The following is a 144,179-nucleotide window of genomic DNA, read 5'->3' as shown; positions in this document are numbered from 1 at the left end:
CCTTCCTATAATTTCCGCCTCACAGCAGTAACTTTCCACTAACTAGCCATTGGTCAACAACTTTGCCCGGCAACAGCAAACACCCAGCCACTTCCATGCATTAATGGCTGGAGAACTAGCCACCCCAGACAAGAAGGTGTCACCTGAATCACCCTTCTTTGTTCCCTCTCAAGGCTTTAAATTCCTGATGGTCTCATCCTTAAGAGTCCTATGTTATCACCAACCATGGGGCTTGTCGACCCCCATGGCCACACTCCCACATCTCCTTCTTCTTTATTAACATAAGAAAGCGCGATTAACACAAATTAAGAAGGCAGGATCAACACAAACTAAAACACAGAGAAAAACTGCCAGGCATACTAAGTCTATCTTTAACAACCTTTGTAAAACCATCCCTGGGAGAGGCAGGCACTGAGTGCTGCCCAGCCGGGGGGCTCTGGCTGCCCCTCCAACTCCTGGAGTCCTTGTTTGTGGGTCCTGCCTATGCCAGTGGGACCCTCCCATATGCTTTTTTTTGTTTCTCCCTGCTCTGTTAGCCTGTCCCTGTTCCTGTTCTTCATGTCCCTGGTTAAGGTGTCTCCTGAATCACCCTTCTTTGTTCCCTCTCAACTCTTTACTTTCCTGATGGACTCATCTTTAAGAGTCCAATGTTATCACCAACCATGGGACTTGTCGACCCCCATGGCCAGGCTCCCACATCTCCCCCTTCTTTATTAACATAAAAGAGCTCGATTAACACAAATTAAGAAAGCAGGATCAACACAAATTAAGAAGGCGCGATTAACAGAAATTAAGAAAGCAAGAGTAACACAAATTAAGAAAGCACTATTAACACAAACTAAAATACAGAGAAAAACTGCCAGGCATACTAATTCCATCTTTAACAAACTTTGTAACCCCATCCCTGGGAGAGGCAGGCACTGAGTGCTGCCCAGCTGGGGGGCTCTGGCTGCCCCTCCAACTCCTGGAGTCCTTGTTTGTGGGTCCTGCCTATGCCAGCGAGACCCTCCCATACGCTGCTTTTTGTTTGTCGCTGTTCTGATAGCCTGTCCCTATTCATTCCTTTTTTGTTTTTGTCCCTGTTCTGTTAGACTATCCCTGTTCCTGTTCTTCATGTCCCTGGTTAAGGTGTCTCCTGAATCACCCTTCTTTGTTCCCTCTCAAGGCTTTCCTTTCCTGATGGTCTCATCCTTAAGAGTCGGATGTTATCACCAGCCTTGGGGCTTGTCGACCCCCATGGCCACACTCCCACATCTTCCCCTTCATTATTAACATAAGAAAGCACAATTAACACAAATTAAGAAGGCAGGATCAACACAAACTAAAACACAGAGAAAAACTGCCAGGCATACTAAGTCTATCTTTAACAACCTTTGCAACCCCATCCCTGGGAGAGGCAGGCACTGAGTGCTGCCCAGCCGGGGGGCTCTGGCTGCCCCTCCGACTACTGGAGTCCTTGTTTGTGGGTCCTGCCTATGCCAGTGGGACCCTCCCATATGCTCTTTTTTGTTTCTCCCTGCTCTGTTAGCCTGTCCCTGTTCCTGTTCTTCATGTCCCTGGTTAAGGTGTCTCCTGAATCACCCTTCTTTGTTCCCTCTCAACTCTTTACTTTCCTGATGGCCTCATCTTTAAGAGTCGGATGTTATCACCAACCATGGGACTTGTCGACCCCCATGGCCATGCTCCCACAACTCCCCCTTCTTTATTAACATAAAAGAGCTCGATTAACACAAATTAAGAAAGCAGGTTTAACACAAATTATGAAGGCGTGATTAACAGAAATTTAGAAAGCAAGAGTAACACAAATTAAGAAAGCACTATTAACACAAACTAAAATACAGAGAAAAACTGCCAGGCATACTAATTCCATCTTTAACAAACTTTGTAACCCCATCCCTGGGAGAGGCAGGCACTGAGTGCTGCCCAGCCGGGGGGCTCTAGCTGCCTCTCCAACTCCTGGAGTCCTTGTTTGTGGGTCCTGCCTATGCCAGCGAGACCCTCCCATATGCTGTTTTTTTTTTGTCCCTGTTCTGATAGCCTGTACCTATTCATTCCTTTTTTGTATTTGTCCCTGTTCTGTTAGACTATCCCTGTTCCTGTTCTTCATGTCCCTGTTTAAGGTGTCTCCGGAATCACCCTTCTTTGTTCCCTCTCAACTCTTTACTTTCCTCATGGTCTCATCTTTAAGAGTCGGATGTGATCACCAACCATGGGGCTTGTCGACCCCCATGGCCACACTCCCACATCTCCTCCTTCTTTATTAACATAAGAAAGCGCAATTAACACAAATTAAGAAGGCAGGATCAACACAAACTAAAACACAGAGAAAAACTGCCAGGCATACTAAGACTATCTTTAACAAACTTTGCAACCCCATCCCTGGGAGTGGCAGGCACTGAGTGCTGCCCAGCCGGGGGGCTCTAGCTGCCTCTCCAACTCCTGGAGTCCTTGTTTGTGGGTCCTGCCTATGCCAGCGAGACCCTCCCATATGCTGTTTTTTTTTTGTCCCTGTTCTGATAGCCTGTACCTATTCATTCCTTTTTTGTATTTGTCCCTGTTCTGTTAGACTATCCCTGTTCCTGTTCTTCATGTCCCTGTTTAAGGTGTCTCCTGAATGACCCTTCTTTGTTCCCTCTCAAGGCTTTACTTTCCTCATGGCCTCATCTTTAAGAGTCGGATGTGATCACCAACCATGGGGCTTGTCGATCCCCATGGCCACACTCCCACATCTCCTCCTTCTTTATTAACATAAGAAAGCGCAATTAACACAAATTAAGAAGGCAGGATCAACACAAACTAAAACACAGAGAAAAACTGCCAGGCATACTAAGACTATCTTTAACAAACTTTGCAACCCCATCCCTGGGAGAGGCAGGCACTGAGTGCTGCCCAGCCGGGGGGCTCTGGCTGCCCCTACAACTCCTGGAGTCCTTGTTTTTGGGTCCTGCGTAAGCCAGCGTGACCCTCCCATAAGCTCTTTTTGTTCGTCCCTGTTCTGTTAGCCTGTACCTATTCATTCCTTTTTTGTTTTTGTCCCTGTTCTGTTAGCCTGTCCCTGTTCCTGTTCTTCATGTCCCTGTTTGTTTTATTCTGGTCCCTGTTAGTTTTCATGTCCCTGTTGGGGGGCGATTTGTGGCGTAAAGACCGCACGGACAATGGGGTTCTTTCAGGATCTGTAACTGCTACCTCTTTATTGATGACATAACTTGAACTCTCTCTTACTGAGGGCATAACTTCATCTCTCAGAGTGAGGGCACAACTTCATTCTATCCCTTATTCAGGAAAGGCTCCCTTCCTATAACTTCCGCCTCAGAGCAGTACCTTTCCACTAACTAGTCATTGGTCAACAACTTTGCCCGGCAACAGCAAACACCCAGCCACTTCCATGCATTAATGGCTGGAGAACTAGCCACCCCAGACAAGAAGGTGTCACCTGAATCACCCTTCTTTGTTCCCTCTCAACTCTTTAAATTCCTGATGGTCTCATCCTTAAGAGTCGGATGTTATCACCAACCATGGGGCTTGTGGACCCCCATTGCCACACTCCCACATCTTCCCCTTCTTTATCAACATAAGAAAGCGCGATTAACACAAATTCAGAAGGCAGGATCAACACAAACTAAAACACAGAGAAAAACTGCCAGGCATACTAAGTCTGTCTTTAACAATCTTTGTAAAACCATCCCTGGGAGAGGCAGGCACTGAGTGCTGCCCAGCCGGGGGGCTCTGGCTGCCCCTCCAACTCCTGGAGTCCTTGTTTGTGGGTCCAGCATATGCCAGTGGGACCCTCCCATATGCTTTTTTTTGTTTCTCCCTGCTCTGTTAGCCTGTCCCTGTTCCTGTTCTTCATGTCCCTGTTTAAGGTGTCTCCTGAATCACCCTTCTTTGTTCCCTCTCAACTCTTTACTTTCCTGATGGACTCATCTTTAAGAGTCAGATGTTATCACCAACCATGGGACTTGTCGACCCCCATGGCCAGGCTCCCACATCTCCCCCTTCTTTATTAACATAAAAGAGCTCGATTAACACAAATTAAGAAAGCAGGTTTAACACAAATTAAGAAGGCGCGATTAACAGAAATTAAGATAGCAAGAGTAACACAAATTAAGAAAGCACTATTAACACAAACTAAAATACAGAGAAAAACTGCCAGGCATACTAATTCCATCTTTAACAAACTTTGTAACCCCATCCCTGGGAGAGGCAGGCACTGAGTGCTTCCCAGCTGGGGGGCTCTGGCTGCCCCTCCAACTCCTGGAGTCCTTGTTTGTGGGTCCTGCCTATGCCAGCGAGACCCTCCCGTACGCTGTTTTTTGTTTGTCCCTGTTCTGATAGCCTGTCCCTATTCATTACTTTTTTGTTTTTGTCCCTGTTCTGTTAGACTATCCCTGTTCCTGTTCTTCATGTCCCTGTTTAAGGTGTCTCCTGAATCACCCTTCTTTGTTCCCTCTCAACTCTTTACTTTCCTCATGGTCTCATCTTTAAGAGTCGGATGTGATCACCAACCATGGGGCTTGTCGACCCCCATGGCCACACTCCCACATCTCCTCCTTCTTTATTAACATAAGAAAGCGCAATTAACACAAATTCAGAAGGCAGGATCAACACAAACTAAAACACAGAGAAAAACTGCCAGGCATACTAATTCCATCTTTAACAAACTTTGTAAAACCATCCCTGGGAGAGGCAGGCACTGAGTGCTGCCCAGCCGGGGGGCTCTGGCTGCCCCTCCAACTCCTGGAGTCCTTGTTTGTGGGTCCAGCATATGCCAGTGGGACCCTCCCATATGCTGTTTTTTGTTTCTCCCTGCTCCGTTAGCCTGTCCCTGTTCCTGTTCTTCATGTCCCTGTTTAAGGTGTCTCCTGAATCACCCTTCTTTGTTCCCTCTCAAGGCTTTCCTTTCCTGATGGTCTCATCTTTAAGAGTCGGATGTGATCACCAACCATGGGGCTTGTCGACCCCCATGGCCACACTCCCACATCTCCTCCTTCTTTATTAACATAAGAAAGCGCAATTAACACAAATTAAGAAAGCAGGATCAACACAAACTAAAACACAGAGAAAAACTGCCAGGCATACTAAGACTATCTTTAACAAACTTTGCAACCCCATCCCTGGGAGAGGCAGGCACTGAGTGCTGCCCAGCCGGGGGGATCTGGCTGCCCCTCCAACTCCTGGAGTCCTTGTTTGTGGGTCCTGCGTAAGCCAGCGTGACCCTCCCATAAGCTCTTTTTGTTCGTCCCTGTTCTGTTAGCCTGTACCTATTCATTCCTTTTTTTTTTTTTTCCCTGTTCCCTTTGCCTGTCCCTATTCATTCCTTTTTTGTTTTTGTCCCTGTTCTGTTATCCTGTCCCTGTTCCTGTTCTTCATGTCCCTGTTTGTTTTCTTCTCGTCCCTGTTCGTTTTCATGTCCCTGTTGGGGGGCGATTTGTGGCGTAAAGACCGCACGGACAACGGGGTTCTTTCAGGATCTGTAACTGCTACCTCTTTATTGATGACATATCTTGAACTCTCTCTTACTGAGGGCATAACTTCATCTCTCAGAGTGAGGGCACAACTTCATTCTATCCCTTATTCAGGAAAGGCTCCCTTCCTATAACTTCCGCCTCACAGCAGTACCTTTCCACTAACTAGTCATTGGTCAACAACTTTGCCCGGCAACAGCAAACACCCAGCCACTTCCATGCATTAATGGCTGGAGAACTAGCCACCCCAGACAAGAAGGTGTCACCTGAATCACCCTTCTTTGTTCCCTCTCAACTCTTTAAATTCCTGATGGCCTCATCCTTAAGAGTCCTATGTTATCACCAACCATGGGGCTTGTCGACCCCCATGGCCACACTCCCACATCTTCCCCTTCTTTATTAACATAAGAAAGCGCGATTAACACAAATTAAGAAGGCAGGATCAACACAAACTAAAACACAGAGAAAAACTGCCAGGCATACTAAGTCTATCTTTAACAACCTTTGTAAAACCATCCCTGGGAGAGGCAGGCACTGAGTGCTGCCCAGCCGGGGGGCTCTGGCTGCCCCTCCAACTCCTGGAGTCCTTGTTTGTGGGTCCAGCATATGCCAGTGGGACCCTCCCATATGCTGTTTTTTGTTTCTCCCTGCTCTGTTAGCCTGTCCCTGTTCCTGTTCTTCATGTCCCTGGTTAAGGTGTCTCCTGAATCACCCTTCTTTGTTCCCTCTCAACTCTTTCCTTTCCTGATGGCCTCATCTTTAAGAGTCGGATGTTATCACCAACCATGGGACTTGTCGACCCCCATGGCCAGGCTCCCACATCTCCCCCTTCTTTATTAACATAAAAGAGCTCGATTAACACAAATTAAGAAAGCAGGTTTAACACAAATTAAGAAAGCAGGTTTAACACAAATTATGAAGGCGTGATTAACACAAATTAAGAAAGCACTATTAACACAAACTAAAATACAGAGAAAAACTGCCAGGCATACTAATTCCATCTTTAACAAACTTTGTAACCCCATCCCTGGGAGAGGCAGGCACTGAGTGCTGCCCAGCTGGGGGGCTCTTGCTGCCCCTCCAACTCCTGGAGTCCTTGTTTGTGGGTCCTGCCTATGCCAGCGAGACCCTCCCATACGCTGTTTTTTGTTTGTCCCTGTTCTGATAGCATGTCCCTATTCATTACTTTTTTGTTTTTGTCCCTGTTCTGTTAGCCTGTCCCTGTTCCTGTTCTTCATGTCCCTGTTTAAGGTGTCTCCTGAATCACCCTTCTTTGTTCCCTCTCAAGGCTTTACTTTCCTGATGGTCTCATCTTTAAGAGTAGGTTGTTATCACCAACCATGGGGCTTGTCGACCCCCATGGCCACACTCCCACATCTCCTCCTTCTTTATTAACATAAGAAAGCACAATTAACACAAATTAAGAAGGCAGGATCAACACAAACTAAAACACAGAGAAAAACTGCCAGGCATACAAAGACTATCTTTAACAAACTTTGCATCCCCATCCCTGGGAGTGGCAGGCACTGAGTGCTGCCCAGCCGGGGGGCTCTAGCTGCCTCTCCAACTCCTGGAGTCCGTGTTTGTGGGTCCTGCCTATGCCAGCGAGACCCTCCCATATGCTGTTTTTTGTTTGTCCCTGTTCTGATAGCCTGTCCCTATTCATTCCTTTTTTGGTTTTGTCCCTGTTCTGTTAGCCTGTCCCTGTTCCTGTTCTTCATGTCCCTGCTTAAGGTGTCTCCTGAATCACCCTTCTTTGTTCCCTCTCAAGGCTTTACTTTCCTGATGGTCTCTACTTTAAGAGTCCGATGTTATCACCAAACATGGGGCTTGTCGACCCCCATGGCCACACTCCCTCATCTTCCCCTTCTTTATTAACATAAGAAAGCGCAATTAACACAAATTAAGAAGGCAGGATCAACACAAACTAAAACACAGAGAAAAGCTGCCAGGCATACTAAGACTATCTTTAACAAACTTTGCAACCCCATCCCTGGGAGTGGCAGGCACTGAGTGCTGCCCAGCCGGGGGGCTCTGGCTGCCCCTCCAACTCCTGGAGTCCTTGTTTGTGGGTCCTGCGTAAGCCAGCGTGACCCTCCCATAAGCTCTTTTTGTTCGTCCCTGTTCTGTTAGCCTGTACCGATTCATTCCTTTTCTGTTTTTGTCCCTGTTCCCTTTGCCTGTCCCTATTCATTCCTTTTTTGTTTTTGTCCCTGTGCTGTTAGCCTGTCCCTGTTCCTGTTCTTCATGTCCCTGTTTGTTTTCTTCTCGTCCCTGTTCGTTTTCATGTCCCTGTTGGGGGGCGATTTGTGGCGTAAAGACCGCACGGACAACGGGGTTCTTTCAGGATCTGTAACTGCTACCTATTTATTGACGACATAACTTGAACTCTCTCTTACTGAAGGCATAACTTCATCTCTAATAGTGAGGGCACAACTTCATTCTATCCCTTATTCTGGAAAGGCTCCCTTCCTATAATTTCCGCCTCACAGCAGTACCTTTCCACTAACTAGTCATTGGTCAACAATTTGCCCGGCAACAGCAAACACCCAGCAACTTCCATGCTTTAATGGCTGGAGAACTGGCCACCCAAGACAAGAAGGTGTCACCTGAATCACCCTTCTTTGTTCCCTCTCAACTCTTTAAATTCCTGATGGTCTCATCCTTAAGAGTCGAATGTTATTACCAACCATGGGGCTTGTCGACCCCCATGGCCACATTCCCACATCTCCTCCTTCTTTATTAACATAAGAAAGCGCGATTATCACAAATTAAGAAGGCAGGATCAACACAAACTAAAACACAGAGAAAAACTGCCAGGCATACTAAGACTATCTTTAACAACCTTTGTAAAACCATCCCTGGGAGAGGCAGGCACTGAGTGCTGCCCAGCCGGGGGGCTCTGGCTGCCCCTCCAACTCCTGGAGTCCTTGTTTGTGGGTCCTGCCTATGCCAGCGAGACCCTACCATACGCTGTTTTTTGTTTGTCCCTGTTCTGATAGCCTGTCCCTATTCATTCCTTTTTTGTTTTTGTCCCTGTTCTGTTAGACTATCCCTGTTCCTGTTCTTCATGTCCCTGTTTAAGGTGTCTCCTGAATCACCCTTCTTTGTTCCCTTTCAACTCTTTACTTTCCTGATGGTCTCTACTTTAATAGTCGGATGTTATCACCAACCATGGGACTTGTCCACCCCCATGGTCATGCTCCCACATCTCCCCCTTCTTTATTAACATAAAAGAGCTTGATTAACACAAATTAAGAAAGCAGGTTTAACACAAATTAAGAAGGCGCGATTAACAGAAATTAAGAAAGGAAGAGTAACACAAATTAAGAAAGAACTATTAACACAAACTAAAATACAGAGAAAAAACTCCAGGCATACTAATTCCATCTTTAACAAACGTTGTAACCCCATCCCTGGGAGAGGCAGGCACTGAGTGCTGCCCAGCCGGGGGGCTCTGGCTGCCCCTCCAACTCCTGGAGTCCTTGTTTTTGGGTCCAGCATATGCCAGTGGGACCCTCCCATATGCTGTTTTGTGTTTCTCCCTGCTCTGTTAGCCTGTCCCTGTTCCTGTTCTTCATGTCCCTGTTTAAGGTGTCTCCTGAATCACCCTTCTTTGTTCCCTCTCAACTCTTTAGTTTCCTGATGGCCTCATCTTTAAGAGTTGGATGTTATCACCAACCATGGGACTTGTCGACCCCCATGGCCATGCTCCCACATCTCCCCCTTCTTTATTAACATAAAAGAGCTCGATTAACACAAATTAAGAAAGCAGGTTTAACACAAATTAAGAAGGCGCGATTAACAGAAATTAAGAAAGCAAGAGTAACACAAATTAAGAAAGCACTATTAACACAAACTAAAACACAGAGAAAAACTGCCAGGCATACTAATTCCATCTTTTACAAACTTTGTAACCCCATCCCTTGGAGAGACAGGCACTGAGTGCTGCCCAGCTGGGGGGCTCTGGCTGCCCCTCCAACTCCTGGAGTCCTTGTTTGTGGGTCCTGCCTATGCCAGCGAGACCCTCCCATACGCTGTTTTTTGTTTGTCCCTGTTCTGAAAGCCTGTCCCTATTCATTCCTTTTTTGTTTTCGTCCCTGTTCTGTTAGACTATCCCTGTTCCTGTTCTTCATGTCCCTGTTTAAGGTGTCTCCTGAATGACCCTTCTTTGTTCCCTCTCAACTCTTTACTTTCCTGATGGCCTCATCTTTAAGAGTTGGATGTTATCACCAACCATGGGACTTGTCTACCCCCATGGCCATGCTCCCACATCTCCCCCTTCTTTATTAACATAAAAGAGCTCGATTAACACAAATTAAGAAGGCAGGATCAACACAAACTAAAACACAGAGAAAAGCTGCCAGGCATACTAAGACTATCTTTAACAAACTTTGCAACCCCATCCCTGGGAGTGGCAGGCACTGAGTGCTGCCCAGCCGGGGGGCTCTGGCTGCCCCTCCAACTCCTGGAGTCCTTGTTTGTGGGTCCTGCGTAAGCCAGCGTGACCCTCCCATAAGCTCTTTTTGTTCGTCCCTGTTCTGTTAGCCTGTCCCTATTCATTCCTTTTTTGTTTTTGTCCCTGTTCTGTTAGCCTGTCCCTGTTCCTGTTCTTCATGTCCCTGTTTGTTTTCTTCTCGTCCCTGTTCGTTTCATGTCCCTTTTGGGGGGCGATTTGTGGCGTAAAGACCGCACGGACAACGGGGTTCTTTCAGGATCTGTAACTGCTACCTCTTTATTGATGACAGAACTTTAACTCTCTCTTACTGAGGGCATAAGTTCATCTCTCAGAGTGAGGGCACAACTTCATTCTATCCCTTATTCAGGAAAGGCTCCCTTCCTATAATTTCCGCCTCACAGCAGTACCTTTCCACTAACTAGTCATTGGTCAACAACTTTGCCCGGCAACACCAAACACCCAGCCACTTCCATGCATTAATGGCTGGAGAACTAGCCACCCCAGACAACAAGGTGTCACCTGAATCACCCTTCTTTGTTCCCTCTCAACTCTTTAAATTCCTGATGGTCTCAACCTTAAGAGTCCTATGTTATCACCAACCATGGGGCCTGTCGACCCCCATGGCCACACTCCCACATCTTCCCCTTCTTTATTAACATAAGAAAGCGCGATTAACACAAATTAAGAAGGCAGGATCAACACAAACTAAAACACAGAGAAAAACTGCCAGGCATACTAATTCCATCTTTAACAAACTTTGTAACCCCATCCCTGGGAGAGGCAGGCACTGAGTGCTTCCCAGCTGGGGGGCTCTGGCTGCCCCTCCAACTCCTGGAGTCCTTGTTTGTGGGTCCTGCCTATGCCAACGAGACCCTCCAATAGGCTATTTTTTGTTTGTCCCTGTTCTGATAGCCTGTCCCTATTCATTCCTTTTTTGTTTTTGTCCCTGTTCTGTTAGACTATCCCTGTTCCTGTTCTTCATGTCCCTGTTTAAGGTGTCTCCTGAATCACCCTTCTTTGTTCCCTCTCAAGGCTTTACTTTCCTGATGGTCTCATCATTAAGAGTCTGATGTTATCACCAACCATGGGGCTTGTCGACCCCCATGGCCACACTCCTACATCTCCCCCTTCTTTATTAACTTAAGAAAGCGCGATTAACACATATTAAGAAGGCAGGATCAACACAAACTAAAACACAGAGAAAAACTGCCAGGCATACTAAGTCTATCTTTAACAACCTTTGTAAAACCATCCCTGGGAGAGGCAGGCACTGAGTGCTGCCCAGCCGGGGGGCTCTGGCTGCCCCTCCAACTCCTGGAGTCCTTGTTTGTGGGTCCTGCCTATGCCAGCGAGACCCTCCCATACGCTGTTTTTTGTTTGTCCCTGTTCTGATAGCATGTCCCTATTCATTCCTTTTTTGTTTTGTCCCTGTTCTGTTAGCCTGTCCCGGTTCCTGTTCTTCATGTCCCTGTTTAAGGTGTCTCCTGAATCACCCTTCTTTGTTCCCTCTCAACTCTTTACTTTCCTGATGGCCTCATCTTTAAGAGTTGGATGTTATCACCAACCATGGGACTTGTGGACCCCCCTGGCCATGCTCCCACATCTCCCCCTGCTTTATTAACATAAAAGAGCTCGATTAACACAAATTAAGAAAGCAGGTTTAACACAAATTAAGAAGGCGCCATTAACAGAAATTAAGAAAGCAAGAGTAACACAAATTAAGAAAGCACTATTAACACAAACTAAAACACAGAGAAAAACTGCCAGGCATACTAATTCCATCTTTTAAATATTTTGTAACCCCATCCCTGGGAGAGGCAGGCACTGAGTGCTGCCCAGCTGGGGGGCTCTGGCTGCCCCTCCAACTCCTGGAGTCCTTGTTTGTGGGTCCTGCCTATGCCAGCGAGACCCTCCCATACGCTGTTTTTTGTTTGTCCCTGTTCTGATAGCCTGTCCCTATTCATTCCTTTTTTTTTTTCCTCCCTGTTCTGTTAGACTATCCCTGTTCCTGTTCTTCATGTCCCTGTTTAAGGTGTCTCCTGAATCACCCTTCTTTGTTCCCTCTCAACTCTTTAATTTCCTGATGGCCTCATCTTTAAGAGTTGGATGTTATCACCAACCATGGGACTTGTCCACCCCCATGGCCACGCTCCCACATCTCCCCCTTCTTTATTAACATAAAAGAGCTTGATTAACACAAATTAAGAAAGCAGGTTTAAAACAAATTAAGAAGGCGTGATTAACAGAAATTAAGAAAGGAAGAGTAACACAAATTAAGAAAGAACTATTAACACAAACTAAAATACAGAGAAAAACTGCCAGGCATACTAATTCCATCTTTAACAAACTTTGTAACCCCATCCCTGGGAGAGGCAGGCACTGAGTGCTGCCCAGCCGGGGGGCTCTGGCTGCCCCTCCAACTCCTGGAGTCCTTGTTTTTGGGTCCAGCATATGCCAGTGGGACCCTCCCATATGCTGTTTTGTGTTTCTCCCTGCTCTGTTAGCCTGTCCCTGTTCCTGTTCTTCATGTCCCTTTTTAAGGTGTCTCCTGAATCACCCTTCTTTGTTCTCTCTCAACTCTTTACTTTCCTGATGGTCTCATCATTAAGAGTCTGATGTTACCACCAACCATGGGGCTTGTCGACCCCCATGGCCACACTCCCACATCTTCCCCTTCTTTATTAACATAAGAAAGCGCGATTAACACAAATTAAGAAGGCAGGATCAACACAAACTAAAACACAGAGAAAAACTGCCAGGCATACTAATTCCATCTTTAACAAACTTTGTAACCCCATCCCTGGGAGAGGCAGGCACTGAGTGCTTCCCAGCTGGGGGGCTCTGGCTGCCCCTCCAACTCCTGGAGTCCTTGTTTGTGGGTCCTGCCTATGCCAACGAGACCCTCCCATAGGCTATTTTTTGTTTGTCCCTGTTCTGATAGCCTGTCCCTATTCATTCCTTTTTTGTTTTTGTCCCTGTTCTGTTAGACTATCCCTGTTCCTGTTCTTCATGTCCCTGTTTAAGGTGTCTCCTGAATCACCCTTCTTTGTTCCCTCTCAAGGCTTTACTTTCCTGATGGTCTCATCATTAAGAGTCTGATGTTATCACCAACCATGGGGCTTGTCGACCCCCATGGCCACACTCCTACATCTCCCCCTTCTTTATTAACTTAAGAAAGCGCGATTAACACATATTAAGAAGGCAGGATCAACACAAACTAAAACACAGAGAAAAACTGCCAGGCATACTAAGTCTATCTTTAACAACCTTTGTAAAACCATCCCTGGGAGAGGCAGGCACTGAGTGCTGCCCAGCCGGGGGGCTCTGGCTGCCCCTCCAACTCCTGGAGTCCTTGTTTGTGGGTCCTGCCTATGCCAGCGAGACCCTCCCATACGCTGTTTTTTGTTTGTCGCTGTTCTGATAGCATGTCCCTATTCATTCCTTTTTTGTTTTGTCCCTGTTCTGTTAGCCTGTCCCGGTTCCTGTTCTTCATGTCCCTGTTTAAGGTGTCTCCTGAATCACCCTTCTTTGTTCCCTCTCAACTCTTTACTTTCCTGATGGCCTCATCTTTAAGAGTTGGATGTTATCACCAACCATGGGACTTGTGGACCCCCATGGCCATGCTCCCACATCTCCCCCTGCTTTATTAACATAAAAGAGCTCGATTAACACAAATTAAGAAAGCAGGTTTAACACAAATTAAGAAGGCGCCATTAACAGAAATTAAGAAAGCAAGAGTAACACAAATTGAGAAAGCACTATTAACACAAACTAAAACACAGAGAAAAACTGCCAGGCATACTAATTCCATCTTTTACAAACTTTGTAACCCCATCCCTGGGAGAGGCAGGCACTGAGTGCTGCCCAGCTGGGGGGCTCTGGCTGCCCCTCCAACTCCTGGAGTCCTTGTTTGTGGGTCCTGCCTATGCCAGCGAGACCCTCCCATACGCTGTTTTTTGTTTGTCCCTGTTCTGAAAGGCTGTCCCTATGCATTCCTTTTTTTTTTTCCTCCCTGTTCTGTTAGACTATCCCTGTTCCTGTTCTTCATGTCCCTGTTTAAGGTGTCTCCTGAATCACCCTTCTTTGTTCCCTCTCAACTCTTTAATTTCCTGATGGCCTCATCTTTAAGAGTTGGATGTTATCACCAACCATGGGACTTGTGGACCCCCATGGCCATGCTCCCACATCTCCCCCTTCTTTATTAACATAAAAGAGCTCGATTAACACAAATTAAGAAAGCAGGTTTAACACAAATTAAGAAGGCACGATTAACAGAAATTAAGAAAGCAAGAGTAACACAAATTAAGAAAGCACTATTAACACAAACTAAAACACAGAGAAAAACTGCCAGGCATACTAATTCCATCTTTTACAAACTTTGTAACCCCATCCCTGGGAGAGGCAGGCACTGAGTGCTGCCCAGCTGGGGGGCTCTGGCTGCCCCTCCAACTCCTGGAGTCCTTGTTTGGGGGTCCTGCGTAAGCCAGCGTGACCCTCCCATACCCTCTTTTTGTTCGTCCCTGTTCTGTTAGCCTGTACCTATTCATTCCTTTTTTGTTTTTGTCCTTGTTCTGTTTGCCTGTCTCTGTTCCTGTTCTTCATACCCCTGTTTGTTTTCTTCTCGTCCCTGTTCGTTTTCATGTCCCTGTTGGGGGGCGATTTGTGGCGTAAAGACCGCACGGACAACGGGGTTCTTTCAGGATCTGTAACTGCTACCTCTTTATTGATGACATATCTTGAACTCTCTCTTACTGAAGGCATAACTTCATCTCTCAGAGTGAGGGCACAACTTCATTCTATCCCTTATTCAGGAAAGGCTCCCTTCCTATAATTTCTGCCTCACAGCAGTACCTTTCCACTAACTAGTCATTGGTCAACAACTTTGCCCGGCAACACCAAACACCCAGCAACTTCCATGCTTTAATGGCTGGAGAACAAGCCACCCCAGACAACAAGGTGTCACCTGAATCACCCTTGTTTGTTCCCTCCCAGCTCTTTAAATTCCTGATGGTCTCATCCTTAAGAGTCCTATGTTATTACCAACCATGGGGCTTGACGACCCCCATGGCCACACTCCCACATCTCCTCCTTTTTTATTAACATAAGAAAGCGCGATTAACACAAATTAAGAAGGAGGATCAACACAAACTAAAACACAGAGAAAAACTGCCAGGCATACTAAGTCTATCTTTAACAATCTTTGTAAAACCGTCCCTGGGAGAGGCAGGCACTGAGTGCTGCCCAGCCGGGGGGCTCTGGCTGCCCCTCCAACTCCTGGAGTCCTTGTTTGTGGGTCCTGCCTTTGTCAGCGAGACCCTCCCATACGCTCCATACGCTGTTTTTTGTTTGTCGCTGTTCTGATAGCATGTCCCTATTCATTCCTTTTTTGTTTTGTCCCTGTTCTGTTAGGCTGTCCCTGTTCCTGTTCTTCATGTCCCTGCTTAAGGTGTCTCCTGAATCACCCTTCTTTGTTCCCTCTCAAGGCTATACTTTCCTGATGGTTTCTACTTTAAGAGTCCGATGTTATCACCAACCATGGGGCTTGTCGACCCCCATGGCCACACTCCCACATCTTCCCCTTCTTTATTAACATAAGAAAGTGCGATTAACACAAATTAAGAAGGCAGGATCAACACAAACTAAAACACAGAGAAAAACTGCCAGGCATACTAAGTCTATCTTTAACAATCTTTGTAAAACCGTCCCTGGGAGAGGCAGGCACCGAGTGCTGCCCAGCCGGGGGGCTCTGGCTGCCCCTCCAACTCCTGGAGTCCTTGTTTGTGGGTCCTGCCTATGCCAGTGGGACCCTCCCATATGCTGTTTTTTGTTTCTCCCTGCTCTGTTAGCCTGTCCCTGTTCCTGTTCTTCATGTCCCTGTTTAAGGTGTCTCCTGAATCACCCTTCTTTGTTCCCTCTCAACTCTTTACTTTCTGATGGCCTCATCTTTAAGAGTTGGATGTTATCACCAACCATGGGACTTGTGGACCCCCATGGCCATGCTCCCACATCTCCCCCTTCTTTATTAACATAAAAGAGCTCGATTAACACAAATTAAGAAAGCAGGTTTAACACAAATTATGAAGGCGCGATTAACAGAAATTAAGAAAGCAAGAGTAACACAAATTAAGAAAGCACTATTAACACAAACTAAAATACAGAGAAAAACTGCCAGGCATACTAATTCCATCTTTAACAAACTTTGTAACCCCATCCCTGGGAGAGGCAGGCACTGAGTGCTGCCCAGCCGGGGAGCTCTGGCTGCCCCTCCAACTCCTGGAGTCCTTGTTTGTGGGTCCTGCCTATGCCAGCGAGACCCTCCCATACGCTGTTTTTTGTTTGTCCCTGTTCTGATAGCCTGTCCCTATTCATTCCTTTTTTGTTTTTGTCCCTGTTCTGTTAGACTATCCCTGTTCCTGTTCTTCATGTCCCTGTTTACGGTGTCTCCTGAATCACCCTTCTTTGTTCCCTCTCAAGGCTTTACTTTCCTGATGGTCTCTACTTTAATAGTCGGATGTTATCACCAACCATGGGGCTTGTCGACCCCCATGGCCACACTCCCACATCTTCCCCTTCTTTATTAACATAAGAAAGTGCGATTAACACAAATTAAGAAGGCAGGATCAACACAAACTAAAACACAGAGAAAAGCTGCCAGGCATACTAAGACTATCTTTAACAAACTTTGCAACCCCATCCCTGGGAGAGGCAGGCACTGAGTGCTGCCCAGCCGGGGGGCTCTGGCTGCCCCTCCAACTCCTGGAGTCCTTGTTTGTGGGTCCTGCGTAAGCCAGCGTGACCCTCCCATAAGCTCTTTTTGTTCGTCCCTGTTCTGTTAGCCTGTACCTATTCATTCCTTTTTTTTTTTTGTCCCTGTTCCGTTTGCCTGTCCCTATTCATTCCTTTTTTGTTTTTGTCCCTGTGCTGTTAGCCTGTCCCTGTTCCTGTTCTTCATGTCCCTGTTTGTTTTCTTCTTGTCCCTGTTCATTTTCATGTCCCTGTTGCGGGGCGATTTGTGGAGTAAAGACCGCACGGACAACGGGGTTCTTTCAGGATCGGTAACTGCTACCTCTTTATTGGTGACATAACTTGAACTCTCTCTTACTGAGGGCATAACTTCATCTCTCAGAGTGAGGGCACAACTTCATTCTATTCCTTATTCAGGAAAGGCTCCCTTCCTATAACTTCCGCCTCACAGCAGTAACTTTCCGCTAACTAGTCACTGGTCAACAACTTTGCCCGGCAACAGCAAACACCCAGCCACTTCCATGCATTAATGGCTGGAGAACTAGCCACCCCAGACAAGAAGGTGTCACCTGAATCACCCTTCTTTGTTCCCTCTCAACTCTTTAAATTCCTGATGGTCTCATCCTTAAGAGTCGGATGTTATCACCAACCATGGGGCCTGTCGACCCCCATTGCCACACTCCCACATCTTCCCCTTCTTTATTAACATAAGAAAGCGCGATTATCACAAATTAAGAAGGCAGGATCAACACAAACTAAAACACAGAGAAAAACTGCCAGGCATACTAATTCCATCTTTTACAAACTTTGTAACCCCATCCCTGGGAGAGGCAGGCACTGAGTGCTGCCCAGCTTTGGGGCTCTGGCTGCCACTCCAACTCCTGGAGTCCTTGTTTGTGGGTCCTGCCTATGCCAGCGAGACCCTCCCATACGCTGTTTTTTGTTTGTCCCTGTTCTGATAGCCTGTCCCTATTCATTCCTTTTTTGTTTTCCTCCCTGTTCTGTTAGACTATCCCTGTTCCTGTTCTTCATGTCCCTGTTTAAGGTGTCTCCTGAATCACCCTTCTTTGTTCCCTCTCAACTCTTTACTTTCCTGATGGCCTCATCTTTAAGAGTTGGATGTTATCACCAACCATGGGACTTGTCGACCCCCATGGCCATGCTCCCACATCTCCCCCTTCTTTATTAACATAAAAGAGCTCGATTAACACAAATTAAGAAGGCAGGATCAACACAAACTAAAACACAGAGAAAAGCTGCCAGGCATACTAAGACTATCTTTAACAAACTTTGCAACCCCATCCCTGGGAGACGCAGGCACTGAGTGCTACCCAGCCGGGGGGCTCTGGCTGCCCCTCCAACTCCTGGAGTCCTTGTTTGGGGGTCCTGCGTAAGCCAGCGTGACCCTCCCATAAGGTCTTTTTGTTCGTCCCTGTTCTGTTAGCCTGTACCTATTTATTCCTTTTTTTTTTTTTTTCCCTGTTCCCTTTGCCTGTCCCTATTCATTCCTTTTTTGTTTTTGTCCCTGTGCTGTTAGGCTGTCCCTGTTCCTGTTCTTCATGTCCCTGTTTGTTTTCTTCTTGTCCCTGTTCGTTTTCATGTCCCTGTTGGGGGGCGATTTGTGGCGTAAAGACCGCACGGACAACGGGGTTCTTTCAGGATCTGTAACTGCTACCTCTTTATTGATGGCATAACTTGAACTCTCTCTTACTGAAGGCATAACTTCATCTCTCAGAGTGAGGGCACAACTTCATTCTATCCCTTATTCAGGAAAGGCTCCCTTCCTATAACTTCCGCCTCACAGCAGTACCTTTCCACTAACTAGTCATTGGTCAACAACGTTGCCCGGCAGCAGGAAACACCCAGCAACTTCCATGCTTTAATGGCTGGAGAACAAGCCACCCCAGACAACAAGGTGTCACCTGAATCACCCTTCTTTGTTCCCTCTCAACTCTTTAAATTCCTGATGGTCTCATCCTTAAGAGTCCGATGTTATTACCAACCATGGGGCTTGTCGACCCCCATGGCCACACTCCCACATCTCCCCCTTCTTTATTAACTTAAGAAAGCGTGATTAACACATATTAAGAAGGCAGGACCAACACAAACTAAAACACAGAGAAAAACTGCCAGGCATACTAAGTCTATCTTTAACAATCTTTGTAAAACCATCCCTGGGAGAGGCAGGCACTGAGTACTGCCCAGCCGGGGGGCTCTGGCTGCCCCTCCAACTCCTGGAGTCCTTGTTTGTGGGTCCAGCATATGCCAGTGGGACCCTCCCATATGCTGTTTTTTGTTTCTCCCTGCTCTGTTAGCCTGTCCCTTTTCATTCCTTTTTTGTTTTCCTCCCTGTTCTGTTAGACTATCCCTGTTCCTGTTCTTCATCTCCCTGGTTAAGGTGTCTCCTGAATCACCCTTCTTTGTTCCCTCTCAACTCTTTACTTTCCTGATGGTTTCATCTTTAAGAGTTGGATGTTATCACCAACCATGGGGCTTGTCGACCCCCATGGCCACACTCCCACATCTTCCCCTTCTTTATTAAAATAAGAAAGCGCAATTAACACAAATTAAGAAGGCAGGATCAACACAAACTAAAACACAGAGAAAAACTGCCAGGCATACTAATTCCATCTTTAACAAACTTTGTAACCCCATCCCTGGGAGAGGCAGGCACTGAGTGCTTCCCAGCTGGGGGGCTCTGGCTGCCCCTCCAACTCCTGGAGTCCTTGTTTGTGGGTCCTGCCTATGCCAACGAGACCCTCCCATAGGCTATTTTTTGTTTGTCCCTGTTCTGATAGCCTGTCCCTATTCATTCCTTTTTTGTTTTTGTCCCTGTTCTGTTAGACTATCCCTGTTCCTGTTCTTCATGTCCCTGTTTAAGGTGTCTCCTGAATCACCCTTCTTTGTTCCCTCTCAAGGCTTTACTTTCCTGATGGTCTCATCATTAAGAGTCTGATGTTATCACCAACCATGGGGCTTGTCGACCCCCATGGCCACACTCCTACATCTTCCCCTTCTTTATTAACTTAAGAAAGCGCGATTAACACATATTAAGAAGGCAGGATCAACACAAACTAAAACACAGAGAAAAACTGCCAGGCATACTAAGTCTATCTTTAACAACCTTTGTAAAACCATCCCTGGGAGAGGCAGGCACTGAGTGCTGCCCAGCCGGGGGGCTCTGGCTGCCCCTCCAACTCCTGGAGTCCTTGTTTGTGGGTCCTGCCTATGCCAGCGAGACCCTCCCATACGCTGTTTTTTGTTTGTCGCTGTTCTGATAGCATGTCCCTATTCATTCCTTTTTTGTTTTGTCCCTGTTCTGTTAGCCTGTCCCGGTTCCTGTTCTTCATGTCCCTGTTTAAGGTGTCTCCTGAATCACCCTTCTTTGTTCCCTCTCAACTCTTTACTTTCCTGATGGCCTCATCTTTAAGAGTTGGATGTTATCACCAACCATGGGACTTGTGGACCCCCATGGCCATGCTCCCACATCTCCCCCTGCTTTATTAACATAAAAGAGCTCGATTAACACAAATTAAGAAAGCAGGTTTAACACAAATTAAGAAGGCGCCATTAACAGAAATTAAGAAAGCAAGAGTAACACAAATTGAGAAAGCACTATTAACACAAACTAAAACACAGAGAAAAACTGCCAGGCATACTAATTCCATCTTTTACAAACTTTGTAACCCCATCCCTGGGAGAGGCAGGCACTGAGTGCTGCCCAGCTGGGGGGCTCTGGCTGCCCCTCCAACTCCTGGAGTCCTTGTTTGTGGGTCCTGCCTATGCCAGCGAGACCCTCCCATACGCTGTTTTTTGTTTGTCCCTGTTCTGAAAGGCTGTCCCTATGCATTCCTTTTTTTTTTTCCTCCCTGTTCTCTTAGACTATCCCTGTTCCTGTTCTTCATGTCCCTGTTTAAGGTGTCTCCTGAATCACCCTTCTTTGTTCCCTCTCAACTCTTTAATTTCCTGATGGCCTCATCTTTAAGAGTTGGATGTTATCACCAACCATGGGACTTGTGGACCCCCATGGCCATGCTCCCACATCTCCCCCTTCTTTATTAACATAAAAGAGCTCGATTAACACAAATTAAGAAAGCAGGTTTAACACAAATTAAGAAGGCACGATTAACAGAAATTAAGAAAGCAAGAGTAACACAAATTAAGAAAGCACTATTAACACAAACTAAAACACAGAGAAAAACTGCCAGGCATACTAATTCCATCTTTTACAAACTTTGTAACCCCATCCCTGGGAGAGGCAGGCACTGAGTGCTGCCCAGCTGGGGGGCTCTGGCTGCCCCTCCAACTCCTGGAGTCCTTGTTTGGGGGTCCTGCGTAAGCCAGCGTGACCCTCCCATACCCTCTTTTTGTTCGTCCCTGTTCTGTTAGCCTGTACCTATTCATTCCTTTTTTGTTTTTGTCCTTGTTCTGTTTGCCTGTCTCTGTTCCTGTTCTTCATACCCCTGTTTGTTTTCTTCTCGTCCCTGTTCGTTTTCATGTCCCTGTTGGGGGGCGATTTGTGGCGTAAAGACCGCACGGACAACGGGGTTCTTTCAGGATCTGTAACTGCTACCTCTTTATTGATGACATATCTTGAACTCTCTCTTACTGAAGGCATAACTTCATCTCTCAGAGTGAGGGCACAACTTCATTCTATCCCTTATTCAGGAAAGGCTCCCTTCCTATAATTTCTGCCTCACAGCAGTACCTTTCCACTAACTAGTCATTGGTCAACAACTTTGCCCGGCAACACCAAACACCCAGCAACTTCCATGCTTTAATGGCTGGAGAACAAGCCACCCCAGACAACAAGGTGTCACCTGAATCACCCTTGTTTGTTCCCTCCCAGCTCTTTAAATTCCTGATGGTCTCATCCTTAAGAGTCCTATGTTATTACCAACCATGGGGCTTGACGACCCCCATGGCCACACTCCCACATCTCCTCCTTTTTTATTAACATAAGAAAGCGCGATTAACACAAATTAAGAAGGAGGATCAACACAAACTAAAACACAGAGAAAAACTGCCAGGCATACTAAGTCTATCTTTAACAATCTTTGTAAAACCGTCCCTGGGAGAGGCAGGCACTGAGTGCTGCCCAGCCGGGGGGCTCTGGCTGCCCCTCCAACTCCTGGAGTCCTTGTTTGTGGGTCCTGCCTATGTCAGCGAGACCCTCCCATACGCTCCATACGCTGTTTTTTGTTTGTCGCTGTTCTGATAGCATGTCCCTATTCATTCCTTTTTTGTTTTGTCCCTGTTCTGTTAGGCTGTCCCTGTTCCTGTTCTTCATGTCCCTGCTTAAGGTGTCTCCTGAATCACCCTTCTTTGTTCCCTCTCAAGGCTATACTTTCCTGATGGTCTCTACTTTAAGAGTCCGATGTTATCACCAACCATGGGGCTTGTCGACCCCCATGGCCACACTCCCACATCTTCCCCTTCTTTATTAACATAACAAAGCGCGATTAACACAAATTAAGAAGGCAGGATCAACACAAACTAAAACACAGAGAAAAACTGCCAGGCATACTAAGTCTATCTTTAACAATCTTTGTAAAACCATCCCTGGGAGAGGCAGGCACTGAGTGCTGCCCAGCCGGGGGGCTCTGGCTGCCCCTCCAACTCCTGGAGTCCTTGTTTGTGGGTCCTGCCTATGCCAGTGGGACCCTCCCATATGCTGTTTTTTGTTTCTCCCTGCTCTGTTAGCCTGTCCCTGTTCCTGTTCTTCATGTCCCTGTTTAAGGTGTCTCCTGAATCACCCTTCTTTGTTCCCTCTCAACTCTTTACTTTCCTGATGGCCTCATCTTTAAGAGTTGGATGTTATCACCAACCATGGGACTTGTGGACCCCCATGGCCATGCTCCCACATCTCCCCCTTCTTTATTAACATAAAAGAGCTCGATTAACACAAATTAAGAAAGCAGGTTTAACACAAATTATGAAGGCGCGATTAACAGAAATTAAGAAAGCAAGAGTAACACAAATTAAGAAAGCACTATTAACACAAACTAAAATACAGAGAAAAACTGCCAGGCATACTAATTCCATCTTTAACAAACTTTGTAACCCCATCCCTGGGAGAGGCAGGCACTGAGTGCTGCCCAGCCGGGGAGCTCTGGCTGCCCCTCCAACTCCTGGAGTCCTTGTTTGTGGGTCCTGCCTATGCCAGCGAGACCCTCCCATACGCTGTTTTTTGTTTGTCCCTGTTCTGATAGCCTGTCCCTATTCATTCCTTTTTTGTTTTTGTCCCTGTTCTGTTAGACTATCCCTGTTCCTGTTCTTCATGTCCCTGTTTATGGTGTCTCCTGAATCACCCTTCTTTGTTCCCTCTCAAGGCTTTACTTTCCTGATGGTCTCTACTTTAATAGTCGGATGTTATCACCAACCATGGGGCTTGTCGACCCCCATGGCCACACTCCCACATCTTCCCCTTCTTTATTAACATAAGAAAGTGCGATTAACACAAATTAAGAAGGCAGGATCAACACAAACTAAAACACAGAGAAAAACTGCCAGGCATACTAAGTCTATCTTTAACAATCTTTGTAAAACCGTCCCTGGGAGAGGCAGGCACCGAGTGCTGCCCAGCCGGGGGGCTCTGGCTGCCCCTCCAACTCCTGGAGTCCTTGTTTGTGGGTCCTGCCTATGCCAGTGGGACCCTCCCATATGCTGTTTTTTGTTTCTCCCTGCTCTGTTAGCCTGTCCCTGTTCCTGTTCTTCATGTCCCTGTTTAAGGTGTCTCCTGAATCACCCTTCTTTGTTCCCTCTCAACTCTTTACTTTCCTGATGGCCTCATCTTTAAGAGTTGGATGTTATCACCAACCATGGGACTTGTGGACCCCCATGGCCATGCTCCCACATCTCCCCCTTCTTTATTAACATAAAAGAGCTCGATTAACACAAATTAAGAAAGCAGGTTTAACACAAATTATGAAGGCGCGATTAACAGAAATTAAGAAAGCAAGAGTAACACAAATTAAGAAAGCACTATTAACACAAACTAAAATACAGAGAAAAACTGCCAGGCATACTAATTCCATCTTTAACAAACTTTGTAACCCCATCCCTGGGAGAGGCAGGCACTGAGTGCTGCCCAGCCGGGGAGCTCTGGCTGCCCCTCCAACTCCTGGAGTCCTTGTTTGTGGGTCCTGCCTATGCCAGCGAGACCCTCCCATACGCTGTTTTTTGTTTGTCCCTGTTCTGATAGCCTGTCCCTATTCATTCCTTTTTTGTTTTTGTCCCTGTTCTGTTAGACTATCCCTGTTCCTGTTCTTCATGTCCCTGTTTATGGTGTCTCCTGAATCACCCTTCTTTGTTCCCTCTCAAGGCTTTACTTTCCTGATGGTCTCTACTTTAATAGTCGGATGTTATCACCAACCATGGGGCTTGTCGACCCCCATGGCCACACTCCCACATCTTCCCCTTCTTTATTAACATAAGAAAGTGCGATTAACACAAATTAAGAAGGCAGGATCAACACAAACTAAAACACAGAGAAAAGCTGCCAGGCATACTAAGACTATCTTTAACAAACTTTGCAACCCCATCCCTGGGAGAGGCAGGCACTGAGTGCTGCCCAGCCGGGGGGCTCTGGCTGCCCCTCCAACTCCTGGAGTCCTTGTTTGTGGGTCCTGCGTAAGCCAGCGTGACCCTCCCATAAGCTCTTTTTGTTCGTCCCTGTTCTGTTAGCCTGTACCTATTCATTCCTTTTTTTTTTTTTTCCCTGTTCCCTTTGCCTGTCCCTATTCATTCCTTTTTTGTTTTTGTCCCTGTGCTGTTAGCCTGTCCCTGTTCCTGTTCTTCATGTCCCTGTTTGTTTTCTTCTTGTCCCTGTTCATTTTCATGTCCCTGTTGCGGGGCGATTTGTGGAGTAAAGACCGCACGGACAACGGGGTTCTTTCAGGATCGGTAACTGCTACCTCTTTATTGGTGACATAACTTGAACTCTCTCTTACTGAGGGCATAACTTCATCTCTCAGAGTGAGGGCACAACTTCATTCTATTCCTTATTCAGGAAAGGCTCCCTTCCTATAACTTCCGCCTCACAGCAGTAACTTTCCGCTAACTAGTCACTGGTCAACAACTTTGCCCGGCAACAGCAAACACCCAGCCACTTCCATGCATTAATGGCTGGAGAACTAGCCACCCCAGACAAGAAGGTGTCACCTGAATCACCCTTCTTTGTTCCCTCTCAACTCTTTAAATTCCTGATGGTCTCATCCTTAAGAGTCGGATGTTATCACCAACCATGGGGCCTGTCGACCCCCATTGCCACACTCCCACATCTTCCCCTTCTTTATTAACATAAGAAAGCGCGATTATCACAAATTAAGAAGGCAGGATCAACACAAACTAAAACACAGAGAAAAACTGCCAGGCATACTAATTCCATCTTTTACAAACTTTGTAACCCCATCCCTGGTAGAGGCAGGCACTGAGTGCTGCCCAGCTTTGGGGCTCTGGCTGCCACTCCAACTCCTGGAGTCCTTGTTTGTGGGTCCTGCCTATGCCAGCGAGACCCTCCCATACGCTGTTTTTTGTTTGTCCCTGTTCTGATAGCCTGTCCCTATTCATTCCTTTTTTGTTTTCCTCCCTGTTCTGTTAGACTATCCCTGTTCCTGTTCTTCATGTCCCTGTTTAAGGTGTCTCCTGAATCACCCTTCTTTGTTCCCTCTCAACTCTTTACTTTCCTGATGGCCTCATCTTTAAGAGTTGGATGTTATCACCAACCATGGGACTTGTCGACCCCCATGGCCATGCTCCCACATCTCCCCCTTCTTTATTAACATAAAAGAGCTCGATTAACACAAATTAAGAAGGCAGGATCAACACAAACTAAAACACAGAGAAAAGCTGCCAGGCATACTAAGACTATCTTTAACAAACTTTGCAACCCCATCCCTAGGAGAGGCAGGCACTGAGTGCTACCCAGCCGGGGGGCTCTGGCTGCCCCTCCAACTCCTGGAGTCCTTGTTTGGGGGTCCTGCGTAAGCCAGCGTGACCCTCCCATAAGCTCTTTTTGTTCGTCCCTGTTCTGTTAGCCTGTACCTATTTATTCCTTTTTTTTTTTTTTCCCTGTTCCCTTTGCCTGTCCCTATTCATTCCTTTTTTGTTTTTGTCCCTGTGCTGTTAGGCTGTCCCTGTTCCTGTTCTTCATGTCCCTGTTTGTTTTCTTCTTGTCCCTGTTCGTTTTCATGTCCCTGTTGGGGGGCGATTTGTGGCGTAAAGACCGCACGGACAACGGGGTTCTTTCAGGATCTGTAACTGCTACCTCTTTATTGATGGCATAACTTGAACTCTCTCTTACTGAAGGCATAACTTCATCTCTCAGAGTGAGGGCACAACTTCATTCTATCCCTTATTCAGGAAAGGCTCCCTTCCTATAACTTCCGCCTCACAGCAGTACCTTTCCACTAACTAGTCATTGGTCAACAACGTTGCCCGGCAGCAGGAAACACCCAGCAACTTCCATGCTTTAATGGCTGGAGAACAAGCCACCCCAGACAACAAGGTGTCACCTGAATCACCCTTCTTTGTTCCCTCTCAACTCTTTAAATTCCTGATGGTCTCATCCTTAAGAGTCCGATGTTATTACCAACCATGGGGCTTGTCGACCCCCATGGCCACACTCCCACATCTCCCCCTTCTTTATTAACTTAAGAAAGCGTGATTAACACATATTAAGAAGGCAGGACCAACACAAACTAAAACACAGAGAAAAACTGCCAGGCATACTAAGTCTATCTTTAACAATCTTTGTAAAACCATCCCTGGGAGAGGCAGGCACTGAGTACTGCCCAGCCGGGGGGCTCTGGCTGCCCCTCCAACTCCTGGAGTCCTTGTTTGTGGGTCCAGCATATGCCAGTGGGACCCTCCCATATGCTGTTTTTTGTTTCTCCCTGCTCTGTTAGCCTGTCCCTTTTCATTCCTTTTTTGTTTTCCTCCCTGTTCTGTTAGACTATCCCTGTTCCTGTTCTTCATCTCCCTGGTTAAGGTGTCTCCTGAATCACCCTTCTTTGTTCCCTCTCAACTCTTTACTTTCCTGATGGTTTCATCTTTAAGAGTTGGATGTTATCACCAACCATGGGGCTTGTCGACCCCCATGGCCACACTCCCACATCTTCCCCTTCTTTATTAAAATAAGAAAGCGCAATTAACACAAATTAAGAAGGCAGGATCAACACAAACTAAAACACAGAGAAAAACTGCCAGGCATACTAAGTCTATCTTTAACAAACTTTGCAACCCCATCCCTGGGAGAGGCAGGCACTGAGTGCTGCCCAGCTGGGGGGCTCTGGCTGCCCCTCCAACTCCTGGAGTCCTTGTTTGTGGGTCCTGCGTAAGCCAGCGTGACCCTCCCATAAGCTCTTTTTGTTCGTCCCTGTTCTGTTAGCCTGTCCCTATTCATTCCTTTTTTGTTTTTGTCCCTGTTCTGTTAGCCTGTCCCTGTTCCTGTTCTTCTTTCCCCTGTTTGTTTTCTTCTCGTCCCTGTTCGTTTCATGTCCCTGTTGGTGGGCGATTTGTGGCGTAAAGACCGCACGGACAACGGGGTTCTTTCAGGATCTGTAACTGCTACCTCTTTATTGATGACATAACTTGAACTCTCTCTTACTGAGGGCATAAGTTCATCTCTCAGAGTGAGGGCACAACTTCATTCTATCCCTTATTCAGGAAAGGCTCCCTTCCTATAATTTCCGCCTCACAGCAGTACCTTTCCACTAACTAGTCATTGGTCAACAACTTTGCCCGGCAACACCAAACACCCAGCCACTTCCATGCATTAATGGCTGGAGAACTAGCCACCCCAGACAAGAAGGTGTCACCTGAATCACCCTTCTTTGTTCCCTCTCAACTCTTTAAATTCCTGATGGTCTCATCCTTAAGAGTCCGATGTTATCACCAACCATGGGGCCTGTCGACCCCCATGGCCACACTCCCACATCTCCCCCTTCTTTATTAACTTAAGAAAGCGCGATTAACACAAATTAAGAAGGCAGGATCAACACAAACTAAAACACAGAGAAAAACTGCCAGGAATACTAAGTCTATCTTTAACAACCTTTGTAAAACCATCCCTGGGAGAGGCAGGCACTGAGTACTGCCCAGCCAGGGGGCTCTGGCTGCCCCTCCAACTCCTGGAGTCCTTGTTTGGGGGTCCTGCGTATGCCAACGAGACCCTCCCATACGCTGTTTTTTGTTTGTCCCTGTTCTGATAGCCTGTCCCTATTCATTCCTTTTTTGTTTTCGTCCCTGTTCTGTTAGACTATCCCTGTTCCTGCTCTTCATGTCCCTGTTTAAGGTGTCTCCTCAATCACCCTTCTTTGTTCCCTTTCAACTCTTTACTTTCCTGATGGTCTCTACTTTAATAGTCGGATGTTATCACCAACCATGGGACTTGTCCACCCCCATGGTCACGCTCCCACATCTCCCCCTTCTTTATTAACATAAAAGAGCTTGATTAACACAAATTAAGAAAGCAGGTTTAACACAAATTAAGAAGGCGCGATTAACAGAAATTAAGAAAGGAAGAGTAACACAAATTAAGAAAGAACTATTAACACAAACTAAAATACAGAGAAAAACTGCCAGGAATACTAAGTCTATCTTTAACAACCTTATTAAAACCATCCCTGGGAGAGGCAGGCACTGAGTGCTGCCCAGCCGGGGGGCTCTGGCTGCCCCTCCAACTCCTGGAGTCCTTGTTTTTGGGTCCAGCATATGCCAGTGGGACCCTCCCATATGCTGTTTTGTGTTTCTCCCTGCTCTGTTAGCCTGTCCCTGTTCCTGTTCTTCATGTCCCTTTTTAAGGTGTCTCCTGAATCACCCTTCTTTGTTCTCTCTCAACTCTTTACTTTCCTGATGGCCTCATCATTAAGAGTCTGATGTTACCACCAACCATGGGGCTTGTCGACCCCTATGGCCACACTCCCACATCTTCCCCTTCTTTATTAACATAAGAAAGCGCGATTACCGATGTACCTATACATTCCTTTTCTGTTTTTGTCCCTGTTCCGTTTGCCTGTCCCTATTCATTCCTTTTTTGTTTTTGTCCCTGTTCTGTTAGCCTGTCCCTGTTCCTGTTCTTCATGTCCCTGTTTGTTTTCTTCTTGTCCCTGTTCGTTTTCATGTCCCTGTTGGGGGGCGATTTGTGGCGTAAAGACCGCACGGACAACGGGGTTCTTTCAGGATCTGTAACTGCTACCTCTTTATTGACGACATAACTTGAACTCTCTCTTACTGAGGGCATAACTTCATCTCTCAGAGTGAGGGCACAACTTCATTCTATCCCTTATTCAGGAAAGGCTCCCGTCCTATAATTTCCGCCTCACAGCAGTACCTTTCCACTAACTAGTCATTGGTCAACCACTTTGCCCGGCAACAGCAAACACCCAGCAACTTCCATGCTTTAATGGCTGGAGAACTAGCCACCCCAGACAACAAGGTGTCACCTGAATCACCCTTCTTTGTTCCCTCTCAACTCTTTAAATTCCTGATGGTCTCATCCTTAAGAGTCCGATGTTATCACCAACCATGGGGCCTGTCGACCCCCATGGCCACACTCCCACATCTTCCCCTTCTTTATTAACTTAAGAAAGCGCGATTAACACAAATTAAGAAGGCAGGATCAACACAAACTAAAACACAGAGAAAAACTGCCAGGCATACTAAGTCTATCTTTAACAACCTTTGTAAAACCATCCCTGGGAGAGGCAGGCACTGAGTACTGCCCAGCCAGGGGGCTCTGGCTGCCCCTCCAACTCCTGGAGTCCTTGTTTGTGGGTCCAGCATATGCCAGTGGGACCCTCCCATATGCTGTTTTTTGTTTCTCCCTGTTCTGTTAGACTATCCCTGTTCCTGTTCTTCATGTCCCTGTTTAAGGTGTCTCCTGAATCACCCTTCTTTGTTCCCTCTCAACTCGTTACTTTCCTGATGGCCTCATCTTTAAGAGTCGGATGTTATCACCAACCATGGGACTTGTCGACCCCCATGGCCACACTCCTACAACTCCCCCTTCTTTATTAACATAAAAGAGCTCGATTAACACAAATTAAGAAAGCAGGTTTAACACAAATTATGAAGGCGTGATTAACAGAAATTAAGAAAGCAAGAGTAACACAAATTAAGAAAGCACTATTAACACAAACTAAAATACAGAGAAAAACTGCCAGGCATACTAATTCCATCTTTAACAAACTTTGTAACCCCATCCCTGGGAGAGGCAGGCACTGAGTGCTGCCCAGCCGGGGAGCTCTGGCTGCCCCTCCAACTCCTGGAGTCCTTCTTTGTGGGTCCTGCCTATGCCAGCGAGACCCTCCCATACGCTGTTTTTTGTTTGTCCCTGTTCTGATAGCCTGTCCCTATTCATTCCTTTTTTGTTTTTGTCCCTGTTCTTTTAGCCTGTCCCTGTTCCTGTTCTTCATGTCCCTGCTTAAGGTGTCTCCTGAATCACCCTTCTTTGTTCCCTCTCAAGGCTTTACTTTCCTGATGGTCTCATCATTAAGAGTCTGATGTTACCACCAACCATGGGGCTTGTCGACCCCCATGGCCACACTCCCACATCTTCCCCTTCTTTATTAACATAAGAAAGCGCGATTAACACAAATCAAGAAGGCAGGATCAACACAAACTAAAACACAGAGAAAAACTGCCAGGCATACTAATTCCATCTTTAACAAACTTTGTAACCCCGTCCCTGGGAGAGGCAGGCACTGAGTGCTGCCCAGCTGGGGGGCTCTGGCTGCCCCTCCAACTCCTGGAGTCCTTGTTTGTGGGTCCTGCCTATGCCAGCGAGACCCTCCCATACGCTGTTTTTTGTTTGTCCCTGTTCTGATAGCCTGTCCCTATTCATTACTTTTTTGTTTTTGTCCCTGTTCTGTTAGACTATCCCTGTTCCTGTTCTTCATGTCCCTGTTTAAGGTGTCTCCTGAATCACCCTTCTTTGTTCCCTCTCAAGGCTTTACTTTCCTGATGGTCTCATCATTAAGAGTCTGATGTTATCACCAACCATGGGGCTTGTTGACCCCCATGGCCACACTCCCACATCTCCCCCTTCTTTATTAACTTAAGAAAGCGCAATTAACACAAATTAAGAAAGCAGGTTTAACACAAATTAAGAAGGCGCGATTAACAGACATTAAGAAAGCAAGAGTAACACAAATTAAGAAAGCACTATTAACACAAACTAAAACACAGAGAAAAACTGCCAGGCATACTAATTCCATCTTTTACAAACTTTGTAACCCCATCCCTGGGAGAGGCAGGCACTGAGTGCTGCCCAGCTGGGGGGCTCTGGCTGCCCCTCCAACTCCTGGAGTCCTTGTTTGGGGGTCCTGCGTAAACCATCGTGACCCTCCCATATGCTCTTTTTGGTCATCCCTGTTCTGTTAGCCTGTACCTGATCATTCCTTTTCTGTTTTTGTCCATGTTCCGTTTGCCTGTCCCTATTCATTCCTTTTTTTTTTTTGTCCCTGTTCTGTTAGCCTGTCCCTGTTCCTGTTCTTCATTTCCCTGTTTGTTTTCTTCTCGTCCCTGTTCGTTTTCATGTCCCTTTTGGGGGGCGATTTGTGGCGTAAAGACCGCACGGACAACGGGGTTCTTTCAGGATCTGTAACTGCTACCTCTTTATTGATGACATAACTTGAACTCTCTCTTACTGAAGGCATAACTTCATCTCTCAGAGTGAGGGCACAACTTCATTCTATCCCTTATTCAGGAAAGGCTCCCTTCCTATAACTTCCGCCTCACAGCAGTACCTTTCCACTAACTAGTCATTGGTCAACAACTTTGCCCGGCAACAGCAAACACCCAGCCACTTCCATGCATTAATGGCTGGAGAACTAGCCACCCCAGACAAGAAGGTGTCACCTGAATCACCCTTCTTTGTTCCCTCTCAACTCTTTAAATTCCTGATGGTCTCATCATTAAGAGTCTGATGTTATCACCAACCATGGGGCTTGTCGACCCCCATGGCCACACTCCCACATCTCCCCCTTCTTTATTAACTTAAGAAAGCGCAATTAACACATATTAAGAAGGCAGGATCAACACAAACTAAAACACAGAGAAAAACTGCCAGGCATACTAAGTCTATCTTTAACAACCTTTGTAAAACCATCGCTGGGAGAGGCAGGCACTGAGTGCTGCCCAGCCGGGGGGCTCTGGCTGCCCCTCCAACTCCTGGAGTCCTTGTTTGTGGGTCCTGCCTATGCCAGTGGGACTCTCCCATATGCTGTTTTTCGTTTCTCCCTGCTCTGTTAGCCTGTCCCTGTTCCTGTTCTTCATGTCCCTGTTTAAGGTGTCTCCTGAATCACCCTTCTTTGTTCCCTCTCAACTCTTTACTTTCCTGATGGACTCATCTTTAAGAGTTGGATGTTATCACCAACCATGGGACTTGTGGACCCCCATGGCCATGCTCCCACATCTCCCCCTTCTTTATTAACATAAAAGAGCTCGATTAACACAAATTAAGAAAGCAGGTTTAACACAAATTAAGAAGGCGCGATTAACAGAAATTAAGAAAGCAAGAGTAACACAAATTAAGAAAGCACTATTAACACAAACTAAAATACAGAGAAAAACTGCCAGGCATACTAATTCCATCTTTTACAACCTTTGTAACCCCATCCCTGGGAGAGGCAGGCACTGAGTGCTGCCCAGCTGGGGGGCTCTGGCTGCCCCTCCAACTCCTGGAGTCCTTGTTTGTGGGTCCTGCCTATGCCAGCGAGACCCTCCCATACGCTGTTTTTTGTTTGTCCCTGTTCTGATAGCCTGTCCCTATTAATTCCTTTTTTGTTTTCCTCCCTGTTCTGTTAGACTGTCCCTGTTCCTGTTCTTCATGTCCCTGTTTAAGGTGTCTCCTGAATCACCCTTCTTTGTTCCCTCTCAACTCTTTACTTTCCTGATGGCCTCATCTTTAAGAGTTGGATGTTATCACCAACCATGGGACTTGTCGACCCCCATGGCCATGCTCCCACATCTCCCCCTTCTTTATTAACATAAAGAGCTCGATTAACACAAATTAAGAAGGCAGGATCAACATAAACTAAAACACAGAGAAAAGCTGCCAGGCATACTAAGACTATCTTTAACAAACTTTGCAACCCCATCCCTGGGAGTGGCAGGCACTGAGTGCTGCCCAGCCGGGGGGCTCTGGCTGCCCCTCCAACTCCTGGAGTCCTTGTTTGTGGGTCCTGCGTAAGCCAGCGTGACCCTCCCATAAGCTCTTTTTGTTCGTCCCTGTTCTGTTAGCCTGTCCCTATTCATTCCTTTTTTGTTTTTGTCCCTGTGCTATTAGCCTGTCCCTGTTCCTGTTCTTCATGTCCCTGTTTGTTTTCTTCTTGTCCCTGTTCGTTTTCATGTCCCTTTTGGGGGGCGATTTGTGGCGTAAAGACCGCACGGACAACGGGGTTCTTTCAGGATCTGTAACTGCTACCTCTTTATTGATGGCATAACTTGAACTCTCTCTTACTGAAGGCATAACTTCATCTCTCAGAGTGAGGGCACAACTTCATTCTATCCCTTTTTCAGGAAAGGCTCCCTTCCTATAACTTCCGCCTCACAGCAGTACCTTTCCACTAACTAGTCATTGGTCAACAACGTTGCCCGGCAACAGCAAACACCCAGCAACTTCCATGCTTTAATGGCTGGAGAACAAGCCACCCCAGACAACAAGGTGTCACCTGAATCACCCTTCTTTGTTCCCTCTCAACTCTTTAAATTCCTGATGGTCTCATCCTTAAGAGTCCGATGTTATCACCAACCATGGGGCTTGTCGACCCCCATGGCCACACTCCCACATCTTCGCCTTCTTTATTAACATAAGAAAGCGCGATTAACACAAATTAAGAAGGCAGGATCAACACAAACTAAAACACAGAGAAAAACTGCCAGGCATACTAAGTCTATCTTTAACAACCTTTGTAAAACCATCCCTGGGAGAGGCAGGCACTGAGTGCTGCCCAGCCGGGGGGCTCTGGCTGCCCCTCCAACTCCTGGAGTCCTTGTTTGGGGGTCCTGCCTATTCCAGCGAGACCCTCCCATAGGCTGTTTTTTGTTTGTCCCTGTTCTGATAGCCTGTCCCTATTCATTCCTTTTTTGTTTTCGTCCCTGTTCTGTTAGACTATCCCTGTTCCTGTTCTTCATGTCCCTGTTTAAGGTGTCTCCTGAATCACCCTTCTTTGCTCCCTCTCAACTCTTTACTTTCCTGAATGTCTCTACTTTAATAGTCGGATGTTATCACGAACCATGGGACTTGTCCACCCCCATGGCCATGCTCCCACATCTCCCCCTTCTTTATTAACATAAAAGAGCTTGATTAACACAAATTAAGAAAGCAGGTTTAACACAAATTAAGAAGGCGCGATTAACAGAAATTAAGAAAGGAAGAGTAACACAAATTAAGAAAGCACTATTAACACAAACTAAAATACAGAGAAAAACTGCCAGGCATACTAATTCCATCTTTAACAAACTTTGTAACCCCATCCCTGGGAGAGGCAGGCACTGAGTGCTGCCCAGCTGGGGGGCTCTGGCTGCCCCTCCAACTCCTGGAGTCCTTGTTTGGGGGTCCTGCGTAAACCATCGTGACCCTCCCATAAGCTGTTTTTGGTCATCCCTGTTCTGTTAGCCTGTACCTGATCATTCCTTTTCTGTTTTTGTCCATGTTCCGTTTGCCTGTCCCTATTCATTCCTTTTTTTTTTTTTTGTCCCTGTTCTGTTAGCCTGTCCCTGTTCCTGTTCTTCATGTCCCTGTTTGTTTTCTTCTCGTCCCTGTTCGTTTTCATGTCCCTTTTGGGGGGCGATTTGTGGCGTAAAGACCGCACGGACAACGGGGTTCTTTCAGGATCTGTAACTGCTACCTCTTTATCGATGACATAACTTGAACTCTCTCTTACTGAAGGCATAACTTCATCTCTCAGAGTGAGGGCACAACTTCATTCTATCCCTTATTCAGGAAAGGCTCCCTTCCTATAACTTCCGCCTCACAGCAGTACCTTTCCACTAACTAGCCATTGGTCAACAACTTTGCCCGGCAACAGCAAACACCCAGCCACTTCCATGCATTAATGGCTGGAGAACAAGCCACCCCAGACAAGAAGGTGTCACCTGAATCACCCTTCTTTGTTCCCTCTCAACTCTTTAAATTCCTGATGGTCTCATCCTTAAGAGTCCTATGTTATCACCAACCATGGGGCTTGTCGACCCCCATGGCCACACTCCCACATCTCCTTTTTCTTTATTAACATAAGAAAGCGCGATTAACACAAATTAAGAAGGCAGGATCAACACAAACTAAAACACAGAGTAAAGCTGCCAGGCATACTAAGTCTATCTTTAACAATCTTTGTAAAACCGTCCCTGGGAGAGGCAGGCACTGAGTGCTGCCCAGCCGGGGGGCTCTGGCTGCCCCTCCAACTCCTGGAGTCCTTGTTTGTGGGTCCAGCATATGCCAGTGGGACCCTCCCATATGCTGTTTTTTGTTTCTCCCTGTTCTGTTAGACTGTCCCTGTTCCTGTTCTTCATGTCCCTGTTTAAGGTGTCTCCTGAATCACCCTTCTTTGTTCCCTCTCAACTCTTTACTTTCCTGATGGTCTCTACTTTAGTAGTCGGATGTTATCACCAACCATGTGGCTTGTGGACCCCCATAGCCACACTCCCACATCTTCCCCTTCTTTATTAACATAAGAAAACGCGATTAACACAAATTAAGAAGGCAGGATCAACACAAACTAAAACACAGAGAAAAACTGCCAGGCATACTAAGTCTATCTTTAACAATCTTTGTAAAACCATCCCTGGGAGAGGCAGGCACTGAGTACTGCCCAGCCAGGGGGCTCTGGCTGCCCCTCCAACTCCTGGAGTCCTTGTTTGGGGGTCCTGCCTATGTCAACGAGACCCTCCCATAGGCTATGTTTTGTTTGTCCCTGTTCTGATAGCCTTTCCCTATTCATTCCTTTTTTGTTTTTGTCCCTGTTCTGTTAGACTATCCCAATTCCTGTACTTCATGTCCCTGTTTAAGGTGTCTCCTGAATCACCCTTCTTTGTTCCCTCTCAAGGCTTTACTTTCCTGATGGTCTCATCATTAAGAGTCTGATGTTATCACCAACCATGGGGCTTGTCGACCCCCATGGCCATGCTCCCACATCTCCCCCTTCTTTATTAACATAAAAGAGCTCGATTAACACAAATTAAGAAAGCAGGTTTAACACAAATTAAGAAGGCGCGATTAACAGAAATTAAGAAAGCAAGAGTAACACAAATTAAGAAAGCACTATTAACACAAACTAAAACACAGAGAAAAACTGCCAGGCATACTAATTCCATCTTTTACAAACTTTGTAACCCCATCCCTGGGAGAGGCAGGCACTGAGTGCTGCCCAGCTGGGGGGCTCTGGCTGCCCCTCCAACTCCTGGAGTCCTTGTTTGTGGGTCCTGCCTTTGCCAGCGAGACCCTCCCATAGGCTATGTTTTGTTTGTCACTGTTGTGATAGCCTGTCCCTATTCATTCCTTTTTTGTTTTTGTCCCTGTTCTGTTAGACTATCCCAATTCCTGTACTTCATGTCCCTGTTTAAGGTGTCTCCTGAATCACCCTTCTTTGTTCCCTCTCAAGGCTTTACTTTCCTGATGGTCTCATCATTAAGAGTCTGATGTTATCACCAACCATGGGGCTTGTCGACCCCCATGGCCACACTCCTACATCTCCCCCTTCTTTATTAACTTAAGAAAGCGCGATTAACACATATTAAGAAGGCAGGATCAACACAAACTAAAACACAGAGAAAAACTGCCAGGCATACTAATTCCATCTTTTACAAACTTTGTAACCCCATCCCTGGGAGAGGCAGGCACTGAGTGCTGCCCAGCTGGGGGGCTCTGGCTGCCCCTCCAACTCCTGGAGTCCTTGTTTGGGGGTCCTGCGTAAGCCAGCGTGACCCTCCCATAAGATCTTTTTGTTCGTCACTGTTCTGTTAGCCTGTACCTGATCATTCCTTTTCTGTTTTTGTCCCTGTTCCGTTTGCCTGTCCCTATTCATTCCTTTTTTGTTTTTGTCCCTGTGCTGTTAGCCTGTCCCTGTTCCTATTCTTCATGTCCCTGTTTGTTTTCTTCTCGTCCCTGTTCGTTTTCATGTCCCTGTTGGGGGGCGATTTGTGGCGTAAAGACCGCACGGACAACGGGGTTCTTTCAGGATCTGTAACTGCTACCTCTTTATTGATGACATAACTTGAACTCTCTCTTACTGAGGGCATAACTTCATCTCTCAGAGTGAGGGCACAACTTCATTCTATCCCTTATTCAGGAAAGGCTCCCTTCCTATAATTTCCGCCTCACAGCAGTACCTTTCCACTAACTAGTCATTGGTCAACAACTTTGCCCGGCAACACCAAACACCCAGCCACTTCCATGCATTAATGGCTGGAGAACTAGCCACCCCAGACAACAAGGTGTCACCTGAATCACCCTTCTTTGTTCCCTCTCAACTCTTTAAATTCCTGATGGTCTCATCCTTAAGAGTCCTATGTTATCACCAACCATGGGGCCTGTCGACCCCCATGGCCACACTCCCACATCTCCCCCTTCTTTATTAACTTAAGAAAGCGCGATTAACACAAATTAAGAAGGCAGGATCAACACAAACTAAAACACAGAGAAAAGCTGCCAGGCATACTAATTCCATCTTTTTCAAACTTTGTAACCCCATCCCTGGGAGAGGCAGGCACTGAGTGCTGCCCAGCTGGGGGGCTCTGGCTGCCCCTCCAACTCCTGGAGTCCTTGTTTGTGGGTCCTGCCTATGCCAGCGAGACCCTCCCATACGCTGTTTTTTGTTTGTCCCTGTTCTGATAGCCTGTCACTATTAATTCCTTTTTTGTTTTCCTCCCTGTTCTGTTAGACTATCCCTGTTCCTGTTCTTCATGTCCCTGTTTAAGGTGTCTCCTGAATCACCCTTCTTTGTTCCCTCTCAACTCTTTACTTTCCTGATGGCCTCATCTTTAAGAGTCGGATGTTATCACCAACCATGGGACTTGTCGACCCCCATGGCCCTGCTCCCACATCTCCCCCTTCTTTATTAACATAAAAGAGCTTGATTAACACAAATTAAGAAAGCAGGTTTAACACAAATTATGAAGGCGCGATTAACAGAAAATAAGAAAGGAAAAGTAACACAAATTAAGAAAGAACTATTAACACAAACTAAAATACAGAGAAAAACTGCCAGGCATACTAATTCCATCTTTAACAAACTTTGTAACCCCATCCCTGGGAGAGGCAGGCACTGAGTACTGCCTAGCCGGGGGGCTCTGGCTGCCACTCCAACTCCTGGAGTCCTTGTTTGGGGGTCCTGCCTATGCCAGCGAGACCCTTCCATACGCTGTTTTTTGTTTCTCCCTGCTCTGTTAGCCTGTCCCTGTTCATTCCTTTTTTGTTTTCCTCCCTGTTCTGTTAGACTATCCCTGTTCCTGTTCTTCATCTCCCTGGTTAAGGTGTCTCCTGAATCACCCTTCTTTGTTCCCTCTCAACTCTTTACTTTCCTGATGGTTTCATCTTTAAGAGTTGGATGTTATCACCAACCATGGGGCTTGTCGACCCCCATGGCCACACTCCCACATCTTCCCCTTCTTTATTAAAATAAGAAAGCGCAATTAACACAAATTAAGAAGGCAGGATCAACACAAACTAAAACACAGAGAAAAACTGCCAGGCATACTAAGTCTATCTTTAACAACCTTTGTAAAACCATCCCTGGGAGAGGCAGGCACTGAGTGCTGCCCAGCCGGGGTGCTCTGGCTTCCCCTCCAATTCCTGGAGTCCTTGTTTGTGGGTCCTGCGTAAGCCAGCGTGACCCTCCCATAAGCTCTTTTTGTTTGTCGCTGTTCTGATAGCCTGTACCTGATCATTCCTTTTCTGTTTTTGTCCCTGTTCCGTTTGCCTGTCCCTATTCATACATTTTTTGTTTTTGTCCCTGTGCTGTTAGCCTGTCCCTGTTCCTATTCTTCATGTCCCTGTTTGTTTTCTTCTCGTCCCTGTTCGTTTTCATGTCCCTGTTGGGGGGCGATTTGTGGCGTAAAGACCGCACGGACAACGGGGTTCTTTCAGGATCTGTAACTGCTACCTCTTTATTGATGACATAACTTGAACTCTCTCTTACTGAGGGCATAACTTCATCTCTCAGAGTGAGGGCACAACTTCATTCTATCCCTTATTCAGGAAAGGCTCCCTTCCTATAATTTCCGCCTCACAGCAGTACCTTTCCACTAACTAGTCATTGGTCAACAACTTTGCCCGGCAACAGCAAACACCCAGCAACTTCCATGCTTTAATGGCTGGAGAACAAGCCACCCCAGACAAGAAGGTGTCACCTGAATCACCCTTCTTTGTTCCCTCTCAACTCTTTAAATTCCTGATGGTCTCATCCTTAAGAGTCGGATGTGATCACCAACCATGGGGCTTGTGGACTCCCATTGCCACACTCCCACATCTTCCCCTTCTTTATTAACATAAGAAAGCGCGATTAACACAAATTAAGAAGGCAGGATCAACACAAACTAAAACACAGAGAAAAGCTGCCAGGCATACTAATTCCATCTTTAACAAACTTTGCAACCCCATCCCTGGGAGAGGCAGGCACTGAGTGCTGCCCAGCTGGGGGGCTCTGGCTGCCCCTCCAACTCCTGGAGTCCTTGTTTGTGGGTCCTGCCTATGCCAGTGAGACCCTCCCATACGCTGTTTTTTGTTTGTCCCTGTTCTGATAGCCTGTCCCTATTCATTACTTTTTTGTTTTTGTCCCTGTTCTGTTAGACTATCCCTGTTCCTGTTCTTCATGTCCCTGTTTAAGGTGTCTCCTGAATCACCCTTCTTTGTTCCCTCTCAAGGCTTTACTTTCCTGATGGTCTCATCCTTAAGAGTCTGATGTTATCACCAACCATGGGGCTTGTCGACCCCCATGGCCACACTCCCACATCTCCCCCTTCTTTATTAACTTTAGAAAGCGCGATTAACACATATTAAGAAGGCAGGATCAACACAAACTAAAACACAGAGAAAAACTGCCAGGCATACTAAGTCTATCTTTAACAACCTTTGTAAACCCGTCCCTGGGAGAGGCAGGCACTGAGTGCTGCCCAGCCGGGGGGCTCTGGCTGCCCCTCCAACTCCTGGAGTCCTTGTTTGTGGGTCCTGCCTATGCCAGTGGGACTCTCCCATATGCTGTTTTTTGTTTCTCCCTGCTCTGTTAGCCTGTCCCTGTTCCTGTTCTTCATGTCCCTGTTTAAGGTGTCTCCTGAATCACCCTTCTTTGTTCCTTCTCAACTCTTTACTTTCCTGATGGCCTCATCTTTAAGAGTTGGATGTTATCACCAACCATGGGACTTGTCGACCCCCATGGCCATGCTCCCACATCTCCCCCTTTTTTATTAACATAAAAGAGCTCGATTAACACAAATTAAGAAAGCAGGTTTAACACAAATTAAGAAGGCGCGATTAACAGAAATTAAGAAAGCAAGAGTAACACAAATTAAGAAAGCACTATTAACACAAACTAAAATACAGAGAAAAACTGCCAGGCATACTAATTCCATCTTTAACAAACTTTGTAACCCCATCCCTGGGAGAGGCAGGCACTGAGTACTGCCTAGCCGGGGGGCTCTGGCTGCCACTCCAACTCCTGGAGTCCTTGTTTGGGGGTCCTGCCTATGCCAGCGAGACCCTCCCATACGCTGTTTTTTGTTTGACGCTGTTCTGATAGCCTGTCCCTATTCATTCCTTTTTTGTTTTTGTCCCTGTTCTGTTAGACTATCCCTGTTCCTGTTCTTCATGTCCCTGCTTAAGGTGTCTCCTGAATCATCCTTCTTTGTTCCCTCTCAAGGCTTTACTTTCCTTATGGTCTCTACTTTAGTAGTCGGATGTTATCACCAACCATGGGGCTTGTGGACCCCCATAGCCACACTCCCACATCTTACCCTTCTTTATTAACATAAGAAAGCGCGATTAACACAAATTAAGAAGGCAGGATCAACACAAACTAAAACACAGAGAAAAACTGCCAGGCATACTAAGTCTATCTTTAACAATCTTTGTAAAACCATCCCTGGGAGAGGCAGGCACTGAGTGCTGCCCAGCCGGGGGGCTCTAGCTGCCCCTCCAACTCCTGGAGTCCTTGTTTGTGGGTCCTGCCTATGCCAGTGGGACCCTCCCATATGCTGTTTTTTGTTTCTCCCTGCTCTGTTAGCCTGTCCCTGTTCATTCCTTTTTTGTTTTCCTCCCTGTTCTGTTAGACTATCCCTGTTCCTGTTCTTCATCTCCCTGGTTAAGGTGTCTCCTGTATCACCCTTCTTTGTTCCCTCTCAACTCTTTACTTTCCTGATGGTTTCATCTTTAAGAGTTGGATGTTATCACCAACCATGGGGCTTGTCGACCCCCATGGCCACACTCCCACATCTTCCCCTTCTTTATTAAAATAAGAAAGCGCAATTAACACAAATTAAGAAGGCAGGATCAACACAAACTAAAACACAGAGAAAAACTGCCAGGCATACTAAGTCTATCTTTAACAACCTTTGTAAAACCATCCCTGGGAGAGGCAGGCACTGAGTGCTGCCCAGCCGGGGTGCTCTGGCTTCCCCTCCAATTCCTGGAGTCCTTGTTTGTGGGTCCTGCGTAAGCCAGCGTGACCCTCCCATAAGCTCTTTTTGTTTGTCGCTGTTCTGATAGCCTGTACCTGATCATTCCTTTTCTGTTTTTGTCCCTGTTCCGTTTGCCTGTCCCTATTCATACATTTTTTGTTTTTGTCCCTGTGCTGTTAGCCTGTCCCTGTTCCTATTCTTCATGTCCCTGTTTGTTTTCTTCTCGTCCCTGTTACTTTTCATGTCCCTGTTGGGGGGCGATTTGTGGCGTAAAGACCGCACGGACAACGGGGTTCTTTCAGGATCTGTAACTGCTACCTCTTTATTGATGACATAACTTGAACTCTCTCTTACTGAGGGCATAACTTCATCTCTCAGAGTGAGGGCACAACTTCATTCTATCCCTTATTCAGGAAAGGCTCCCTTCCTATAATTTCCGCCTCACAGCAGTACCTTTCCACTAACTAGTCATTGGTCAACAACTTTGCCCGGCAACAGCAAACACCCAGCAACTTCCATGCTTTAATGGCTGGAGAACACGCCACCCCAGACAACAAGGTGTCACCTGAATCACCCTTCTTTGTTCCCTCTCAACTCTTTAAATTCCTGATGGTCTCATCCTTAAGAGTCGGATGTGATCACCAACCATGGGGCTTGTGGACTCCCATTGCCACACTCCCACATCTTCCCCTTCTTTATTAACATAAGAAAGCGCGATTAACACAAATTAAGAAGGCAGGATCAACACAAACTAAAACACAGAGAAAAGCTGCCAGGCATACTAATTCCATCTTTAACAAACTTTGCAACCCCGTCCCTGGGAGTGGCAGGCACTGAGTGCTGCCCAGCTGGGGGGCTCTGGCTGCCCCTCCAACTCCTGGAGTCCTTGTTTGTGGGTCCTGCCTATGCCAGCGAGACCCTCCCATACGCTGTTTTTTGTTTGTCCCTGTTCTGATAGCCTGTCCCTATTCATTACTTTTTTTGTTTTTGTCCCTGTTCTGTTAGACTATCCCTGTTCCTGTTCTTCATGTCCCTGTTTAAGGTGTCTCCTGAATCACCCTTCTTTGTTCCCTCTCAAGGCTTTACTTTCCTGATGGTCTCATCATTAAGAGTCTGATGTTATCACCAACCATGGGGCTTGTCGACCCCCATGGCCACACTCCCACATCTCCCCCTTCTTTATTAACTTAAGAAAGCGCGATTAACACATATTAAGAAGGCAGGATCAACACAAACTAAAACACAGAGAAAAACTGCCAGGCATACTAAGTCTATCTTTAACAACCTTTGTAAAACCATCCCTGGGAGAGGCAGGCACTGAGTGCTGCCCAGCCGGGGGGCTCTGGCTGCCCCTCCAACTCCTGGAGTCCTTGTTTGTGGGTCCTGCCTATGCCAGTGGGACTCTCCCATATGCTGTTTTTTGTTTCTCCCTGCTCTGTTAGCCTGTCCCTGTTCCTGTTCTTCATGTCCCTGTTTAAGGTGTCTCCTGAATCACCCTTCTTTGTTCCCTCTCAACTCTTTACTTTCCTGATGGCCTCATCTTTAAGAGTTGGATGTTATCACCAACCATGGGACTTGTGGACCCCCATGGCCATGCTCCCACATCTCCCCCTTTTTTATTAACATAAAAGAGCTCGATTAACACAAATTAAGAAAGCAGGTTTAACACAAATTAAGAAGGCGCGATTAACAGAAATTAAGAAAGCAAGAGTAACACAAATTAAGAAAGCACTATTAACACAAACTAAAACACAGAGAAAAACTGCCAGGCATACTAATTCCATCTTTTACAAACTTTGTAACCCCATCCCTGGGAGAGGCAGGCACTGAGTGCTGCCCAGCTGGGGGGCTCTGGCTGCCCCTCCAACTCCTGGAGTCCTTGTTTGTGGGTCCTGCCTATGCCAGCGAGACCCTCCCATACGCTGTTTTTTGTTTGTCCCTGTTCCGATAGCCTGTCCCTATTAATTCCTTTTTTGTTTTCCTCCCTGTTCTGTTAGACTATCCCTGTTCCTGTTCTTCATGTCCCTGTTTAAGGTGTCTCCTGAATCACCCTTCTTTGTTCCCTCTCAACTCTTTACTTTCCTGATGGCCTCATCTTTAAGAGTTGGATGTTATCACCAACCATGGGACTTGTCGACCCCCATGGCCATGCTCCCAAATCTCCCCCTTCTTTATTAACATAAAAGAGCTCGATTAACACAAATTAAGAAGGCAGGATCAACACAAACTAAAACACAGAGAAAAGCTGCCAGGCATACTAAGACTATCTTTAACAAACTTTGAAACCCCATCCCTGGGAGTGGCAGGCACTGAGTGCTGCCCAGCCGGGGGGCTCTGGCTGCCCCTCCAACTCCTGGAGTCCTTGTTTGTGGGTCCTGCCTATGCCAGCGAGATCCTCCCATACACTATTTTTTGTTTGTCGCTGTTCTGATAGCCTGTCCCTATTCATTCCTTTTTTGTTTTTGTCCCTGTTCTGTTAGACTATCCCTGTTCCTGTTCTTCATGTCCCTGCTTAAGGTGTCTCCTGTATCACCCTTCTTTGTTCCCTCTCAAGGCTTTATTTTCCTGATGGTCTCTACTTTAGTAGTCGGATGTTATCACCAACCATGGGGCTTGTGGACCCCCATAGCCACACTCCCACATCTTCCCCTTCTTTATTAACATAAGAAAACGCGATTAACACAAATTAAGAAGGCAGGATCAACACAAACTAAAACACAGAGAAAAGCTGCCAGGCATACTAAGACTATCTTTAACAAACTTTGCAACCCCATCCCTGTGAGTGGCAGGCACTGAGTGCTGCCCAGCCGGAGGGCTCTGGCTGCCCCTCCAACTCCTGGAGTCCTTGTTTGTGGGTCCTGCGTAAGCCAGCGTGACCCTCCCATATGCTCTTTTTGTTCGTCCCTGTTCTGTTAGCCTGTCCCTATTCATTCCTTTTCTGTTTTTGTCCCTGTTCTGTTAGCCTGTCCCTGTTCCTGTTCTTCATGTCCCTGTTTGTTTTCTTCTCGTCCCTGTTCGTTTTCATGTCCCTGTTGGGGGGCGATTTGTGGCGTAAAGACCGCACGGACAACGGGGTTCTTTCAGGATCTGTAACTGCTACCTCTTTATTGACGACATATCTTGAACTCTCTCTTACTGAAGGCATAACTTCATCTCTAAGAGTGAGGGCACAACTTCATTCTATCCCTTATTCTGGAAAGGCTCCCTTCCTATAATTTCCGCCTCAGAGCAGTACCTTTCCACTAACTAGTCATTGGTCAACAACTTTGCCCGGCAACAGCAAACACCCAGCAACTTCCATGCTTTAATGGCTGGAGAACTAGCCACCCCAGACAAGAAGGTGTCACCTGAATCACCCTTCTTTGTTCCCTCTCAACTCTTTAAATTCCTGATGGTCTCATCCTTAAGAGTCGGATGTTATTACCAACCATGGGGCTTGTCGACCCCCATGGCCACATTCCCACATCTCCTCCTTCTTTATTAACATAAGAAAGCGCGATTATCACAAATTAAGAAGGCAGGATCAACACAAACTAAAACACAGAGAAAAACTGCCAGGCATACTAAGTCTATCTTTAACAACCTTTGTAAAACCATCCCTGGGAGAGGCAGGCACTGAGTGCTGCCCAGCCGGGGGGCTCTGGCTGCCCCTCCAACTCCTGGACTCCTTGTGTGAGGGTCCTGCGTATGCCAGCGAGACCCTCCCATACGCTGTTTTTTGTTTGTCCCTGTTCTGATAGCCTGTCCCTATTCATTCCCTTTTTGTTTTCGTCCCTGTTCTGTTAGACTATCCCTGTTCCTGTTCTTCCTGTCCCTGCTTAAGGTGTCTCCTGAATCACCGTTCTTTGTTCCCTCTCAAGGTTTTACTTTCCTGATGGTCTCTACTTTAACAGTCGGATGTTATCACCAACCATGGGGCTTGTCGACCCCCATGGCCACATTCCCACATCTCCCCCTTCTTTATTAAAATAAGAAAGCACGATTAACACAAATTAAGAAGGCAGGATCAACACAAACTAAAACACAGAGAAAAACTGCCAGGCATACTAAGTCTATCTTTAACAATCTTTGTAAAACCATCCCTGGGAGAGGCAGGCACTGAGTGCTGCCCAGCCGGGGGGCTCTGGCTGCCCCTCCAACTCCTGGAGTCCTTGTTTGTGGGTCCAGCATACGCCAGTGGGACCCTCCCATATGCTGTTTTTTGTTTCTCCCTGCTCTGTTAGACTATCCCTGTTCCTGTTCTTCATGTCCCTGCTTAAGGTGTCTCCTGAATCACCCTTCTTTATTCCCTCTCAAGGCTTTACTTTCCTGATGGTCTCACCCTTAAGAGTCCGATGTTATCACCAACCATGGGACTTGTCGACCCCCATGGCCATGCTCCCACAACTCCCCCTTCTTTATTAACATAAAAGAGCTCGATTAACACAAATTAAGAAAGCAGGTTTAACACAAATTAAGAAGGCGCGATTAACAGAAAATAAGAAAGGAAAAGTAACACAAATTAAGAAAGAACTATTAACACAAACTAAAATACAGAGAAAAACTGCCAGGCATACTAATTCCATCTTTAACAAACTTTGTAACCCCATCCCTGGGAGAGGCAGGCACTGAGTACTGCCCAGCCGGGGGGCTCTGGCTGCCCTTCCAACTCCTGGAGTCCTTGTTTGGGGGTCCTGCCTATGCCAGCGAGACCTTCCCATACGCTGTTTTTTGTTTGTCGCTGTTCTGATAGCCTGTCCCTATTCATTCCTTTTTTGTTTTTGTCCCTGTTCTGTTAGACTATCCCTGTTCCTGTTCTTCATGTCCCTGGTTAAGGTGTCTTTTTAATAACCCTTCTTTGTTCCCTCTCAAGGGTTTACTTTCCTGATGGTCTCTACTTTAATAGTCGGATGTTATCACCAACCATGGGGCTTGTCGACCCCCATGGCCACACTCCCACATCTTCCCCTTCTTTATTAACATAAGAAAGCACAATTAAAACAAATTAAGAAGGCAGGATCAACACAAACTAAAACACAGAGAAAAACTGCCAGGCATACTAAGTCTATCTTTAACAACCTTTGTAAACCCATCCCTGGGAGAGGCAGGCACTCAGTGCTGCCCAGCCGGGGGGCTCTGGCTGCCCCTCCAACTCCTGGAGTCCTTTTTTGTGGGTCTAGCATATGCCAGTGGGACCCTCCCATATGCTGTTTTTCGTTTCTCCCTGCTCTGTTAGCCCGTCCCTGTTCTTCATGTCCCTGTTTAAGGTGTCTCCTGAATCACCCTTCTTTGTTCCCTCTCACCTCTTTACTTTCCTGATGGCCTCATCTTTAAGAGCCGGATGTTATCACCAACCATGGGACTTGTCGACCCCCATGGCCACACTCCTACAACTCCCCCTTCTTTATTAACATAAAAGAGCTCGATTAACACAAATTAAGAAAGCAGGTTTAACACAAATTATGAAGGCGCGATTAACAGAAATTAAGAAAGCAAGAGTTACACAAATTAAGAAAGCACTATTAACACAAACTAAAATACAGAGAAAAACTGCCAGGCATACTAATTCCATCTTTAACAAACTTTGTAACCCCATCCCTGGGAGAGGCAGGCACTGAGTGCTGCCCAGCCGGGGAGCTCTGGCTGCCCCTCCAACTCCTGGAGTCCTTGTTTGTGGGTCCTGCCTATGCCAGCGAGACCCTCCCATACGCTGTTTTTTGTTTGTCCCTGTTCTGATAGCCTGTCCCTATTCATTCCTTTTTTGTTTTTGTCCCTGTTCTGTTAGACTATCCCTGTTCCTGTTCTTCATGTCCCTGTTTATGGTGTCTCCTGAATCACCCTTCTTTGTTCCCTCTCAAGGCTTTACTTTCCTGATGGTCTCTACTTTAATAGTCGGATGTTATCACCAACCATGGGGCTTGTCGACCCCCATGGCCACACTCCCACATCTTCCCCTTCTTTATTAACATAAGAAAGTGCGATTAACACAAATTAAGAAGGCAGGATCAACACAAACTAAAACACAGAGAAAAACTGCCAGGCATACTAAGTCTATCTTTAACAATCTTTGTAAAACCATCCCTGGGAGAGGCAGGCACTGAGTGCTGCCCAGCCGGGGGGCTCTGGCTGCCCCTCCAACTCCTGGAGTCCTTGTTTGTGGGTCCAGCATATGCCAGTGGGACCCTCCCATATGCTGTTTTTTGTTTCTCCCTGCTCTGTTTGCCTGCCCCTGTTCCTGTTCTTCATGTTCCTGGTTAAGGTGTCTCCTGAATCACCCTTCTTTGTTCCCTCTCAAGGCTTTCCTTTCCTGATACCCTCATCTTTAAGAGTCAGATGTTATCACCAACCATGGGACTTGTCGACCCCCATGGCCATGCTCCCACAACTCCCCCTTCTTTATTAACATAAAAGAGCTCGATTAACACAAATTAAGAAAGCAGGTTTAACACAAATTATGAAGGCGCGATTAACAGAAATTAAGAAAGCAAGAGTAACACAAATTAAGAAAGCACTATTAACACAAACTAAAATACAGAGAAAAACTGCCAGGCATACTAATTCCATCTTTAACAAACTTTGTAACCCCATCCCTGGGAGAGGCAGGCACTGAGTGCTTCCCAGCTGGGGGGCTCTGGCTGCCCCTCCAACTCCTGGAGTCCTTGTTTGTGGGTCCTGCCTATGCCAGCGAGACCCTCCCATACGCTGTTTTTTGTTTGTCGCTGTTCTGATAGCCTGTCCCTATTCATTCCTTTTTTGTTTTGTCCCTGTTCTGTTAGCCTGCCCCTGTTCCTGTTCTTCATGTCCCTGTTTAAGGTGTCTCCTGAATCACCCTTCTTTGTTCCCTCTCAAGGCTTTACTTTCCTGATGGCCTCATCTTTAAGAGTCAGATGTTATCACCAACCATGGGACTTGTCGACCCCCATGGCCATGCTCCCACAACTCCCACTTCTTTATTAACATAAAAGAGCTCGATTAACACAAATTAAGAAAGCAGGTTTAACACAAATTATGAAGGCGCGATTAACAGAAATTAAGAAAGCAAGAGTAACACAAATTAAGAAAGCACTATTAACACAAACTAAAATACAGAGAAAAACTGCCAGGCATACTAATTCCATCTTTAACAAACTTTGTAACCCCATCCCTGGGAGAGGCAGGCACTGAGTGCTTCCCAGCTGGGGGGCTCTGGCTGCCCCTCCAACTCCTGGAGTCCTTGTTTGTGGGTCCTGCCTATGCCAGCGAGACCCTCCCATAGGCTGTTTTTTGTTTCTCCCTGTACTGATAGCATGTCCCTATTCATTCCTTTTTTGTTTTGTCCCTGTTCTGTTAGCCTGTCCCTGTTCCTGTTCTTCATGTCCCTGCTTAAGGTGTCTCCTGAATCACCCTTCTTTGTTCCCTCTCAAGGCTTTACTTTCCTGATGGTCTCTACTTTAAGAGTCCGATGTTATCACCAACCATGGGGCTTGTCGACCCCCATGGCCACACTCCCTCATCTTCCCCTTCTTTATTAACATAAGAAAGCGCAATTAACACAAATTAAGAAGGCAGGATCAACACAAACTAAAACACAGAGAAAACCTGCCAAGCATACTAAGACTATCTTTAACAAACTTTGCAACCCCATCCCTGGGAGTGGCAGGCACTGAGTGCTGCCCAGCCGGGGGGCTCTGGCTGCCCCTCCAACTCCTGGAGTCCTTGTTTGTGGGTCCTGCGTAAGCCAGCGTGACCCTCCCATAAGCTCTTTTTGTTCGTCCCTGTTCTGTTAGCCTGTACCTATTCATTCCTTTTCTGTTTTTGTCCCTGTTCCGTTTGCCTGTCCCTATTCATTCCTTTTTTGTTTTTGTCCCTGTTCTGTTAGCCTGTCCCTGTTCCTGTTCTTCATGTCCCTGTTTGTTTTCTTCTCGTCCCTGTTCGTTTTCATGTCCCTGTTGGGGGGCGATTTGTGGCGTAAAGACCGCACGGACAACGGGGTTCTTTCAGGATCTGTAACTGCTACCTCTTTATTGACGACATATCTTGAACTCTCTCTTACTGAAGGCATAACTTCATCTCTCAGAGTGAGGGCACAACTTCATTCTATCCCTTATTCTGGAAAGGCTCCCTTCCTATAATTTCCGCCTCAGAGCAGTACCTTTCCACTAACTAGTCATTGGTCAACAACTTTGCCAGGCAACAGCAAACACCCAGCAACTTCCATGCTTTAATGGCTGGAGAACTAGCCACCCCAGACAAGAAGGTGTCACCTGAATCACCCTTCTTTGTTCCCTCTCAACTCTTTAAATTCCTGATGGTCTCATCCTTAAGAGTCGGATGTTATTACCAACCATGGGGCTTGTCGACCCCCATGGCCACATTCCCACATCTCCTCCTTCTTTATTAACATAAGAAAGCGCGATTATCACAAATTAAGAAGGCAGGATCAACACAAATTAAAACACAGAGAAAAACTGCCAGGCATACTAAGTCTATCTTTAACAACCTTTGTAAAACCATCCCTGGGAGAGGCAGGCACTGAGTGCTGCCCAGCCGGGGGGCTCTGGCTGCCCCTCCAACTCCTGGACTCCTTGTGTGAGGGTCCTGCGTATGCCAGCGAGACCCTCCCATACGCTGTTTTTTGTTTGTCCCTGTTCTGATAGCCTGTCCCTATTCATTCCCTTTTTGTTTTCGTCCCTGTTCTGTTAGACTATCCCTGTTCCTGTTCTTCCTGTCCCTGCTTAAGGTGTCTCCTGAATCACCGTTCTTTGTTCCCTCTCAAGGTTTTACTTTCCTGATGGTCTCTACTTTAACAGTCGGATGTTATCACCAACCATGGGGCTTGTCGACCCCCATGGCCACATTCCCACATCTCCCCCTTCTTTATTAAAATAAGAAAGCACGATTAACACAAATTAAGAAGGCAGGATCAACACAAACTAAAACACAGAGAAAAACTGCCAGGCATACTAAGTCTATCTTTAACAATCTTTGTAAAACCATCCCTGTGAGAGGCAGGCACTGAGTGCTGCCCAGCCGGGGGGCTCTGGCTGCCCCTCCAACTCCTGGAGTCCTTGTTTGTGGGTCCAGCATATGCCAGTGGGACCCTCCCATATGCTGTTTTTTGTTTCTCCCTGCTCTGTTAGACTATCCCTGTTCCTGTTCTTCATGTCCCTGCTTAAGGTGTCTCCTGAATCACCCTTCTTTATTCCCTCTCAAGGCTTTACTTTCCTGATGGTCTCATCCTTAAGAGTCCGATGTTATCACCAACCATGGGACTTGTCGACCCCCATGGCCATGCTCCCACAACTCCCCCTTCTTTATTAACATAAAAGAACTCGATTAACACAAATTAAGAAAGCAGGTTTAACACAAATTAAGAAGGCGCGATTAACAGAAAATAAGAAAGGAAAAGTAACACAAATTAAGAAAGAACTATTAACACAAACTAAAATACAGAGAAAAACTGCCAGGCATACTAATTCCATCTTTAACAAACTTTGTAACCCCGTCCCTGGGAGAGGCAGGCACTGAGTACTGCCCAGCCGGGGGGCTCTGGCTGCCCTTCCAACTCCTGGAGTCCTTGTTTGGGGGTCCTGCCTATGCCAGCGAGACCTTCCCATACGCTGTTTTTTGTTTTTCGCTGTTCTGATAGCCTGTCCCTATTCATTCCTTTTTTGTTTTTGTCCCTGTTCTGTTAGACTATCCCTGTTCCTGTTCTTCATGTCCCTGCTTAAGGTGTCACCTGAATCACCCTTCTTTTTTCCCTCTCAGCTCTTTAAATTCCTTATGGTCTCATCCTTAAGAGTCGGATGTTATCACCAACCATGGGGCTTGTGGACCCCCATGGCCACACTCCCACATCTTCCCCTTCTTCATTAACTTAAGAAAGCGCGATTAACACAAATTAAGAAGGCAGGATCAACACAAACTAAAACACATAGAAAAACTGCCAGGCATACTAATTCCATCTTTTACAAACTTTGTAACCCCATCCCTGGGAGAGGCAGGCACTGAGTGCTGCCCAGCAGGGGGGCTCTGGCTGCCCCTCCAACTCCTGGAGTCCTTGTTTGTGGGTCCTGCCTATGCCAGCGTGACCCTCCTATACGCTGTTTTTTGTTTGTCCCTGTTCTGATAGGCTTTCCCTATTCATTCCTTTTTTGTTTTTGTCCCTGTTCTGTTAGACTATCCCTGTTCCTGTTCTTCATGTCCCTGCTTAAGGTGTCACCTGAATCACCCTTCTTTGTTCCCTCTCAGCTCTTTAAATTCCTGATGGTCTCTACTTTAATAGTCGGATGTTATCACCAACCATGGGGCTTGTCGACCCCCATGGCCACACTCCCACATCTTCCCCTTCCTTATTAACATAAGAAAGCGCGATTAACACAAATTAAGAAGGCAGGATCAACACAAACTAAAACACATAGAAAAACTGCCAGGCATACTAAGTCTATCTTTAACAACCTTTGTAAACCCATCCCTGGGAGAGGCAGGCACTGAGTGCTGCCCAGCCGGGGGGCTCTGGCTGCCCCTCCAACTCCTGGAGTCCTTGTTTGTGGGTCTAGCATATGCCAGTGGGACCCTCCCATATGCTGTTTTTTGTTTCTCCCTGCTCTGTTAGCCCGTCCCTGTTCTTCATGTCCCTGTTTAAGGTGTCTCCTGAATCACCCTTCTTTGTTCCCTCTCAACTCTTTACTTTCCTGATGGCCTCATCTTTAAGAGTCGGATGTTATCACCAACCATGGGACTTGTCGACCCCCATGGCCACACTCCTACAACTCCCCCTTCTTTATTAACATAAAAGAGCTCGATTAACACAAATTAAGAAAGCAGGTTTAACACAAATTATGAAGGCGCGGTTAACAGAAATTAAGAAAGCAAGAGTAACACAAATTAAGAAAGCACTATTAACACAAACTAAAATACAGAGAAAAACTGCCAGGCATACTAATTCCATCTTTAACAAACTTTGTAACCCCATCCCTGGGAGAGGCAGGCACTGAGTGCTGCCCAGCCGGGGAGCTCTGGCTGCCCCTCCAACTCCTGGAGTCCTTGTTTGTGGGTCCTGCCTATGCCAGCGAGACCCTCCCATACGCTGTTTTTTGTTTGTCCCTGTTCTGATAGCCTGTCCCTATTCATTCCTTTTTTGTTTTTGTCCCTGTTCTGTTAGACTATCCCTGTTCCTGTTCTTCATGTCCCTGTTTATGGTGTCTCCTGAATCACCCTTCTTTGTTCCCTCTCAAGGCTTTCCTTTCCTGATGGTCTCTACTTTAATAGTCGGATGTTATCACCAACCATGGGGCTTGTCGACCCCCATGGCCACACTCCCACATCTTCCCCTTCTTTATTAACATAAGAAAGTGCGATTAACACAAATTAAGAAGGCAGGATCAACACAAACTAAAACACAGAGAAAAACTGCCAGGCATACTAAGTCTATCTTTAACAATCTTTGTAAAACCGTCCCTGGGAGAGGCAGGCACCGAGTGCTGCCCAGCCGGGGGGCTCTGGCTGCCCCTCCAACTCCTGGAGTCCTTGTTTGTGGGTCCAGCATATGCCAGTGGGACCCTCCCATATGCTGTTTTTTGTTTCTCCCTGCTCTGTTTGCCTGCCCCTGTTCCTGTTCTTCATGTCCCTGTTTAAGGTGTCTCCTGAATCACCCTTCTTTGTTCCCTCTCAAGGCTTTACTTTCCTGATGCCCTCATCTTTAAGAGTCAGATGTTATCACCAACCATGGGACTTGTGGACCCCCATGGCCATGCTCCCACAACTCCCCCTTCTTTATTAACATAAAAGAGCTCGATTAACACAAATTAAGAAAGCAGGTTTAACACAAATTATGAAGGCGCGATTAACAGAAATTAAGAAAGCAAGAGTAACACAATTTAAGAAAGCACTATTAACACAAACTAAAATACAGAGAAAAACTGCCAGGCATACTAATTCCATCTTTAACAAACTTTGTAACCCCATCCCTGGGAGAGGCAGGCACTGAGTGCTTCCCAGCTGGGGGGCTCTGGCTGCCCCTCCAACTCCTGGAGTCCTTGTTTGTGGGTCCTGCCTATGCCAGCGAGACCCTCCCATACGCTGTTTTTTGTTTGTCGCTGTTCTGATAGCCTGTCCCTATTCATTCCTTTTTTGTTTTGTCCCTGTTCTGTTAGCCTGTCCCTGTTCCTGTTCTTCATGTCCCTGCTTAAGGTGTCTCCTGAATCACCCTTCTTTGTTCCCTCTCAAGGGTTTACTTTCCTGATGGTCTCTACTTTAATAGTCGGATGTTATCACCAACCATGGGGCTTGTCGACCCCCATGGCCACACTCCCACATCTTCCCCTTCTTTATTAACATAAGAAAGCGCGATTAACACAAATTAAGAAGGCAGGATCAACACAAACTAAAACACAGAGAAAAACTGCCAGGCATACTAAGTCTATCTTTAACAACCTTTGTAAACCCATCCCTGGGAGAGGCAGGCACTGAGTGCTGCCCAGCCGGGGGGCTCTGGCTGCCCCTCCAACTCCTGGAGTCCTTGTTTGTGGGTCTAGCATATGCCAGTGGGACCCTCCCATATGCTTTTTTTTGTTTCTCCCTGCTCTGTTAGCCTGTCCCTGTTCTTCATGTCCCTGTTTAAGGTGTCTCCTGAATCACCCTTCTTTGTTCCCTCTCAACTCTTTACTTTCCTGATGGCCTCATCTTTAAGAGTCCGATGTTATCACCAACCATGGGACTTGTCGACCCCCATGGCCACACTCCTACAACTCCCCCTTCTTTATTAACATAAAAGAGCTCGATTAACACAAATTAAGAAAGCAGGTTTAACACAAATTATGAAGGCGCTATTAACAGAAATTAAGAAAGCAAGAGTAACACAAATTAAGAAAGCACTATTAACACAAACTAAAATACAGAGAAAAACTGCCAGGCATACTAATTCCATCTTTAACAAACTTTGTAACCCCATCCCTGGGAGAGGCAGGCACTGAGTGCTGCCCAGCCGGGGAGCTCTGGCTGCCCCTCCAACTCCTGGAGTCCTTGTTTGTGGGTCCTGCCTATGCCAGCGAGACCCTCCCATACGCTGTTTTTTGTTTGTCCCTGTTCTGATAGCCTGTCCCTGTTCCTGTTCTTCATGTCCCTGTTTAAGGTGTCTCCTGAATCACCCTTCTTTGTTCCCTCTCAAGGCTTTACTTTCCTGATGGCCTCATCTTTAAGAGTCAGATGTTATCACCAACCATGGGACTTGTCGACCCCCATGGCCATGCTCCCACAACTCCCCCTTCTTTATTAACATAAAAGAGCTCGATTAACACAAATTAAGAAAGCAGGTGTAACACAAATTATGAAGGCGCGATTAACAGAAATTAAGAAAGCAAGAGTAACACAAATTAAGAAAGCACTATTAACACAAACTAAAATACAGAGAAAAACTGCCAGGCATACTAATTCCATCTTTAACAAACTTTGTAACCCCATCCCTGGGAGAGGCAGGCACTGAGTGCTTCCCAGCTGGGGGGCTCTGGCTGCCCCTCCAACTCCTGGAGTCCTTGTTTGTGGGTCCTGCCTATGCCAGCGAGACCCTCCCATACGCTGTTTTTTGTTTGTCCCTGTACTGATAGCATGTCCCTATTCATTCCTTTTTTGTTTTGTCCCTGTTCTGTTAGCCTGTCCCTGTTCCTGTTCTTCATGTCCCTGCTTAAGGTGTCTCCTGAATCACCCTTCTTTGTTCCCTCTCAAGGCTTTACTTTCCTGATGGTCTCTACTTTAAGAGTCCGATGTTATCACCAACCATGGGGCTTGTCGACCCCCATGGCCACACTCCCACATCTTCCCCTTCTTTATTAACATAAGAAAGCACTATTAACACAAATTAAGAAGGCAGGATCAACACAAACTAAAACACAGAGAAAACCTGCCAGGCATACTAAGACTATCTTTAACAAACTTTGCAACCCCATCCCTGGGAGTGGCAGGCACTGAGTGCTGCCCAGCCGGGGGGCTCTGGCTGCCCCTCCAACTCCTGGAGTCCTTGTTTGTGGGTCCTGCGTAAGCCAGCGTGACCCTCCCATAAGCTCTTTTTGTTCGTCCCTGTTCTGTTAGCCTGTACCTATTCATTCCTTTTCTGTTTTTGTCCCTGTTCCGTTTGCCTGTCCCTATTCATTCCTTTTTTGTTTTTGTCCCTGTTCTGTTAGCCTGTCCCTGTTCCTGTTCTTCATGTCCCTGTTTGTTTTCTTCTCGTCCCTGTTCGTTTTCATGTCCCTGTTGGGGGGCGATTTGTGGCGTAAAGACCGCACGGACAACGGGGTTCTTTCAGGATCTGTAACTGCTACCTCTTTATTGACGACATATCTTGAACTCTCTCTTACTGAAGGCATAACTTCATCTCTAAGAGTGAGGGCACAACTTCATTCTATCCCTTATTCTGGAAAGGCTCCCTTCCTATAATTTCCGCCTCAGAGCAGTACCTTTCCACTAACTAGTCATTGGTCAACAACTTTGCCCGGCAACAGCAAACACCCAGCAACTTCCATGCTTTAATGGCTGGAGAACTAGCCACCCCAGACAAGAAGGTGTCACCTGAATCACCCTTCTTTGTTCCCTCTCAACTCTTTAAATTCCTGATGGTCTCATCCTTAAGAGTCGGATGTTATTACCAACCATGGGGCTTGTCGACCCCCATGGCCACATTCCCACATCTCCTCCTTCTTTATTAACATAAGAAAGCGCGATTATCACAAATTAAGAAGGCAGGATCAACACAAACTAAAACACAGAGAAAAACTGCCAGGCATACTAAGTCTATCTTTAACAACCTTTGTAAAACCATCCCTGGGAGAGGCAGGCACTGAGTGCTGCCCAGCCGGGGGGCTCTGGCTGCCCCTCCAACTCCTGGACTCCTTGTGTGAGGGTCCTGCGTATGCCAGCGAGACCCTCCCATACGCTGTTTTTTGTTTGTCCCTGTTCTGATAGCCTGTCCCTATTCATTCCCTTTTTGTTTTCGTCCCTGTTCTGTTAGACTATCCCTGTTCCTGTTCTTCATGTCCCTGCTTAAGGTGTCTCCTGAATCACCGTTCTTTGTTCCCTCTCAAGGTTTTACTTTCCTGATGGTCTCTACTTTAACAGTCGGATGTTATCACCAACCATGGGGCTTGTCGACCCCCATGGCCACATTCCCACATCTCCCCCTTCTTTATTAAAATAAGAAAGCACGATTAACACAAATTAAGAAGGCAGGATCAACACAAACTAAAACACAGAGAAAAACTGCCAGGCATACTAAGTCTATCTTTAACAATCTTTGTAAAACCATCCCTGTGAGAGGCAGGCACTGAGTGCTGCCCAGCCGGGGGGCTCTGGCTGCCCCTCCAACTCCTGGAGTCCTTGTTTGTGGGTCCAGCATACGCCAGTGGGACCCTCCCATGTGCTGTTTTTTGTTTCTCCCTGCTCTGTTAGACTATCCCTGTTCCTGTTCTTCATGTCCCTGCTTAAGGTGTCTCCTGAATCACCCTTCTTTGTTCCCTCTCAAGGCTTTACTTTCCTGATGGTCTCATCCTTAAGAGTCCGATGTTATCACCAACCATGGGACTTGTCGACCCCCATGGCCATGCTCCCACAACTCCCCCTTCTTTATTAACATAAAAGAGCTCGATTAACACAAATTAAGAAAGCAGGTTTAACACAAATTAGGAAGGCGCGATTAACAGAAAATAAGAAAGGAAAAGTAACACAAATTAAGAAAGAACTATTAACACAAACTAAAATACAGAGAAAAACGGCCAGGCATACTAATTCCATCTTTAACAAACTTTGTAACCCCATCCCTGGGAGAGGCAGGCACTGAGTACTGCCCAGCCGGGGGGTTCTGGCTGCCCTTCCAACTCCTGGAGTCCTTGTTTGGGGGTCCTGCCTATGCCAGCGAGACCTTCCCATACGCTGTTTTTTGTTTGTCGCTGTTCTGATAGCCTGTCCCTATTCATTCCTTTTTTGTTTTTGTCCCTGTTCTGTTAGACTATCCCTGTTCCTGTTCTTCATGTCCCTGCTTAAGGTGTCACCTGAATCACCCTTCTTTTTTCCCTCTCAGCTCTTTAAATTCCTGATGGTCTCATCCTTAAGAGTCGGATGTTATCACCAACCATGGGGCTTGTCGACCCCCATGGCCACACTCCCACATCTTCCCCTTCTTCATTAACTTAAGAAAGCGCGATTAACACAAATTAAGAAGGCAGGATCAACACAAAGTAAAACACAGATAAAAACTGCCAGGCATACTAAGTCTATCTTTAACAATCTTTGTAAAACCGTCCCTGGGAGAGGCAGGCACTGAGTGCTGCCCAGCCGGGGGGCTCTGGCTGCCCCTCCAACTCCTGGAGTCCTTGTTTGTGGGTCCAGCATATGCCAGTGGGACCCTCCCATATGCTGTTTTTTGTTTCTCCCTGCTCTGTTAGCCTGTCCCTGTTCCTGTTCTTCATGTCCCTGTTTAAGGTGTCTCCTGAATCACCCTTCTTTGTTCCCTCTCAACTGTTTACTTTCCTGATGGCCTCATCTTTAAGAGTCGGATGTTATCACCAACCATGGGACTTGTCGACCCCCATGGCCATGCTCCCACAACTCCCCCTTCTTTATTAACATAAAAGAGCTCGATTAACACAAATTAAGAAAGCAGGTTTAACACAAATTATGAAGGCGCAATTAACAGAAATTAAGAAAGCAAGAGTAACACAAATTAAGAAAGCACTATTAACACAAACTAAAATACAGAGAAAAACTGCCAGGCATACTAATTCCATCTTTAACAAACTTTGTAACCCCATCCCTGGGAGAGGCAGGCACTGAGTGCTTCCCAGCTGGGGGGCTCTGGCTGCCCCTCCAACTCCTGGAGTCCTTGTTTGTGGGTCCTGCCTATGCCAGCGAGACCCTCCCATACGCTGTTTTTTGTTTGTCCTTGTACTGATAGCATGTCCCTATTCATTCCTTTTTTGTTTTGTCCCTGTTCTGTTAGCCTGTCCCTGTTCCTGTTCTTCATGTCCCTGCTTAAGGTGTCTCCTGAATCACCCTTCTTTGTTCCCTCTCAAGGCTTTCCTTTCCTGATGGTCTCATCCTTAAGAGTCGGATGTTATCACCAACCATGGGGCTTGTCGACCCCCATGGCCACACTCCCACATCTTCCCCTTCTTCATTAACTTAAGAAAGCGCGATTAACACAAATTAAGAAGGCAGGATCAACACAAACTAAAACACAGAGAAAAACTGCCAGGCATACTAAGACTATCTTTAACAAACTTTGCAACCCCATCCCTGGGAATGGCAGGCACTGAGTGCTGCCCAGCCGGGGGGCTCTGGCTGCCCCTCCAACTCCTGGAGTCCTTGTTTGTGGGTCCTGCGTAAGCCAGCGTGACCCTCCCATAAGCTCTTTTTGTTCGTCCCTGTTCTGTTAGCCTGTACCTATTCATTCCTTTTCTGTTTTTGTACCTGTTCCGTTTGCCTGTCCCTATTCATTCCTTTTTTGTTTTTGTCCCTGTTCTGTTAGCCTGTCCCTGTTCCTGTTCTTCATGTCCCTGTTTGTTTTCTTCTCGTCCCTGTTCGTTTTCATGTCCCTGTTGGGGGGCGATTTGTGGCGTAAAGACCGCACGGACAACGGGGTTCTTTCAGGATCTGTAACTGCTACCTCTTTATTGACGACATATCTTGAACTCTCTCTTACTGAAGGCATAACTTCATCTCTAAGAGTGAGGGCACAACTTCATTCTATCCCTTATTCTGGAAAGGCTCCCTTCCTATAATTTCCGCCTCACAGCAGTACCTTTCCACTAACTAGTCATTGGTCAACAACTTTGCCCGGCAACAGCAAACACCCAGCAACTTCCATGCTTTAATGGCTGGAGAACTAGCCACCCCAGACAAGAAGGTGTCACCTGAATCACCCTTCTTTGTTCCCTCTCAACTCTTTAAATTCCTGATGGTCTCATCCTTAAGAGTCGGATGTTATTACCAACCATGGGGCTTGTCGACCCCCATGGCCATGCTCCCACAACTCCCCCTTCTTTATTAACATAAAAGAGCTCGATTAACACAAATTAAGAAAGCAGGTTTAACACAAATTAAGAAGGCGCGATTAACAGAAAATAAGAAAGGAAAAGTAACACAAATTAAGAAAGAACTATTAACACAAACTAACATACAGAGAAAAACGGCCAGGCATACTAATTCCATCTTTAACAAACTTTGTAACCCCATCCCTGGGAGAGGCAGGCACTGAGTACTGCCCAGCCGGGGGGCTCTGGCTGCCCTTCCAACTCCTGGAGTCCTTGTTTGGGGGTCCTGCCTATGCCAGCGAGACCTTCCCATGCGCTGTTTTTTGTTTGTCGCTGTTCTGATAGCCTGTCCCTATTCATTCCTTTTTTGTTTTTGTCCCTGTTCTGTTAGACTATCCCTGTTCCTGTTCTTCATGTCCCTGCTTAAGGTGTCACCTGAATCACCCTTCTTTGTTCCCTCTCAGCTCTTTAAATTCCTGATGGTCTCATCCTTAAGAGTCGGATGTTATCACCAACCATGGGGCTTGCCGACCCCCATGGCCACACTCCCACATCTTCCCCTTCTTCATTAACTTAAGAAAGCGCGATTAACACAAATTAAGAAGGCAGGATCAACACAAACTAAAACACAGAGAAAAACTGCCAGGCATACTAAGTCTATCTTTAACAACCTTTGTAAAACCATCCCTGGGAGAGGCAGGCACTGAGTGCTGCCCAGCCGGGGGGCTCTGGCTGCCCCTCCAACTCCTGGAGTCCTTGTTTGTGGGTCCTGCCTATGCCAGTGGGACCCTCCCATATGCTGTTTTTTGTTTCTCCCTGCTCTGTTAGCCTGCCCCTGTTCCTGTTCTTCATGTCCCTGTTTAAGGTGTCTCCTGAATCACCTTTCTTTGTTCCCTCTCAACTCTTTACTTTCCTGATGGCCTCATCTTTAAGAGTCAGATGTTATCACCAACCATGGGACTTGTCGACCCCCATGGCCATGCTCCCACAACTCCCCCTTCTTTATTAACATAAAAGAGCTCGATTAACACAAATTAAGAAAGCAGGTTTAACACAAATTATGAAGGCGCGATTAACAGAAATTGAGAAAGCAAGAGTAACACAAATAAAGAAAGCACTATTAACACAAACTAAAATACAGAGAAAAACTGCCAGGCATACTAAGTCTATCTTTATCAACCTTTGTAAAACCATCCCTGGGAGAGGCAGGCACTGAGTGCTGCCCAGCCGGGGGGCTCTGGCTGCCCCTCCAACTCCTGGAGTCCTTGTTTGTGGGTCCTGCGTAAGCCAGCGTGACCCTCCCATAAGCTCTTTTTGTTCGTCCCTGTTCTGTTAGCCTGTACCTATTCATTCCTTTTTTTTTTTTTTCCCTGTTCCCTTTGCCTGTCCCTATTCATTCCTTTTTTGTTTTTGTCCCTGTTCTGTTAGCCTGTCCCTGTTCCTGTTCTTCATGTCCCTGTTTGTTTTCCTCTCGTCCCTGTTCATTTTCATGTCCCTGTTGGGGGGCGATTTGTGGCGTAAAGACCGCACGCACAACGGGGTTCTTTCAGGATCTGTAACTGCTACCTCTTTATTGATGACATAACTTGAACTCTCTCTTACTGAGGGCATAACTTCATCTCTCAGAGTGAGGGCACAACTTCATTCTATCCCTTATTCAGGAAAGGCTCCCTTCCTATAACTTCCGCCTCACAGCAGTACCTTTCCACTAACTAGTCATTGGTCAACAACTTTGCCCGGCAACAGCAAACACCCAGCCACTTCCATGCATTAATGGCTGGAGAACTAGCCACCCCAGATAAGAAGGTGTCACCTGAATCACCCTTTGTTCCCTCTCAACTCTTTAAATTCCTGATGGTCTCATCCTTAAGAGTCGGATGTTATCACACACCATGGGGCTTGTCGACCCCCATGGCCACACTCCCACATCTCCTTCTTCTTTATTAACATAAGAAAGCACAATTAACACAAATTAAGAAGGCAGGATCAACACAAACTAAAACACAGAGAAAAACTGCCAGGCATACTAAGTCTATCTTTAACAACCTTTGTAAAACCATCCCTGGGAGAGGCAGGCACTGAGTACTGCCCAGCCGGGGGGCTCTGGCTGCCCCTCCGACTACTGGAGTCCTTGTTTGTGGGTCCTGCCTATGCCAGTGGGACCCTCCCATTTGCTGTTTTTTGTTTCTCCCTGCTCTGTTAGCCTGTCCCTGTTCCTGTTCTTCATGTCCCTGGTTAAGTTGTCTCCTGAATCACCCTTCTTTGTTCCCTTTCAACTCTTTACTTTCCTGATGGTCTCTACTTTATTAGTCAGATCTTATCACCAACCATGGGGCTTGTCTAACCCCATGGCCAGGCTCCCACATCTCCCCCTCCTTTATTAACATAAAAGAGCTCGATTAACACAAATTAAGAAAGCAGGTTTAACACAAATTAAGAAGGCGCGATTAACAGAAATTAAGAAAGCAAGAGTAACACAAATTAAGAAAGCACTATTAACACAAACTAAAATACAGAGAAAAACTGCCAGGCATACTAATTCCATCTTTAACAAACTTTGCAACCCCGTCCCTGGGAGAGGCAGGACCTGAGTGCTGCCCAGCCGGGGGGCTCTGGCTGCCCCTCCAACTCCTGGAGTCCTTGTTTGGGGGTCCTGCGTAAGCCAGCGTGACCCTCCCATAAGCTCTTTTTGTTCGTCCCTGTTCTGTTAGCCTGTACCTATTCATTCCTTTTTTTTTTTTTTCCCTGTTCCCTTTGCCTGTCCCTATTCATTCCTTTTTTGTTTTTGTCCCTGTTCTGTTAGCCTGTCCCTGTTCCTGTTCTTCATGTACCTGTTTGTTTTCTTCTCGTCCCTGTTCGTTTTCATGTCCCTGTTGGGGGGTGATTAGTGGCGTAAAGACCGCACGGACAACGGGGTTCTTTCAGGATCTGTAACTGCTACCTCTTTATTGATGACATAACTTGAACTCTCTCTTACTGAGGGCATAACTTCATCTCTCAGAGTGAGGGCACAACTTCATTCTATCCCTTATTCAGGAAAGGCTCCCTTCCTATAACTTCCGCCTCACAGCAGTACCTTTCCACTAACTAGTCATTGGTCAACAACTTTGCCCGGCAACAGCAAACACCCAGCCACTTCCATGCATTAATGGCTGGAGAACTAGCCACCCCAGATAAGAAGGTGTCACCTGAATCACCCTTTGTTCCCTCTCAACTCTTTAAATTCCTGATGGTCTCATCCTTGGGACCATGGGATTTGTCGACCCCCATGGCCACACTCCCACATCTCCTTCTTCTTTATTAACATAAGAAAGCGCGATTAACACAAATTAAGAAGGCAGGATGAACACAAACTAAAATACAGAGAAAAACTTCCAGGCATACTAATTCCATCTTTAACAACCTTTGTAAAACCATCCCTGGGAGAGGCAATGCACTGAGTGCTGCCCAGCCGGGAGGCTCTGGCTGCCCCTCCAACTCCTGGAGTCCTTGTTTGTGGGTCCTGCCTATGCCAGTGGGACCCTCCCATATGCTGATTTTTGTTTCTCCCTGCTCTGTTAGCCTGTCCCTGTTCCTGTTCTTCATGTCCGTGTTTAAGGTGTCTCTTGAATCACCCTTCTTTGTTCCCTCTCAAGGCTTTACTTTCCTGATGGCCTCGTCTTTAAGAGTCCGATGTTATCACCAACCATGGGACTTGTCGACCCCCATGGCCAGGCTCCCACATCTCCCCCTTCTTTATTAACATAAAAGAGCTCGATTAACACAAATTAAGAAAGCAGGTTTAACACAAATTAAGAAGGCGCGATTAACAGAAATTAAGATAGCAAGAGTAACACAAATTAAAAAAGCACTATTAACACAAACTAAAATACAGAGAAAAACTGCCAGGCATACTAATTCCATCTTTAACAAACTTTGTAACCCCATCCCTGGGAGAGGCAGGCACTGAGTGCTTCCCAGCTGGGGGGCTCTGGCTGCCCCTCCAACTCCTGGACTCCTTGTTTGTGGGTCCTGCCTATGCCAGCGAGACCCTCCCATACGCTGCTTTTTGTTTGTCCCTGTTCTGATAGCCTGTCCCTATTCATTCCTTTTTTGTATTTGTCCCTGTTCTGTTAGACTATCCCTGTTCCTGTTCTTCATGTCCCTGTTTAAGGTGTCTCCTGAATGACCCTTCTTTGTTCCCTCTCAAGGCTTTACTTTCCTGATGGTCTCTACTTTAATAGTCCGATGTTATCACCAACCATGGGGCTTGTCGACCCCCATGGACACACTCCCACATCTTCCCCTTCTTTATTAACATAAGAAAGCGCGATTAACACAAATTAAGAAGGCAGGATCAACACAAACTAAAACACAGAGAAAAACTGCCAGGCATACTAAGTCTATCTTTAACAACCTTTGTAAAACCATCCCTGGGAGAGGCAGGCACTGAGTGCTTCCCAGCTGGGGGGCTCTGGCTGCCCCTCCAACTCCTGGAGTCCTTGTTTGTGGGTCCAGCATACGCCAGTGGGACCCTCCCATATGCTGTTTTTTGTTTCTCCCTGCTCTGTTAGCCTGCCCCTGTTCCTGTTCTTCATGTCCCTGTTTAAGGTGTCTCCTGAATCACCTTTCTTTGTTCCCTCTCAACTCTTTACTTTCCTGATGGCCTCATCTTTAAGAGTCAGATGTTATCACCAACCATGGGACTTGTCGACCCCCATGGCCATGCTCCCACAACTCCCCCTTCTTTATTAACATAAAAGAGCTCGATTAACACAAATTAAGAAAGCAGGTTTAACACAAATTAAGAAGGCGCAATTAACAGAAATTAAGAAAGCAAGAGTAACACAAATAAAGAAAGCACTATTAACACAAACTAAAATACAGAGAAAAACTGCCAGGCATACTAAGTCTATCTTTATCAACCTTTGTAAAACCATCCCTGGGAGAGGCAGGCACTGAGTGCTGCCCAGCCGGGGGGCTCTGGCTGCCCCTCCAACTCCTGGAGTCCTTGTTTGGGGGTCCTGCGTAAGCCAGCGTGACCCTCCCATATGCTGTTTTTTGTTTGTCCCTGTTCTGATAGCCTGTCCCTATTCATTCCTTTTTTGTTTTTGTCCCTGTTCTGTTAGACTATCCCTGTTCCTGTTCTTCATGTCCCTGTTTAAGGTGTCTCCTGAATCACCCTTCTTTTCTCCCTCTCAAGGCTTTACTTTCCTGATGGTCTCTACTTTAATATTCGGATGTTATCACCAACCATGGGGCTTGTCGACCCCCATGGCCACACTCCCACATCTTCCCCTTCTTTATTAACATAAGAAAGCGCGATTAACACAAATTAAGAAGGCAGGATCAACACAAACTAAAACACAGAGAAAAACTGCCAGGCATACTAAGACTATCTTTAACAAACTTTGCAACCCCATCCCTGGGAGAGGCAGGCACTGAGTGCTGCCCAGCCGGGGGGCTCTGGCTGCCCCTCCAACTCCTGGAGTCCTTGTTTGTGGGTCCTGCCTATGCCAGTGGGACCCTCCCATATGCTGATTTTTGTTTCTCCCTGCTCTGTTAGCCTGTCCCTGTTCCTGTTCTTCATGTCCCTGTTTAAGGTGTCTCCTGAATCACCCTTCTTTGTTCCCTCTCAACTCTTTACTTTCCTGATGGCCTCATCTTTAAGAGTCGGTTGTTATCACCAACCATGGGACTTGTCGACCCCCATGGCCAGGCTCCCACATCTCCCCCTTCTTTATTAACATAAAAGAGCTCGATTAACACAAATTAAGAAAGCAGGTTTAACACAAATTAAGAAGGCGCGATTAACAGAAATTAAGAAAGCAAGAGTAACACAAATTAAGAAAGCACTATTAACACAAACTAAAATACAGAGAAAAACTGCCAGGCATACTAATTCCATCTTTAACAAACTTTGTAACCCCATCCCTGGGAGAGGCAGGCACTGAGTGCTGCCCAGCCGGGGGGCTCTGGCTGCCCCTCCAACTCCTGGAGTCCTTGTTTGTGGGTCCTGCCTATGCCAGCGAGACCCTCCCATATGCTGTTTTTTGTTTGTCCCTGCTCGGTTAGCCTGTCCCGGTTCCTGTTCTTCATGTCCCTTTTTAAGGTGTCTCCTGAATCACCCTTCTTTGTTCCCTCTCAAGGCTTTACTTTCCTGATGGTCTCATCATTAAGAGTCTGATGTTATCACCAACCATGGATCTTGTCGACCCCCATGGCCACACTCCCACATCTTCCCCTTCTTTATTAACATAAGAAAGCGCGATTAACACAAATTAAGAAGGCAGGATCATAACAAACTAAAACACAGAGAAAAACTGCCAGGCATACTAAGTCTATCTTTAACAACCTTTGTAAACCCATCCCTGGGAGAGGCAGGCACTGAGTGCTGCCCAGCCGGGGGGCTCTGGCTGCCCCTCCAACTCCTGGAGTCCTTGTTTGGGGGTCCTGCCTATGCCAGCGAGACCCTCCCATATGCTGTTTTTTGTTTGTCCCTGTTCTGATAGCCTGTCCCTATTCATTCCTTTTTTGTTTTCCTCCCTGTTCTGTTAGACTATCCCTGTTCCTGTTCTTCATGTCCCTGTTTAAGGTGTCTCCTGAATCACCCTTCTTTGCTCCCTCTCAAGGCTTTACTTTCCTGATGGTCTCATCATTAAGAGTCCGATGTTATCACCAACCATGGGGCTTGTCGACCCCCATGGCAACACTCCCACATCTTCCCCTTCTTTATTAACATAAAAGAGCTCGATTAACACAAATTAAGAAAGCAGGTTTAACACAAATTAAGAAGGCGTGATTAACAGAAATTAAGAAAGCAAGAGTAACACAAATTAAGAAAGCACTATTAACACAAACTAAAATACAGAGAAAAACTGCCAGGCATACTAATTCCATCTTTAACAAACTTTGTAACCCCATCCCTGGGAGAGGCAGGCACTGAGTGCTGCCCAGCTGGGGGGCTCTGGCTGCCCCTCCAACTCCTGGAGTCCTTGTTTGTGGGTCCTGCCTATGCCAGCGAGACCCTCCCATACGCTGCTTTTTGTTTGTCGCTGTTCTGATAGCCTGTCCCTATTCATTCCTTTTTTGTTTTTGTCCCTGTTCTGTTAGACTATCCCTGTTCCTGTTCTTCATGTCCCTGCTTAAGGTGTCTCCTGAATCACCCTTCTTTGTTCCCTCTCAAGGCTTTCCTTTCCTGATGGTCTCATCCTTAAGAGTCGGATGTTATCACCAACCATGGGACTTGTCGACCCCCATGGCCACACTCCCACATCTTCCCCTTCATTATTAACATAAGAAAGCACAATTAACACAAATTAAGAAGGCAGGATCAACACAAACTAAAACACAGAGAAAAACTGCCAGGCATACTAAGTCTATCTTTAACAACCTTTGTAAAACCATCCCTGGGAGAGGCAGGCACTGAGTGCTGCCCAGCTGGGGGGCTCTGGCTGCCCCTCCAACTCCTGGAGTCCTTGTTTGTGGGTCCTGCCTATGCCAGCGAGACCCTCCCATACGCTGTTTTTTGTTTGTCCCTGTTCTGATAGCCTGTCCCTATTCATTACTTTTTTGTTTTTGTCCCTGTTCTGTTAGCTTGTCCCTGTTCCTGTTCTTCATGTCCCTGCTTAAGGTGTCTCCTGAATCACCCTTCTTTGTTCCCTCGCAAGGCTTTACTTTCCTCATGGTCTCACCTTTAAGAGTCGGATGTGATCACCAACCACGGGGCTTGTCGACCCCCATGGCCACACTCCCACATCTCCTCCTTCTTTATTAACATAAGAAAGTGCAATTAACACAAATTAAGAAGGCAGGATCAACACAAACTAAAACACAGAGAAAAACTGCCAGGCATACTAATACTATCTTTAACAAACTTTGCAACCCCATCCCTGGGAGAGGCAGGCACTGAGTGCTGCCCAGCCGGGGGGCTCTGGCTGCCCCTCCAACTCCTGGAGTCCTTGTTTGGGGGTCCTGCGTAAGCCAGCGTGACCCTCCCATAAGCTCTTTTTGTTCGTCCCTGTTCTGTTAGCCTGTACCTATTCATTCCTTTTTTTTTTTTTCCCTGTTCCCTTTGCCTGTCCCTATTCATTCCTTTTTTGTTTTTGTCCCTGTTCTGTTAGCCTGTCCCTGTTCCTGTTCTTCATGTCCCTGTTTGTTTTCTTCTCGTCCCTGTTCGTTTTCATGTCCCTGTTGGGGGGCGATTTGTGGAGTAAAGACCGCACGGACAACGGGGTTCTTTCAGGATCTGTAACTGCTACCTCTTTATTGATGACATAACTTGAACTCTCTCTTACTGAGGGCATAACTTCATCTCTCAGAGTGAGGGCACAACTTCATTCTATCCCTTATTCAGGAAAGGCTCCCTTCCTATAACTTCCGCCTCACAGCAGTACCTTTCCACTAACTAGTCATTGGTCAACAACTTTGCCCGGCAACAGCAAACACCCAGCCACTTCCATGCATTAATGGCTGGAGAACTAGCCACCCCAGACAAGAAGGTGTCACCTGAATCACCCTTCTTTGTTCCCTCTCAAGGCTTTAAATTCCTGATGGTCTCATCCTTAAGAGTCCTATGTTATCACCAACCATGGGGCTTGTCGACCCCCATGGCCACACTCCCACATCTCCTTCTTCTTTATTAACATAAGAAAGCGCGATTAACACAAATTAAGAAGGCAGGATCAACACAAACTAAAACACAGAGAAAAACTGCCAGGCATACTAAGTCTATCTTTAACAACCTTTGTAAAACCATCCCTGGGAGAGGCAGGCACTGAGTGCTGCCCAGCTGGGGGGCTCTGGCTGCCCCTCCAACTCCTGGAGTCCTTGTTTGTGGGTCCTGCCTATGCCAGTGGGACCCTCCCATATGCTGTTTTTTGTTTCTCCCTGCTCTGTTAGCCTGTCCCTGTTCCTGTTCTTCATGTCCCTGTTTAAGGTGTCTCCTGAATCACCCTTCTTTGTTCCCTCTCAACTCTTTACTTTCCTGATGGCCTCATCTTTAAGAGTCGGATGTTATCACCAACCATGGGACTTGTCGACCCCCATGGCCAGGCTCCCACATCTCCCCCTTCTTTATTAACATAAAAGAGCTCGATTAACAAAAATTAAGAAAGCAGGTTTAACACAAATTATGAAGGCGCGATTAACAGAAATTAAGAAAGCAAGAGTAACACAAATTAAGAAAGCACTATTAACACAAACTAAAATACAGAGAAAAACTGCCAGGCATACTAATTCCATCTTTAACAAACTTTGTAACCCCATCCCTGGGAGAGGCAGGCACTGAGTGCTGCCCAGCTGGGGGGCTCTGGCTTCCCCTCCAACTCCTGGAGTCCTTGTTTGTGGGTCCTGCCTATGCCAGCGAGACCCTGCCATACGCTGCTTTTTGTTTGTCGCTGTTCTGATAGCCTGTCCCTATTCATTCCTTTTTTGTTTTTGTCCCTGTTCTGTTAGACTATCCCTGTTCCTGTTCTTCATGTCCCTGGTTAAGGTGTCTCCTGAATCACCCTTCTTTGTTCCCTCTCAAGGCTTTCCTTTCCTGATGGTCTCATCCTTAAGAGTCGGATGTTATCACCAACCATGGGGCTTGTCGACCCCCATGGCCACACTCCCACATCTTCCCCTTCATTATTAACATAAGAAAGCACAATTAACACAAATTAAGAAGGCAGTATCAACACAAACTAAAACACAGATAAAAACTGCCAGGCATACTAAGTCTATCTTTAACAACCTTTGTAAAACCATCCCTGGGAGAGGCAGGCACTGAGTGCTGCCCAGCCGGGGGGCTCTGGCTGCCCCTCCAACTCCTGGAGTCCTTGTTTGTGGGTCCTGCCTATGCCAGTGGGACCCTCCCATATGCTGTTTTTTGTTTCTCCCTGCTCTGTTAGCCTGTCCCTGTTCCTGTTCTTCATGTCCCTGGTTAAGGTGTCTCCTGAATCACCCTTCTTTGTTCCCTCTCAACTCTTTACTTTCCTGATGGCCTCATCTTTAAGAGTCGGATGTTATCACCAACCATGGGACTTGTCGACCCCCATGGCCATGTTCCCACAACTCCCCCTTCTTTATTAACATAAAAGAGCTCGATTAACACAAATTAAGAAAGCAGGTTTAACACAAATTATGAAGGCGTGATTAACAGAAATTTAGAAAGCAAGAGTAACACAAATTAAGAAAGCACTATTAACACAAACTAAAATACAGAGAAAAACTGCCAGGCATACTAATTCCATCTTTAACAAACTTTGTAACCCCATCCCTGGGAGAGGCAGGCACTGAGTGCTGCCCAGCCGGGGGGCTCTAGCTGCCTCTCCAACTCCTGGAGTCCTTGTTTGTGGGTCCTGCCTATGCCAGCGAGACCCTCCCATATGCTGTTTTTTTTTTGTCCCTGTTCTGATAGCCTGTACCTATTCATTCCTTTTTTGTATTTGTCCCTGTTCTGTTAGACTATCCCTGTTCCTGTTCTTCATGTCCCTGTTTAAGGTGTCTCCTGAATGACCCTTCTTTGTTCCCTCTCAAGGCTTTACTTTCCTCATGGCCTCATCTTTAAGAGTCGGATGTGATCACCAACCATGGGGCTTGTCGATCCCCATGGCCACACTCCCACATCTCCTCCTTCTTTATTAACATAAGAAAGCGCAATTAACACAAATTAAGAAGGCAGGATCAACACAAACTAAAACACAGAGAAAAACTGCCAGGCATACTAATTCCATCTTTAACAAACTTTGTAACCCCATCCCTGGGAGAGGCAGGCACTGAGTGCTGCCCAGCCGGGGGGCTCTGGCTGCCCCTACAACTCCTGGAGTCCTTGTTTGTGGGTCCTGCGTAAGCCAGCGTGACCCTCCCATAAGCTCTTTTTGTTCGTCCCTGTTCTGTTAGCCTGTACCTATTCATTCCTTTTTTGTTTTTGTCCCTGTTCTGTTAGCCTGTCCCTGTTCCTGTTCTTCATGTCCCTGTTTGTTTTATTCTGGTCCCTGTTAGTTTTCATGTCCCTGTTGGGGGGCGATTTGTGGCGTAAAGACCGCACGGACAATGGGGTTCTTTCAGGATCTGTAACTGCTACCTCTTTATTGATGACATAACTTGAACTCTCTCTTACTGAGGGCATAACTTCATCTCTCAGAGTGAGGGCACAACTTCATTCTATCCCTTATTCAGGAAAGGCTCCCTTCCTATAACTTCCGCCTCACAGCAGTACCTTTCCACTAACTAGTCATTGGTCAACAACTTTGCCCGGCAACAGCAAACACCCAGCCACTTCCATGCATTAATGGCTAGAGAACTAGCCACCCCAGACAAGAAGGTGTCACCTGAATCACCCTTCTTTGTTCCCTCTCAACTCTTTAAATTCCTGATGGTCTCATCCTTAAGAGTCGGATGTTATCACCAACCATGGGGCTTGTGGACCCCCATTGCCACACTCCCACATCTTCCCCTTCTTTATCAACATAAGAAAGCGCGATTAACAAAAATTAAGAAGGCAGGATCAACACAAACTAAAACACAGAGAAAAACTGCCAGGCATACTAAGTCTATCTTTAACAATCTTTGTAAAACCATCCCTGGGAGAGGCAGGCACTGAGTGCTGCCCAGCCAGGGGGCTCTGGCTGCCCCTCCAACTCCTGGAGTCCTTGTTTGTGGGTCCAGCATATGCCAGTGGGACCCTCCCATATGCTGTTTTTTGTTTCTCCCTGCTCTGTTAGCCTGTCCCTGTTCCTGTTCTTCATGTCCCTGGTTAAGGTGTCTCCTGAATCACCCTTCTTTGTTCCCTCTCAACTCTTTACTTTCCTGATGGCCTCATCTTTAAGAGTCGGATGTTATCACCAACCATGGGACTTGTCGACCCCCATGGCCATGCTCCCACAACTCCCCCTTCTTTATTAACATAAAAGAGCTCGATTAACACAAATTAAGAAAGCAGGTTTAACACAAATTATGAAGGCGTGATTAACAGAAATTTAGAAAGCAAGAGTAACACAAATTAAGAAAGCACTATTAACACAAACTAAAATACAGAGAAAAACTGCCAGGCATACTAATTCCATCTTTAACAAACTTTGTAACCCCATCCCTGGGAGAGGCAGGCACTGAGTGCTGCCCAGCCGTGGGGCTCTAGCTGCCTCTCCAACTCCTGGAGTCCTTGTTTGTGGGTCCTGCCTATGCCAGCGAGACCCTCCCATATGCTGTTTTTTTTTTGTCCCTGTTCTGATAGCCTGTACCTATTCATTCCTTTTTTGTATTTGTCCCTGTTCTGTTAGACTATCCCTGTTCCTGTTCTTCATGTCCCTGTTTAAGGTGTCTCCTGAATGACCCTTCTTTGTTCCCTCTCAAGGCTTTACTTTCCTCATGGCCTCATCTTTAAGAGTCGGATGTGATCACCAACCATGGGGCTTGTCGACCCCCATGACCACACTCCGACATCTCCTCCTTCTTTATTAACATAAGAAAGCGCAATTAACACAAATTAAGAAGGCAGGATCAACACAAACTAAAACACAGAGAAAAACTGCCAGGCATACTAAGACTATCTTTAACAAACTTTGCAACCCCATCCCTGGGAGTGGCAGGCACTGAGTGCTGCCCAGCCGGGGGGCTCTAGCTGCCTCTCCAACTCCTGGAGTCCTTGTTTGTGGGTCCTGCCTATGCCAGCGAGACCCTCCCATATGCTGTTTTTTTTTTGTCCCTGTTCTGATAGCCTGTACCTATTCATTCCTTTTTTGTATTTGTCCCTGTTCTGTTAGACTATCCCTGTTCCTGTTCTTCATGTCCCTGTTTAAGGTGTCTCCTGAATGACCCGTCTTTGTTCCCTCTCAAGGCTTTACTTTCCTCATGGCCTCATCTTTAAGAGTCGGATGTGATCACCAACCATGGGGCTTGTCGATCCCCATGGCCACACTCCCACATCTCCTCCTTCTTTATTAACATAAGAAAGCGCAATTAACACAAATTAAGAAGGCAGGATCAACACAAACTAAAACACAGAGAAAAACTGCCAGGCATACTAAGACTATCTTTAACAAACTTTGCAACCCCATCCCTGGGAGAGGCAGGCACTGAGTGCTGCCCAGCCGGGGGGCTCTGGCTGCCCCTCCAACTCCTGGAGTCCTTGTTTGTGGGTCCTGCGTAAGCCAGCGTGACCCTCCCATAAGCTCTTTTTGTTCGTCCCTGTTCTGTTAGCCTGTACCTATTAATTCCTTTTTTGTTTTTGTCCCTGTTCTGTTAGCCTGTCCCTGTTCCTGTTCTTCATGTCCCTTTTTGTTTTATTCTGGTCCCTGTTAGTTTTCATGTCCCTGTTGGGGGGCGATTTGTGGCGTAAAGACCGCACGGACAACGGGGTTCTTTCAGGATCTGTAACTGCTACCTCTTTATTGACGACATATCTTGAACTCTCTCTTACTGAAGGCATAACTTCATCTCTAAGAGTGAGGGCACAACTTCATTCTATCCCTTATTCTGGAAAGGCTCCCTTCCTATAATTTCCGCCTCAGAGCAGTACCTTTCCACTAACTAGTCATTGGTCAACAACTTTGCCCGGCAACAGCAAACACCCAGCAACTTCCATGCTTTAATGGCTGGAGAACTAGCCACCCCAGACAAGAAGGTGTCACCTGAATCACCCTTCTTTGTTCCCTCTCAACTCTTTAAATTCCTGATGGTCTCATCCTTAAGAGTCGGATGTTATTACCAACCATGGGGCTTGTCGACCCCCATGGCCACATTCCCACATCTCCTCCTTCTTTATTAAAATAAGAAAGCACGATTAACACAAATTAAGAAGGCAGGATCAACACAAACTAAAACACAGAGAAAAACTGCCAGGCATACTAAGTCTATCTTTAACAACCTTTGTAAAACCATCCCTGGGAGAGGCAGGCACTGAGTGCTGCCCAGCCGGGGGGCTCTGGCTGCCCCTCCAACTCCTGGACTCCTTGTGTGAGGGTCCTGCGTATGCCAGCGAGACCCTCCCATACGCTGTTTTTTGTTTGTCCCTGTTCTGATAGCCTGTCCCTATTCATTCCCTTTTTGTTTTCGTCCCTGTTCTGTTAGACTATCCCTGTTCCTGTTCTTCATGTCCCTGCTTAAGGTGTCTCCTGAATCACCGTTCTTTGTTCCCTCTCAAGGTTTTACTTTCCTGATGGTCTCTACTTTAACAGTCGGATGTTATCACCAACCATGGGGCTTGTCGACCCCCATGGCCACATTCCCACATCTCCCCCTTCTTTATTAAAATAAGAAAGCACGATTAACACAAATTAAGAAGGCAGGATCAACACAAACTAAAACACAGAGAAAAACTGCCAGGCATACTAAGTCTATCTTTAACAATCTTTGTAAAACCATCCCTGTGAGAGGCAGGCACTGAGTGCTGCCCAGCCGGGGGGCTCTGGCTGCCCCTCCAACTCCTGGAGTCCTTGTTTGTGGGTCCAGCATACGCCAGTGGGACCCTCCCATGTGCTGTTTTTTGTTTCTCCCTGCTCTGTTAGACTATCCCTGTTCCTGTTCTTCATGTCCCTGCTTAAGGTGTCTCCTGAATCACCCTTCTTTGTTCCCTCTCAAGGCTTTACTTTCCTGATGGTCTCATCCTTAAGAGTCCGATGTTATCACCAACCATGGGGCTTGTCGACCCCCATGGCCACACTCCCACATCTTCCCCTTCTTCATTAACTTAAGAAAGCGCGATTAACACAAATTAAGAAGGCAGGATCAACACAAACTAAAACACAGAGAAAAACTGCCAGGCATACTAAGACTATCTTTAACAAACTTTGCAACCCCATCCCTGGGAATGGCAGGCACTGAGTGCTGCCCAGCCGGGGGGCTCTGGCTGCCCCTCCAACTCCTGGAGTCCTTGTTTGTGGGTCCTGCGTAAGCCAGCGTGACCCTCCCATAAGCTCTTTTTGTTCGTCCCTGTTCTGTTAGCCTGTACCTATTCATTCCTTTTCTGTTTTTGTACCTGTTCCGTTTGCCTGTCCCTATTCATTCCTTTTTTGTTTTTGTCCCTGTTCTGTTAGCCTGTCCCTGTTCCTGTTCTTCATGTCCCTGTTTGTTTTCTTCTCGTCCCTGTTCGTTTTCATGTCCCTGTTGGGGGGCGATTTGTGGCGTAAAGACCGCACGGACAACGGGGTTCTTTCAGGATCTGTAACTGCTACCTCTTTATTGACGACATATCTTGAACTCTCTCTTACTGAAGGCATAACTTCATCTCTAAGAGTGAGGGCACAACTTCATTCTATCCCTTATTCTGGAAAGGCTCCCTTCCTATAATTTCCGCCTCACAGCAGTACCTTTCCACTAACTAGTCATTGGTCAACAACTTTGCCCGGCAACAGCAAACACCCAGCAACTTCCATGCTTTAATGGCTGGAGAACTAGCCACCCCAGACAAGAAGGTGTCACCTGAATCACCCTTCTTTGTTCCCTCTCAACTCTTTAAATTCCTGATGGTCTCATCCTTAAGAGTCGGATGTTATTACCAACCATGGGGCTTGTCGACCCCCATGGCCATGCTCCCACAACTCCCCCTTCTTTATTAACATAAAAGAGCTCGATTAACACAAATTAAGAAAGCAGGTTTAACACAAATTAAGAAGGCGCGATTAACAGAAAATAAGAAAGGAAAAGTAACACAAATTAAGAAAGAACTATTAACACAAACTAACATACAGAGAAAAACGGCCAGGCATACTAATTCCATCTTTAACAAACTTTGTAACCCCATCCCTGGGAGAGGCAGGCACTGAGTACTGCCCAGCCGGGGGGCTCTGGCTGCCCTTCCAACTCCTGGAGTCCTTGTTTGGGGGTCCTGCCTATGCCAGCGAGACCTTCCCATGCGCTGTTTTTTGTTTGTCGCTGTTCTGATAGCCTGTCCCTATTCATTCCTTTTTTGTTTTTGTCCCTGTTCTGTTAGACTATCCCTGTTCCTGTTCTTCATGTCCCTGCTTAAGGTGTCACCTGAATCACCCTTCTTTGTTCCCTCTCAGCTCTTTAAATTCCTGATGGTCTCATCCTTAAGAGTTGGATGTTATCACCAACCATGGGGCTTGCCGACCCCCACGGCCACACTCCCACATCTTCCCCTTCTTCATTAACTTAAGAAAGCGCGATTAACACAAATTAAGAAGGCAGGATCAACACAAACTAAAACACAGAGAAAAACTGCCAGGCATACTAAGTCTATCTTTAACAACCTTTGTAAAACCATCCCTGGGAGAGGCAGGCACTGAGTGCTGCCCAGCCGGGGGGCTCTGGCTGCCCCTCCAACTCCTGGAGTCCTTGTTTGTGGGTCCTGCCTATGCCAGTGGGACCCTCCCATATGCTGTTTTTTGTTTCTCCCTGCTCTGTTAGCCTGCCCCTGTTCCTGTTCTTCATGTCCCTGTTTAAGGTGTCTCCTGAATCACCTTTCTTTGTTCCCTCTCAACTCTTTACTTTCCTGATGGCCTCATCTTTAAGAGTCAGATGTTATCACCAACCATGGGACTTGTCGACCCCCATGGCCATGCTCCCACAACTCCCCCTTCTTTATTAACATAAAAGAGCTCGATTAACACAAATTAAGAAAGCAGGTTTAACACAAATTATGAAGGCGCGATTAACAGAAATTGAGAAAGCAAGAGTAACACAAATAAAGAAAGCACTATTAACACAAACTAAAATACAGAGAAAAACTGCCAGGCATACTAAGTCTATCTTTATCAACCTTTGTAAAACCATCCCTGGGAGAGGCAGGCACTGAGTGCTGCCCAGCCGGGGGGCTCTGGCTGCCCCTCCAACTCCTGGAGTCCTTGTTTGTGGGTCCTGCGTAAGCCAGCGTGACCCTCCCATAAGCTCTTTTTGTTCGTCCCTGTTCTGTTAGCCTGTACCTATTCATTCCTTTTTTTTTTTTTTCCCTGTTCCCTTTGCCTGTCCCTATTCATTCCTTTTTTGTTTTTGTCCCTGTTCTGTTAGCCTGTCCCTGTTCCTGTTCTTCATGTCCCTGTTTGTTTTCCTCTCGTCCCTGTTCATTTTCATGTCCCTGTTGGGGGGCGATTTGTGGCGTAAAGACCGCACGCACAACGGGGTTCTTTCAGGATCTGTAACTGCTACCTCTTTATTGATGACATAACTTGAACTCTCTCTTACTGAGGGCATAACTTCATCTCTCAGAGTGAGGGCACAACTTCATTCTATCCCTTATTCAGGAAAGGCTCCCTTCCTATAACTTCCGCCTCACAGCAGTACCTTTCCACTAACTAGTCATTGGTCAACAACTTTGCCCGGCAACAGCAAACACCCAGCCACTTCCATGCATTAATGGCTGGAGAACTAGCCACCCCAGATAAGAAGGTGTCACCTGAATCACCCTTTGTTCCCTCTCAACTCTTTAAATTCCTGATGGTCTCATCCTTAAGAGTCGGATGTTATCACACACCATGGGGCTTGTCGACCCCCATGGCCACACTCCCACATCTCCTTCTTCTTTATTAACATAAGAAAGCACAATTAACACAAATTAAGAAGGCAGGATCAACACAAACTAAAACACAGAGAAAAACTGCCAGGCATACTAAGTCTATCTTTAACAACCTTTGTAAAACCATCCCTGGGAGAGGCAGGCACTGAGTACTGCCCAGCCGGGGGGCTCTGGCTGCCCCTCCGACTACTGGAGTCCTTGTTTGTGGGTCCTGCCTATGCCAGTGGGACCCTCCCATATGCTGTTTTTTGTTTCTCCCTGCTCTGTTAGCCTGTCCCTGTTCCTGTTCTTCATGTCCCTGGTTAAGTTGTCTCCTGAATCACCCTTCTTTGTTCCCTTTCAACTCTTTACTTTCCTGATGGTCTCTACTTTATTAGTCAGATCTTATCACCAACCATGGGGCTTGTCTAACCCCATGGCCAGGCTCCCACATCTCCCCCTCCTTTATTAACATAAAAGAGCTCGATTAACACAAATTAAGAAAGCAGGTTTAACACAAATTAAGAAGGCGCGATTAACAGAAATTAAGAAAGCAAGAGTAACACAAATTAAGAAAGCACTATTAACACAAACTAAAATACAGAGAAAAACTGCCAGGCATACTAATTCCATCTTTAACAAACTTTGCAACCCCGTCCCTGGGAGAGGCAGGACCTGAGTGCTGCCCAGCCGGGGGGCTCTGGCTGCCCCTCCAACTCCTGGAGTCCTTGTTTGGGGGTCCTGCGTAAGCCAGCGTGACCCTCCCATAAGCTCTTTTTGTTCGTCCCTGTTCTGTTAGCCTGTACCTATTCATTCCTTTTTTTTTTTTTTCCCTGTTCCCTTTGCCTGTCCCTATTCATTCCTTTTTTGTTTTTGTCCCTGTTCTGTTAGCCTGTCCCTGTTCCTGTTCTTCATGTACCTGTTTGTTTTCTTCTCGTCCCTGTTCGTTTTCATGTCCCTGTTGGGGGGTGATTAGTGGCGTAAAGACCGCACGGACAACGGGGTTCTTTCAGGATCTGTAACTGCTACCTCTTTATTGATGACATAACTTGAACTCTCTCTTACTGAGGGCATAACTTCATCTCTCAGAGTGAGGGCACAACTTCATTCTATCCCTTATTCAGGAAAGGCTCCCTTCCTATAACTTCCGCCTCACAGCAGTACCTTTCCACTAACTAGTCATTGGTCAACAACTTTGCCCGGCAACAGCAAACACCCAGCCACTTCCATGCATTAATGGCTGGAGAACTAGCCACCCCAGATAAGAAGGTGTCACCTGAATCACCCTTTGTTCCCTCTCAACTCTTTAAATTCCTGATGGTCTCATCCTTGGGACCATGGGATTTGTCGACCCCCATGGCCACACTCCCACATCTCCTTCTTCTTTATTAACATAAGAAAGCGCGATTAACACAAATTAAGAAGGCAGGATGAACACAAACTAAAATACAGAGAAAAACTTCCAGGCATACTAATTCCATCTTTAACAACCTTTGTAAAACCATCCCTGGGAGAGGCAATGCACTGAGTGCTGCCCAGCCGGGAGGCTCTGGCTGCCCCTCCAACTCCTGGAGTCCTTGTTTGTGGGTCCTGCCTATGCCAGTGGGACCCTCCCATATGCTGATTTTTGTTTCTCCCTGCTCTGTTAGCCTGTCCCTGTTCCTGTTCTTCATGTCCGTGTTTAAGGTGTCTCTTGAATCACCCTTCTTTGTTCCCTCTCAAGGCTTTACTTTCCTGATGGCCTCGTCTTTAAGAGTCCGATGTTATCACCAACCATGGGACTTGTCGACCCCCATGGCCAGGCTCCCACATCTCCCCCTTCTTTATTAACATAAAAGAGCTCGATTAACACAAATTAAGAAAGCAGGTTTAACACAAATTAAGAAGGCGCGATTAACAGAAATTAAGATAGCAAGAGTAACACAAATTAAAAAAGCACTATTAACACAAACTAAAATACAGAGAAAAACTGCCAGGCATACTAATTCCATCTTTAACAAACTTTGTAACCCCATCCCTGGGAGAGGCAGGCACTGAGTGCTTCCCAGCTGGGGGGCTCTGGCTGCCCCTCCAACTCCTGGACTCCTTGTTTGTGGGTCCTGCCTATGCCAGCGAGACCCTCCCATACGCTGCTTTTTGTTTGTCCCTGTTCTGATAGCCTGTCCCTATTCATTCCTTTTTTGTATTTGTCCCTGTTCTGTTAGACTATCCCTGTTCCTGTTCTTCATGTCCCTGTTTAAGGTGTCTCCTGAATGACCCTTCTTTGTTCCCTCTCAAGGCTTTACTTTCCTGATGGTCTCTACTTTAATAGTCCGATGTTATCACCAACCATGGGGCTTGTCGACCCCCATGGACACACTCCCACATCTTCCCCTTCTTTATTAACATAAGAAAGCGCGATTAACACAAATTAAGAAGGCAGGATCAACACAAACTAAAACACAGAGAAAAACTGCCAGGCATACTAAGTCTATCTTTAACAACCTTTGTAAAACCATCCCTGGGAGAGGCAGGCACTGAGTGCTTCCCAGCTGGGGGGCTCTGGCTGCCCCTCCAACTCCTGGAGTCCTTGTTTGTGGGTCCAGCATACGCCAGTGGGACCCTCCCATATGCTGTTTTTTGTTTCTCCCTGCTCTGTTAGCCTGTCCCTGTTCCTGTTCTTCATGTCCCTGTTTAAGGTGTCTCCTGAATCACCTTTCTTTGTTCCCTCTCAACTCTTTACTTTCCTGATGGCCTCATCTTTAAGAGTCAGATGTTATCACCAACCATGGGACTTGTCGACCCCCATGGCCATGCTCCCACAACTCCCCCTTCTTTATTAACATAAAAGAGCTCGATTAACACAAATTAAGAAAGCAGGTTTAACACAAATTAAGAAGGCGCAATTAACAGAAATTAAGAAAGCAAGAGTAACACAAATAAAGAAAGCACTATTAACACAAACTAAAATACAGAGAAAAACTGCCAGGCATACTAAGTCTATCTTTATCAACCTTTGTAAAACCATCCCTGGGAGAGGCAGGCACTGAGTGCTGCCCAGCCGGGGGGCTCTGGCTGCCCCTCCAACTCCTGGAGTCCTTGTTTGGGGGTCCTGCGTAAGCCAGCGTGACCCTCCCATATGCTGTTTTTTGTTTGTCCCTGTTCTGATAGCCTGTCCCTATTCATTCCTTTTTTGTTTTTGTCCCTGTTCTGTTAGACTATCCCTGTTCCTGTTCTTCATGTCCCTGTTTAAGGTGTCTCCTGAATCACCCTTCTTTTCTCCCTCTCAAGGCTTTACTTTCCTGATGGTCTCTACTTTAATATTCGGATGTTATCACCAACCATGGGGCTTGTCGACCCCCATGGCCACACTCCCACATCTTCCCCTTCTTTATTAACATAAGAAAGCGCGATTAACACAAATTAAGAAGGCAGGATCAACACAAACTAAAACACAGAGAAAAACTGCCAGGCATACTAAGACTATCTTTAACAAACTTTGCAACCCCATCCCTGGGAGAGGCAGGCACTGAGTGCTGCCCAGCCGGGGGGCTCTGGCTGCCCCTCCAACTCCTGGAGTCCTTGTTTGTGGGTCCTGCCTATGCCAGTGGGACCCTCCCATATGCTGATTTTTGTTTCTCCCTGCTCTGTTAGCCTGTCCCTGTTCCTGTTCTTCATGTCCCTGTTTAAGGTGTCTCCTGAATCACCCTTCTTTGTTCCCTCTCAACTCTTTACTTTCCTGATGGCCTCATCTTTAAGAGTCGGTTGTTATCACCAACCATGGGACTTGTCGACCCCCATGGCCAGGCTCCCACATCTCCCCCTTCTTTATTAACATAAAAGAGCTCGATTAACACAAATTAAGAAAGCAGGTTTAACACAAATTAAGAAGGCGCGATTAACAGAAATTAAGAAAGCAAGAGTAACACAAATTAAGAAAGCACTATTAACACAAACTAAAATACAGAGAAAAACTGCAAGGCATACTAATTCCATCTTTAACAAACTTTGTAACCCCATCCCTGGGAGAGGCAGGCACTGAGTGCTGCCCAGCCGGGGGGCTCTGGCTGCCCCTCCAACTCCTGGAGTCCTTGTTTGTGGGTCCTGCCTATGCCAGCGAGACCCTCCCATATGCTGTTTTTTGTTTGTCCCTGCTCGGTTAGCCTGTCCCGGTTCCTGTTCTTCATGTCCCTTTTTAAGGTGTCTCCTGAATCACCCTTCTTTGTTCCCTCTCAAGGCTTTACTTTCCTGATGGTCTCATCATTAAGAGTCTGATGTTATCACCAACCATGGATCTTGTCGACCCCCATGGCCACACTCCCACATCTTCCCCTTCTTTATTAACATAAGAAAGCGCGATTAACACAAATTAAGAAGGCAGGATCAGCACAAACTAAAACACAGAGAAAAACTGCCAGGCATACTAAGTCTATCTTTAACAACCTTTGTAAACCCATCCCTGGGAGAGGCAGGCACTGAGTGCTGCCCAGCCGGGGGGCTCTGGCTGCCCCTCCAACTCCTGGAGTCCTTGTTTGGGGGTCCTGCCTATGCCAGCGAGACCCTCCCATATGCTGTTTTTTGTTTGTCCCTGTTCTGATAGCCTGTCCCTATTCATTCCTTTTTTGTTTTCCTCCCTGTTCTGTTAGACTATCCCTGTTCCTGTTCTTCATGTCCCTGTTTAAGGTGTCTCCTGAATCACCCTTCTTTGCTCCCTCTCAAGGCTTTACTTTCCTGATGGTCTCATCATTAAGAGTCCGATGTTATCACCAACCATGGGGCTTGTCGACCCCCATGGCAACACTCCCACATCTTCCCCTTCTTTATTAACATAAAAGAGCTCGATTAACACAAATTAAGAAAGCAGGTTTAACACAAATTAAGAAGGCGTGATTAACAGAAATTAAGAAAGCAAGAGTAACACAAATTAAGAAAGCACTATTAACACAAACTAAAATACAGAGAAAAACTGCCAGGCATACTAATTCCATCTTTAACAAACTTTGTAACCCCATCCCTGGGAGAGGCAGGCACTGAGTGCTGCCCAGCTGGGGGGCTCTGGCTGCCCCTCCAACTCCTGGAGTCCTTGTTTGTGGGTCCTGCCTATGCCAGCGAGACCCTCCCATACGCTGCTTTTTGTTTGTCGCTGTTCTGATAGCCTGTCCCTATTCATTCCTTTTTTGTTTTTGTCCCTGTTCTGTTAGACTATCCCTGTTCCTGTTCTTCATGTCCCTGCTTAAGGTGTCTCCTGAATCACCCTTCTTTGTTCCCTCTCAAGGCTTTCCTTTCCTGATGGTCTCATCCTTAAGAGTCGGATGTTATCACCAACCATGGGACTTGTCGACCCCCATGGCCACACTCCCACATCTTCCCCTTCATTATTAACATAAGAAAGCACAATTAACACAAATTAAGAAGGCAGGATCAACACAAACTAAAACACAGAGAAAAACTGCCAGGCATACTAAGTCTATCTTTAACAACCTTTGTAAAACCATCCCTGGGAGAGGCAGGCACTGAGTGCTGCCCAGCTGGGGGGCTCTGGCTGCCCCTCCAACTCCTGGAGTCCTTGTTTGTGGGTCCTGCCTATGCCAGCGAGACCCTCCCATACGCTGTTTTTTGTTTGTCCCTGTTCTGATAGCCTGTCCCTATTCATTACTTTTTTGTTTTTGTCCCTGTTCTGTTAGCTTGTCCCTGTTCCTGTTCTTCATGTCCCTGCTTAAGGTGTCTCCTGAATCACCCTTCTTTGTTCCCTCGCAAGGCTTTACTTTCCTCATGGTCTCACCTTTAAGAGTCGGATGTGATCACCAACCACGGGGCTTGTCGACCCCCATGGCCACACTCCCACATCTCCTCCTTCTTTATTAACATAAGAAAGTGCAATTAACACAAATTAAGAAGGCAGGATCAACACAAACTAAAACACAGAGAAAAACTGCCAGGCATACTAATACTATCTTTAACAAACTTTGCAACCCCATCCCTGGGAGAGGCAGGCACTGAGTGCTGCCCAGCCGGGGGGCTCTGGCTGCCCCTCCAACTCCTGGAGTCCTTGTTTGGGGGTCCTGCGTAAGCCAGCGTGACCCTCCCATAAGCTCTTTTTGTTCGTCCCTGTTCTGTTAGCCTGTACCTATTCATTCCTTTTTTTTTTTTTCCCTGTTCCCTTTGCCTGTCCCTATTCATTCCTTTTTTGTTTTTGTCCCTGTTCTGTTAGCCTGTCCCTGTTCCTGTTCTTCATGTCCCTGTTTGTTTTCTTCTCGTCCCTGTTCGTTTTCATGTCCCTGTTGGGGGGCGATTTGTGGAGTAAAGACCGCACGGACAACGGGGTTCTTTCAGGATCTGTAACTGCTACCTCTTTATTGATGACATAACTTGAACTCTCTCTTACTGAGGGCATAACTTCATCTCTCAGAGTGAGGGCACAACTTCATTCTATCCCTTATTCAGGAAAGGCTCCCTTCCTATAACTTCCGCCTCACAGCAGTACCTTTCCACTAACTAGTCATTGGTCAACAACTTTGCCCGGCAACAGCAAACACCCAGCCACTTCCATGCATTAATGGCTGGAGAACTAGCCACCCCAGACAAGAAGGTGTCACCTGAATCACCCTTCTTTGTTCCCTCTCAAGGCTTTAAATTCCTGATGGTCTCATCCTTAAGAGTCCTATGTTATCACCAACCATGGGGCTTGTCGACCCCCATGGCCACACTCCCACATCTCCTTCTTCTTTATTAACATAAGAAAGCGCGATTAACACAAATTAAGAAGGCAGGATCAACACAAACTAAAACACAGAGAAAAACTGCCAGGCATACTAAGTCTATCTTTAACAACCTTTGTAAAACCATCCCTGGGAGAGGCAGGCACTGAGTGCTGCCCAGCCGGGGGGCTCTGGCTGCCCCTCCAACTCCTGGAGTCCTTGTTTGTGGGTCCTGCCTATGCCAGTGGGACCCTCCCATATGCTGTTTTTTGTTTCTCCCTGCTCTGTTAGCCTGTCCCTGTTCCTGTTCTTCATGTCCCTGTTTAAGGTGTCTCCTGAATCACCCTTCTTTGTTCCCTCTCAACTCTTTACTTTCCTGATGGCCTCATCTTTAAGAGTCGGATGTTATCACCAACCATGGGACTTGTCGACCCCCATGGCCAGGCTCCCACATCTCCCCCTTCTTTATTAACATAAAAGAGCTCGATTAACAAAAATTAAGAAAGCAGGTTTAACACAAATTATGAAGGCGCGATTAACAGAAATTAAGAAAGCAAGAGTAACACAAATTAAGAAAGCACTATTAACACAAACTAAAATACAGAGAAAAACTGCCAGGCATACTAATTCCATCTTTAACAAACTTTGTAACCCCATCCCTGGGAGAGGCAGGCACTGAGTGCTGCCCAGCTGGGGGGCTCTGGCTTCCCCTCCAACTCCTGGAGTCCTTGTTTGTGGGTCCTGCCTATGCCAGCGAGACCCTGCCATACGCTGCTTTTTGTTTGTCGCTGTTCTGATAGCCTGTCCCTATTCATTCCTTTTTTGTTTTTGTCCCTGTTCTGTTAGACTATCCCTGTTCCTGTTCTTCATGTCCCTGGTTAAGGTGTCTCCTGAATCACCCTTCTTTGTTCCCTCTCAAGGCTTTCCTTTCCTGATGGTCTCATCCTTAAGAGTCGGATGTTATCACCAACCATGGGGCTTGTCGACCCCCATGGCCACACTCCCACATCTTCCCCTTCATTATTAACATAAGAAAGCACAATTAACACAAATTAAGAAGGCAGTATCAACACAAACTAAAACACAGATAAAAACTGCCAGGCATACTAAGTCTATCTTTAACAACCTTTGTAAAACCATCCCTGGGAGAGGCAGGCACTGAGTGCTGCCCAGCCGGGGGGCTCTGGCTGCCCCTCCAACTCCTGGAGTCCTTGTTTGTGGGTCCTGCCTATGCCAGTGGGACCCTCCCATATGCTGTTTTTTGTTTCTCCCTGCTCTGTTAGCCTGTCCCTGTTCCTGTTCTTCATGTCCCTGGTTAAGGTGTCTCCTGAATCACCCTTCTTTGTTCCCTCTCAACTCTTTACTTTCCTGATGGCCTCATCTTTAAGAGTCGGATGTTATCACCAACCATGGGACTTGTCGACCCCCATGGCCATGTTCCCACAACTCCCCCTTCTTTATTAACATAAAAGAGCTCGATTAACACAAATTAAGAAAGCAGGTTTAACACAAATTATGAAGGCGTGATTAACAGAAATTTAGAAAGCAAGAGTAACACAAATTAAGAAAGCACTATTAACACAAACTAAAATACAGAGAAAAACTGCCAGGCATACTAATTCCATCTTTAACAAACTTTGTAACCCCATCCCTGGGAGAGGCAGGCACTGAGTGCTGCCCAGCCGGGGGGCTCTAGCTGCCTCTCCAACTCCTGGAGTCCTTGTTTGTGGGTCCTGCCTATGCCAGCGAGACCCTCCCATATGCTGTTTTTTTTTTGTCCCTGTTCTGATAGCCTGTACCTATTCATTCCTTTTTTGTATTTGTCCCTGTTCTGTTAGACTATCCCTGTTCCTGTTCTTCATGTCCCTGTTTAAGGTGTCTCCTGAATGACCCTTCTTTGTTCCCTCTCAAGGCTTTACTTTCCTCATGGCCTCATCTTTAAGAGTCGGATGTGATCACCAACCATGGGGCTTGTCGATCCCCATGGCCACACTCCCACATCTCCTCCTTCTTTATTAACATAAGAAAGCGCAATTAACACAAATTAAGAAGGCAGGATCAACACAAACTAAAACACAGAGAAAAACTGCCAGGCATACTAATTCCATCTTTAACAAACTTTGTAACCCCATCCCTGGGAGAGGCAGGCACTGAGTGCTGCCCAGCCGGGGGGCTCTGGCTGCCCCTCCAACTCCTGGAGTCCTTGTTTGTGGGTCCTGCGTAAGCCAGCGTGACCCTCCCATAAGCTCTTTTTGTTCGTCCCTGTTCTGTTAGCCTGTACCTATTCATTCCTTTTTTGTTTTTGTCCCTGTTCTGTTAGCCTGTCCCTGTTCCTGTTCTTCATGTCCCTGTTTGTTTTATTCTGGTCCCTGTTAGTTTTCATGTCCCTGTTGGGGGGCGATTTGTGGCGTAAAGACCGCACGGACAACGGGGTTCTTTCAGGATCTGTAACTGCTACCTCTTTATTGATGACATAACTTGAACTCTCTCTTACTGAGGGCATAACTTCATCTCTCAGAGTGAGGGCACAACTTCATTCTATCCCTTATTCAGGAAAGGCTCCCTTCCTATAACTTCCGCCTCACAGCAGTACCTTTCCACTAACTAGTCATTGGTCAACAACTTTGCCCGGCAACAGCAAACACCCAGCCACTTCCATGCATTAATGGCTAGAGAACTAGCCACCCCAGACAAGAAGGTGTCACCTGAATCACCCTTCTTTGTTCCCTCTCAACTCTTTAAATTCCTGATGGTCTCATCCTTAAGAGTCGGATGTTATCACCAACCATGGGGCTTGTGGACCCCCATTGCCACACTCCCACATCTTCCCCTTCTTTATCAACATAAGAAAGCGCGATTAACAAAAATTAAGAAGGCAGGATCAACACAAACTAAAACACAGAGAAAAACTGCCAGGCATACTAAGTCTATCTTTAACAATCTTTGTAAAACCATCCCTGGGAGAGGCAGGCACTGAGTGCTGCCCAGCCAGGGGGCTCTGGCTGCCCCTCCAACTCCTGGAGTCCTTGTTTGTGGGTCCAGCATATGCCAGTGGGACCCTCCCATATGCTTTTTTTTGTTTCTCCCTGCTCTGTTAGCCTGTCCCTGTTCCTGTTCTTCATGTCCCTGTTTAAGGTGTCTCCTGAATCACCCTTCTTTGTTCCCTCTCAACTCTTTACTTTCCTGATGGCCTCATCTTTAAGAGTGGGTTGTTATCACCAACCATGGGACTTGTCGACCCCCATGGCCAGGCTCCCACATCTCCCCCTTCTTTATTAACATAAAAGAGCTCGATTAACACAAATTAAGAAAGCAGGTTTAACACAAATTAAGAAGGCGCGATTAACAGAATTTAAGATAGCAAGAGTAACACAAATTAAAAAAGCACTATTAACACAAACTAAAATACAGAGAAAAACTGCCAGGCATACTAATTCCATCTTTAACAAACTTTGTAACCCCATCCCTGGGAGAGGCAGGCACTGAGTGCTTCCCAGCTGGGGGGCTCTGGCTGCCCCTCCAACTCCTGGAGTCCTTGTTTGTGGGTCCTGCCTATGCCAGCGAGACCCTCCCATACGCTGTTTTTTGTTTGTCCCTGTTCTGATAGCCTGTCCCTATTCATTACTTTTTTGTTTTTGTCCCTGTTCTGTTAGACTATCCCTGTTCCTGATCTTCATGTCCCTGTTTAAGGTGTCTCCTGAATCACCCTTCTTTGTTCCCTCTCAACTCTTTACTTTCCTCATGGTCTCATCTTTAAGAGTCGGATGTGATCACCAACCATGGGGCTTGTCGACCCCCATGGCCACACTCCCACATCTCCTCCTTCTTTATTAACATAAGAAAGCGCAATTAACACAAATTCAGAAGGCAGGATCAGCACAAACTAAAACACAGAGAAAAACTGCCAGGCATACTAAGTCTATCTTTAACAACCTTTGTAAAACCATCCCTGGGAGAGGCAGGCACTGAGTGCTGCCCAGCCGGGGGGCTCTGGCTGCCCCTCCGACTACTGGAGTCCTTGTTTGTGGGTCCTGCCTATGCCAGTGGGACCCTCCCATATGCTGTTTTTTGTTTCTCCCTGCTCTGTTAGCCTGTCCCTGTTCCTGTTCTTCATGTCCCTGGTTAAGGTGTCTCCTGAATCACCCTTCTTTGTTCCCTCTCAACTCTTTACTTTCCTGATGGCCTCATCTTTAAGAGTCGGATGTTATCACCAACCATGGGACTTGTCGACCCCCATGGCCATGCTCCCACAACTCCCCCTTCTTTATTAACATAAAAGAGCTCGATTAACACAAATTAAGAAAGCAGGTTTAACACAAATTATGAAGGCGTGATTAACAGAAATTTAGAAAGCAAGAGTAACACAAATTAAGAAAGCACTATTAACACAAACTAAAATACAGAGAAAAACTGCCAGGCATACTAATTCCATCTTTAACAAACTTTGTAACCCCATCCCTGGGAGAGGCAGGCACTGAGTGCTGCCCAGCCGTGGGGCTCTAGCTGCCTCTCCAACTCCTGGAGTCCTTGTTTGTGGGTCCTGCCTATGCCAGCGAGACCCTCCCATATGCTGTTTTTTTTTTGTCCCTGTTCTGATAGCCTGTACCTATTCATTCCTTTTTTGTATTTGTCCCTGTTCTGTTAGACTATCCCTGTTCCTGTTCTTCATGTCCCTGTTTAAGGTGTCTCCTGAATGACCCTTCTTTGTTCCCTCTCAAGGCTTTACTTTCCTCATGGCCTCATCTTTAAGAGTCGGATGTGATCACCAACCATGGGGCTTGTCGACCCCCATGACCACACTCCGACATCTCCTCCTTCTTTATTAACATAAGAAAGCGCAATTAACACAAATTAAGAAGGCAGGATCAACACAAACTAAAACACAGAGAAAAACTGCCAGGCATACTAAGACTATCTTTAACAAACTTTGCAACCCCATCCCTGGGAGTGGCAGGCACTGAGTGCTGCCCAGCCGGGGGGCTCTAGCTGCCTCTCCAACTCCTGGAGTCCTTGTTTGTGGGTCCTGCCTATGCCAGCGAGACCCTCCCATATGCTGTTTTTTTTTTGTCCCTGTTCTGATAGCCTGTACCTATTCATTCCTTTTTTGTATTTGTCCCTGTTCTGTTAGACTATCCCTGTTCCTGTTCTTCATGTCCCTGTTTAAGGTGTCTCCTGAATGACCCGTCTTTGTTCCCTCTCAAGGCTTTACTTTCCTCATGGCCTCATCTTTAAGAGTCGGATGTGATCACCAACCATGGGGCTTGTCGATCCCCATGGCCACACTCCCACATCTCCTCCTTCTTTATTAACATAAGAAAGCGCAATTAACACAAATTAAGAAGGCAGGATCAACACAAACTAAAACACAGAGAAAAACTGCCAGGCATACTAAGACTATCTTTAACAAACTTTGCAACCCCATCCCTGGGAGAGGCAGGCACTGAGTGCTGCCCAGCCGGGGGGCTCTGGCTGCCCCTCCAACTCCTGGAGTCCTTGTTTGTGGGTCCTGCGTAAGCCAGCGTGACCCTCCCATAAGCTCTTTTTGTTCGTCCCTGTTCTGTTAGCCTGTACCTATTAATTCCTTTTTTGTTTTTGTCCCTGTTCTGTTAGCCTGTCCCTGTTCCTGTTCTTCATGTCCCTGTTTGTTTTATTCTGGTCCCTGTTAGTTTTCATGTCCCTGTTGGGGGGCGATTTGTGGCGTAAAGACCGCACGGACAATGGGGTTCTTTCAGGATCTGTAACTGCTACCTCTTTATTGATGACATAACTTGAACTCTCTCTTACTGAGGGCATAACTTCATCTCTCAGAGTGAGGCCACAACTTCATTCTATCCCTTATTCAGGAAAGGCTCCCTTCCTATAACTTCCGCCTCACAGCAGTACCTTTCCACTAACTAGTCATTGGTCAACAACTTTGCCCGGCAACAGCAAACACCCAGCCACTTCCATGCATTAATGGCTGGAGAACTAGCCACCCCAGACAAGAAGGTGTCACCTGAATCACCCTTCTTTGTTCCCTCTCAACTCTTTAAATTCCTGATGGTCTCATCCTTAAGAGTCGGATGTTATCACCAACCATGGGGCTTGTGGACCCCCATTGCCACACTCCCACATCTTCCCCTTCTTTATCAACATACGAAAGCGCGATTAACAAAAATTAAGAAGGCAGGATCAACACAAACTAAAACACAGAGAAAAACTGCCAGGCATACTAAGTCTATCTTTAACAATCTTTGTAAAACCATCCCTGGGAGAGGCAGGCACTGAGTGCTGCCCAGCCGGGGGGCTCTGGCTGCCCCTCCAACTCCTGGAGTCCTTGTTTGTGGGTCCAGCATATGCCAGTGGGACCCTCCCATATGCTTTTTTTTGTTTCTCCCTGCTCTGTTAGCCTGTCCCTGTTCCTGTTCTTCATGTCCCTGTTTAAGGTGTCTCCTGAATCACCCTTCTTTGTTCCCTCTCAACTCTTTACTTTCCTGATGGCCTCATCTTTAAGAGTCGGATGTTATCACCAACCATGGGACTTGTCGACCCCCATGGCCAGGCTCCCACATCTCCCCCTTCTTTATTAACATAAAAGAGCTCGATTAACAAAAATTAAGAAAGCAGGTTTAACACAAATTATGAAGGCGCGATTAACAGAAATTAAGAAAGCAAGAGTAACACAAATTAAGAAAGCACTATTAACACAAACTAAAATACAGAGAAAAACTGCCAGGCATACTAATTCCATCTTTAACAAACTTTGTAACCCCATCCCTGGGAGAGGCAGGCACTGAGTGCTGCCCAGCTGGGGGGCTCTGGCTGCCCCTCCAACTCCTGGAGTCCTTGTTTGTGGGTCCTGCCTATGCCAGCGAGACCCTGCCATACGCTGCTTTTTGTTTGTCGCTGTTCTGATAGCCTGTCCCTATTCATTCCTTTTTTGTTTTTGTCCCTGTTCTGTTAGACTATCCCTGTTCCTGTTCTTCATGTCCCTGGTTAAGGTGTCTCCTGAATCACCCTTCTTTGTTCCCTCTCAAGGCTTTCCTTTCCTGATGGTCTCATCCTTAAGAGTCGGATGTTATCACCAACCATGGGGCTTGTCGACCCCCATGGCCACACTCCCACATCTTCCCCTTCATTATTAACATAAGAAAGCACAATTAACACAAATTAAGAAGGCAGTATCAACACAAACTAAAACACAGATAAAAACTGCCAGGCATACTAAGTCTATCTTTAACAACCTTTGTAAAACCATCCCTGGGAGAGGCAGGCACTGAGTGCTGCCCAGCCGGGGGGCTCTGGCTGCCCCTCCAACTCCTGGAGTCCTTGTTTGTGGGTCCTGCCTATGCCAGTGGGACCCTCCCATATGCTGTTTTTTGTTTCTCCCTGCTCTGTTAGCCTGTCCCTGTTCCTGTTCTTCATGTCCCTGGTTAAGGTGTCTCCTGAATCACCCTTCTTTGTTCCCTCTCAACTCTTTACTTTCCTGATGGCCTCATCTTTAAGAGTCGGATGTTATCACCAACCATGGGACTTGTCGACCCCCATGGCCATGTTCCCACAACTCCCCCTTCTTTATTAACATAAAAGAGCTCGATTAACACAAATTAAGAAAGCAGGTTTAACACAAATTATGAAGGCGTGATTAACAGAAATTTAGAAAGCAAGAGTAACACAAATTAAGAAAGCACTATTAACACAAACTAAAATACAGAGAAAAACTGCCAGGCATACTAATTCCATCTTTAACAAACTTTGTAACCCCATCCCTGGGAGAGGCAGGCACTGAGTGCTGCCCAGCCGGGGGGCTCTAGCTGCCTCTCCAACTCCTGGAGTCCTTGTTTGTGGGTCCTGCCTATGCCAGCGAGACCCTCCCATATGCTGTTTTTTTTTTGTCCCTGTTCTGATAGCCTGTACCTATTCATTCCTTTTTTGTATTTGTCCCTGTTCTGTTAGACTATCCCTGTTCCTGTTCTTCATGTCCCTGTTTAAGGTGTCTCCTGAATGACCCTTCTTTGTTCCCTCTCAAGGCTTTACTTTCCTCATGGCCTCATCTTTAAGAGTCGGATGTGATCACCAACCATGGGGCTTGTCGATCCCCATGGCCACACTCCCACATCTCCTCCTTCTTTATTAACATAAGAAAGCGCAATTAACACAAATTAAGAAGGCAGGATCAACACAAACTACAACACAGAGAAAAACTGCCAGGCATACTAATTCCATCTTTAACAAACTTTGTAACCCCATCCCTGGGAGAGGCAGGCACTGAGTGCTGCCCAGCCGGGGGGCTCTGGCTGCCCCTACAACTCCTGCAGTCCTTGTTTGTGGGTCCTGCGTAAGCCAGCGTGACCCTCCCATAAGCTCTTTTTGTTCGTCCCTGTTCTGTTAGCCTGTACCTATTCATTCCTTTTTTGTTTTTGTCCCTTTTCTGTTAGCCTGTCCCTGTTCCTGTTCTTCATGTCCCTGTTTGTTTTATTCTGGTCCCTGTTAGTTTTCATGTCCCTGTTGGGGGGCGATTTGTGGCGTAAAGACCGCACGGACAATGGGGTTCTTTCAGGATCTGTAACTGCTACCTCTTTATTGATGACATAACTTGAACTCTCTCTTACTGAGGGCATAACTTCATCTCTCAGAGTGAGGGCACAACTTCATTCTATCCCTTATTCAGGAAAGGCTCCCTTCCTATAACTTCCGCCTCACAGCAGTACCTTTCCACTAACTAGTCATTGGTCAACAACTTTGCCCGGCAACAGCAAACACCCAGCCACTTCCATGCATTAATGGCTGGAGAACTAGCCACCCCAGACAAGAAGGTGTCACCTGAATCACCCTTCTTTGTTCCCTCTCAACTCTTTAAATTCCTGATGGTCTCATCCTTAAGAGTCGGATGTTATCACCAACCATGGGGCTTGTGGACCCCCATTGCCACACTCCCACATCTTCCCCTTCTTTATCAACATAAGAAAGCGCGATTAACAAAAATTAAGAAGGCAGGATCAACACAAACTAAAACACAGAGAAAAACTGCCAGGCATACTAAGTCTATCTTTAACAATCTTTGTAAAACCATCCCTGGGAGAGGCAGGCACTGAGTGCTGCCCAGCCGGGGGGCTCTGGCTGCCCCTCCAACTCCTGGAGTCCTTGTTTGTGGGTCCAGCATATGCCAGTGGGACCCTCCCATATGCTTTTTTTTGTTTCTCCCTGCTCTGTTAGCCTGTCCCTGTTCCTGTTCTTCATGTCCCTGTTTAAGGTGTCTCCTGAATCACCCTTCTTTGTTCCCTCTCAACTCTTTACTTTCCTGATGGCCTCATCTTTAAGAGTGGGTTGTTATCACCAACCATGGGACTTGTCGACCCCCATGGCCAGGCTCCCACATCTCCCCCTTCTTTATTAACATAAAAGAGCTCGATTAACACAAATTAAGAAAGCAGGTTTAACACAAATTAAGAAGGCGCGATTAACAGAAATTAAGATAGCAAGAGTAACACAAATTAAAAAAGCACTATTAACACAAACTAAAATACAGAGAAAAACTGCCAGGCATACTAATTCCATCTTTAACAAACTTTGTAACCCCATCCCTGGGAGAGGCAGGCACTGAGTGCTTCCCAGCTGGGGGGCTCTGGCTGCCCCTCCAACTCCTGGAGTCCTTGTTTGTGGGTCCTGCCTATGCCAGCGAGACCCTCCCATACGCTGTTTTTTGTTTGTCCCTGTTCTGATAGCCTGTCCCTATTCATTACTTTTTTGTTTTTGTCCCTGTTCTGTTAGACTATCCCTGTTCCTGATCTTCATGTCCCTGTTTAAGGTGTCTCCTGAATCACCCTTCTTTGTTCCCTCTCAACTCTTTACTTTCCTCATGGTCTCATCTTTAAGAGTCGGATGTGATCACCAACCATGGGGCTTGTCGACCCCCATGGCCAGGTTCCCACATCTCCTCCTTCTTTATTAACATAAGAAAGCGCAATTAACACAAATTCAGAAGGCAGGATCAACACAAACTAAAACACAGAGAAAAACTGCCAGGCATACTAAGTCTATCTTTAACAACCTTTGTAAAACCATCCCTGGGAGAGGCAGGCACTGAGTGCTGCCCAGCCGGGGGGCTCTGGCTGCCCCTCCGACTACTGGAGTCCTTGTTTGTGGGTCCTGCCTATGCCAGTGGGACACTCCCATATGCTGTTTTTTGTTTCTCCCTGCTCTGTTAGCCTGTCCCTGTTCCTGTTCTTCATGTCCCTGGTTAAGGTGTCTCCTGAATCACCCTTCTTTGTTCCCTCTCAACTCTTTACTTTCCTGATGGCCTCATCTTTAAGAGTGGGTTGTTATCACCAACCATGGGACTTGTCGACCCCCATGGCCAGGCTCCCACATCTCCCCCTTCTTTATTAACATAAAAGAGCTCGATTAACACAAATTAAGAAAGCAGGTTTAACACAAATTATGAAGGCGTGATTAACAGAAATTTAGAAAGCAAGAGTAACACAAATTAAGAAAGCACTATTAACACAAACTAAAATACAGAGAAAAACTGCCAGGCATACTAATTCCATCTTTAACAAACTTTGTAACCCCATCCCTGGGAGAGGCAGGCACTGAGTGCTGCCCAGCCGTGGGGCTCTAGCTGCCTCTCCAACTCCTGGAGTCCTTGTTTGTGGGTCCTGCCTATGCCAGCGAGACCCTCCCATATGCTGTTTTTTTTTTGTCCCTGTTCTGATAGCCTGTACCTATTCATTCCTTTTTTGTATTTGTCCCTGTTCTGTTAGACTATCCCTGTTCCTGTTCTTCATGTCCCTGTTTAAGGTGTCTCCTGAATGACCCTTCTTTGTTCCCTCTCAAGGCTTTACTTTCCTCATGGCCTCATCTTTAAGAGTCGGATGTGATCACCAACCATGGGGCTTGTCGACCCCCATGACCACACTCCGACATCTCCTCCTTCTTTATTAACATAAGAAAGCGCAATTAACACAAATTAAGAAGGCAGGATCAACACAAACTAAAACACAGAGAAAAACTGCCAGGCATACTAAGACTATCTTTAACAAACTTTGCAACCCCATCCCTGGGAGTGGCAGGCACTGAGTGCTGCCCAGCCGGGGGGCTCTAGCTGCCTCTCCAACTCCTGGAGTCCTTGTTTGTGGGTCCTGCCTCTGCCAGCGAGACCCTCCCATATGCTGTTTTTTTTTTGTCCCTGTTCTGATAGCCTGTACCTATTCATTCCTTTTTTGTATTTGTGCCTGTTCTGTTAGACTATCCCTGTTCCTGTTCTTCATGTCCCTGTTTAAGGTGTCTCCTGAATGACCCGTCTTTGTTCCCTCTCAAGGCTTTACTTTCCTCATGGCCTCATCTTTAAGAGTCGGATGTGATCACCAACCATGGGGCTTGTCGATCCCCATGGCCACACTCCCACATCTCCTCCTTCTTTATTAACATAAGAAAGCGCAATTAACACAAATTAAGAAGGCAGGATCAACACAAACTAAAACACAGAGAAAAACTGCCAGGCATACTAAGACTATCTTTAACAAACTTTGCAACCCCATCCCTGGGAGAGGCAGGCACTGAGCGCTGCCCAGCCGGGGGGCTCTGGCTGCCCCTCCAACTCCTGGAGTCCTTGTTTGTGGGTCCTGCGTAAGCCAGCGTGACCCTCCCATAAGCTCTTTTTGTTCGTCCCTGTTCTGTTAGCCTGTACCTATTCATTCCTTTTTTGTTTTTGTCCCTGTTCTGTTAGCCTGTCCCTGTTCCTGTTCTTCATGTCCCTGTTTGTTTTCTTCTGGTCCCTGTTAGTTTTCATGTCCCTATTGGGGGGCGATTTGTGGCGTAAAGACCGCACGGACAATGGGGTTCTTTCAGGATCTGTAACTGCTACCTCTTTATTGATGACATAACTTGAACTCTCTCTTACTGAGGGCATAACTTCATCTCTCAGAGTGAGGGCACAACTTCATTCTATCCCTTATTCAGGAAAGGCTCCCTTCCTATAACTTCCGCCTCACAGCAGTACCTTTCCACTAACTAGTCATTGGTCAACAACTTTGCCCGGCAACAGCAAACACCCAGCCACTTCCATGCATTAATGGCTGGAGAACTAGCCACCCCAGACAAGAAGGTGTCACCTGAATCACCCTTCTTTGTTCCCTCTCAACTCTTTAAATTCCTGATGGTCTCATCCTTAAGAGTCGGATGTTATCACCAACCATGGGGCTTGTGGACCCCCATTGCCACACTCCCACATCTTCCCCTTCTTTATCAACATAAGAAAGCACGATTAACAAAAATTAAGAAGGCAGGATCAACACAAACTAAAACACAGAGAAAAACTGCCAGGCATACTAAGTCTATCTTTAACAATCTTTGTAAAACCATCCCTGGGAGAGGCAGGCACTGAGTGCTGCCCAGCCGGGGGGCTCTGGCTGCCCCTCCAACTCCTGGAGTCCTTGTTTGTGGGTCCAGCATATGCCAGTGGGACCCTCCCATATGCTTTTTTTTGTTTCTCCCTGCTCTGTTAGCCTGTCCCTGTTCCTGTTCTTCATGTCCCTGTTTAAGGTGTCTCCTGAATCACCCTTCTTTGTTCCCTCTCAACTCTTTACTTTCCTGATGGCCTCATCTTTAAGAGTGGGTTGTTATCACCAACCATGGGACTTGTCGACCCCCATGGCCAGGCTCCCACATCTCCCCCTTCTTTATTAACATAAAAGAGCTCGATTAACACAAATTAAGAAAGCAGGTTTAACACAAATTAAGAAGGCGCGATTAACAGAAATTAAGATAGCAAGAGTAACACAAATTAAAAAAGCACTATTAACACAAACTAAAATACAGAGAAAAACTGCCAGGCATACTAATTCCATCTTTAACAAACTTTGTAACCCCATTCCTGGGAGAGGCAGGCACTGAGTGCTTCCCAGCTGGGGGGCTCTGGCTGCCCCTCCAACTCCTGGAGTCCTTGTTTGTGGGTCCTGCCTATGCCAGCGAGACCCTCCCATACGCTGTTTTTTGTTTGTCGCTGTTCTGATAGCCTGTCCCTATTCATTCCTTTTTTGTTTTTGTCCCTGTTCTGTTAGCCTGTCCCTGTTCCTGTTCTTCATGTCCCTGGTTAAGGTGTCTCCTGAATCACCCTTCTTTGTTCCCTCTCAAGGCTTTACTTTCCTCATGGTCTCATCTTTAAGAGTCGGATGTGATCACCAACCATGGGGCTTGTCGACCCCCATGGCCACACTCCCACATCTCCTCCTTCTTTATTAACATAAGAAAGCACAATTAACACAAATTAAGAAGGCAGGATCAACACAAACTAAAACACAGAGAAAAACTGCCAGGCATACTAAGACTATCTTTAACAAACTTTGCAACCCCATCCCTGGGAGTGGCAGGCACTGAATGCTGCCCAGCCGGGGGGCTCTAGCTGCCTCTCCAACTCCTGGAGTCCTTGTTTGTGGGTCCTGCCTATGCCAGCAAGACGCTCCCATATGCTGTTTTTTGTTTGTCCCTGTTCTGATAGCCTGTCCCTATTCATTCCTTTTTTGTATTTGTCCCTGTTCTGTTAGACTATCCCTATTCCTGTTCTTCATGTCCCTGTTTAAGGTGTCTCCTGAATGACCCTTCTTTGTTCCCTCTCAAGGCTTTACTTTCCTCATGGCCTCATCTTTAAGAGTCGGATGTGATCACCAACCATGGGGCTTGTCGACCCCCATGGCCACACTCCCACATCTCCTCCTTCTTTATTAACATAAGAAAGCGCAATTAACACAAATTAAGAAGGCAGGATCAACACAAACTAAAACACAGAGAAAAACTGCCAGGCATACTAAGACTATCTTTAACAAACTTTGCAACCCCATCCCTGGGAGAGGCAGGCACTGAGTGCTGCCCAGCCGGGGGGCTCTGGCTGCCCCTCCAACTCCTGGAGTCCTTGTTTGGGGGTCCTGCGTAAGCCAGCGTGACCCTCCCATAAGCTCTTTTTGTTCGTCCCTGTTCTGTTAGCCTGTACCTATTCATTCCTTTTTTGTTTTTGTCCCTGTTCTGTTAGCCTGTCCCTGTTCCTGTTCTTCATGTCCCTGTTTGTTTTATTCTGGTCCCTGTTAGTTTTCATGTCCCTGTTGGGGGGCGATTTGTGGCGTAAAGACCGCACGGACAATGGGGTTCTTTCAGGATCTGTAACTGCTACCTCTTTATTGATGACATAACTTGAACTCTCTCTTACTGAGGGCATAACTTCATCTCTCAGAGTGAGGCCACAACTTCATTCTATCCCTTATTCAGGAAAGGCTCCCTTCCTATAACTTCCGCCTCACAGCAGTACCTTTCCACTAACTAGTCATTGGTCAACAACTTTGCCCGGCAACAGCAAACACCCAGCCACTTCCATGCATTAATGGCTGGAGAACTAGCCACCCCAGACAAGAAGGTGTCACCTGAATCACCCTTCTTTGTTCCCTCTCAACTCTTTAAATTCCTGATGGTCTCATCCTTAAGAGTCGGATGTTATCACCAACCATGGGGCTTGTGGACCCCCATTGCCACACTCCCACATCTTCCCCTTCTTTATCAACATAAGAAAGCGCGATTAACAAAAATTAAGAAGGCAGGATCAACACAAACTAAAACACAGAGAAAAACTGCCAGGCATACTAAGTCTATCTTTAACAATCTTTGTAAAACCATCCCTGGGAGAGGCAGGCACTGAGTGCTGCCCAGCCGGGGGGCTCTGGCTGCCCCTCCAACTCCTGGAGTCCTTGTTTGTGGGTCCAGCATATGCCAGTGGGACCCTCCCATATGCTTTTTTTTGTTTCTCCCTGCTCTGTTAGCCTGTCCCTGTTCCTGTTCTTCATGTCCCTGTTTAAGGTGTCTCCTGAATCACCCTTCTTTGTTCCCTCTCAACTCTTTACTTTCCTGATGGCCTCATCTTTAAGAGTGGGTTGTTATCACCAACCATGGGACTTGTCGACCCCCATGGCCAGGCTCCCACATCTCCCCCTTCTTTATTAACATAAAAGAGCTCGATTAACACAAATTAAGAAAGCAGGTTTAACACAAATTAAGAAGGCGCGATTAACAGAAATTAAGATAGCAAGAGTAACACAAATTAAGAAAGCACTATTAACACAAACTAAAATACAGAGAAAAACTGCCAGGCATACTAATTCCATCTTTAACAAACTTTGTAACCCCATCCCTGGGAGAGGCAGGCACTGAGTGCTTCCCAGCTGGGGGGCTCTGGCTGCCCCTCCAACTCCTGGAGTCCTTGTTTGTGGGTCCTGCCTATGCCAGCGAGACCCTCCCATACGCTGTTTTTTGTTTGTCCCTGTTCTGATAGCCTGTCCCTATTCATTACTTTTTTGTTTTTGTCCCTGTTCTGTTAATCTATCCCTGTTCCTGATCTTCATGTCCCTGTTTAAGGTGTCTCCTGAATCACCCTTCTTTGTTCCCTCTCAACTCTTTACTTTCCTCATGGTCTCATCTTTAAGAGTCGGATGTGATCACCAACCATGGGGCTTGTCGACCCCCATGGCCACACTCCCACATCTCCTCCTTCTTTATTAACATAAGAAAGCGCAATTAACACAAATTAAGAAGGCAGGATCAACACAAACTAAAACACAGAGAAAAACTGCCAAGCATACTAATTCCATCTTTAACAAACTTTGTAAAACCATCCCTGGGAGAGGCAGGCACTGAGTGCTGCCCAGCCGGGGGGCTCTGGCTGCCCCTCCAACTCCTGGAGTCCTTGTTTGTGGGTCCAGCATATGCCAGTGGGACCCTCCCATATGCTGTTTTTTGGTTCTCCCTGCTCCGTTAGCCTGTCCCTGTTCCTGTTCTTCATGTCCCTGTTTAAGGTGTCTCCTGAATCACCCTTCTTTGTTCCCTCTCAAGGCTTTCCTTTCCTGATGGTCTCATCTTTAAGAGTCGGATGTGATCACCAACCATGGGGCTTGTCGACCCCCATGGCCATGCTCCCACAACTCCTCCTTCTTTATTAACATAAAAGAGCTCGATTAACACAAATTAAGAAAGCAGGTTTAACACAAATTAAGAAGGCGCGATTAACAGAAATTAAGAAAGCAAGAGTAACACAAATTAAGAAAGCACTATTAACACAAACTAAAATACAGAGAAAAACTGCCAGGCATACTAATTCCATCTTTAACAAACTTTGTAACCCCATCCCTGGGAGAGGCAGGCACTGAGTGCTTCCCAGCTGGGGGGCTCTGGCTGCCCCTCCAACTCCTGGAGTCCTTGTTTTTGGGTCCAGCATATGCCAGTGGGACCCTCCCATATGCTGTTTTTTGTTTCTCCCTGCTCTGTTAGCCTGTCCCTGTTCCTGTTCTTCATGTCCCTTTTTAAGGTGTCTCCTGAATCACCCTTCTTTGTTCCCTCTCAAGGCTTTACTTTCCTGATGGTCTCATCATTAAGAGTCTGATGTTATCACCAACCATGGATCTTGTCGACCCCCATGGCCACACTCCCACATCTTCCCCTTCTTTATTAACATAAGAAAGCGCGATTAACACAAATTAAGAAGGCAGGATCAGCACAAACTAAAACACAGAGAAAAACTGCCAGGCATACTAAGTCTATCTTTAACAACCTTTGTAAACCCATCCCTGGGAGAGGCAGGCACTGAGTGCTGCCCAGCCGGGGGGCTCTGGCTGCCCCTCCAACTCCTGGAGTCCTTGTTTGGGGGTCCTGCCTATGCCAGCGAGACCCTCCCATACGCTGTTTTTTGTTTGTCCCTGTTCTGATAGCCTGTCCCTAGTCATTACCTTTTTGTTTTCGTCCCTGTTCTGTTAGACTATCCCTGTTCCTGTTCTTCATGTCCCTGGTTAAGGTGTCTCCTGAATCACCCTTCTTTGTTCCCTCTCAAGGCTTTACTTTCCTGATGGTCTCATCATTAAGAGTCTGATGTTATCACCAACCATGGGGCTTGTCGACCCCCATGGCAACACTCCCACATGTTCCCCTTCTTTATTAACATAAAAGAGCTCGATTAACACAAATTAAGAAAGCAGGTTTAACACAAATTATGAAGGCGTGATTAACAGAAATTAAGAAAGCAAGAGTAACACAAATTAAGAAAGCACTATTAACACAAACTAAAATACAGAGAAAAACTGCCAGGCATACTAATTCCATCTTTAACAAACTTTGTAACCCCATCCCTGGGAGAGGCAGGCACTGAGTGCTGCCCAGCCGGGGGGCTCTGGCTGCCCCTCCAACTCCTGGAGTCCTTGTTTGTGGGTCCTGCCTATGCCAGCGAGACCCTCCCATACGCTGCTTTTTGTTTGTCCCTGTTCTGATAGCCTGTCCCTATTCATTCCTTTTTTGTTTTTGTCCCTGTTCTGTTAGACTATCCCTGTTCCTGTTCTTCATGTCCCTGTTTAAGGTGTCTCCTGAATCACCCTTCTTTGTTCCCTCTCAAGGCTTTCCTTTCCTGATGGTCTCATCCTTAAGAGTCGGATGTTATCACCAACCATGGGGCTTGTCGACCCCCATGGCCACACTCCCACATCTTCCCCTTCATTATTAACATAAGAAAGCACAATTAACACAAATTAAGAAGGCAGGATCAACACAAACTAAAACACAGAGAAAAACTGCCAGGCATACTAAGTCTATCTTTAACAACCTTTGTAAAACCATCCCTGGGAGAGGCAGGCACTGAGTGCTGCCCAGCCGGGGGGCTCTGGCTGCCCCTCCAACTCCTGGAGTCCTTGTTTGTGGGTCCTGCCTATGCCAGCGAGACCCTCCCATACGCTGTTTTTTGTTTGTCGCTGTTCTGATAGCATGTCCCTATTCATTCCTTTTTTGTTTTTGTCCCTGTTCTGTTAGCTTGTCCCTGTTCCTGTTCTTCATGTCCCTGCTTAAGGTGTCTCCTGAATCACCCTTCTTTGTTCCCTCGCAAGGCTTTACTTTCCTCATGGTCTCACCTTTAAGAGTCGGATGTGATCACCAACCATGGGGCTTGTCGACCCCCATGGCCACACTCCCACATCTCCTCCTTCTTTATTAACATAAGAAAGCACAATTAACACAAATTAAGAAGGCAGGATCAACACAAACTAAAACACAGAGAAAAACTGCCAGGCATACTAAGACTATCTTTAACAAACTTTGCAACCCCATCCCTGGGAGTGGCAGGCACTGAGTGCTGCCCAGCCGGGGGGCTCTGGCTGGCCCTCCAACTCCTGGAGTCCTTGTTTGTGGGTCCTGCCTATGCCAGCGAGACCCTCCCATACGCTGTTTTTTGTTTGTCCCTGTTCTGATAGCCTGTCCCTATTCATTACTTTTTTGTTTTTGTCCCTGTTCTGTTAGCTTGTCCCTGTTCCTGTTCTTCATGTCCCTGCTTAAGGTGTCTCCTGAATCACCCTTCTTTGTTCCCTCGCAAGGCTTTACTTTCCTCATGGTCTCACCTTTAAGAGTCGGATGTGATCACCAACCATGGGGCTTGTCGACCCCCATGGCCACACTCCCACATCTCCTCCTTCTTTATTAACATAAGAAAGCACAATTAACACAAATTAAGAAGGCAGGATCAACACAAACTAAAACACAGAGAAAAACTGCCAGGCATACTAAGACTATCTTTAACAAACTTTGCAACCCCATCCCTGGGAGAGGCAGGCACTGAGTGCTGCCCAGCCGGGGGGCTCTGGCTGCCCCTCCAACTCCTGGAGTCCTTGTTTGTGGGTCCTGCGTAAGCCAGCGTGACCCTCCCATAAGCTCTTTTTGTTCGTCCCTGTTCTGTTAGCCTGTACCTATTCATTCCTTTTTTTTTTTTTCCCTGTTCCCTTTGCCTGTCCCTATTCATTCCTTTTTTGTTTTTGTCCCTGTTCTGTTAGCCTGTCCCTGTTCCTGTTCTTCATGTCCCTCTTTGTTTTCTTCTCGTCCCTGTTCGTTTTCATGTCCCTGTTGGGGGGCGATTTGTGGCGTAAAGACCGCACGGACAACGGGGTTCTTTCAGGATCTGTAACTGCTACCTCTTTATTGATGACATAACTTGAACTCTCTCTTACTGAGGGCATAACTTCATCTCTCAGAGTGAGGGCACAACTTCATTCTATCCCTTATTCAGGAAAGGCTCCCTTCCTATAATTTCCGCCTCACAGCAGTACCTTTCCACTAACTAGTCATTGGTCAACAACTTTGCCCGGCAACAGCAAACACCCAGCCACTTCCATGCATTAATGGCTGGAGAACTAGCCACCCCAGACAAGAAGGTGTCACCTGAATCACCCTTCTTTGTTCCCTCTCAAGGCTTTACTTTCCTCATGGTCTCATCCTTAAGAGTCCTATGTTATCACCAACCATGGGGCTTGTCGACCCCCATGGCCACGCTCCCACATCTCCTTCTTCTTTATTAACATAAGAAAGCGCGATTAACACAAATTAAGAAGGCAGGATCAACACAAACTAAAACACAGAGAAAAACTGCCAGGCATACTAAGTCTATCTTTAACAACCTTTGTAAAACCATCCCTGGGAGAGGCAGGCACTGAGTGCTGCCCAGCCGGGGGGCTCTGGCTGCCCCTCCAACTCCTGGAGTCCTTGTTTGTGGGTCCTGCCTATGCCAGTGGGACCCTCCCATATGCTGATTTTTGTTTCTCCCTGCTCTGTTAGCCTGTCCCTGTTCCTGTTCTTCATGTCCCTGGTTAAGGTGTCTCCTGAATCACCCTTCTTTGTTCCCTCTCAACTCTTTACTTTCCTGATGGCCTCATCTTTAAGCGTCGGATGTTATCACCAACCATGGGACTTGTCGACCCCCATGGCCAGGCTCCCACATCTCCCCCTTCTTTATTAACATAAAAGAGCTCGATTAACACAAATTAAGAAAGCAGGTTTAACACAAATTAAGAAGGCGCGATTAACAGAAATTAAGAAAGGAAGAGTAACACAAATTAAAAAAGCACTATTAACACAAACTAAAATATAGAGAAAAACTGCCAGGCATACTAATTCCATCTTTAACAAACTTTGTAACCCCATCCCTGGGAGAGGCAGGCACTGAGTGCTGCCCAGCTGGGGGGCTCTGGCTGCCCCTCCAACTCCTGGAGTCCTTGTTTGGGGGTCCTGCGTAAGCCAGCGTGACCCTCCCATAAGCTCTTTTTGTTCGTCCCTGTTCTGTTAGCCTGTCCCTATTCATTCCTTTTTTGTTTTTGTCCCTGTTCTGTTAGACTATCCCTGTTCCTGTTCTTCATGTCCCTGTTTAAGGTGTCTCCTGAATCACCCTTCTTTGTTCCCTCTCAAGGCTTTACTTTCCTCATGGCCTCATCTTTAAGAGTCGGATGTGATCACCAACCATGGGGCTTGTCGACCCCCATGGCCACACTCCCACATCTCCTCCTTCTTTATTAACATAAGAAAGCGCAATTAACACAAATTAAGAAGGCAGGATCAACACAAACTAAAACACAGAGAAAAACTGCCAAGCATACTAATTCCATCTTTAACAAACTTTGTAAAACCATCCCTGGGAGAGGCAGGCACTGAGTGCTGCCCAGCCGGGGGGCTCTGGCTGCCCCTTCAACTCCTGGAGTCCTTGTTTCTGGGTCCAGCATATGCCAGTGGGACCCTCCCATATGCTGTTTTTTGTTTCTCCCTGCTCTGTTAGCCTGTCCCTGTTCCTGTTCTTCATGTCCCTGTTTAAGGTGTCTCCTGAATCACCCTTCTTTGTTCCCTCTCAAGGCTTTCCTTTCCTGATGGTCTCATCTTTAAGAGTCGGATGTTATCACCAACCATGGGGCTTGTCGACCCCCATGGCCACACTCCCACATCTTCCCCTTCATTATTAACATAAGAAAGCACAATTAACACAAATTAAGAAGGCAGGATCAACACAAACTAAAACACAGAGAAAAACTGCCAGGCATACTAAGTCTATCTTTAACAACCTTTGTAAAACCATCCCTGGGAGAGGCAGGCACTGAGTGCTGCCCAGCCGGGGGGCTCTGGCTGCCCCTCCGACTACTGGAGTCCTTGTTTGTGGGTCCAGCATATGCCATTGGGACCCTCCCATATGCTGTTTTTTGTTTCTCCCTGCTCTGTTAGCCTGTCCCTGTTCCTGTTCTTCATGTCCCTGTTTAAGGTGTCTCCTGAATCACCCTTCTTTGTTCCCTCTCAACTCTTTACTTTCCTGATGGTCTCTACTTTAATAGTCGGATGTTATCACCAACCATGGGGCTTGTCGACCCCCATGGCCATGCTCCCACATCTCCCCCTTCTTTATTAACATAAAAGAGCTTGATTAACACAAATTAAGAAAGCAGGTTTAACACAAATTAAGAAGGCGCGATTAACAGAAAAAAAGAAAGGAAGAGTAACACAAATTAACAAAGAACTATTAACACAAACTAAAATACAGAGAAAAACTGCCAGGCATACTAATTCCATCTTTAACAAACTTTGTAACCCCATCCCTGGGAGAGGCAGGCACTGAGTGCTGCCCAGCCGGGGGGCTCTGGCTGCCCCTCCAACTCTTGGAGTCCTTGTTTGGGGGTCCTGCGTAAGCCAGCGTGACCCTCCCATACCCTCTTTTTGTTCGTCCCTATTCTGTTAGCCTGTACCTATTCATTCCTTTTCTGTTTTTGTCCCTGTTCCGTTAGACTATCCCTGTTCCTGTTCTTCATGTCCCTGTTTAAGGTGTCTCCTGAATCACCCTTCTTTGTTCCCTTTCAACTCTTTACTTTCCTGATGGTCTCTACTTTATTAGTCAGATCTTATCACCAACCATGGGGCTTGTCTAACCCCATGGCCAGGCTCCCACATCTCCCCCTCCTTTATTAACATAAAAGAGCTCGATTAACACAAATTAAGAAAGCAGGTTTAACACAAATTAAGAAGGCGCGATTAACAGAAATTAAGAAAGCAAGAGTAACACAAATTAAGAAAGCACTATTAACACAAATTAAAATACAGAGAAAAACTGCCAGGCATACTAATTCCATCTTTAACAAACTTTGTAACCCCGTCCCTGGGAGAGGCAGGACCTGAGTGCTGCCCAGCTGGGGGGCTCTGGCTGCCCCTCCAACTCCTGGAGTCCTTGTTTGGGGGTCCTGCGTAAACCATTGTGACCCTCCCATATGCACTTTTTGGTCATCCCTGTTCTGTTAGCCTGTACCTGATCATTCCTTTTCTGTTTTTGTCCCTGTTCCGTTTGCCTGTCCCTATTCATTCCTTTTTTGTTTTTGTCCCTGTTCTGTTTGCCTGTCCCTGTTCCTGTTCTTCATGTCCCTGTTTGTTTTCTTCTGGTCCCTGTTAGTTTTCATGTCCATGTTGGGGGGCGATTTGTGGTGTAAAGACCGCACGGACAACGCGGTTCTTTCAGGATCTGTAACTGCTACCTCATAATTGATGACATAACTTGAACTCTCTCTTACTGAGGGCATAACTTCATCTCTCAGAGTGAGGGCACAACTTCATTCTATCCCTTATTCAGGAAAGGCTCCCTTCCGATAACTTCCGCCTCACAGCAGTACCTTTCCACTAACTAGTCATTGGTCAACAACTTTGCCCGGCAACAGCAAACACCCAGCCACTTCCATGCATTAATGGCTGGAGAACTAGCCACCCCAGACAAGAAGGTGTCACCTGAATCACCCTTCTTTGTTCCCTCTCAAGGCTTTCCTTTCCTGATGGTCTCATCTTTAAGAGTCGGATGTGATCACCAACCATGGGGCTTGTCGACCCCCATGGCCACACTCCCACATCTCCTCCTTCTTTATTAACATAAGAAAGCGCAATTAACACAAATTAAGAAAGCAGGATCAACACAAACTAAAACACAGAGAAAAACTGCCAGGCATATTAAGACTATCTTTAACAACCTTTGTAAACCCATCCCTGGGAGAGGCAGGCACTGAGTGCTGCCCAGCCGGGGGGCTCTGGCTGACCCTCCAACTCCTGGAGTCCTTGTTTGGGGGTCCTGCCTATGCCAGCAAGACCCTCCCATACACTGTTTTTTGTTTGTCCCTGTTCTGATAGCCTGTCCCTATTCATTACTTTTTTGTTTTCGTCCCTGTTCTGTTAGACTATCCCTGTTCCTGTTCTTCATGTCCCTGTTTAAGGTGTCTCCTGAATCACCCTTCTTTGTTCCCTCTCAACTCTTTACTTTCCTGATGGCCTCATCTTTAAGAGTTGGATGTTATCACCAACCATGGGACTTGTCGACCCCCATGGCAACACTCCCACATCTCCCCCTTCTTTATTAACATAAAAGAGCTCGATTAACACAAATTAAGAAAGCAGGTTTAACACAAATTAAGAAGGCGCGATTAACAGAAATTAAGAAAGCAAGAGTAACACAAATTAAGAAAGCACTATTAACACAAACTAAAATACAGAGAAAAACTGCCAGGCATACTAATTCCATCTTTAACAAACTTTGTAACCCCATCCCTGGGAGAGGCAGGCACTGAGTGCTGCCCAGCTGGGGGGCTCTGGCTGCCCCTCCAACTCCTGGAGTCCTTGTTTGTGGGTCCTGCCTATGCCAGCGAGACCCTCCCATACGCTGCTTTTTGTTTGTCACTGTTGTGATAGCCTGTCCCTATTCATTCCTTTTTTGTTTTTGTCCCTGTTCTGTTAGACTATCCCTGTTCCTGTTCTTCATGTCCCTGGTTAAGGTGTCTCCTGAATCACCCTTCTTTGTTCCCTCTCAAGGCTTTCCTTTCCTGATGGTCTCATCCTTAAGAGTCGGATGTTATCACCAACCATGGGGCTTGTCGACCCCCATGGCCACACTCCCACATCTTCCCCTTCATTATTAACATAAGAAAGCACAATTAACACAAATTAAGAAGGCAGGATCAACACAAACTAAAACACAGAGAAAAACTGCCAGGCATACTAAGTCTATCTTTAACAACCTTTGTAAAACCATCCCTGGGAGAGGCAGGCACTGAGTACTGCCCAGCTGGGGGGCTCTGGCTGCCCCTCCGACTACTGTAGTCCTTGTTTGTGGGTCCAGCATATGCCAGTGGGACCCTCCCATATGCTGTTTTTTGTTTCTCCCTGCTCTGTTAGCCTGTCCCTGTTCCTGTTCTTCATGTCCCTGGTTAAGGTGTCTCCTGAATCACCCTTCTTTGTTCCCTCTCAACTCTTTCCTTTCCTGGAGTCCTTGTTTGGGGGTCCTGCGTAAGCCAGCGTGACCCTCCCATAAGCTCTTTTTGTTCGTCCCTGTTCTGTTAGCCTGTACCTATTCATTCCTTTTTTTTTTTTTCCCTGTTCCCTTTGCCTGTCCCTATTCATTCCTTTTTTGTTTTTGTCCCTGTTCTGTTAGCCTGTCCCTGTTCCTGTTCTTCATGTCCCTGTTTGTTTTCTTCTCGTCCCTGTTCGTTTTCATGTCCCTGTTGGGGGGCGATTTGTGGCGTAAAGACCGCACGGACAACGGGGTTCTTTCAGGATCTGTAACTGCTACCTCTTTATTGATGACATAACTTGAACTCTCTCTTACTGAGGGCATAACTTCATCTCTCAGAGTGAGGGCACAACTTCATTCTATCCCTTATTCAGGAAAGGCTCCCTTCCTATAACTTCCGCCTCACAGCAGTAACTTTCCACTAACTATTCATTGGTCAACAACTTTGCCCGGCAACAGCAAACACCCAGCCACTTCCATGCATTAATGGCTGGAGAACTAGCCACCCCAGACAAGAAGGTGTCACCTGAATCACCCTTCTTTGTTCCCTTTCAACTCTTTAAATTCCTGATGGTCTCATCCTTAAGAGTCCTATGTTATCACCAACCATGTGGCTTGTCGACCCCCATGGCCACACTCCCACATCTTCCCCTTCTTTATTAACATACGAAAGCGCGATTAACACAAATTAAGAAGGCAGGATCAACACAAACTAAAACACAGAGAAAAACTGCCAGGCATACTAAGTCTATCTTTAACAACCTTTGTAAAACCATCCCTGGGAGAGGCAGGCACTGAGTGCTGCCCAGCCGGGGGGCTCTGGCTGCCCCTCCAACTCCTGGAGTCCTTGTTTGTGGGTCCTGCCTATGCCAGTGGGACTCTCCCATATGCTCTTTTTTGTTTCTCCCTGCTCTGTTAGCCTGTCCCTGTTCCTGTTCTTCATGTCCCTGTTTAAGGTGTCTCCTGAATCACCCTTCTTTGTTCCCTCTCAACTCTTTACTTTCCTGATGGCCTCATCTTTAAGAGTCGGATGTTATCACCAACCATGGGACTTGTCGACCCCCATGGCCAGGCTCCCACATCTCCCCCTTCTTTATTAACATAAAAGAACTCGAATAACACAAATTAAGAAAGCAGGTTTAACACAAATTAAGAAGGCGCGATTAACAGAAATTAAGAAAGCAAGAGTAACACAAATTAAGAAAGCACTATTAACACAAACTAAAATACAGAGAAAAACTGCCAGGCATACTAATTCCATCTTTAACAAACTTTGTAACCCCATCCCTGGGAGAGGCAGGCACTGAGTGCTGCCCAGCTGGGGGGCTCTGGCTGCCCCTCCAACTCCTGGAGTCCTTGTTTGTGGGTCCTGCCTATGCCAGCGAGACCCTCCCATACGCTGCTTTTTGTTTGTCCCTGTTCTGATAGCCTGTCCCTATTCATTCCTTTTTTGTTTTTGTCCCTGTTCTGTTAGACTATCCCTGTTCCTGTTCTTCATGTCCCTGGTTAAGGTGTCTCCTGAATCACCCTTCTTTGTTCCCTCTCAAGGCTTTCCTTTCCTGATGGTCTCATCCTTAAGAGTCGGATGTTATCACCAGCCATGGGGCTTGTCGACCCCCATGGCCACACTCCCACATCTCCTCCTTCTTTATTAACATAAGAAAGCACAATTAACACAAATTAAGAAGGCAGGATCAACACAAACTAAAACACAGAGAAAAACTGCCAGGCATACTAAGACTATCTTTAACAAACTTTGCAACCCCATCCCTGGGAGTGGCAGGCACTGAGTGCTGCCCAGCCGGGGGGCTCTAGCTGCCTCTCCAACTCCTGGAGTCCTTGTTTGTGGGTCCTGCCTATGCCAGCAAGACGCTCCCATATGCTGTTTTTTGTTTGTCCCTGTTCTGATAGCCTGTCCCTATTCATTCCTTTTTTGTATTTGTCCCTGTTCTGTTAGACTATCCCTGTTCCTGTTCTTCATGTCCCTGTTTAAGGTGTCTCCTGAATCACCCTTCTTTGTTCCCTCTCAAGGCTTTACTTTCCTCATGGCCTCATCTTTAAGAGTCGGATGTGATCACCAACCATGGGGCTTGTCGACCCCCATGGCCACACTCCCACATCTCCTCCTTCTTTATTAACATAAGAAAGCGCAATTAACACAAATTAAGAAGGCAGGATCAACACAAACTAAAACACAGAGAAAAACTGCCAGGCATACTAAGTCTATCTTTAACAACCTTTGTAAACCCATCCCTGGGAGAGGCAGGCACTGAGTGCTGCCCAGCCGGGGGGCTCTGGCTGCCCCTCCAACTCCTGGAGTCCTTGTTTGTGGGTCCTGCCTATGCCAGTGGGACTCTCCCATATGCTCTTTTTTGTTTCTCCCTGCTCTGTTAGCCTGTCCCTGTTCCTGTTCTTCATGTCCCTGGTTAAGGTGTCTCCTGAATCACCCTTCTTTGTTCCCTCTCAACTCTTTACTTTCCTGATGGCCTCATCTTTAAGAGTCGGATGTTATCACCAACCATGGGACTTGTCGACCCCCATGGCCAGGCTCCCACATCTCCCCCTTCTTTATTAACATAAAAGAACTCGAATAACACAAATTAAGAAAGCAGGTTTAACACAAATTAAGAAGGCGCGATTAACAGAAATTAAGAAAGCAAGAGTAACACAAATAAAGAAAGCACTATTAACACAAACTAAAATACAGAGAAAAACTGCCAGGCATACTAATTCCATCTTTAACAAACTTTGTAACCCCATCCCTGGGAGAGGCAGGCACTGAGTGCTTCCCAGCCGGGGGGCTCTGGCTGCCCCTCCAACTCCTGGAGTCCTTCTTTGTGGGTCCAGCATATGCCAGTGGGACCCTCCCATATGCTGTTTTTTGTTTCTCCCTGCTCTGTTAGCCTGCCCCTGTTCCTGTTCTTCATGTCCCTGTTTAAGGTGTCTCCTGAATCACCCTTCTTTGTTCCCTCTCAAGGCTTTACTTTCCTGATGGTCTCTACTTTAAGAGTCCGATGTTATCACCAACCATGGGACTTGTCGACCCCCATGGCCATGCTCCCACAACTCCCCCTTCTTTATTAACATAAAAGAGCTCGATTAACACAAATTAGGAAAGCAGGTTTAACACAAATTATGAAGGCGTGATTAACAGAAATTTAGAAAGGAAGAGTAACACAAATTAAGAAAGCACTATTAACACAAACTAAAATACAGAGAAAAACTGCCAGGCATACTAATTCCATCTTTAACAAACTTTGTAACCCCATCCCTGGGAGAGGCAGGCACCGAGTGCTGCCCAGCTGGGGGGCTCTGGCTGCCCCTCCAATTCCTGGAGTCCTTGTTTGTGGGTCCTGCCTATGCCAGCGAGACCCTCCCATACGCTGTTTTTTGTTTGTCGCTGTTCTGATAGCCTGTCCCTATTCATTCCTTTTTTGTTTTTGTCCCTGTTCTGTTAGCCTGTCCCTGTTCCTGTTCTTCATGTCCCTGGTTAAGGTGTCTCCTGAATCACCCTTCTTTGTTCCCTCTCAAGGCTTTCCTTTCCTGATGGTCTCATCTTTAAGAGTCGGATGTGATCACCAACCATGGGGCTTGTCGACCCCCATGGCCACACTCCCACATCTCCTCCTTCTTTATTAACATAAGAAAGCACAATTAACACAAATTAAGAAGGCAGGATCAACACAAACTAAAACACAGAGAAAAACTGCCAGGCATACTAAGACTATCTTTAACAAACTTTGCAACCCCATCCCTGGGAGTGGCAGGCACTGAGTGCTGCCCAGCCGGGGGGCTCTAGCTGCCTCTCCAACTCCTGGAGTCCTTGTTTGTGGGTCCTGCCTATGCCAGCAAGACGCTCCCATATGCTGTTTTTTGTTTGTCCCTGTTCTGATAGCCTGTCCCTATTCATTCCTTTTTTGTATTTGTCCCTGTTCTGTTAGACTATCCCTGTTCCTGTTCTTCATGTCCCTGTTTAAGGTGTCTCCTGAATCACCCTTCTTTGTTCCCTCTCAAGGCTTTACTTTCCTCATGGCCTCATCTTTAAGAGTCGGATGTGATCACCAACCATGGGGCTTGTCGACCCCCATGGCCACACTCCCACATCTCCTCCTTCTTTATTAACATAAGAAAGCGCAATTAACACAAATTAAGAAGGCAGGATCAACACAAACTAAAACACAGAGAAAAACTGCCAGGCATACTAAGACTATCTTTAACAAACTTTGCAACCCCATCCCTGGGAGAGGCAGACACTGAGTGCTGCCCAGCCGGGGGGCTCTGGCTGCCCCTCCAACTCCTGGAGTCCTTGTTTGTGGGTCCTGCGTAAGCCAGCGTGACCCTCCCATAAGCTCTTTTTGTTCGTCCCTGTTCTGTTAGCCTGTCCCTATTCATTCCTTTTTTGTTTTTGTCCCTGTTCTGTTAGCCTGTCCCTGTTCCTGTTCTTCATGTCCCTGTTTGTTTTCTTCTGGTCCCTGTTAGTTTTCATGTCCCTGTTGGGGGGCGATTTGTGGCGTAAAGACCGCACGGACAATGGGGTTCTTTCAGGATCTGTAACTGCTACCTCATAATTGATGACATAACTTGAACTCTCTCTTACTGAGGGCATAACTTCATCTCTCAGAGTGAGGGCACAACTTCATTCTATCCCTTATTCAGGAAAGGCTCCCTTCCTATAACTTCCGCCTCACAGCAGTACCTTTCCACTAACTAGTCATTGGTCAACAACTTTGCCCGGCAACAGCAAACACCCAGCCACTTCCATGCATTAATGGCTGGAGAACTAGCCACCCCAGACAAGAAGGTGTCACCTGAATCACCCTTCTTTGTTCCCTCTCAACTCTTTAAATTCCTGATGGTCTCATCCTTAAGAGTCGGAAGTTATCACCAACCATGGGGCTTGTGGACCCCCAATGCCACACTCCCACATCTTCCCCTTCATTATTAACATAAGAAAGCGTGATTAACACAAATTAAGAAGGCAGGATCAACACAAACTAAAACACAGAGAAAAACTGCCAGGCATACTAAGTCTATCTTTAACAATCTTTGTAAAACCATCCCTGGGAGAGGCAGGCACTGAGTGCTGCCAGGCCGGGGGGCTCTGGCTGCCCCTCCAACTCCTGGAGTCCTTGTTTGTGGGTCCAGCATATGCCAGTGGGACCCTCCCATATGCTTTTTTTTGTTTCTCCCTGCTCTGCTAGCCTGTCCCTGTTCCTGTTCTTCATGTCCCTGTTTAAGGTGTCTCCTGAATCACCCTTCTTTGTTCCCTCTCAACTCTTTACTTTCCTGATGGCCTCATCTTTAAGAGTGGGTTGTTATCACCAACCATGGGACTTGTCGACCCCCATGGCCAGGCTCCCACATCTCCCCCTTCTTTATTAACCTAAAAGAGCTCGATTAACACAAATTAAGAAAGCAGGTTTAACACAAATTAAGAAGGCGCAATTAACAGAAATTAAGATAGCAAGAGTAACACAAATTAAAAAAGCACTATTAACACAAACTAAAATACAGAGAAAAACTGCCAGGCATACTAATTCCATCTTTAACAAACTTTGTAACCCCATCCCTGGGAGAGGCAGGCACTGAGTGCTGCCCAGCTGGGGGACTCTGGCTGCCCCTCCAACTCCTGGAGTCCTTGTTTGTGGGTCCTGCCTATGCCAGCGAGACCCTCCCATACGCTGTTTTTTGTTTGTCCCTGTTCTGATAGCCTGTACCTATTCATTCCTTTTTTGTATTTGTCCCTGTTCTGTTAGACTATCCCTGTTCCTGTTCTTCATGTCCCTGTTTAAGGTGTCTCCTGAATCACCCTTCTTTGTTCCCTCTCAAGGCTTTACTTTCCTCATGGCCTCATCTTTAAGAGTCGGATGTGATCACCAACCATGGGGCTTGTCGACCCCCATGACCACACTCCGACATCTCCTCCTTCTTTATTAACATAAGAAAGCGCAATTAACACAAATTAAGAAGGCAGGATCAACACAAACTAAAACACAGAGAAAAACTGTCAGGCATACTAAGACTATCTTTAACAAACTTTGCAACCCCATCCCTGGGAGTGGCAGGCACTGAGTGCTGCCCAGCCGGGGGGCTCTAGCTGCCTCTCCAACTTCTGGAGTCCTTGTTTGTGGGTCCTGCCTATGCCAGCGAGACCCTCCCATATGCTGTTTTTTTTTTGTCCCTGTTCTGATAGCCTGTACCTATTCATTACTTTTTTGTATTTGTCCCTGTTCTGTTAGACTATCCCTGTTCCTGTTCTTCATGTCCCTGTTTAAGGTGTCTCCTGAATGACCCTTCTTTGTTCCCTCTCAAGGCTTTACTTTCCTCATGGCCTCATCTTTAAGAGTCGGATGTGATCACCAACCATGGGGCTTGTCGATCCCCATGGCCACACTCCCACATCTCCTCCTTCTTTATTAACATAAGAAAGCGCAATTAACACAAATTAAGAAGGCAGGATCAACACAAACTAAAACACAGAGAAAAACTGCCAGGCATACTAAGACTATCTTTAACAAACTTTGCAACCCCATCCCTGGGAGAGGCAGGCACTGAGTGCTGCCCAGCCGGGGGGCTCTGGCTGCCCCTCCAACTCCTGGAGTCCTTGTTTTTGGGTCCAGCATATGCCAGTGGGACCCTCCCATATGCTGTTTTTTGTTTCTCCCTGCTCTGTTAGCCTGTCCCTGTTCCTGTTCTTCATGTCCCTTTTTAAGGTGTCTCCTGAATCACCCTTCTTTGTTCCCTCTCAAGGCTTTACTTTCCTGATGGTCTCATCATTAAGAGTCTGATGTTATCACCAACCATGGATCTTGTCGACCCCCATGGCCACACTCCCACATCTTCCCCTTCTTTATTAACATAAGAAAGCGCGATTAACACAAATTAAGAAGGCAGGATCAGCACAAACTAAAACACAGAGAAAAACTGCCAGGCATACTAAGTCTATCTTTAACAACCTTTGTAAACCCATCCCTGGGAGAGGCAGGCACTGAGTGCTGCCCAGCCGGGGGGCTCTGGCTGCCCCTCCAACTCCTGGAGTCCTTGTTTGGGGGTCCTGCCTATGCCAGCGAGACCCTCCCATACGCTGTTTTTTGTTTGTCCCTGTTCTGATAGCCTGTCCCTATTCATTACTTTTTTGTTTTCGTCCCTGTTCTGTTAGACTATCCCTGTTCCTGTTCTTCATGTCCCTGTTTAAGGTGTCTCCTGAATCACCCTTCTTTGTTCCCTCTCAAGGCTTTACTTTCCTGATGGTCTCATCATTAAGAGTCTGATGTTATCACCAACCATGGGGCTTGTCGACCCCCATGGCAACACTCCCACATCTTCCCCTTCTTTATTAACATAAAAGAGCTCGATTAACACAAATTAAGAAAGCAGGTTTAACACAAATTATGAAGGCGTGATTAACAGAAATTAAGAAAGCAAGAGTAACACAAATTAAGAAAGCACTATTAACACAAACTAAAATACAGAGAAAAACTGCCAGGCATACTAATTCCATCTTTAACAAACTTTGCAACCCCATCCCTGGGAGAGGCAGGCACTGAGTGCTGCCCAGCTGGGGGGCTCTGGCTGCCCCTCCAACTCCTGGAGTCCTTGTTTGTGGGTCCTGCCTATGCCAGCGAGACCCTCCTGTTAGTGTTGGGGAGAATCGAATGGATGTTCTATTAATGTTTCTCAGGTGATGGATCATACGGTATAATTAAATATTATTAAATGTACTTACATTATCAAGTAATCTATGTATACTGGAAACCTAGGGAGTACATTGAACATTTAAAGGAATCGTTGAAGGGGAACCCTGGGAGGGAACAGGTACAACCTGACCTTGGATAAGGGCCTGGAGATGATGAAATGAGTTGAAGCAGAACCAAGGAGCGGAGGGAGCATGCGTCGAGTGAGAGAGGTGAAAGAGTTTAGCGGAGAGGAAGACTCCTTACTTCATCTGGACGACCACCTGGACGACCACCAGAGTGCGCCACGCATGTGCAAAGGGGAGGGGAGCTAATTAGAATGAAAAGCGAGGCTGATGTTGCAACCTGTAATGAATATGTATACCTGACGCAATGTTGTATGTATAAATAACGGCTGGGAAGTAACGGGACTTGAAGCCAGATTTGGGCACCTGCCCCGGCTTCCAGCGCTGAATAAAGCACCTTCATATAATCACTTGGTGGTTATGTGGTTGCTACGCTAACATTTTGGCGACCCAGATGGGACAGCGTGGGCACTGCTGAGGCGGATCGTGTCTCGGTTTCGCTCCAGCCGGCACCGAGGGATTCTTGGGGAGCAGTCGACCACGACCGACCTCCGCTGCTCACGACGTACCACTGGAGTGGTAAGCAAAGGTGCTTTCAACTTTGGGTATTCGGTACCGATTTGGTTGGGAAAGCCTGCCGGTCAGACGCGGCGAAAGCCACGCTCGGTTGGGCAGGGAGCTCCCGGGGTAAGCCTAGGCGCCGTCCGTTAGACAGAGCGAAAGCTCTGCAGGTTCGGCATTGGTAATTGTATTGGTTTGTGCTGAAGGGTCAGCACCTGGTATTATTGGTATGTAAAAAGCGTGCTGCTGCTGCTCCGGCAGCTTTTGGGAAAGCACGCTGCTGCTCCGGCAGCTTTTGGGAAAGCACGCTGCTGCTCCGGCAGCTTCCGGAAAGTGTGCTGTTGCTGCTCCGGCAGCTTTCGGGAGAGTGTGTTGCTGCTCCGGCAGCTTTTGGGAGAGTGTGTTGCTGCTCCGGCAGCTTTCGGGAGAGTGTGTTGCTGCTCCGGCAGCTTTTGGGTCCGTATCATAAGCTCAAAATGAAAAAGATTAAAGAAATTCTGGGAAAAGATGTACCTATCCCGCGGACATCCCCGCTGGGGTGTTTGCTAGCACACTGGAAAGAGGGAGGTTTTGGTCAAGAAATGCGGAAAGGAAAGCTGATTGATTATTGTAACATTTGGTGGCCACAGTATAAACTAGAGGACCAAGAAACTTGGCCTGAGAATGGGACATTGCAATATAATACAATTTTACAATTGATGCTATTTTGTAAGCGGGAAGGAAAATATGATGAACTGCCGTATGTGGAATTATTCTTTTATTTGCGCCGAAAGCCTGAATGGCAGCATGCTTGTGGAATAATGGTGCTTGAGGTTTCAACTGAGGAACGTTGTTGTGCATGTACTAAGGAGAGACGCTGTATACAGCATCAGGCAATAGAGAATAATAAGTATTATGGGGAAATGAATAATGGAAATATTGACTTGGAAGTTGCGCCGTCGGCTCCGCCGGAAGAGCCAGGACAGAGAGAAAAAGAAAAGGAAGATAGCAGTAGTAATGGAGAATCCCCGACTTTAGCCTCCCCTGTGTCACATAGGACCCGGCAACAGCGAAGGGCAGGGGAAACTATAAATGAAGAGGGAGGGAAAATAATCGCTCCCCTCAGGCAAGGAGTGGGGACAGAAGGACCGGTATATGTCAAGGTGCCTTTTTCAGCTGGGGATTTAATGATATGGAAGCAAGCAGCCGGCACCTACAGGGAAAACCCAGATAAAGTAGCTAGGATAATGAAAATGATAATTAAAACCCAAAATCCCGATTGGGATGATCTCCAGGTGATCCTGGATACTTTGATGGATTCAACAGAAAAGGACATGGTATTACGGGCAGCCAGAGAGAGAGCCCGAGAAGATATACGTAATGGATTAGTGCTTGGAAACCTAGATCAAAACTTCCCCACCGAGGATCCCCAATGGGATTATAACACAGGGGATGGAATAAGGAGGCTGAAGAGATATCAAGATTGGGTACAAATCGGGGTACAGAATGCCATGCCCCGGACCATAAATTGGTCAAAATTGTATAATGTCAGGCAAGAAAAAGCGGAATCACCTTCCGCCTTTTTAGAGAGATTGAAAGAAACTGCTAAGAAATATACAGATTTAGACGTAGAGACTGAGCAAGCTAAAGCTCAATTAGCACTCATTTTCTTGGGACAAGCCCAAGAGGATATTAGGAAGAAATTGCAAAAGTTAGAAGGTGCAGATTTGAGAAATTTGGATAGGCTGTTGGAAATAGCCTGGAAAATCAAAACTAGCCCAGCCAGTAAAAATTGAACTTAAGGAAGGGGCCCGACCGGTATGGATTAAACAGTACCCGTTGAAGCTAGAAGCTAGGCTAGGGATAGTAAAGATTATAGATAAATTTCTTAGCTACCACATTCTGGAGGAATGCAAATCTGAATATAATACCCCAATTTTCCCAGTAAAGAAACCTAATGGGGAATACAGGCTAGTGCAGGACCTTAGGGCAATAAACGAAATAACAAAAGATATTCACCCAGTGGTGGCTAATCCTTATACATTGTTAACATCTGTAAAAGAGAAATATAAGTGGTTTACGGTAATTGATTTAAAAGACGCCTTCTTCTGCATACCCATTGACAAGGAAAGTAGAAAGCTTTTTGCTTTTGAATGGGAAAATCCACGGAACGGACGAAAGATGCAACTAACCTGGACAAGGTTGCCTCAAGGATTCAAGAATAGCCCGACCCTCTTCGGCAGTCAACTAGCTAAAGAAATAGAAGACTGGATTAACCAAGAACAGATTCAGGTACCAAAGGACCGATACTTGCTGCTACAATATGCGGACGATATATTAATAGCTACCGAAGGAGAGTCAGAATGTATTCAGGTAACTATTGATATTTTGAATCAATTGGGACTAAATGGGTACAAGGTTTCTAAACAAAAGGCACAAATCGCGTGCACAACAGTAATTTATTTGGGATGTGAAATTTCTCAAGGACAAAGAAAATTGGGAGTTAACCGAATACAAGCTATTTGTGAAATCCCCGAGCCGCGAAATCTGCACGAACTACGGGCTTTCCTAGGTATGGCCGGGTGGTGTAGACTGTGGGTAATGGACTATGGACTCATAGCAAAGCCCCTCTATGAAACCCAAAAGGCCTGTACATTTACCTGGGGAAAGCCACAACAAGAGGCCTTTAAGAAATTAAAAAAAAGCCCTGATAAAGGCGCCTGCCTTGGGCTTGCCGGACTTATCAAAGGACTTTCAGCTGTTTGTGCATGAGAGACAACGATTGGCATTAGGAGTACTGACCCAGCGACTTGGGAGCTGGAAAAGAGCTGTGGGGTATTTTTCTAAACAATTGGATGCGGTAAGCGCCGGATGGCCCTCGTGTTTAAGGGCCGTGGCAGCCACAGTCCTTTTAATACAGGCAAAAGGGGGGCCATTGGCTATCGCCCAGCCAAATGAATCTTAAGAACTACTAACCTATTGAACCCAGCAGTGTTTCTAGGAACAACTGCGGAGGAAGGAGACCTCAGTCATGATTGCGTGGAGATCATCGAACATACCTATGCCAGCAGAACAGACTTAAAAGATCAGCCTCTGGAGAGACCAGATTGGGAACTTTTCACAGATGGAAGCAGCTTCGTGGAAAATGGGACTCGTTATGCAGGATACGCAGTAACTACATCAAAGGTAGTGATCGAGGCAAATTCCCTACCTCCGGGGACTTCAGCCCAACGAGCAGAAATAGTTGCCCTGACACGAGCCCTGGAACTAAGCGAGGGTAAGAATGTGAATATTTGGACAGATTCAAAATATGCATTCGGGGTAGTCCACGTACATGGGGCATTATGGAAAGAAAGGGGAATGCTATCCTCACAAGGGACTAATATAAAATATCAGGAAGAAATATTGAAATTAATAACAGCTGTACAGAAACCCCAACAGGTGGCCATAATGCATTGTAAAGCTCATCAAGGAGGGATGTCAGAGATTGCAGAAGGTAACAGATTGGCAGATTTGACGGCCCGGAAGGTTGCGCGTGAAGTATGGAAGGCAATGGCTCTAATTCCATCGAAGGTAGGCCTCTCTTGTTTTAAATTACCTAAAGACCCAAAGTATTCAGCAGAAGACGAGAGACTTACAAATTTGATGAAGGCCCAGAAGAATCCTGACGGATGGTATGTGACTGCGACAGGACAACTTATAGTGCCTCCTATAGTAATGCGAGAAATCTTACAAATATAACATAATGAATGTCACTGGGGTGCAGAAGCAATGGTGACCTATTTGAAACGAGGTGTCATCTCGGTACACATGTTAACAATGGCAAAGTCAGTAATGTCAAAATGTGAGCTTTGCTTAAAGAATAACCCGGTAGCAAGGAAACATGCTGAGATGGGGAGAACTAGAGCTGGAATAGAGCCTGGAGATTACTGGCAAATAGATTTCGTGGAACTGCCTAAAGCAAGAGGTTATAAATACCTATTGGTAGGGGTTGATACTTTTTCAGGATGGCCGGAGGCCCTTCCCTGTCGAACCAACCAAGCTAAAGAAACGGTAAAATGGTTACTACGGGAAATAGTCCCTAGATTTGGTGTACCATTGGGTATTTCTTCAGACAGGGGACCACATTTCATTGCCAATGTGGTTAAGGAGGTTAGTAGGTTACTAGGAATTACCTGGAACTTACATACCCCATGGAGGCCTCAATCTAGTGGTCAAGTAGAGAGGATGAACCAAACTTTAAAAGGACAATTAAGTAAAATCTGTCAGGAGGCTAAGATACAGTGGCCACAGGCCTTACCGATAGCTTTGCTAAGAATTAGAATAAAGCCAAGAAGTGGGATGTCAGTAAGTCCCTATGAAATCATGTATGGAAAACCTTATGAGTCTCCTGAACCGAACCCGAATATGCATGTTACCGGTAAACAGGATGTATATAATTATGTTTTAATAGTAATGAAAATACTTGCTCTTGGTATGAGTGAAGTATTTTCAAAGGGGGGAAATGTTAGTGTTGGGGAGAATCGAATGGATGTTCTATTAATGTTTCTCAGGTGATGGATCATACGGTATAATTAAATATTATTAAATGTACTTACATTATCAAGTAATCTATGTATACTGGAAACCTAGGGAGTACATTGAACATTTAAAGGAATCGTTGAAGGGGAACCCTGGGAGGGAACAGGTACAACCTGACCTTGGATAAGGGCCTGGAGATGATGAAATGAGTTGAAGCAGAACCAAGGAGCGGAGGGAGCATGCGTCGAGTGAGAGAGGTGAAAGAGTTTAGCGGAGAGGAAGACTCCTTACTTCATCTGGACGACCACCTGGACGACCACCAGAGTGCGCCACGCATGTGCAAAGGGGAGGGGAGCTAATTAGAATGAAAAGCGAGGCTGATGTTGCAACCTGTAATGAATATGTATACCTGACGCAATGTTGTATGTATAAATAACGGCTGGGAAGTAACGGGACTTGAAGCCAGATTTGGGCACCTGCCCCGGCTTCCAGCGCTGAATAAAGCACCTTCGTATAATCACTTTGTGGTTATGTGGTTGCTACGCTAACACTCCCATACGCTGCTTTTTGTTTGTCGCTGTTCTGATAGCCTGTCCCTATTCATTCCTTTTTTGTTTTTGTCCCTGTTCTGTTAGACTATCCCTGTTCCTGTTCTTCATGTCCCTGGTTAAGGTGTCTCCTGAGTCACCCTTCTTTGTTCCCTCTCAAGGCTTTCCTTTCCTGATGGTCTCATCCTTAAGAGTCGGATGTTATCACCAACCATGGGGCTTGTCGACCCCCATGGCCACACTCCCACATCTTCCCCTTCATTATTAACACAAGAAAGCACAATTAACACAAATTAAGAAGGCAGGATCAACACAAACTAAAACAGAGAGAAAAACTGCCAGGCATACTAAGTCTATCTTTAACAACCTTTGTAAAACCATCCCTGGGAGAGGCAGGCACTGAGTGCTGCCCAGCTGGGGGGCTCTGGCTGCCCCTCCAACTCCTGGAGTCCTTGTTTGTGGGTCCTGCCTATGCCAGCGAGACCCTCCCATACGCTGTTTTTTGTTTGTCGCTGTTCTGATAGCATGTCCCTATTCATTACTTTTTTGTTTTTGTCCCTGTTCTGTTAGCTTGTCCCTGTTCCTGTTCTTCATGTCCCTGCTTAAGGTGTCTCCTGAATCACCCTTCTTTGTTCCCTCGCAAGGCTTTACTTTCCTCATGGTCTCACCTTTAAGAGTCGGATGTGATCACCAACCATGGGGCTTGTCGACCCCCATGGCCACACTCCCACATCTCCTCCTTCTTTATTAACATAAGAAAGCACAATTAACACAAATTAAGAAGGCGGGATCAACACAAACTAAAACACAGAGAAAAACTGCCAGGCATACTAAGACTATCTTTAACAAACTTTGCAACCCCATCCAGTTGGAGAGGCAGGCACTGAGTGCTTCCCAGCCGGGGGGCTCTGGCTGCCCCTCCAACTCCTGGAGTCCTTGTTTGTGGGTCCTGCCTATGCCAGCGAGACCCTCCCATACGCTGTTTTTTGTTTGTCCCTGTTCTGATAGCCTGTCCCTATTCATTACTTTTTTGTTTTTCTCCCTGTTCTGTTAGACTATCCCTGTTCCTGTTCTTCATGTCCCTGCTTAAGGTGTCTCCTGAATCACCCTTCTTTGTTCCCTCGCAAGGCTTTACTTTCCTGATGGTCTCACCTTTAAGAGTCGGATGTGATCACCAACCATGGGGATTGTCGACCCCCATGGCCACACTCCCACATCTCCTCCTTCTTTATTAACATAAGAAAGCGCAATTAACACAAATTAAGAAGGCAGGATCAACACAAACTAAAATACAGAGAAAAACTGCCAGGCATACTAAGACTATCTTTAACAAACTTTGCAACCCCATCCCTGGGAGAGGCAGGCACTGAGTGCTGCCCAGCCGGGGGGCTCTGGCTGCCCCTCCAACTCCTGGAGTCCTTGTTTGTGGGTCCTGCGTAAGCCAGCGTGACCCTCCCATAAGCTCTTTTTGTTCGTCCCTGTTCTGTTAGCCTGTACCTATTCATTCCTTTTTTTTTTTTTCCCTGTTCCCTTTGCCTGTCCCTATTCATTCCTTTTTTGTTTTTGTCCCTGTTCTGTTAGCCTGTCCCTGTTCCTGTTCTTCATGTCCCTGTTTGTTTTCTTCTCGTCCCTGTTCGTTTTCATGTCCCTGTTGGGGGGCGATTTGTGGCGTAAAGACCGCACGGACAACGGGGTTCTTTCAGGATCTGTAACTGCTACCTCTTTATTGATGACATAACTTGAACTCTCTCTTACTGAGGGCATAACTTCATCTCTCAGAGTGAGGGCACAACTTCATTCTATCCCTTATTCAGGAAAGGCTCCCTTCCTATAATTTCCGCCTCACAGCAGTACCTTTCCACTAACTAGTCATTGGTCAACAACTTTGCCCGGCAACAGCAAACACCCAGCCACTTCCATGCATTAATGGCTGGAGAACTAGCCACCCCAGACAAGAAGGTGTCACCTGAATCACCCTTCTTTGTTCCCTCTCAAGGCTTTAAATTCCTGATGGTCTCATCCTTAAGAGTCCTATGTTATCACCAACCATGGGGCTTGTCGACCCCCATGGCCACACTCCCACATCTTCCCCTTCATTATTAACATAAGAAAGCACAATTAACACAAATTAAGAAGGCAGGATCAACACAAACTAAAACACAGAGAAAAACTGCCAGGCATACTAAGTCTATCTTTAACAACCTTTGTAAAACCATCCCTGGGAGAGGCAGGCACTGAGTGCTGCCCAGCCGGGGGGCTCTGGCTGCCCCTCCGACTACTGGAGTCCTTGTTTGTGGGTCCTGCCTATGCCAGTGGGACCCTCCCATATGCTCTTTTTTGTTTCTCCCTGTTCTGTTAGCCTGTCCCTGTTCCTGTTCTTCATGTCCCTGGTTAAGGTGTCTCCTGAATCACCCTTCTTTGTTCCCTCTCAACTCTTTACTTTCCTGATGGCCTCATCTTTAAGAGTCGGATGTTATCACCAACCATGGGACTTGTCGACCCCCATGGCCATGCTCCCACAACTCCCCCTTCTTTATTAACATAAAAGAGCTCGATTAACACAAATTAAGAAAGCAGGTTTAACACAAATTATGAAGGCGTGATTAACAGAAATTTAGAAAGCAAGAGTAACACAAATTAAGAAAGCACTATTAACACAAACTAAAATACAGAGAAAAACTGCCAGGCATACTAATTCCATCTTTAACAAACTTTGTAACCCCATCCCTGGGAGAGGCAGGCACTGAGTGCTGCCCAGCCGGGGGGCTCTAGCTGCCTCTCCAACTCCTGGAGTCCTTGTTTGTGGGTCCTGCCTATGCCAGCGAGACCCTCCCATATGCTGTTTTTTTTTTTGTCCCTGTTCTGATAGCCTGTACCTATTCATTCCTTTTTTGTATTTGTCCCTGTTCTGTTAGACTATCCCTGTTCCTGTTCTTCATGTCCCTGTTTAAGGTGTCTCCTGAATGACCCTTCTTTGTTCCCTCTCAAGGCTTTACTTTCCTCATGGCCTCATCTTTAAGAGTCGGATGTGATCACCAACCATGGGGATTGTCGACCCCCATGACCACACTCCGACATCTCCTCCTTCTTTATTAACATAAGAAAGCGCAATTAACACAAATTAAGAAGGCAGGATCAACACAAACTAAAACACAGAGAAAAACTGCCAGGCATACTAAGACTATCTTTAACAAACTTTGCAACCCCATCCCTGGGAGAGGCAGGCACTGAGTGCTGCCCAGCCGGGGGGCTCTGGCTGCCCCTCCAACTCCTGGAGTCCTTGTTTGTGGGTCCTGCGTAAGCCAGCGTGACCCTCCCATAAGCTCTTTTTGTTCGTCCCTGTTCTGTTAGCCTGTACCTATTCATTCCTTTTATGTTTTTGTCCCTGTTCTGTTAGCCTGTCCCTGTTCCTGTTCTTCATGTCCCTGTTTAAGGTGTCTCCTGAATCACCCTTCTTTGTTCCCTCTCAAGGCTTTACTTTCCTGATGGTCTCATCATTAAGAGTCTGATGTTATCACCAACCATGGGGCTTGTCGACCCCCATGGCAACACTCCCACATCTTCCCCTTCTTTATTAACATAAAAGAGCTCGATTAACACAAATTAAGAAAGCAGTTTTAACACAAATTATGAAGGCGTGATTAACAGAAATTAAGAAAGCAAGAGTAACACAAATTAAGAAAGCACTATTAACACAAACTAAAATACAGAGAAAAACTGCCAGGCATACTAATTCCATCTTTAACAAACTTTGCAACCCCATCCCTGGGAGAGGCAGGCACTGAGTGCTGCCCAGCTGGGGGGCTCTGGCTGCCCCTCCAACTCCTGGAGTCCTTGTTTGTGGGTCCTGCCTATGCCAGCGAGACCCTCCTGTTAGTGTTGGGGAGAATCGAATGGATGTTCTATTAATGTTTCTCAGGTGATGGATCATACGGTATAATTAAATATTATTAAATGTACTTACATTATCAAGTAATCTATGTATACTGGAAACCTAGGGAGTACATTGAACATTTAAAGGAATCGTTGAAGGGGAACCCTGGGAGGGAACAGGTACAACCTGACCTTGGATAAGGGCCTGGAGATGATGAAATGAGTTGAAGCAGAACCAAGGAGCGGAGGGAGCATGCGTCGAGTGAGAGAGGTGAAAGAGTTTAGCGGAGAGGAAGACTCCTTACTTCATCTGGACGACCACCTGGACGACCACCAGAGTGCGCCACGCATGTGCAAAGGGGAGGGGAGCTAATTAGAATGAAAAGCGAGGCTGCTGTTGCAACCTGTAAAGAATATGTATACCTGACGCAATGTTGTATGTATAAATAACGGCTGGGAAGTAACGGGACTTGAAGCCAGATTTGGGCACCTGCCCCGGCTTCCAGCGCTGAATAAAGCACCTTCATATAATCACTTGGTGGTTATGTGGTTGCTACGCTAACATTTTGGCGACCCAGATGGGACAGCGTGGGCACTGCTGAGGCGGATCGTGTCTCGGTTTCGCTCCAGCCGGCACCGAGGGATTCTTGGGGAGCAGTCGACCACGACCGACCTCCGCTGCTCACGACGTACCACTGGAGTGGTAAGCAAAGGTGCTTTCAACTTTGGGTATTCGGTACCGATTTGGTTGGGAAAGCCTGCCGGTCAGACGCGGCGAAAGCCACGCTCGGTTGGGCAGGGAGCTCCCGGGGTAAGCCTAGGCGCCGTCCGTTAGACAGAGCGAAAGCTCTGCAGGTTCGGCATTGGTAATTGTATTGGTTTGTGCTGAAGGGTCAGCACCTGGTATTATTGGTATGTAAAAAGCGTGCTGCTGCTGCTCCGGCAGCTTTTGGGAAAGCACGCTGCTGCTCCGGCAGCTTTTGGGAAAGCACGCTGCTGCTCCGGCAGCTTCCGGAAAGTGTGCTGTTGCTGCTCCGGCAGCTTTCGGGAGAGTGTGTTGCTGCTCCGGCAGCTTTCGGGAGAGTGTGTTGCTGCTCCGGCAGCTTTTGGGAGAGTGTGTTGCTGCTCCGGCAGCTTTCGGGAGAGTGTGTTGCTGCTCCGGCAGCTTTTGGGTCCGTATCATAAGCTCAAAATGAAAAAGATTAAAGAAATTCTGGGAAAAGATGTACCTATCCCGCGGACATCCCCGCTGGGGTGTTTGCTAGCACACTGGAAAGAGGGAGGTTTTGGTCAAGAAATGCGGAAAGGAAAGCTGATTGATTATTGTAACATTTGGTGGCCACAGTATAAACTAGAGGACCAAGAAACTTGGCCTGAGAATGGGACATTGCAATATAATACAATTTTACAATTGATGCTATTTTGTAAGCGGGAAGGAAAATATGATGAACTGCCGTATGTGGAATTATTCTTTTATTTGCGCCGAAAGCCTGAATGGCAGCATGCTTGTGGAATAATGGTGCTTGAGGTTTCAACTGAGGAACGTTGTTGTGCATGTACTAAGGAGAGACGCTGTATACAGCATCAGGCAATAGAGAATAATAAGTATTATGGGGAAATGAATAATGGAAATATTGACTTGGAAGTTGCGCCGTCGGCTCCGCCGGAAGAGCCAGGACAGAGAGAAAAAGAAAAGGAAGATAGCAGTAGTAATGGAGAATCCCCGACTTTAGCCTCCCCTGTGTCACATAGGACCCGGCAACAGCGAAGGGCAGGGGAAACTATAAATGAAGAGGGAGGGAAAATAATCGCTCCCCTCAGGCAAGGAGTGGGGACAGAAGGACCGGTATATGTCAAGGTGCCTTTTTCAGCTGGGGATTTAATGATATGGAAGCAAGCAGCCGGCACCTACAGGGAAAACCCAGATAAAGTAGCTAGGATAATGAAAATGATAATTAAAACCCAAAATCCCGATTGGGATGATCTCCAGGTGATCCTGGATACTTTGATGGATTCAACAGAAAAGGACATGGTATTACGGGCAGCCAGAGAGAGAGCCCGAGAAGATATACGTAATGGATTAGTGCTTGGAAACCTAGATCAAAACTTCCCCACCGAGGATCCCCAATGGGATTATAACACAGGGGATGGAATAAGGAGGCTGAAGAGATATCAAGATTGGGTACAAATCGGGGTACAGAATGCCATGCCCCGGACCATAAATTGGTCAAAATTGTATAATGTCAGGCAAGAAAAAGCGGAATCACCTTCCGCCTTTTTAGAGAGATTGAAAGAAACTGCTAAGAAATATACAGATTTAGACGTAGAGACTGAGCAAGCTAAAGCTCAATTAGCACTCATTTTCTTGGGACAAGCCCAAGAGGATATTAGGAAGAAATTGCAAAAGTTAGAAGGTGCAGATTTGAGAAATTTGGATAGGCTGTTGGAAATAGCCTGGAAAATCAAAACTAGCCCAGCCAGTAAAAATTGAACTTAAGGAAGGGGCCCGACCGGTATGGATTAAACAGTACCCGTTGAAGCTAGAAGCTAGGCTAGGGATAGTAAAGATTATAGATAAATTTCTTAGCTACCACATTCTGGAGGAATGCAAATCTGAATATAATACCCCAATTTTCCCAGTAAAGAAACCTAATGGGGAATACAGGCTAGTGCAGGACCTTAGGGCAATAAACGAAATAACAAAAGATATTCACCCAGTGGTGGCTAATCCTTATACATTGTTAACATCTGTAAAAGAGAAATATAAGTGGTTTACGGTAATTGATTTAAAAGACGCCTTCTTCTGCATACCCATTGACAAGGAAAGTAGAAAGCTTTTTGCTTTTGAATGGGAAAATCCACGGAACGGACGAAAGATGCAACTAACCTGGACAAGGTTGCCTCAAGGATTCAAGAATAGCCCGACCCTCTTCGGCAGTCAACTAGCTAAAGAAATAGAAGACTGGATTAACCAAGAACAGATTCAGGTACCAAAGGACCGATACTTGCTGCTACAATATGCGGACGATATATTAATAGCTACCGAAGGAGAGTCAGAATGTATTCAGGTAACTATTGATATTTTGAATCAATTGGGACTAAATGGGTACAAGGTTTCTAAACAAAAGGCACAAATCGCGTGCACAACAGTAATTTATTTGGGATGTGAAATTTCTCAAGGACAAAGAAAATTGGGAGTTAACCGAATACAAGCTATTTGTGAAATCCCCGAGCCGCGAAATCTGCACGAACTACGGGCTTTCCTAGGTATGGCCGGGTGGTGTAGACTGTGGGTAATGGACTATGGACTCATAGCAAAGCCCCTCTATGAAACCCAAAAGGCCTGTACATTTACCTGGGGAAAGCCACAACAAGAGGCCTTTAAGAAATTAAAAAAAAGCCCTGATAAAGGCGCCTGCCTTGGGCTTGCCGGACTTATCAAAGGACTTTCAGCTGTTTGTGCATGAGAGACAACGATTGGCATTAGGAGTACTGACCCAGCGACTTGGGAGCTGGAAAAGAGCTGTGGGGTATTTTTCTAAACAATTGGATGCGGTAAGCGCCGGATGGCCCTCGTGTTTAAGGGCCGTGGCAGCCACAGTCCTTTTAATACAGGCAAAAGGGGGGCCATTGGCTATCGCCCAGCCAAATGAATCTTAAGAACTACTAACCTATTGAACCCAGCAGTGTTTCTAGGAACAACTGCGGAGGAAGGAGACCTCAGTCATGATTGCGTGGAGATCATCGAACATACCTATGCCAGCAGAACAGACTTAAAAGATCAGCCTCTGGAGAGACCAGATTGGGAACTTTTCACAGATGGAAGCAGCTTCGTGGAAAATGGGACTCGTTATGCAGGATACGCAGTAACTACATCAAAGGTAGTGATCGAGGCAAATTCCCTACCTCCGGGGACTTCAGCCCAACGAGCAGAAATAGTTGCCCTGACACGAGCCCTGGAACTAAGCGAGGGTAAGAATGTGAATATTTGGACAGATTCAAAATATGCATTCGGGGTAGTCCACGTACATGGGGCATTATGGAAAGAAAGGGGAATGCTATCCTCACAAGGGACTAATATAAAATATCAGGAAGAAATATTGAAATTAATAACAGCTGTACAGAAACCCCAACAGGTGGCCATAATGCATTGTAAAGCTCATCAAGGAGGGATGTCAGAGATTGCAGAAGGTAACAGATTGGCAGATTTGACGGCCCGGAAGGTTGCGCGTGAAGTATGGAAGGCAATGGCTCTAATTCCATCGAAGGTAGGCCTCTCTTGTTTTAAATTACCTAAAGACCCAAAGTATTCAGCAGAAGACGAGAGACTTACAAATTTGATGAAGGCCCAGAAGAATCCTGACGGATGGTATGTGACTGCGACAGGACAACTTATAGTGCCTCCTATAGTAATGCGAGAAATCTTACAAATATAACATAATGAATGTCACTGGGGTGCAGAAGCAATGGTGACCTATTTGAAACGAGGTGTCATCTCGGTACACATGTTAACAATGGCAAAGTCAGTAATGTCAAAATGTGAGCTTTGCTTAAAGAATAACCCGGTAGCAAGGAAACATGCTGAGATGGGGAGAACTAGAGCTGGAATAGAGCCTGGAGATTACTGGCAAATAGATTTCGTGGAACTGCCTAAAGCAAGAGGTTATAAATACCTATTGGTAGGGGTTGATACTTTTTCAGGATGGCCAGAGGCCCTTCCCTGTCGAACCAACCAAGCTAAAGAAACGGTAAAATGGTTACTACGGGAAATAGTCCCTAGATTTGGTGTACCATTGGGTATTTCTTCAGACAGGGGACCACATTTCATTGCCAATGTGGTTAAGGAGGTTAGTAGGTTACTAGGAATTACCTGGAACTTACATACCCCATGGAGGCCTCAATCTAGTGGTCAAGTAGAGAGGATGAACCAAACTTTAAAAGGACAATTAAGTAAAATCTGTCAGGAGGCTAAGATACAGTGGCCACAGGCCTTACCGATAGCTTTGCTAAGAATTAGAATAAAGCCAAGAAGTGGGATGTCAGTAAGTCCCTATGAAATCATGTATGGAAAACCTTATGAGTCTCCTGAACCGAACCCGAATATGCATGTTACCGGTAAACAGGATGTATATAATTATGTTTTAATAGTAATGAAAATACTTGCTCTTGGTATGAGTGAAGTATTTTCAAAGGGGGGAAATGTTAGTGTTGGGGAGAATCGAATGGATGTTCTATTAATGTTTCTCAGGTGATGGATCATACGGTATAATTAAATATTATTAAATGTACTTACATTATCAAGTAATCTATGTATACTGGAAACCTAGGGAGTACATTGAACATTTAAAGGAATCGTTGAAGGGGAACCCTGGGAGGGAACAGGTACAACCTGACCTTGGATAAGGGCCTGGAGATGATGAAATGAGTTGAAGCAGAACCAAGGAGCGGAGGGAGCATGCGTCGAGTGAGAGAGGTGAAAGAGTTTAGCGGAGAGGAAGACTCCTTACTTCATCTGGACGACCACCTGGATGACCACCAGAGTGCGCCACGCATGTGCAAAGGGGAGGGGAGCTAATTAGAATGAAAAGCGAGGCTGATGTTGCAACCTGTAATGAATATGTATACCTGACGCAATGTTGTATGTATAAATAACGGCTGGGAAGTAACGGGACTTGAAGCCAGATTTGGGCACCTGCCCCGGCTTCCAGCGCTGAATAAAGCACCTTCGTATAATCACTTTGTGGTTATGTGGTTGCTACGCTAACACTCCCATACACTGCTTTTTGTTTGTCGCTGTTCTGATAGCCTGTCCCTATTCATTCCTTTTTTGTTTTTGTCCCTGTTCTGTTAGACTATCCCTGTTCCTGTTCTTCATGTCCCTGGTTAAGGTGTCTCCTGAGTCACCCTTCTTTGTTCCCTCTCAAGGCTTTCCTTTCCTGATGGTCTCATCCTTAAGAGTCGGATGTTATCACCAACCATGGGGCTTGTCGACCCCCATGGCCACACTCCCACATCTTCCCCTTCATTATTAACATAAGAAAGCACAATTAACACAAATTAAGAAGGCAGGATCAACACAAACTAAAACAGAGAGAAAAACTGCCAGGCATACTAAGTCTATCTTTAACAACCTTTGTAAAACCATCCCTGGGAGAGGCAGGCACTGAGTGCTGCCCAGCTGGGGGGCTCTGGCTGCCCCTCCAACTCCTGGAGTCCTTGTTTGTGGGTCCTGCCTATGCCAGCGAGACCCTCCCATACGCTGTTTTTTGTTTGTCCCTGTTCTGATAGCCTGTCCCTATTCATTACTTTTTTGTTTTTTTCCCTGTTCTGTTAGACTATCCCTGTTCCTGTTCTTCATGTCCCTGCTTAAGGTGTCTCCTGAATCACCCTTCTTTGTTCCCTCGCAAGGCTTTACTTTCCTGATGGTCTCTACTTTAACAGTCGGATGTGATCACCAACCTTGGGGCTTGTCGACCCCCATGGCCACACTCCCACATCTCCTCCTTCTTTATTAACATAAGAAAGCGCAATTAACACAAATTAAGAAAGCAGGATCAACACAAACTAAAACACAGAGAAAAACTGCCAGGCATACTAAGACTATCTTTAACAAACTTTGCAACCCCATCCCTGGGAGAGGCAGGCACTGAGTGCTGCCCAGCCGGGGGGCTCTGGCTGCCCCTCCAACTCCTGGAGTCCTTGTTTGTGGGTCCTGCGTAAGCCAGCGTGACCCTCCCATAAGCTCTTTTTGTTCGTCCCTGTTCTGTTAGCCTGTACCTATTCATTCCTTTTTTTTTTTTTCCCTGTTCCCTTTGCCTGTCCCTATTCATTCCTTTTTTGTTTTTGTCCCTGTTCTGTTAGCCTGTCCCTGTTCCTGTTCTTCATGTCCCTGTTTGTTTTCTTCTCGTCCCTGTTCGTTTTCATGTCCCTGTTGGGGGGCGATTTGTGGCGTAAAGACCGCACGGACAACGGGGTTCTTTCAGGATCTGTAACTGCTACCTCTTTATTGATGACATAACTTGAACTCTCTCTTACTGAGGGCATAACTTCATCTCTCAGAGTGAGGGCACAACTTCATTCTATCCCTTATTCAGGAAAGGCTCCCTTCCTATAATTTCCGCCTCACAGCAGTACCTTTCCACTAACTAGTCATTGGTCAACAACTTTGCCCGGCAACAGCAAACACCCAGCCACTTCCATGCATTAATGGCTGGAGAACTAGCCACCCCAGACAAGAAGGTGTCACCTGAATCACCCTTCTTTGTTCCCTCTCAAGGCTTTAAATTCCTGATGGTCTCATCCTTAAGAGTCCTATGTTATCACCAACCATGGGGCTTGTCGACCCCCATGGCCACACTCCCACATCTTCCCCTTCATTATTAACATAAGAAAGCACAATTAACACAAATTAAGAAGGCAGGATCAACACAAACTAAAACACAGAGAAAAACTGCCAGGCATACTAAGTCTATCTTTAACAACCTTTGTAAAACCATCCCTGGGAGAGGCAGGCACTGAGTGCTGCCCAGCCGGGGGGCTCTGGCTGCCCCTCCGACTACTGGAGTCCTTGTTTGTGGGTCCTGCCTATGCCAGTGGGACCCTCCCATATGCTCTTTTTTGTTTCTCCCTGCTCTGTTAGCCTGTCCCTGTTCCTGTTCTTCATGTCCCTGGTTAAGGTGTCTCCTGAATCACCCTTCTTTGTTCCCTCTCAACTCTTTACTTTCCTGATGGCCTCATCTTTAAGAGTCGGATGTTATCACCAACCATGGGACTTGTCGACCGCCATGGCCATGCTCCCACAACTCCCCCTTCTTTATTAACATAAAAGAGCTCGATTAACACAAATTAAGAAAGCAGGTTTAACACAAATTATGAAGGCGTGATTAACAGAAATTTAGAAAGCAAGAGTAACACAAATTAAGAAAGCACTATTAACACAAACTAAAATACAGAGAAAAACTGCCAGGCATACTAATTCCATCTTTAACAAACTTTGTAACCCCATCCCTGGGAGAGGCAGGCACTGAGTGCTGCCCAGCCGGGGGGCTCTAGCTGCCTCTCCAACTCCTGGAGTCCTTGTTTGTGGGTCCTGCCTATGCCAGCGAGACCCTCCCATATGCTGTTTTTTTTTTTGTCCCTGTTCTGATAGCCTGTACCTATTCATTCCTTTTTTGTATTTGTCCCTGTTCTGTTAGACTATCCCTGTTCCTGTTCTTCATGTCCCTGTTTAAGGTGTCTCCTGAATGACCCTTCTTTGTTCCCTCTCAAGGCTTTACTTTCCTCATGGCCTCATCTTTAAGAGTCGGATGTGATCACCAACCATGCGGATTGTCGACCCCCATGACCACACTCCGACATCTCCTCCTTCTTTATTAACATAAGAAAGCGCAATTAACACAAATTAAGAAGGCAGGATCAACACAAACTAAAACACAGAGAAAAACTGCCAGGCATACTAAGACTATCTTTAACAAACTTTGCAACCCCATCCCTGGGAGAGGCAGGCACTGAGTGCTGCCCAGCCGGGGGGCTCTGGCTGCCCCTCCAACTCCTGGAGTCCTTGTTTGTGGGTCCTGCGTAAGCCAGCGTGACCCTCCCATAAGCTCTTTTTGTTCGTCCCTGTTCTGTTAGCCTGTACCTATTCATTCCTTTTATGTTTTTGTCCCTGTTCTGTTAGCCTGTCCCTGTTCCTGTTCTTCATGTCCCTGTTTGTTTTCTTCTGGTCCCTGTTAGTTTTCATGTCCCTGTTGGGGGGCGATTTGTGGCGTAAAGACCGCACGGACAATGGGGTTCTTTCAGGATCTGTAACTGCTACCTCTTTATTGATGACATAACTTGAACTCTCTCTTACTGAGGGCATAACTTCATCTCTCAGAGTGAGGGCACAACTTCATTCTATCCCTTATTCAGGAAAGGCTCCCTTCCTATAACTTCCGCCTCACAGCAGTACCTTTCCACTAACTAGTCATTGGTCAACAACTTTGCCCGGCAACAGCAAACACCCAGCCACTTCCATGCATTAATGGCTGGAGAACTAGCCACCCCAGACAAGAAGGTGTCACCTGAATCACCCTTCTTTGTTCCCTCTCAACTCTTTAAATTCCTGATGGTCTCATCCTTAAGAGTCGGATGTTATCACCAACCATGGGGCTTGTGGACCCCCATTGCCACACTCCCACATCTTCCCCTTCTTTATCAACATAAGAAAGCGCGATTAACAAAAATTAAGAAGGCAGGTTTAACACAAATTATGAAGGCGCGATTAACAGAAATTAAGAAAGCAAGAGTAACACAAACTAAAACACAGAGAAAAACTGCCAGGCATACTAAGTCTATCTTTAACAATCTTTGTAAAACCATCCCTGGGAGAGGCAGGCACTGAGTGCTGCCCAGCCGGGGGGCTCTGGCTGCCCCTCCAACTCCTGGAGTCCTTGTTTGTGGGTCCAGCATATGCCAGTGGGACCCTCCCATATGCTCTTTTTTGTTTCTCCCTGCTCTGTTAGCCTGTCCCTGTTCCTGTTCTTCATGTCCCTGTTTAAGGTGTCTCCTGAATCACCCTTCTTTGTTCCCTCTCAACTCTTTACTTTCCTGATGGCCTCATCTTTAAGAGTGGGTTGTTATCACCAACCATGGGACTTGTCGACCCCCATGGCCAGGCTCCCACATCTCCCCCTTCTTTATTAACATAAAAGAGCTCGATTAACACAAATTAAGAAAGCAGGTTTAACACAAATTAAGAAGGCGCGATTAACAGAAATTAAGATAGCAAGAGTAACACAAATTAAAAAAGCACTATTAACACAAACTAAAATACAGAGAAAAACTGCCAGGCATACTAATTCCATCTTTAACAAACTTCGTAAAACCATCCCTGGGAGAGGCAGGCACTGAGTGCTTCCCAGCTGGGGGGCTCTGGCTGCCCCTCCAACTCCTGGAGTCCTTGTTTGTGGGTCCTGCCTATGCCAGCGAGACCCTCCCATACGCTGTTTTTTGTTTGTCCCTGTTCTGATAGCCTGTCCCTATTCATTCCTTTTTTGTTTTTGTCCCTGTTCTGTTAGACTATCCCTGTTCCTGTTCTTCATGTCCCTGTTTAAGGTGTCTCCTGAATCACCCTTCTTTGTTCCCTCTCAACTCTTTACTTTCCTCATGGTCTCATCTTTAAGAGTCGGATGTGATCACCAACCATGGGGCTTGTCGACCCCCATGGCCACACTCCCACATCACCTCCTTCTTTATTAACATAAGAAAGCGCAATTAACACAAATTCAGAAGGCAGGATCAACACAAACTAAAACACAGAGAAAAACTGCCAGGCATACTAATTCCATCTTTAACAAACTTTGTAAAACCATCCCTGGGAGAGGCAGGCACTGAGTGCTGCCCAGCCGGGGGGCTCTGGCTGCCCCTCCAACTCCTGGAGTCCTTGTTTGTGGGTCCAGCATATGCCAGTGGGACCCTCCCATATGCTGTTTTTTGTTTCTCCCTGCTCCGTTAGCCTGTCCCTGTTCCTGTTCTTCATGTCCCTGTTTAAGGTGTCTCCTGAATCACCCTTCTTTGTTCCCTCTCAAGGCTTTACTTTCCTGATGGTCTCTACTTTAACAGTCGGATGTGATCACCAACCTTGGGGCTTGTCGACCCCCATGGCCACACTCCCACATCTCCTCCTTCTTTATTAACATAAGAAAGCGCAATTAACACAAATTAAGAAAGCAGGATCAACACAAACTAAAACACAGAGAAAAACTGCCAGGCATACTAAGACTATCTTTAACAAACTTTGCAACCCCATCCCTGGGAGAGGCAGGCACTGAGTGCTGCCCAGCCGGGGGGCTCTGGCTGCCCCTCCAACTCCTGGAGTCCTTGTTTGTGGGTCCTGCGTAAGCCACCGTGACCCTCCCATAAGCTCTTTTTGTTCGTCCCTGTTCTGTTAGCCTGTACCTATTCATTCCTTTTTTTTTTTTTTCCTGTTCCCTTTGCCTGTCCCTATTCATTCCTTTTTTGTTTTTGTCCCTGTGCTGTTAGCCTGTCCCTGTTCCTGTTCTTCATGTCCCTGTTTGTTTTCTTCTTGTCCCTGTTCGTTTTCATGTCCCTGTTGGGGGGCGATTTGTGGCGTAAAGACCGCACGGACAACGGGGTTCTTTCAGGATCTGTAACTGCTACCTCTTTATTGATGACATAACTTGAACTCTCTCTTACTGAGGGCATAACTTCATCTCTCAGAGTGAGGGCACAACTTCATTCTATCCCTTATTCAGGAAAGGCTCCCTTCCTATAACTTCCGCCTCACAGCAGTACCTTTCCACTAACTAGTCATTGGTCAACAACTTTGCCCGGCAACAGCAAACACCCAGCCACTTCCATGCATTAATGGCTGGAGAACTAGCCACCCCAGACAAGAAGGTGTCACCTGAATCACCCTTCTTTGTTCCCTCTCAACTCTTTAAATTCCTGATGGTCTCATCCTTAAGAGTCGGATGTTATCACCAACCATGGGGCCTGTCGACCCCCATGGCCACACTCCCACATCTTCCCCTTCTTTATTAACATACGAAAGCGCGATTAACACAAATTAAGAAGGCAGGATCAACACAAACTAAAACACAGAGAAAAACTGCCAGGCATACTAAGTCTATCTTTAACAACCTTTGTAAAACCATCCCTGGGAGAGGCAGGCACTGAGTGCTGCCCAGCCGGGGGGCTCTGGCTGCCCCTCCAACTCCTGGAGTCCTTGTTTGTGGGTCCAGCATATGCCAGTGGGACCCTCCCATATGCTGTTTTTTGTTTCTCCCTGCTCTGTTAGCCTGTCCCTGTTCCTGTTCTTCATGTCCCTGTTTAAGGTGTCTCCTGAATCACCCTTCTTTGTTCCCTCTCAACTCTTTACTTTCCTGATGGTCTCTACTTTAATAGTCGGATGTTATCACCAACCATGGGACTTGTCGACCCCCATGGCCATGCTCCCACATCTCCCCCTACTTTATTAACATAAAAGAGCTCGATTAACACAAATTAAGAAAGCAGGTTTAACACAAATTAAGAAGGCGCGATTAACAGAAAATAAGAAAGGAAGAGTAACACAAATTAAGAAAGAACTATTAACACAAACTAAAATACAGAGAAAAACTGCCAGGCATACTAATTCCATCTTTAACAAACTTTGTAACCCCATCCCTGGGAGAGGCAGGCACTGAGTGCTGCCCAGCCGGGGGGCTCTGGCTGCCCCTCCAACTCCTGGAGTCCTTGTTTGTGGTCCTGCCTATGCCAGCGAGACCCTCCCATACGCTGTTTTTTGTTTGTCCCTGTTCTGATAGCCTGTCCCTATTAATTCCTTTTTTGTTTTCCTCCCTGTTCTGTTAGACTATCCCTGTTCCTGTTCTTCATGTCCCTGTTTAAGGTGTCTCCTGGATCACCCTTCTTTGTTCCCTTTCAACTCTTTACTTTCCTGATGGTCTCTACTTTATTAGTCAGATCTTATCACCAACCATGGGGCTTGTCTAACCCCATGGCCAGGCTCCCACATCTCCCCCTCCTTTATTAACATAAAAGAGCTCGATTAACACAAATTAAGAAAGCAGGTTTAACACAAATTAAGAAGGCGCGATTAACAGAAATTAAGAAAGCAAGAGTAACACAAATTAAGAAAGCACTATTAACACAAACTAAAATACAGAGAAAAACTGCCAGCCATACTAATTCCATCTTTAACAAACCTTGTAACCCCGTCCCTGGGAGAGGCAGGACCTGAGTGCTGCCCAGCTGGGGGGCTCTGGCTGCCCCTCCAACTCCTGGAGTCCTTGTTTGGGGGTCCTGCGTAAACCATCGTGACCCTCCCATATGCTCTTTTTGGTCATCCCTGTTCTGTTAGCCTGTACCTGATCATTCCTTTTCTGTTTTTGTCCCTGTTCCGTTTGCCTGTCCCTATTCATTTCTTTTTTGTTTTTGTCCCTGTTCTGTTTGCCTGTCCCTGTTCCTGTTCTTCATGTCCCTGTTTGTTTTCTTCTGGTCCCTGTTAGTTTTCATGTCCCTGTTGGGGGGCGATTTGTGGCGTAAAGACCGCACGGACAACGGGGTTCTTTCAGGATCTGTAACTGCTACCTCTTTATTGATGACATAACTTGAACTCTCTCTTACTGAGGGCATAACTTCATCTCTCAGAGTGAGGGCACAACTTCATTCTATCCCTTATTCAGGAAAGGCTCCCTTCCTATAATTTCCGCCTCACAGCAGTACCTTTCCACTAACTAGTCATTGGTCAACAACTTTGCCCGGCAACAGCAAACACCCAGCCACTTCCATGCATGAATGGCTGGAGAACTAGCCACCCCAGACAAGAAGGTGTCACCTGAATCACCCTTCTTTGTTCCCTCTCAACTCTTTAAATTCCTGATGGTCTCATCCTTAAGAGTTGGATGTTATCACCAACCATGGGACTTGTCGACCCCCATGGCCACACTCCCACATCTCCTTCTTCTTTATTAACATAAGAAAGCACGATTAACACAAATTAAGAAGGCAGGATCAACACAAACTAAAACACAGAGAAAAACTGCCAGGCATACTAATTCCATCTTTAACAACCTTTGTAAAACCATCCCTGGGAGAGGCAGGCACTGAGTGCTGCCCAGACGGGGGGCTCTGGCTGCCCCTCCAACTCCTGGAGTCCTTGTTTGTGGGTCCTGCCTATGCCAGTGGGACCCTCCCATATGCTGATTTTTGTTTCTCCCTGCTCTGTTAGCCTGCCCCTGTTCCTGTTCTTCATGTCCCTGTTTAAGGTGTCTCCTGAATCACCCTTCTTTGTTCCCTCTCAAGGCTTTACTTTCCTGATGGCCTCGTCTTTAAGAGTCCGATGTTATCACCAACCATGGGACTTGTCGACCCCCATGGCCAGGCTCCCACATCTCCCCCTTCTTTATTAACCTAAAAGAGCTCGATTAACACAAATTAAGAAAGCAGGTTTAACACAAATTAAGAAGGCGCGATCAACAGAAATTAAGAAAGCAAGAGTAACACAAATTAAGAAAGCACTATTAACACAAACTAAAATACAGAGAAAAACTGCCAGGCATACTAATTCCATCTTTAACAAACTTTGTAACCCCATCCCTGGGAGAGGCAGGCACTGAGTGCTGCCCAGCTGGGGGGCTCTGGCTGCCCCTCCAACTCCTGGAGTCCTTGTTTGTGGGTCCTGCCTATGCCAGCGAGACCCTCCCATACGCTGCTTTTTGTTTGTCCCTGTTCTGATAGCCTGTCCCTATTCATTCCTTTTTTGTATTTGTCCCTGTTCTGTTAGACTATCCCTGTTCCTGTTCTTCATGTCCCTGTTTAAGGTGTCTCCTGAATCACCCTTCTTTGTTCCCTCTCAAGGCTTTACTTTCCTGATGGTCTCTACTTTAATAGTCCGATGTTATCACCAACCATGGGGCTTGTCGACCCCCATGGACACACTCCCACATCTTCCCCTTCTTTATTAACATAAGAAAGCGCGATTAACACAAATTAAGAAGGCAGGATCAACACAAACTAAAATACAGAGAAAAAGTGCCAGGCATACTAATTCCATCTTTAACAAACTTTGTAACCCCATCCCTGGGAGAGGCAGGCACTGAGTGCTGCCCAGCCGGGGGGCTCTGGCTGCCCCTCCAACTCCTGGAGTCCTTGTTTTTGGGTCCAGCATATGCCAGTGGGACCCTCCCATATGCTGTTTTTTGTTTCTCCCTGCTCTGTTAGCCTGTCCCTGTTCCTGTTCTTCATGTCCCTTTTTAAGGTGTCTCCTGAATCACCCTTCTTTGTTCCCTCTCAAGGCTTTACTTTCCTGATGGTCTCATCATTAAGAGTCTGATGTTATCACCAACCATGGATCTTGTCGACCCCCATGGCCACACTCCCACATCTTCCCCTTCTTTATTAACATAAGAAAGCGCGATTAACACAAATTAAGAAGGCAGGATCGGCACAAACTAAAACACAGAGAAAAACTGCCAGGCATACTAAGTCTATCTTTAACAATCTTTGTAAACCCATCCCTGGGAGAGGCAGGCACTGAGTGCTGCCCAGCCGGGGGGCTCTGGCTGCCCCTCCAACTCCTGGAGTCCTTGTTTGGGGGTCCTGCCTATGCCAGCGAGACCCTCCCATACGCTGTTTTTTGTTTGTCCCTGTTCTGATAGCCTGTCCCTATTCATTACTTTTTTGTTTTCGTCCCTGTTCTGTTAGACTATCCCTGTTCCTGTTCTTCATGTCCCTGTTTAAGGTGTCTCCTGAATAACCCTTCTTTGTTCCCTCTCAAGGCTTTACTTTCCTGATGGTCTCATCATTAAGAGTCTGATGTTATCACCAACCATGGGGCTTGTCGACCCCCATGGCAACACTCCCACATCTTCCCATTCTTTATTAACATAAAAGAGCTCGATTAACACAAGTTAAGAAAGCAGGTTTAACACAAATTATGAAGGCGTGATTAACAGAAATTAAGAAAGCAAGAGTAACACAAATTAAGAAAGCACTATTAACACAAACTAAAATACAGAGAAAAACTGCCAGGCATACTAATTCCATCTTTAACAAACTTTGTAACCCCATCCCTGGGAGAGGCTGGCACTGAGTGCTGCCCAGCTGGGGGGCTCTGGCTGCCCCTCCAACTCCTGGAGTCCTTGTTTGTGGGTCCTGCCTATGCCAGCGAGACACTCCCATACGCTGCTTTTTGTTTGTCCCTGTTCTGATAGCCTGTCCCTATTCATTCCTTCTTTGTTTTTGTCCCTGTTCTGTTAGACTATCCCTGTTCCTGTTCTTCATGTCCCTGGTTAAGGTGTCTCCTGAATCACCCTTCTTTGTTCCCTCTCAAGGCTTTCCTTTCCTGATGGTCTCATCCTTAAGAGTCGGATGTGATCACCAACCATGGGGCTTGTCGACCCCCATGGCCACACTCCCACATCTTCCCCTTCATTATTAACATAAGAAAGCACAATTAACACAAATTAAGAAGGCAGGATCAACACAAACTAAAACACAGAGAAAAACTGCCAGGCATACTAAGTCTATCTTTAACAACCTTTGTAAACCCATCCCTGGGAGAGGCAGGCACTGAGTGCTGCCCAGCTGGGGGGCTCTGGCTGCCCCTCCAACTCCTGGAGTCCTTGTTTGGGGGTCCTGCTTATGCCAGCGAGACCCTCCCATACGCTGTTTTTTGTTTGTCCCTGTTCTGATAGCCTGTCCCTATTAATTCCTTTTTTGTTTTCCTCCCTGTTCTGTTAGACTATCCCTGTTCCTGTTCTTCATGTCCCTGTTTAAGGTGTCTCCTGAATCACCCTTCTTTGTTCCCTCTCAACTCTTTACTTTCCTGATGGTCTCATCTTTAAGAGTCGGATGTTATCACCAACCATGGGACTTGTCGACCCCCATGGCCATGCTCCCACATCTCCCCCTACTTTATTAACATAAAAGAGCTTGATTAACACAAATTAAGAAAGCAGGTTTAACACAAATTAAGAAGGCGCGATTAACAGAAAATAAGAAAGGAAGAGTAACACAAATTAAGAAAGAACTATTAACACAAACTAAAATACAGAGAAAAACTGCCAGGCATACTAATTCCATCTTTAACAAACTTTGTAACCCCATCCCTGGGAGAGGCAGGCACTGAGTGCTGCCCAGCCGGGGGGCTCTGGCTGCCCCTCCAACTCCTGGAGTCCTTGTTTGTGGTCCTGCCTATGCCAGCGAGACCCTCCCATACGCTGTTTTTTGTTTGTCCCTGTTCTGATAGCCTGTCCCTATTAATTCCTTTTTTGTTTTCCTCCCTGTTCTGTTAGACTATCCCTGTTCCTGTTCTTCATGTCCCTGTTTAAGGTGTCTCCTGAATCACCCTTCTTTGTTCCCTTTCAACTCTTTACTTTCCTGATTGTCTCTACTTTATTAGTCAGATCTTATCACCAACCATGGGGCTTGTCTAACCCCATGGCCAGGCTCCCACATCTCCCCCTCCTTTATTAACATAAAAGAGCTCGATTAACACAAATTAAGAAAGCAGGTTTAACACAAATTAAGAAGGCGCGATTAACAGAAATTAAGAAAGCAAGAGTAACACAAATTAAGAAAGCACTATTAACACAAACTAAAATACAGAGAAAAACTGCCAGCCATACTAATTCCATCTTTAACAAACTTTGTAACCCCGTCCCTGGGAGAGGCAGGACCTGAGTGCTGCCCAGCTGGGGGGCTCTGGCTGCCCCTCCAACTCCTGGAGTCCTTGTTTGGGGGTCCTGCGTAAACCATCCTGACCCTCCCATATGCTCTTTTTGGTCATCCCTGTTCTGTTAGCCTGTACCTGATCATTCCTTTTCTGTTTTTGTCCCTGTTCCGTTTGCCTGTCCCTATTCATTCCTTTTTTGTTTTTGTCCCTGTTCTGTTTGCCTGTCCCTGTTCCTGTTCTTCATGTCCCTGTTTGTTTTCTTCTGGTCCCTGTTAGTTTTCATGTCCCTGTTGGGGGGCGATTTGTGGCGTAAAGACCGCACGGACAACGGGGTTCTTTCAGGATCTGTAACTGCTACCTCTTTATTGATGACATAACTTGAACTCTCTCTTACTGAGGGCATAACTTCATCTCTCAGAGTGAGGGCACAACTTCATTCTATCCCTTATTCAGGAAAGGCTCCCTTCCTATAATTTCCGCCTCACAGCAGTACCTTTCCACTACCTAGTCATTGGTCAACAACTTTGCCCGGCAACAGCAAACACCCAGCCACTTCCATGCATGAATGGCTGGAGAACTAGCCACCCCAGACAAGAAGGTGTCACCTGAATCACCCTTCTTTGTTCCCTCTCAACTCTTTAAATTCCTGATGGTCTCATCCTTAAGAGTTGGATGTTATCACCAACCATGGGACTTGTCGACCCCCATGGCCACACTCCCACATCTCCTTCTTCTTTATTAACATAAGAAAGCGCGATTAACACAAATTAAGAAGGCAGGATCAACACAAACTAAAACACAGAGAAAAACTGCCAGGCATACTAATTCCATCTTTAACAACCTTTGTAAAACCATCCCTGGGAGAGGCAGGCACTGAGTGCTGCCCAGCCGGGGGGCTCTGGCTGCCCCTCCAACTCCTGGAGTCCTTGTTTGTGGGTCCAGCATACGCCAGTGGGACCCTCCCATATGCTGTTTTTTGTTTCTCCCTGCTCTGTTAGCCTGCCCCTGTTCCTGTTCTTCATGTCCCTGTTTAAGGTGTCTCCTGAATCACCTTTCTTTGTTCCCTCTCAACTCTTTACTTTCCTGATGGCCTCATCTTTAAGAGTCAGATATTATCACCAACCATGGGACTTGTCGACCCCCATGGCCATGCTCCCACATCTCCCCCTTCTTTATTAACATAAAAGAGCTCGATTAACACAAATTAAGAAAGCAGGTTTAACACAAATTAAGAAGGCGCGATTAACAGAAATTAAGAAAGCAAGAGAAACACAAATTAAGAAAGCACTCTTAACACAAATTAAAATACAGAGAAAAAGTGCCAGGCATACTAAGTCTATCTTTAACAACCTTTGTAAACCCATCCCTGGGAGAGGCAGGCACTGAGTGCTGCCCAGCCGGGGGGCTCTGGCTGCCCCTCCAACTCCTGGAGTCCTTGTTTGGGGGTCCTGCCTATGCCAGCGAGACCCTCCCATACGCTGTTTTTTGTTTGTCCCTGTTCTGATAGCCTGTCCCTATTCATTACTTTTTTGTTTTCGTCCCTGTTCTGTTAGACTATCCCTGTTCCTGTTCTTCATGTCCCTGTTTAAGGTGTCTCCTGAATAACCCTTCTTTGTTCCCTCTCAAGGCTTTACTTTCCTGATGGTCTCATCATTAAGAGTCTGATGTTATCACCAACCATGGGGCTTGTCGACCCCCATGGCAACACTCCCACATCTTCCCCTTCTTTATTAACATAAAAGAGCTCGATTAACACAAGTTAAGAAAGCAGGTTTAACACAAATTATGAAGGCGTGATTAACAGAAATTAAGAAAGCAAGAGTAACACAAATTAAGAAAGCACTATTAACACAAACTAAAATACAGAGAAAAACTGCCAGGCATACTAATTCCATCTTTAACAAACTTTGTAACCCCATCCCTGGGAGAGGCAGGCACTGAGTGCTGCCCAGCTGGGGGGCTCTGGCTGCCCCTCCAACTCCTGGAGTCCTTGTTTGTGGGTCCTGCCTATGCCAGCGAGACCCTCCCATACGCTGCTTTTTGTTTGTCGCTGTTCTGATAGCCTGTCCCTATTCATTCCTTTTTTGTTTTTGTCCCTGTTCTGTTAGACTATCCCTGTTCCTGTTCTTCATGTCCCTGGTTAAGGTGTCTCCTGAATCACCCTTCTTTGTTCCCTCTCAAGGCTTTCCTTTCCTGATGGTCTCATCCTTAAGATTCGGATGTTATCACCAACCATGGGACTTGTCGACCCCGATGGCCACACTCCCACATCTTCCCCTTCATTATTAATATAAGAAAGCACAAT

This window comes from Anser brachyrhynchus (genome assembly GCF_964034855.1).
Source record: "Anser brachyrhynchus genome assembly, chromosome: W".
Classification (NCBI taxonomy): Eukaryota; Metazoa; Chordata; class Aves; order Anseriformes; family Anatidae; genus Anser; species Anser brachyrhynchus.
Note: the sequence above shows the minus strand (reverse complement) of the source record.